General features: G+C 42.7%; 3 protein-coding genes across 4 annotated transcripts in view; all 3 read right to left on the reverse strand.

Moving 5' to 3' along the window:
- The window catches only part of RBM38 (RNA binding motif protein 38), a 15451-nt gene extending 5032 nt beyond the window's left edge, over positions 1–10419 (reverse strand). Inside the window, exons 1-4 of one of the 2 annotated variants that reach the window (XM_063425649.1) lie at positions 10225–10419; positions 7570–7693; positions 6474–6528; positions 6097–6161 (exon numbers count right to left, since the gene is read on the reverse strand). In XM_063425649.1, coding sequence (XP_063281719.1) covers positions 6128–6161; positions 6474–6528; positions 7570–7693; positions 10225–10392 — 381 coding nt within the window. In that variant the 5' untranslated portion in view covers positions 10393–10419 and the 3' untranslated portion in view covers positions 6097–6127. Of the gene's footprint in view, positions 1–6096; positions 6162–6473; positions 6529–7569; positions 7694–10224 lie in introns of those variants that run through there. The other variant, XM_063425648.1, reaches the window with a different exon arrangement.
- Positions 10420–35946: 25527 nt separating this feature from the next.
- RAE1 (ribonucleic acid export 1) lies at positions 35947–70777 on the reverse strand. The gene is made up of 13 exons (XM_063459546.1): positions 70672–70777; positions 50566–50662; positions 50375–50479; positions 48092–48184; positions 46871–46957; positions 44338–44424; positions 41438–41509; positions 40970–41077; positions 39398–39504; positions 39245–39320; positions 37068–37262; positions 36886–36975; positions 35947–36317 (listed from the first exon to the last, which is right to left on the reverse strand). The coding sequence occupies exons 2-12, from the start codon at positions 50653–50655 to the stop codon at positions 36889–36891; spliced, it is 1107 nt and encodes a 368-aa protein (XP_063315616.1). The 5' UTR covers positions 50656–50662; positions 70672–70777; the 3' UTR covers positions 35947–36317; positions 36886–36888.
- A 7419-nt stretch (positions 70778–78196) lies between these two features.
- SPO11 (SPO11 initiator of meiotic double strand breaks) lies at positions 78197–118230 on the reverse strand. The gene is made up of 15 exons (XM_063425920.1): positions 117991–118230; positions 116698–116851; positions 116241–116373; positions 114544–114657; positions 114022–114110; positions 111072–111138; positions 110332–110440; positions 106092–106178; positions 104032–104068; positions 82227–82336; positions 81375–81474; positions 79852–79889; positions 79595–79671; positions 78933–79044; positions 78197–78452 (listed from the first exon to the last, which is right to left on the reverse strand). The coding sequence occupies exons 1-15, from the start codon at positions 118228–118230 to the stop codon at positions 78333–78335; spliced, it is 1587 nt and encodes a 528-aa protein (XP_063281990.1). The 3' UTR covers positions 78197–78332.
- Positions 118231–144179: the final 25949 nt, after the last annotated feature.

Raw genomic sequence — 144179 nt, forward strand, 5'->3', positions numbered from 1 at the left:
AATTCTCTCAGAAATTAAGAGTGCTACACCCGTTAACACAACAACAATTCAAAAAAAGGAATAGCATTGTTGCAGACATGGAGAGACTCTTAATACTTTGGATAGAAAATCAGACTACACGCCATGTTCCTGTCAACCAGGCAATTATACACAGTAAAGCCTTAAGCCTATTCAATGACTTGAAGGCTAAGAAAGGTGAGGCAGCAAAGGATGCGATTTTCTGCAAGCCGTAGATGGTGTGATAGGTTCAAGAAGAGGTCTACCCTACATAATATTAAAGTACAAGGTGAGGAAGCTATCCAAGCAATCTTGCCAAAAAATTTCAAGTTAGAGGCTACTCCATGGATCAGATTTTTTATGTGAATGAGACTTTGCTATTCTGGAAGAAGGTGCCTGCAAGAACCTTCATCGCAAGACAGGGAAATTCAATGCCAGGCTACAAGCCAGCTAAAGATAGAATAAAACTTTGGTTAGGTGGCAATGCGTCTGGTACCTTAAAGCCTTTGCTAATTTACCGATGGGAAAATCCGAGAGCTTTGAAAAACTACGATAAAACTAGACTTCCAGTGCATTGGAGAGCTAACAGAAAAGCATGGGTAACTGCAGCTCTTTTTGAAGACTGGTTTGATGCCTGCTTTGTTCCAGAGGTGAAAGCCTATTGCAAGGACAACAATATCCCTTTCCACATTTTGCTGTGTGTCGATAATGCCCCTGGACACCCTCGAACGCTAGATGAGCTGAACCCCAACATTCAAGGGCAATTCCTACCACCAAATACCACCTCACTACTGCAGCCCATGGATCAATGTGTCATAACCGCCTTCAAGTTGGTCTTCTTAAAAAGAACATTCAGTAAGTGTATTGCAGCAATAGACAAAGAAGAAGGAGCAGGTAAAGAAGTCCTATCCAAAAGAGATGCTTGGAATGACATAAAGGAAACCACAATGAAAAGGGCCTGGACAAAAATGATGCCCAGAGTTAGTTGGTGATTCCAAAGGCTTTGAAGATCATGTAGCTAATGCTACTGAAAAGATTGTAGAGATGGCAAGGTAGTAAGAGATGGAAGTTGAGCCAGAAGATGTTTCTGAACTGCTTGCATCCCACAGTGAGCCCCTCAGCAATGAAGATCTTCTAGAAATTGAAGAGGGGAGAGAAGACATGCAGGATGGGGTTGAGATCATTGAACAGCCTGAAGGCTTAACTACAGAATTTATCTTTGAAGCTTTCCGTCATCTTGATAGCGCCATGGCTCTTTTTGAAAAGCATTAAAAGCGATTTTGAATGAAGTTCCAAAGTCAATGCTAACATTTCCGGGGCTTATGCCTGTTACAAAGAAATCTACAGGGAAAAGAAGAGAGCTATACTTCAAACCTCCATAGACACTTACTCTTCTAAAAGTCCATCAACACACAGATCATCAACATTGACTGACAGTCATTTTGATCCCAGATCATCATCAACTGATAGTCCATTTCCAGCTCTGACATCACCACCACCTCCTGCGTCTACTCTGATTGCTACTTGTAGTACACCCGATTCGCCAGCAAGAAAGCGTCTCGTCTTTGAAGACTTGACTTGTGAAACAGAAGACACCTGTACGTCTTCATCCTTCCTACAATAAATTCTCTCAGCTGCCCTGTCCTTGCATCAAAAACTTTTCTCTGAAAAGTCAGTGTTTACATTGAAAAGCCTGCAAGGACAGGCTATAGACACCAGAACCACTATATTAAGCTGTGTGTGTGTCTGTTAGTGAGTGAGCTTGTGTGTGTACGTGTGTCATTGATTATAGCTCTACAAATCGGTGCATACCGCTCATGAATTCAGTCAGATTATTTTGGAACAGTTTAATAAAGCCTGAGGTTCTCCACTGCATATATAACCAGATCTCTCTTGTTCGCAGGAAAAAGGGTGGCCACAGAATATCTAGACCATGTTTATTACAAACTTTTCTGTAGGGAGCATGTGTGTGTCAGTGAGCTTTTCTGTATGGAGCATTTGTGTGACAGTGAGCTTGTCTGTAGTGATCGTGTGTGTCAGTGAGCTTGTCTGTAGGAAGCATGTGTGTATCAGTGAGCGTGTGTGACAGTGAGCTTGTCTGTAGAAAGCTTGTGCATGTCAGAGTTTGTCTGTACTACATTTGTGTGTGTACCAATAAGCTTGTCTGTGTGTGTCAATGAGATTGTCTGTCAGTGAGCCTGTGTGTGCATCTTTGAACTTGTGTTTTTTATGTCAATGAGCATATATATATATATATCAGTGAGATTGTCTGTCTATGAGGCTGTGTTTCAATGAGCTTGTGTGTGTCAGCGAGATTGTCTGTGTCTGCATGTGAGTATGCTTACTGTATAATTAAACATTTTACTCTGAAAAGGACCAATATTTTATATTAGAAAAAAAAAATATATATATATATATATATATATATATATATAAATAACTCAATCAACTGGGGTTGCAAGACATAGCCTTACATATTACATGTGACAATACATGGCGCAATGACTTATGGGGCTGGCATAGATTTTTTCCAGGGCTGCTTTGTATCCCCAGTCCGGCCCTGGTTATGACTAATTCCTCAGCAATGATTTATATCAGTTATGTCTGTAAATGACTATTGCAATACAGTCCATGCAATGGGAAGTGAATTATATTTTTGTTTTACATACCGTACATGCTCTGGTCCTATTGTGTACTTCAAAGTGGGGTATGCCTGTATTTAGATCAAGCAGTTCGATATTAATTTGAGGCTAGGCTGTATAATCACTACACTGAGTTCTAGAGGTTAATAATCTTATAGTGGCCTTTAATCAAAGTAGTTGATCGATTTCTTCACGTATTTCACTTGCAAGATATGAATTGTGCTTTTTTGCAGGATCCCTTTCATTTCAATACCCAACTGAATATCAAATTGCTCCATGTCCAGGGACAGACAGACAGACAGACAGACACACACACACACACACAGAGAGGAGATGTGGCCTCACTAAAAACCAACAGGAAATTTGATAAGTCGGTAGGTGTAAAATATCACCTATCAGTGTGATATCCCTGGCCCACACAGGGGTGATAGATTATAGGGCTTGTGAAATGCAATTTGTCACTTGTAGTTGAGGAAAGGGTGGCCTGGTAGATTGGGGACAGCTGACATACACACATGAGAGACAGCTGGAGATGAACTCTCATTTACACATCACAGGCCACAGAGCAATGACCGGAGATCCCCAGCAATTTGTTGATCGGCATCATATGCTACCCCCCTCTTCCCTTCACCCCCCAGCTGGGTGTGGATACATCTGTATGATAATCAGTACAGTCCTGGCAAACAATTGGCTGAGAGATAACAGTCTCAGCTCTGCAGAGTTTAGGAGAGTCTATTAGAAAAGGCTTAATGACTGGGGGGGGGGGGGGGGGGAGATTCAGGGAGAATAAGTGACTTATTTAAAAATAATCTGACATTTATTTACCAACACACAAAGGAACAAAAGCCTTCACTGCAAGGGGAGAAGGGTGTATTTAGCAAGCCTGTGTTTAGCTGTAAAGTCAGAATTTACATTAAATATTCGGCACCAGGAAAGGAGGGAATAGGGGGAGGAGGGAATTGGGGGAGGAGGGCAGGGGTGGGGTGGATTTAAAACAAAAGTCACATCTGCATTTTGAATCTAACTCAATGTGGAGACTTGAAGGACAAGCACTCCAAAGAAACGCTTAACAAAAATGTATATATTCTTATTGTTCCCATCAAAACATCTTCTATAAAAAAAAATACAAATTAAATGATTTTTTTTTTTTAATAGATATATATATTAATAAATGTAAAAACCCTTTCTGACCACATCGGTGCAGAATAAAAACTCTAAAAATGTGCTATTATACCATGCGTGTTTTTTGTGTGTTTTTTTTTTTTTTAGATTTCATGTAAATACATTTTTTTACAAAATTCATTAATAAAAATTAAGGCCCAACATGTATTCATATGGGGGGCTATAACCGCAACATTTTAACGGCTATAAATATTTGCAGACATAAATCTGTTTTACTAGTACAAAGGTTTGGGGTGCAGAACTGTACCCCCATATTATAATAAACAAAGGAGGAACTAGGCAGCCAGCTGAGGGCCCACTTCATCCTACAGCATCAAATTGGTTAATTCTTCTTTTGCCTGACCCCTTGACATAAAGGGGTTAAAGTACTTAAGGGGTTAACGATTTCCATTACAAAAAGCATAATATTTCCCGGTCTCAAAAGAGGAGTATTTGGATCCAAGAACAGATTAGATGGTACAGTAGCAATACGCTCGATGGTAAAGGGTTGTTTAAATCTCCAGGATTCTGGGCGAGTGACTGTATAAATCCTATTAAATCAGCTCTTCCCTTGACCTGGGGTCAGACATTTGCAGTCATTAAAAACACAAAACACACTCACCTCTCCAAAGGAGCACAGTATACACAGTGCTTATCTGATCTATGCTGTTATGGTAACAAGACAAGTGTTTGATATTAAAACAAAATGTGGTATAGGGACACTCAAGAGAGAGAATAGTGTACAGATCATATTCGAGACTTGCCGGAAAACCAAAATAAATAAAGGTTCATTTTGCAGACTACTTCCCTGTCTGACATATTTGAGGTCTTCTACAGCCTTTGGATTATTCAATAAAATGGCAATTGTGGTGAATTAATAAATGGAATTGCCAAAATTGAGAAAATGCAGGGTGGGGAGGGGGAGGAGGGGGAGAATCCATTCAGCTATATTTCCCGAATAATGGAATTTTGTTTTAAATATCACAATCCCGTTTTTTAAATCTCAAGAAATCACTTTATTTAGCTAATGAATCAATTTGGGGGGTGGACATCTAAACTACAGAAAATTAGGAGGTTTTATAAAGGCAAAAGGAATGAATTTAAGATTCACAGAAAATAGGGGTTATGGAGTAAAATTTACAATACCTTTGTTTACTAATTTCTTTTAGTACGTGATGTATTGAGGTTAAATGTTTAAATCACAAGTGGCTCTAGTAAGCTGAGCCTGTATTACAGATTGCAAGCTCCTAAGCCCAGATACTGCCTACCATTGTCATTTACTGCATAAATGAAGTTTTGCTTTATACCGTCTCAATCCCCTGAATGTTTCTTTTGTAAAAAGATCAGCTCACCGGGTGCTTCATAAATAAAGTTATAAACACAGTAACAGCTGGCTCTGTCCTTGGTTTGTCTGACAGCACCTTTAACCGTGTAGCTGCCGGAGAGGCCGGCGAGCCATTAGATGGCTTGCAAGGTTATGTGCAAAGTAAGCCGTGCCCTGGGGAGTTAAACGTAGGCATTGTTTTGGCAGCTATTGTGATTCGGACTCGCCCGTGCTTTCTAGAACAGCTGCTAGGTCCAATTAGAGCCCTTTATTTTTGTAGTGTGGTAGAGAGACAGGGATAAAAGGAGGGGGGATAAGCCATTGAAAAGGGCCAGACAATAGCCTACTATAGCAGGCAGCGAGAGGCCTCGCAGAACATCTGTCTAGTCTGTTTCAACGGCTCCTAACAAGCTAGTAATCGCAAGATCCGAAGTACCAGCCTCCACAACAGGTTCAGGCTAACACGCGCCATATTCAGCTGGGATGAGAGCGGAAAGAATCCTAAAGGTTAGCGGCTTCTCCAGACATCAGACTCAAGGCACTGGAAGGCTAACCAGCATCGAGGAGCAACACGGATACAAGAATGTAGATACAAAATAACTAAATAAAACATATGCACACAAAGCCGCAGACATCAAAACATCATGAGAAATATAATTTTGTATATGATGATATAAAAAAAAATAAAAAATAAAAACACAAAACACACAAAGACACCAACAAGAAGGATTTTATCGGCCCAATTACTTTGTGAATTAATCAAATAATAATCATTTTAGACCAATATAGTGAGAAAACCTTATAGCCATCTATAAGATTATACGATTATATAGAAGCAGGGTTATTTACAAAAACTGTAATTGCAATTTCTATAGCCGGCGAGATGGCTTAGTGGATAGGTTTCCAAATCAGGAAAAAATTAACAACTGTTTGATTGACAGCCTTGTATCCTTCCAAGGTCAATACAAGAGGATCATTAAGTTGGGTAATAACAAAGGACAATCTAAATGCAGAAACTTTCAGGGTTATTCAATAAGCTGTGAATTCAAAGAAAATAAAAAAAATAAGAAATCAACTCTAAATTATCCAGAATTAAATCATAGACTGAGAATATTTCTCATCCAGCCATTTTAGCTTTAAATTTAAATTCACATTTTCTCGAAAAAATAAAATAAAAAAAAGTTTGATTGTATTATTAAATAGAGGAATTGGAAAGACAGCAAAGCTGGAGAATTTTTCAGTTCCTTTTGTTCATTCTTCTATTCTGGCCTAAGAGCTTGCAATTCCCTGGTCAGTGCTAGTGTAGTGACTAACCCAGATAGACCTTCATAGCAATGTTTGAAACTTACCCATATGGTCTCTGAATGAAGGCTGGATGCAACTGTTGAACACCAATGGTAAAACCTGCAGAAAAAACCATGGACAGAGGGAATGCATTTAATGATTGTGTGTAAGATAAGACTTCAGTTAGTCTAGGGACGGTAATGGGTATGAGCAGCGTCTCGAAAGGGCAGAAAATACAAGGAAAACGCATCACTTAAAAAGAAACTTTTACCAAGAACACAGTTAAAATTCCACTGTAGCGATCTGCTACGTTATGTAAGTGTAATTTCTGCCCCTCGATTTTCTGTAATCTATCCCAGAATGCTTTGTTTATGGGTCAGCTCCGATGCTGAGTGGTGGACAAGCAATGCCATCTGCTAACCCGTTACCCCAGGACTTGGCATGACAAAGCCCCTTCAGATGTCTGGGTCTGTCTGTTCTGCTATGTTGATTTTTAGTTTTGTGAGAAATACAGCAAAAAGATACATTTACCATCACGCACAAAATATCTTAGAGCAGGTCAGCAGACCTATTTTACAGATGACCTCATAACGCAGATTATAGATAAGGATATGCAAAGTAAGCATTGGTTACCTGTTCTCAATATACATTGTGTACCTGTAGTGTGAGCCATTTAGCATAGTCATACCCAATAGGATTACACCATCTGACACATGATGGTTGTAATTAATACAAACTTTCCATTAACAAGTGGCCTTTGGTTAAATAAATTTTTAAAAAATGGAAAGGTGTCAACCCATGTGTTAGATGAGCAAAAAAATTAAAATATTAAAAAAATTATAATGAAGCCACACTTTAAGCGGTTTATAGATAGCATTAATGAAAGACAAACAAGGTCAAAATGTTGACAGGTCCCCATCTATGGTGACTGAATAAGGCATGAGGCTTGTACAGAGTCTGTGAATCATTTGATTTACCGTACATATCAGAAGCCAGAGGCCGATGTTGTAACTCTCTGGTTTGAGACTCTTTGTATACTGATATTAAACAGAGAGCCACATCTAGACAGATTCAGGTCTCCACTCTGTATGTACTTAGGAACTAAAACCACCTGCATGGTGGAAGAATGTTGATGGTGGCGAAGAAGAAATGGCCTCTTACCACTTTGGAGATTTCTTGGCTTGGCTCCCAGGTAAGCAAGGTTGACATTTGCTTTGCGACCATCGATGATGGGGTTTGGGTCTTTGCAGGCTCGGTCAGCTGCTGCTCTGTCGGACATGGTCACCTGCGACAGAAAAGAATAAGAGTTCAATGAGTGTCTACAGTTAGCGCATCCAATACGTGGTGGACATTCAATGTCCGGCCGCTAGACGACCAGAAGCTAGGGAATCTGTTCCGTACAAATGGAGAGGCATGGACTTTTGTGGTGTGAAATAATTCCCTGGATAAAACACAGCTACGAGGATTGCCTACCTTACAAATTGGACGTTGTTTTTGCGCCACAATACAGAAATAACCCATGATGATAACTTTTGCTAGTTAGTGGAAAACGATAGCAAACATTGTATGCTGCACTCCATGGGAGTATGGACTTTTCCAAAGCAGTTTATAATCAGACTTCTATCACCAAACATTAAACAAAATAACAACACAATAAGGTTGCCAAGGAGCAAAAAATACATAATCAAGCATTTGTCACTTTTGAAGCTAGTACGTAGGAATGCCCAAAAAGAAGACGCTAATAAGAGGGGGGGGGGGGGGGGGGGAGTGATTTATTACTATAATTATTATTATTATTATTGAGAAGTAGCTGTACTGCAGAGTCACTACGATTTTAGATCATCATAATTTAAGATATATTTTATATCCCTCCTTAATATATTATCCCTCCTTAATATGGAGATTCTAGAATTCTAGAAGCAGATCTTTCTAGAAAGAAAAGCAATTCTATACAGACTATAAATCCATACGGGATGTTTACAAATAGCATCTATGCATTTATTGGCAAACTTTAACCAGGGCTATATGAAGTAAAAGGAGCTCCCTGCCAAGGTGGGCACGGGGAATAAATTGGCACAAAATATCACCGGATGCATTACAATCTATTTTTAATCCGAACCACTTGGCTTTAATTCTCTATACTGTGAGATGTTGCCGAAATATTATCACTGTACCAAACATCAAACAGCTACATTTATTTTTTTGTGTGAGTGAATTCTCGCAGTTCGTTGTTGTTTAATGAAGATCACCTACTTCTTTAAAGAGACAGTAATGGACAGACGAGATTATAAATTAAAGGAACGTCCACCCACTCAGAGCAGAACATACATAAAGCGATCCAAACTCTGCCATTCTCAAGATATAAAGCCTTGTAATTCATCTTTATACGAGCCTCAGTTTCCATGACACTGGACAGTAAACTTCCTGGATATTCAACCAATCACCCAACAGGAAACACATTAAATCCTTACAATTAGCTATTCACTTTATTACGGAACATTTCAACACTGCATTGCTCAAAACACTTAAAGAAAAAAGAGAGTGGGGGGGAGCGTGGGGGGAACCAAACCCTCCCCCCGTTCCCCCCTCACACACGAATTACATTTCAGGGAACTTATAGATTGATACTGTGTTGCCAGACTGGGTTTCAGGGGTCCCTGAAATTTAAACAAAAACAAAACAAACAAACAAAAAACACACACACACACACACACTCTCTCTCTGAAAACCCTTTGATACCCTTTAAATTCGATTACTTCCTATAAAATGTCTGAACGCCACTACATTTATGTGCTCAATAGATTTCAAGACCCCAGACTTAGATAACAGTCTAGTCAAACATATATTTTGGAATAAGTGGGGGAGGGGGTCACAAGGGAGAAAACTGAGGCGACTGAAGTCTGACAGTATCCCCGTCTTGTTCCTTGGCAGTATACGAACATACGTTTGAAGCACATCGGGATTTGTTAGCAATTTGTGGTTAATACTATGGTTAGGGATAAAAGGGTTACAATTCGTCATTAATTCAACTTTTCTTTCTGATTTCGGAGGATAAACAAGAGGAATAAAACACAGCGAGGGGTTCTCCACCTGTTCCTCTAAGTCTAAACCACATCTGAACATTTTATAATTCTGAGAGAGAGACACACACACACACACACACACACACACAGGAACCTGCAGTGCTGCCAATGATATGATCAACCAAAAACCATGTTTATTTTTCAAACAAACGTTTGTATGCACTCACAACACAGGCTCTCCAATAAGCCAACTGCCAAACTGCTGGGGAAGGCTTCTAGTACAATCCCTTAGGGGGAGATTTGGACTTTAAACTTTGGGAATGTCCAAAAAAAAATCAGAACTTTAAAAATAGCAATGATCTAATGCTTGTTTAGCCAGAGGGGCCTGCTCAGCAAATATCTGTGCAATACTTGAGCTTTTTAAATAACCAACATACACAATGTTTCTGCAAACATAAACATTGACACAATGGACTATGCATCCAAACACAATTGATTAAACAAATAAACGATTATCTGCCACAATGAGTTCAGAACTTTCTCAGCCTTTGCTCTTATATAGTAAAAGTGGGTTTGTTGTAAAATTCTTGTACAGATATTTGTACGCTCAACATGTACGGTTATAGCTGTAGGATTGCAACTCCCGTAACTGCGAGAAAATTAAAAACTGAGGACAAGTCAACAAAGTGAGGAATTATTATTATTATTATTATTTATAAAGCACCAACAAGGTCCGCAGCGCTGTACAATAGGTTTTTCAATCCATTTTTTTTTCTTGTTTTCGGATACTTACAAATCCATAGCCCCTAGACTTGCCAGTCTGTCTGTCCGTAATGACCACCGCTTCGTCGATGTCCCCAAATACCTCGAAATATTTCCTAAGGGATGAGTCCGTAGTGTGATAAGGTAGACCACCCACGAAGATTTTAGTTAAGGTCGTGTCTTTTTGCACTGTGTGCATTATTGCAGCCAGTCAAAAAAAAAAAAAAAAAAAAATGTCAAACAGACACAGGTTTTAATAAAACATTCAAATTCTTCCAAAGACGGCGATCCTTGGTCGGTAAAATGCCAATATATATATAAATATATATATATATATACAAACAATATAAAATAGTCCCAATTTAAATAATTAAAAAAAATACTAAAGTCTCCAGGATTGATAGCAGCAATGGCTAAAGAGGTAGTGGTTGATGTGCTGTGCGTCTCAGCGGGTTGGAGGGGTCAGGAGTTTGGAAGAATGATGTGCCCCTTACACAAGCCGTAACATTAAGCTCCTCTCAAGAGCTGATTTTGCTGTGCTGTATGTACTTGGCAAGGCTTTGTACTCAGACCTAGTCCTGCCCCTACAGGCAAAGCTACACCCCTCCGCCCTCCCATCTAATAAGGAGGGGGGCTGGAGCTGTGTCATTGTATCATGGGACTTGTAGTTTATTTTAGTGTTAAGAGGGAGAATTTGCTAGCAGGTGGGAGGTTTAGAATTAGGAAAACACAAAGTAGCATTGTGACTGCATAGTTTGGATATATGACTGCATAGTTAGTTACTATGTAAGCGTGGCAGCAACATATGTTGTAGCGTTGTACAAAAATAACCTCAAACAGTAGGCTATATTGAAGCTTTTTTCATAGATTTATATATAAATATTGCAGCATTGCTTGAGACCTGAGGAAGAGAGGTAAACTCTCGAAAGCTTGTCTTTTAAGTATTGTGTTAGTACAATAAAATAAATATCTTGCATTCTGCAATATTCTGGTATGTTGGCATTATATATATTAACTGTTCTAGATTGTCAGCTTGTTTGAGCAAGGTTCTCATCAACCTATTGTTCCTGTAACATTTTCTAATTGTCTCATTTACTGTTAAATTTCCCCCCTTTAGGATATTGTAATGCGCTACAGAATAAGTTGGTGCTATATATAACTGGTAATAATAATTATAAATCCACACCAGGTAAGATAGATATGTAGATCAATTAGTACAATACTACAAGTTTAAACACACACATACATAATGAAACCACTTATAATACCTGCTCAAGGATAACAGCCTCCTATCTAAAACTATACTTACCAACAAGCACGGATTTATGGGACTCAGTCCCACTATACACATACACCCTGTAATTACCAGCTGGTCTTGCCTGGTTTCTAATAATATTTTTCTTGTATCCCTCCTATGGCAGTGTAAAATATAATCGTGGCTTGAGGATTATTTTTTTAACAATAGTTGGTAGATTACTAGCTTCAGCTATTGATAGATTCTAACTCCCAGTAGCTAGCAAACATAATTTAGATGATCTTAAAATACTGTAACAAAGCCATCGCTTTGCTGGTGATAATGCACATTCTACACTTTGTGCACTTAAACGTGAATATTAACCCTGGAAATCTAAATCGCATCGATTCGGTTTCTGCTCAAATATTTCCTTGAAGGATCAACCAACTCCGAAGGGACCCCAAATGTGCACCCGCTAATATTTTTGATGGCCTGATTTTATTTTAGGTGAAGTTACAGAACAATGCACAATTCAGGACAGGAGTGAACATTGATAAATAAATAGAGGTTTTATCATGTCAATTAAGGGTTCCTCAGACCCCCTACTAACTGCATTGATGTAACTAGGAGCGACAGTGTACGGGGTAAATACATTGTTGTCTCCCCACATCCCCCTTGGCTAAGTATTTTTATTAACTCTCACACTGCAGTTCTTTATTTAATTTTTTTAAATTAATATTTTATACAATTATTTTACTTTTTCTGGGACATTTCTCAAAGGATTTAAGGCTTAAAACAATTTATTTTATATGACCAGGAATGCGTATTCTAACTGTAGGCAAACTATGTTCAGCAGTTCTCTGGCTTTCAAAGAGTTAACTAAAAACTAAAAAAGGGGGTCTTCTCGTTCTTACTTGTGCTTAAAAGGTAACACAAACAAGAAGAGAAAATATCTGCAAGTCACTTGTTGACAATCATGTCAGTACTACAACTCCCAGACTCCTTTGCGCTTTGCCAAATGCCCTTTAGAAGCCATGTGGGCTGAGCTGCTGTTATGAAGGCGTGAGTTGTTTTAATCTTCTCCAGGAGACTTGGGCGTGTTAAAATTTGACTAAGAAATATAATTTTTGCAAAGCAAATAACGCAGGCGTTTCCCCGCCACAAAAAGCCGCTGAAAAAAACCCACTTTGTTCTCTGAAAATGAAAAGGAGGAAAAAAAAATGCCCATTGCAAACAAGAGCGATGTTATATCGGTGAGAACAGTTTCCTAGCAAACGCATTATGTGGATAAGAACAGGTCTGAAACGGCAGGAGTTTTCGTACCGATCAATTCATTTCTTTTCACGTTACCGTAACAGCGCGACAACTGTTATTACAATACTTCTTTAACCCCTTAAGGACCAAACTTCTGGAATAAAAGGGAATCATGACATGTCACACATGTCATGCGTCCTTAAGGGGTTAATAAGGTTTTAGAGTAACCCTTTCGGTACGGGATCCATGTGACGCTCTTTAAATCCTTTAATGAAATATCCCAGAAAAAGTGATGTTTTAAAAGTTATCGCTGGTTCTTTTCGGATCATCTTGTGGAGTCTTCTTTTATTATTTCTTTTTTTTTTTCATGAAGCTCCAACAGGTTCTGCGGCGTAGTACAATATTGAAAAATCCTTTAGATCAGCGATAGATTTTCCTGAGAAATACGTAATAGATTCTTATTTTTCTTTCCAGTTGTGGAAATCTTCAGAAAGATATCAGATTGTGCCCAGGTTCATCTATAGCTGGCCATGAGAGTTTGTAATATTGTACTGCACCACAGAACCTGTTGGTGTATCATGAGTAAAGAATATTTAAAGGAACACTCCAGGCACCATAACCACTTTATCTCAATATGGAGCCTCTAGGTCCTGGGCACTGTCTTACATTCCTCACCCAGTTTTCTCATAACAGTTTATCCCCTTAAGGTAAGATGTCTTTCAGCGGTTTCAGGCACCATAACAACTTCATGGATATTAAGTTGTTATGGTGCCTGGAGTTTCCCTTTAAATGTGCAACATAAAAGGAGATTAATATATACTTTAATTAAGGTTTCTTTCTCCTCCTCTAATATGGCGGTCACAGTGGATGTGTCGGGATATCTTAAAGTAACAATGACACAAACTGTTGTCCTGGCGACACGCAAGCCTCAAAAGAGCCAAGTTTGGCACTGGGATGATTGACAGCGCCACTGTCAGGCCTGATCCCCAGAGTGACCTATTCCCAGAGCTCTACTGAACAGCCAGCTTAGCGCAGTGCAATCACAATTAATGACGCACTCGCGCTGTGCTTTTTTGGGGACTTGTTTTCCGGTGTTCATCTTTTGGGATGGAAGGATAGGGACTGCCCTTCAGCACCTTGGACAGTTGGGAGGAATGACATGCCCTCTAGACATTGTAGGCTGCCATGTGCATCTTTTGGTGGTGGACAATGTGCGTGCTGTTTGCACAGTGGCTATATTTTTATTTTTCTCTATAATTTTGATACCATCCACATTCCATTGTCCATAATACAAACCCTGTATTGTAACGAGACATATTGTAGCATTCTGTTTTAAAACATGTTGGTGTTAGGTCACAAAATTGTTACAATAAAACATCAGCGTTCAATTATGGATGAGGGCATTGTGATAGCAGAGATTCGACACTAACAGCATTGTTTACTAACGTCAAATTCACCGTGAATTTGAAATGTAAGGCCAGAGTAGCGGAACTGAAATCAGAGCTGATCTATAGGCATAATTCCAGTTTGATTATTTCTGCCTTAAATTTGAAATGAATACAATTCCCTACAATTCCCACTTTAGTGAATAACCCGAAGAGGTTTACTCCCACCACAGAATTATAGTAAATGAAAAACTAAATTGCAAAATTCATCCTAAATTAGCCAGACTGAGATTATAGCTGAGAAGGAGAATTGTTTTTCAAATCAACACTTTTTGCAGAAATTCTACATTTCGATTACTAGTTTGCTACAATTCTCTATTTAGTGAGTAAACGCCTGTATGATGAGCATTTAGAACCAGGTGTTAAAGAACGCCAATATCTGTTACTGTAATGGCTATGAAATAGAAAGATATCCCATGATGCTCTGCAGCACAGCTGCCGCCAAGTGTCTTGCTGATCATTGTGAGATATCAGCCAGAGGGTAGAGACTTCCTCTATTTTAATTAGATACAATACTTTATATGAGTTTGTGAACGAGGAAGTACAGGAGTCTCACAAGTGGAAGGTGTGAAGAGGAATTAAAGGGACACTACCAGATAATTGCTATAAGGCGAACGTCAGTGGCGATTCTTATCTTGAGTGGTTAAACCTTTCTTGCATGTTTTCTGTCTCGCCTGTCCTTCCTCTGGCCGCCGTCCGCCACATAAAAGTTTATGACGGCCAGTGATAGGGAGTTCAATTGACGCACAAACCTTGGAGTATACCGCAGCTGGAAGAACAGAGGCGTAGTGGTCGCTTTAGGGTTAAGTCATGCAAAAACTGGATTAACCCATGCAGGTAAAATGGCACCATACACCTGCCACCATAACTACTTTGTAGAGATAACGTTTGAAGTTGCTGTGGCGTGGGAGTGTGACTAAAATGAAAGGAATGCTCCAAGCACCATAACCACTATAGTGCGCTGCAGTGATTATGGTGCCAGAATTACCCTGGTGACCTCCCCAATGTCAATTCCCCAGGTTCTAAGATATTGAACTGTCACTGATGATGTTGCAAGATGTTTCACTTGCCCAGGTGCGACTGAGTCGGATGTGTAATATGATTTTTCACAATACCTGGGGATAGGACAGCAATTGGCTGAATTAATATCCCCCTGGATTGGATTTGGAAAACACAGGGAAGAAAAAAAGCAGGTAAATATGAAAAAAAAATCTTATTTATCTGCTTTTTCTACTTGCAGAATGCTACAATTGTCTCAAAATTCTAAAACAAAGCCATTCAATGAGACAGTTTTTTTTTTTTTTAAATGTTGCGTGTTCCTTTAAATTTGAAAATCCCTTTGAAATCCCTTTAATAAATAAACTCTTACAGTGTTTGTTTGGGGAAATGTGTGGAAACAACTTCTGTCTTGTAAAATGAATGATCTGTAAACCCTTTGACTGCCAGGCTTAGATTATTTTACGGCAGACAGAGTAGTTTAGTCTCTGTTCTATGTGACATTCTGTGCTGGGACAGCGGGGTAACAATTACCAGAGTTAAATGGTTTGTCAGCACGTTACAGGTTACATTACAGTAGATGGAGGTACAGTAAGTGCAGTAGGTATACAGTGTATGTATATTATATTTATATAGCGCTAACAGGTATACTCAGCACTTTACAGGTTACATTACAGTAGAGGGAGGTACAGTAAGTGCAGTAGGTATACAGTGTATGTATATTTTATTTATATAGCGCTAACAGGTATACTCAGCACTTTACAGGTTACATTACAGTAGAGGGAGGTACAGTAAGTGCAGTAGGTATACAGTGTATGTATATTTTATTTATATAGCGCTAACAGGTATACTCAGCACTTTACAGGTTACATTACAGTATAGGTAGGTACAGTATGTGCAGTAGGTATACAGTGTATGTATATTTTATTTATATAGCGCTAACAGGTGTACTCAGCACTTTACAGGTTACATTACAGTAGATGGAGGTACAGTAAGTGCAGTACATATACAGTGTATGTATATTTTATTTATATAGCGCTAACAGGTGTACTCAGCGCTTTACAGGTTACATTACAGTTGAGGGAGGTACAGAAAGTGCAGTAGGTACACAGTGTATGTATATTTTACTTATATAGGGCTAACAGGTGTACTCAGCACTTTACATGTTACATTACAGTAGAGGGAGGTACAGTAAGTGCAGTAGGTATACAGTGTATGTATATTTTATTTATATAGGGCTAACAGGTGTACTCAGCACTTTACAGGTTACATTACAGTAGAGGGAGGTACAGTAAGTGCAGTAGGTATACAGTGTATGTATATTTTATTTATAGAGTGCTAACAGGTGTACTCTGCACTTTACAGGTTACATTACAGTAGAGGGAGGTACAGTAAGTGCAGTACATATACAGTGTATGTATATTTTATTTATATAGTGCTAACAGGTGTACTCAGCACTTTACAGGTTACATTACAGTAGAGGGAGGTACAGTAAGTGCAGTAGGTATACAGTGTATGTATATTTTATTTATATAGGGCTAACAGGTGTACTCAGCACTTTACAGGTTACATTACAGTAGAGGGAGGTACAGTAAGTGCAGTAGGTATACAGTGTATGTATATTTTATTTATATAGGGCTAACAGGTGTACTCTGCACTTTACAGGTTACATTACAGTAGATGGAGGTACAGTAAGTGCAGTACATATACAGTGTATGTATATTTTATTTATATAGGGCTAACAGGTGTACTCAGCACTTTACAGGTTACATTACAGTAGAGGGAGGTACAGTAAGTGCAGTAGGTATACAGTGTATGTATATTTTATTTATATAGGGCTAACAGGTGTACTCAGCACTTTACAGGTTACATTACAGTAGAGGGAGGTACAGTAAGTGCAGTAGGTATACAGTGTATGTATATTTTATTTATATAGGGCTAACAGGTGTACTCAGCACTTTACAGGTTACATTACAGTAGAGGGAGGTACAGTAAGTGCAGTAGGTATACAGTGTATGTATATTATATTTATATAGTGCTAACAGGTGTACTCAGCACTTTACAGGTTACATTACAGTAGATGGAGGTACAGTAAGTGCAGTAGGTATAGAGTGTATGTATATTTTATTTATATAGGGCTAACAGGTGTACTCAGCACTTTACAGGTTACATTACAGTAGAGGGAGGTACAGTAAGTGCAGTAGGTATACAGTGTATGTATATTTTATTTATGTAGCGCTAACAGGTGTACTCATTACTTTACAGGTTACATTACAGTAGAGGGAGGTACAGTAAGTGCAGTAGGTATACAGTGTATGTATATTTTATTTATATAGGGCTAACAGGTGTACTCAGCACTTTACGGGTTACATTACAGTAGAGGGAGGTACAGTAAGTGCAGTAGGTATACAGTGTATGTATATTTTATTTATGTAGCGCTAACAGGTGTACTCATTACTTTACAGGTTACATTACAGTAGAGGGAGGTACAGTAAGTGCAGTAGGTATACAGTGTATGTATATTTTATTTATATAGGGCTAACAGGTGTACTCAGCACTTTACGGGTTACATTACAGTAGAGGGAGGTACAGTAAGTGCAGTAGGTATACAGTGTGTGTATATTTTATTTATATAGCACTAACAGGTGTACTCAGCACTATACAGGTTACATTACAGTAGAGGGAGGTACAGTAAGTGCAGTAGGTATACAGTGTGTGTATATTTTATTTATATAGGGCTAACAGGTGTTCTCAGCACTTTACAGGTTACATTACAGTAGAGGGAGGTACAGTAAGTGCAGTAGGTATACAGTGTATGTATATTTTATTTATATAGTGCTAACAGGTGTACTCTGCACTTTACAGGTTACATTACAGTAGAGGGAGGTACAGTAAGTGCAGTACATATACAGTGTATGTATATTTTATTTATATAGTGCTAACAGGTGTACTCAGCACTTTACAGGTTACATTACAGTAGAGGGAGGTACAGTAAGTGCAGTAGGTATACAGTGTATGTATATTTTATTTATATAGGGCTAACAGGTGTACTCAGCACTTTACAGGTTACATTACAGTAGAGGGAGGTACAGTAAGTGCAGTAGGTATACAGTGTATGTATATTTTATTTATATAGGGCTAACAGGTGTACTCTGCACTTTACAGGTTACATTACAGTAGATGGAGGTACAGTAAGTGCAGTACATATACAGTGTATGTATATTTTATTTATATAGGGCTAACAGGTGTACTCAGCACTTTACAGGTTACATTATAGTAGAGGGAGGTACAGTAAGTGCAGTAGGTATACAGTGTATGTATATTTTATTTATATAGGGTTAACAGGTGTACTCGGCACTTTACAGGTTACATTACAGTAGATGGAGGTACAGTAAGTGCAGTACATATACAGTGTATGTATATTTTATTTATATAGGGCTAACAGGTGTACTCAGCACTTTACAGGTTACATTATAGTAGAGGGAGGTACAGTAAGTGCAGTAGGTATACAGTGTATGTATATTTTATTTATATAGGGCTAACAGGTGTACTCAGCACTTTACAGGTTACATTACAGTAGAGGGAGGTACAGTAAGTGCAGTAGGTATACAGTGTGTGTATATTTTATTTATATAGCGCTAACAGGTGTACTCAGCACTTTACAGGTTACATTACAGTAGAGGGAGGTACAGTAAGTGCAGTAGATATACAGTGTATGTATATTTTATTTATATAGGGCTAACAGGTGTACTCAGCACTTTACAGGTTACATTACAGTAGAGGGAGGTACAGTAAGTGCAGTAGGTATACAGTGTATGTATATTTTATTTATACAGCGCTAACAGGTGTACTCAGCACTTTACAGGTTACATTACAGTAGAGGGAGGTACAGTAAGTGCAGTAGGTATACAGTGTATGTATATTATATTTATATAGCGCTAACAGGTGTACTCAGCACTTTACAGGTTACATTACAGTAGAGGGAGGTACAGTAAGCGCAGTAGGTATACAGTGTATGTATATTTTATTTATATAGTGCTAACAGGTGTACTCAGCACTTTACAGGTTACATTACAGTAGAGGGAGGTACAGTATGTGCAGTAGGTATACAGTGTATGTATATTTTATTTATGTAGCGCTAACAGGTGTACTCAGCACTTTACAGGTTACATTAGATATGTTTAGTGCCTGGTCCCCTGCACTGGTTCTCAGCCTTTTAATGTAATGGCATAAAGGCTGGAATATTCCAGGACCGGCAGCGGGCCGTCTCCTCCTGGAATGGAGCGTCTTGCTGCATGAGAATGAGGGGACCCTGCGGACAATGCGATGTTTTATTGAAATGAAAGAATGGCCAATATGTCCCCAGGCAGCAGCTGGGAGCTCTAATGCTGACGGAGCATTGACTGAAAGTTTAATAGGACGCTTCTTGTGATCACGTTCAGCCATCAATTCCTTTTTTGGTGTCTTGCTGCTATACGTGTGTAAACAATAAAAATTATAAAAGGGCTTTTCTGGCCATTCATCAAAAAGAGCTGTCAAACGGCTGTAAACCTGTGTCTATTAAGCAGAGGTACACACGGCTGACCTACGGGGGAAAAAACACAAATAAAAAACAGCTGGCTGGTGTTCTAACCCCTAAACCATTAATGGAAGGAATATTCAGATCAATCCACGCTGTGTTTATACATCTATGGGCTTTGCAGGACTGGCCTTAACCCTTCGATTGCCAGCAGGGTTTATTGTAAAGGGGGTTTCTGGGCCTGATTTAAAGCAAGTATTATTCTTCTACAGAGAACATCCCTGGCATTTATTGGCATTCACTCAGAGAATCTACCTATTCACTCAGAGAATCTACCCACTCACTTTGAGAATCTGCCAATTCACCCAGAGAAGCTACCTATTCACTCAGAGAATCTACCTATTCACTTATAGAATCTGCCCACACGCCCAGAGAATCTACCTATTCACTCAGAGAATCTGCCCATTCACCCAGAGAATCTACCCATTCACTCTGAGAATCTGCCCATTCACCCAGAGAATCTACCCATTCACTCTGAGAATTTGCCCATTCACCCAGAGAATCTACCCATTCACTGAGAATTTGCCCATTCACCCAGAGAATCTACCCATTCACTCTGAGAATTTGCCCATTCACCCAGAAAATCTGCCCATTTACTCAATGAATCTGCTGATTCCCACTTTCTGTGACTAGGTAGGTTCCCAGGCAATGAAAACCACCTTTACTTCATGTTGTGGCTAATACAGGCTGGATCTGGTCTGGTAGATAACGTGCCGGCAAGCCAGGTTTATAGCCAACTCATCCAACTCCTCCTCCCCTTCCATCTCCACTACGTTCTGAGTCACTTTTTATTAATACTCTTTTACAAGAACAGATCAGTGCTTGCTGGGGTTACTCACATTACAGATAGATAGACCAACCCGAATTACACAACGTTACCACGGCGAACGTTGTAGCAACCCAATCATTCTAATAAATGTCATAGAACAGGGCGAGTTATGCTGTATAAACATACGCACACTGTCAGCTATCCATCAGACGGCTCTAGGTAAATCCGGCCGCGTTCCTGCAAGCTCTGAAGATGAAACACATTGTGTCTCATAGTGTCACTGACTGGGAGCTATCTCACATTTAGATAAGTATACATTCAATCAGGGCTACTCACTAATGTGTGAATTCAAAGTTTAAGGCCAGAGGAACCAAACTGAATGCTTAGCTAACTTAGAGAATGTTGCCAGGTTGGTTAATTGGATCTTAAAGGAATACTTCGGGCACCATAACAACATAACTGGAATGAAGTTGTTATGGTGCCCGAAGGTCCCTGGCGTCGGCTTTCGTTTAGGGGATAAACCGTTCACCGTCAGCTGACGCTCTAAGCCAACCAGTAGCTCCCCAACGGTTTAAAGAAAATACGTACGTTTCTCAAGCCGTTTTGTGAATGAGGAGCTACAGATCGGTGGCGCGCCTGACCAATTCTGGGAAAAAAGAGAATCGTAGTAAACAGCAAACTGAATCGCAAAATCCAATAAAACCAGGCATTGACTATAACGGGGTTAGAATTATTTCCAACCATTTTGACCTACATCATAGGCGTAATTTATTTTCAAAGCACTGTTTTGCATTTAGTTGCTAATTCTTCCAAATACCGATGTGAGAAAGCCTGAACTAGATGGACGCATGTATCTTTTCAACTATGTAACCATGTTAAAAATGAGATCCCATCCTTTATCCGATCACTTACCCTCGCGCTTCATAACAAGTCAGCTTTATTTTACATTTGCTGATGCAGAAATGAGAGCTTTCAGCTCACTAGACTTGTTATCAAACAAGCAAAAAGAAAAAAAAAAAATCAATGTCTATGGGGATAATTGTCATCAGTAACCTGTGATACACTGCCAAAACAAACAGATGACATTTGGTGGAGCTGGGAACGAGTTGTCTGCTTGAGATAAGTGGCAAAGTAATTAATTCTATATTTGGTGATAGAAAAATGAAGTAAAAGGAAGGAGGAAATGGGTGTTTACCCCCCTATAGGCTGAAGAATTAACCGATTGCTTGCCAGAGGGGATAGGAAGCACACAGCTGACTTTGAGATTAGTTAGATCAACAGATGCACACGGCTCGGCTAGACGGCAGAAAACACATTCAAACAGAGAACGATTATAAGTGTACATTGGTCGTCACGCATCACGGAATAGATTCTATGCAGCAGGAAAATAGAAACGTTTAAAAAAAAGCAACTAGTAAGGGGGAATACATTAAACTGCTCAGTGGAATGGTGCAGAATTAACCAGAAAATCACACGGTTTCGGTGAAAATACTCGTGCTGAAATATCAGAGTTGGGAAAATTTTCTGATTCGAGTATGGGCCTCAATAAATAAAAGAACTGCTTCAACATCTAACAGGAGCGCAGGATTTAAAGGGGGTTTAATCACTAAAAACAATCATCGGCACCTAGGACAAATCATCAACAATAGCCAAGATGAGCCCCACATAAACGCACGATATGACTCACTGGGTACATGCACCTGCTTAACCCAAATGTGAATGATGAAAATGTCTCACTGGAACGCTATTGCCGTAATATTAATGTCCACCCCCCTCCCCTTTTTCCCTTCTGTAACCCCAGTTTCATTATCAGAATAAACAATAAATAAATTGTCAAATTGAAAAAAAAAAACAATCATCGGGAATTGAAAACCAACAAATTGCTGATTCGGAAACATTATCCAACTGATCTGTAGCTTGGCCATAACCTAAAACGATCAATTCGGTGTTAAGTGATTAAACCCCAACGAGCTTACCATTCCAGCCAGGAATGTGTTTATATTTGTTTATTGCTACTATTTTATGAGTAGTTACCTGAAACGAAGGTGCATCTCTTTTTTATGCAATGTTTTGGGGTGCCAAAGCCACCATATGTTCCTGGGAACATCCACGTGTTGATTGGCAGTACCTGTAAAGCACTGTCAGATTCATATACTGGTTAGAACAATGGTAACCGCACCGTCTTAGAACCAGAAAACCCAGGTTTAAATCCTGGTCAGGTCACCTCACCAGTAAATGTCTCTGGACCTACCATAGATGGGAAGCTTGTCTGAGCAGGGTCGTTGTCACCTCTCCGATATCCCCTTTCCATAACTAATTACATGTTGGAGTAGTGGTGCTACTGGGAACAAACAACAAATATACAAAATACATATTAAGGAACAGCACACACCAAAAAATAAATACAAATAATACAATTTAAAGTTTTGCAAGGCTACTTAAAATCACGACGACTTTGTCTTAGTATTCTCCCTACACCTGACACTTCTTGACATTGGTTAGAGCAACCACCGGTTAGTGTCCATTCCATTGCTGTCATCAGTGACGACTGCCGGAAATTGGCTTAATCTATGGATGATCTCGCAGGATCCTCCATAGATCTCAATGCAGTACGCATGCACGAGAGTTCAGCATTGATGTCAGCTCCTGTATTTGAAGAGGACCCACCAGGAGAACGTGGTGGCGCATAAAAGGGACAGGTTCAGGTAGGTAGAATTAACCTCTGCCTGTCCCTCCTCTGGCCACTGTAACCCCAACTGCGATGTCACCATCAGGGATCTATGCAAATTCTGCAAAGTCACCAGATGGTGACAATGCCTCTTTAAGTACCATGACCAATCCTGATTTAAGAGATATCTCATGAGTAAGCATGACCATAAAACAATCTCTCACACAGAGTAAGAATTCAAAGTGATTTCAAATTCAAGGCCAAAATAGCTGAACTGGAACAATTCTCTAATTCAGCAATGTTCCCAGCTTGGCTACTCTGGCCTTAAATTTGAAATTAACCCTTTATTGAATAACCCTTACACCAGCCTCTCCTTTCGGACCGTCACACTGACAGCACCGAAGTTGGTCAGACTGGCTTTGGGATTGAGCTGTGGCTGTGCCAATGGCATAATAGCAGGATTCATTATGTCAGGACAAAGGGTTTGTTGAACGACCCAGAAATTTGAAGAATTGACAGGAGGAATATGGTCGAAATTCTAGTAATTTTAGATTTGATTATTCACGATTATTTTTCTGGTATTTACAATTTTATACAGGCATGTTAATGCTAAATCCGTCCTAATAGCTCTTTTTTTCGTCAACAATTTATTTTCACCCGCACGCTGCCCTGCGCACCGCTGTAAGGTGATATTATAATTACAGAAAAAAAAAAAACATAACCTTCCTTTAAATTACAGGAGGGCTTGTAACCTGATCTGATTTCCCATGCTGGTTGGGGTGTAACCAGCCTTTACTGAAATAACAATAGACAATGTGACACGGCCACGCAGGGACAATAAAAAGACTACTGGTGGTCCCAGCTCACATCTGACCCCTGCTGGACAAAAAAGGCGTTGCCAGTCTGCTTAGGTAAATAATTAAAAGGAACACAAACATACATTCCTGACACCATAGTGCCAGGAGTTTAGGACACCGACCCAATGAGAGTATAGAGAAAAGGTGATTTTACTTAGCTCTTCTCCCTCGATGCGCAGATCTTGCTGGTGCTGGCCCTGCCTCCATGGCTGAGGTAATCAATCTTGATGATCTCAGCCAATCCAATGTTTTCCCTTGGAAAGAATTGGGAGGCTGTTGCACACGCACGGCCAAACGTTACGCTAATCAGTATCTACTCATATCTATACATTGTAGCTAGCGTTCGGTATCTCCATGCAGAGTGTGGAGACGCTGAACGTAGGAAGCACCCCTAGTAGCCATGTGAGTGACTGCCAATAGAGGTATTGCTACGCAGTAATGTAAACGCTGCATTTTCTCTGAAATTGTAGCGTTTACACTGAAAAGCCTGCAGGCACTGACACCAGGAGTACTACATTAAGCTGCAGTGGTTCTGGTAACCGTAGTGTCCCTTTAACCATTCCTGAAGCAGAAAATAAGTGAAAACCATTGAGGTATATTCGGTAAACTGAGAATCATTTAGAAGTTACAAGGTTATATATAGTTTAAATAGTTGGTGAAAGTCTTCAATTTAGCAGTTTTGGCCTTAAAATACCCAATTCTCTTGTTAGTTCTCTTCACTTCGCTCCCGGTTTAGCGAATAGAGGGCCATTGCAGTGGACACCAGAGCTGGTACAGAAAGGGGAATTATTTGCAGCTATATAGTGCCAACATACTCCATGGCGCTTCGAAACACATTTAGAACAGACTTATTCTCGGCACTGTACGCTGCCATCTACTCGTCCGTTAGGAAAATCCTTTACGCTACACTGAATTCTAACGAACGCAGGCAGGTAAGACGGTTAATGCAGACAGTGACGGCTAATGTTGTTTGATTAACCAAACTGTAAAAAAATAAAAAATAAAACTCGTTCTAAGACGCACACAATATTTTCATTTTTTTTTCCCCTTACAATTAGGCATGCATTTCGCAGTTTGGGTTTGTAAAATAGCTATATTGTGCCCCCATCTGGCTGAATGCAGTATTACAGTATTCTAATCAGGGACAGTACATTCAGCTCTTCACTAATTCCAAGTACAACCTGGGGCCGACTTGTTATTATCCAACTTGATAGTACTTATTGTATTGAAAGCGGAAAGGCTGAACTTCAAACTATGAAACAATGCTACCTACCACCTATCTACTGAGCTGTCTCTCCAACATACATAATGCAGTCTGTCGGATTGAATGACTGCAATAGACAATGTATCTATTCCGAATCTTAACTACTATGACATCCAGAACTCTTCAAACATTAGAATCTATTTTACGTGATTAGTGGGTTATAGCTAGGAGTGAAGTAAGTTGGAGATTTACTCTGATTTATACAGATCTGGAAAGAAAGGAATTAGGAGGAATGCACCACTTGTTTCCACGGTGATTGCTCCACTGCCGCAACAATAATAAAAAAAAAATTGGTCACCTTTATTAACCCATGTTCACACGCTGACCCTCCTTCCCTCTGTACACACATACACCAGCTGGTGACGCTCACATACATACACAAGAGCCTTACGCACTACTTTAACATGTGACTGGCAGATGGATAACGCACAAACCGACCCTGTAAAGAGGTATTTTGGAGAGAAAGTGTAATTTTATTAAAGACACGGAGGCTCCTATTGCATATCCCTTTGTTTACTGTCCACCAATAGCAGCAAAGAATACAAAACATAATGATAAAATAATGTATACATAACATAGGCCGCTCCCAGCCAAGTCCCAGTATAACAGCAGGCACCACCCTAATATCTTCCTCTTTCTTTGCTGCTCCACAGTCAGATAAGTGCCTAATTTTCTTTGTTCTGTGGGTTTGTCACTTTATTGTGGTTTGTTGCTATTTTACTCTTGTCCTGCATGTATTTTCAGTTATATTTTCTACGTGTTTATGTTGATCCAGTGTCCCAGACCAGCGGAAGACTTTTTTTTCCACGGTATTGTTGGGGGTCCTTTGTTGGCCCCTTTCCTGACTTTCGCTTGTCTACCCCTGAGTAAGGCTTCTGGTTGATTTCCAATCTTTTTTTCTACTTCTTATTTTCACTGTGTTCTTTTCCCCCCCTCTATTTTGGGGCTACCTGGGGTCCCGGGCCATTTTCTTGAATCCATGTGCAGCCCTGTTTGTTCAGTGTGGGGCTGGCGTTCGACAGTTTTTTCTCATACGAATGTAAGGCTCTTGTTTCGTGGCCGCGTTCGGTTTGCGAACGCTATTTCGCGTTCGAGGATTTGTAATCTAGCGTTCGACTTTTAGCCCGTTCGCAGGCTTTGCCTTACTGGACATTTCGCCCCACGAACGCACATCGTTCGGTAGTTTTTAGTCACATTCGTGAAGTTTTTTCTGCCGCCTGCGAGTCTCGCAAGTTTTGGGGACTGTGGTTTTCCTTTCAGTTCTCCACTCCTCCTTCGTTTTGCCTTGCCGGTCTCGTGCAGTTACTGCTGGCCTGGGCCCTGGTGAGATTTTCCCTATTTACCTTTCCCTGGTTTGCTTAGTTTGGGTGATTAACTTTGCAGCTATTTAAGTGCCTTTTATTATTAGATGTTTATACTTTATTGTGTGGGTCATTGAATTATGCCTAAGCCACCTACCTGTTCACCTACTCCAGGGGAGATGGATACCCCACTGCTTCCTCGGGCTTGCCACAATGAGGGAGAGCAGGTTTCAGCGCTCAGTTACGGAAGCCATTATGGCTGCCATGGGGTCCGTGTCATCAGCCCCATCTCAAACTCTCTTCCATGTCTGTCCATTGGAAGTGCGATTTACGAGCTCCACAACGTGCCACGCGCGTCCAACAATGGAGGCTTCAGGTGGGGCACCCAGGAAGGCTCTACGCAAAGCCAAGCCATACCTCCCCCTCTGCCTCCAGAACCCCTTTGACTGGCCTACCTTCGGTCGCCACAGAAAGCGTGTTTCTACCACATAAGAGAGCCTTTTTGCACCAGGAAGAATGGGCACGGCGATGGAACAGTGCGAGAGCACAAAGAGAGCAACTCCAAAATCGGGTCTAGTGAGGAGGCGGGTGAGGAGTCTGAGGACGACTCAGAGAGTTTCCGCTGATTTGGACTTTGAGGGAACATTTCAGGGCAAAAGGATATCCCAATAGATGCCTAAAACGAGCATATAAGAGAGCCCTAGATTCAGACCGTGAGAACCTGATCCGTGAGAACATACAGAAACCATCTGAGGAACCCAAGGGGACGATACGTTTGATTGCCACCTATGACGCAGGGTGGGACAACATCAAAAATTCCCTTGGTCGTTTCTGGCCGCTACTAACAAGCGATGTACACCTGCAGGAGGTACTAGCCCCGAATGTTACCATCACTGCTCGTAGAGGTAAGAACCTACGAGACCTCTTAGCCCCAAGCCATTTGAAAACTGCACCATCTCCGAGAACATGGCTCCAAACCCCCCTAGTGGGGACTTTTGGTTGCGGAAGATGCATTTCCTGTAAATATATAAAAAAAGATTCTAAGAAAGTAAAAGACAGTCCAGAAAAGGTGGAGTTTAATATAACCTCCTTCTTTAACTGTAATACAGCAGGCATCGTGTACCTCTTAACCTGTGAGTGCAATATGAAATACGTGGGCAAGACATTCCGCCCTTTTAAGAAACGGATCCAGGAGCATATCAGATCATGTAAGAACTTGACTGATACCCCCATTTCAAGACATATCCGCGAACACCACAATAGCAACCCAAAAGGGCTACGATTCTGCGGTCTAGAATTAGTCAAAAGAAACCCCAGAAGAGGAAATTATGACAAATTTCTTAGACAGAGGGAGTGTTTCTGGATCTATCAACTCAAGACTCTAAGCCCTCAAGGTTTGAATGAAGGGTTTTCCTTTTCCCCCTTCCTTTAACAATGTAAATAATACGTAGAAACTGGAAGTGGTGAATCAATTTCACCAAATATCGTTGAAAATATCTTTGGTTATGTACCTTTATCTATCTCTGTAAATATCCTAAGTTTTTGCAATAATTTGCAATAATTCCCTGTACTTTTTGGTACTGTTTTCTCATAATGGTGATCCACTTTTACCAAACATCTCTGTAAATATTTGTAAATATTGGATTAAGACGACAAACATATGTGTAAATACTCAATAAAACCTTTGTCTGATTAACAAGCACATAACCTGCTTCATAAATAGATAGTATTTTTATTATTACTATCATTTTTTACGAAATATGATTATAACTACTATGAAAACAGGAATCTATTGGACAAACTCCTTCTAATAAATTATGATTTTCTGCCATCTAATGCATAATACACTACGGTAGGTGATTACAGCTCATTGCCCATATTTGTTAATATGTACACCTTTAACCCTTTAATAAATACAGCAGTTGGCTCCCCCCCCTTTTTTCATTACAATCCAGTACAGTAATTCGTTTTCTTTTCTGTTTGGGGGCACATTAGACACCCCACTGTCCCCCTCCCCTAGACCCATTTAAGGCTAGGAGACTCTGTTCAGCGTTTCCACAAAGCACAGACTGATTCAGTCTGATACTATCTTCTCCTTTACGTTCAGAACAGCCAGGGACACCAGGGGTGAGTGTGAACAATCAGGGACACTAGGGGTTAATGCGAGTCACTGCTGGACGCAGCGATCTCGCTCGCTGTTAGATGCCCTTCCCGGACACACTATCCTATGAGACTAGACCGGACGCTAGCTCCTCCCCTCTCTGCTCCGTGGCGGCCTATGATTGGTCGCATGACGTACGAGAGGCGTGGCTAGCCCGTTTAAAGTCCGGCGAGGTCCAGGTATGCCTTTGCTTTTGATAAAGGCGCCACATAGCGCCGAAACGCGCGTTAAGCAAGGACGCCAGATTTAGGCTGCACTAATCTATGATGCCATTCTTAGGCTCTTAGTTAGCCGTTTTAAATTATTTTATTTACTTTTTCTTTTCACGTTTGGGGTTTTTCCTCTCATGGGTTTGGGGAATAAGATGGATTACCTAGTCAGTCCATATTTGGTATGATTGATACCTAGCAGATTTACCACCAGATAGGGGAGGTATGAGACAGGAGATTTAGGGATTTTCTACAAGTCTGTTCATCTAAGACGAACCTCTATAAACTCTAAGCTAACTTAATTTAATTCTCACTTTATAGCCACTTCCCACAAGGGTGGCTACCAAGGTACTACTAACTGGTTGCCCATACTAGCCACTCTGTACAAAGGTGGTCTTTAGGGTACGAGTAGCTGACTGTTATAAGCTTCGGACAGGTATAAGGAACCTGGCACTCCTTTACCAAAAGTTTAATTGAATTTAATTTAATTTAACCATCAATATGTATATATTTTTCTGATTTGGAGTTGCCTTCTTTGCCTGACCATATTATACGTTTTTTTGTCTACTAAATCTACCAGTTAGGTTGTCTACTATTGCCACTGTGGCCATATGTACATGCTTCTCAGTTGTAAGACTGTGCACTCTAGATTAAGAGCTAACTGGGTTATTAACATATTATTAATCTAGGGTTGCCTCCTCGATCTGACCCCACTGCTTGTGGGATAGCATGTTTAAGTATACAGCTTAGACTTGAGGCTCACTATAAGACGTATCTAACTTTGAGATATAAGCATTGTGTCTCATACACTATCTCAGGGTTGCCCTCACTACTGGCAGCACCTGTTTCCTTTCAGTTGCATTCTACCTATAAGTAGACATCCCGTACTGTCTCTGTCTCCACTACCTTTAGGAGCAACTTTCTACCTGATAACTGGGATTATCCCTATATTACCCGAATTATTTTTATACCAGAAAGCTGCTCTAAGCTCTCCTGCAGTTATCTGCCCAATAACATCTAGACTCTATCTACAACCTAGACCCACAGAGGGTAGCACTGTCTTTCCCAGTTTTTATTTTTATTTTTCGTCTGTTTACCTCTATGTAATGATTTATTAAAGTTTTTTTGTTTTATTCATATATACTTTTGTATATGGTCTACCATGGCAAATGAGCTATATACCATTTTGTATGGGCACACCTCTGGTTAACGTGGGTTGGAGGCTGGATTCGTCCTCCTCTCCAGCAACCTTTAACTATTGGGGATTTCTTTCTGATTTATCGCTTTGGGTTATGCCCACTTTGCTGCCCATCTAGTCCTATTTTTGTGTCTTTAGGATTGGACTTTTGTCTAACCCTTCAGCCACCTTTTCTCTACATGATTTGGACTTTGACCTCTTTTCCTCCGCTTAGGCGGAGATGTCCAGAGGCAATCTTGGTGCTGCTTCTCCCGCGAACGAGTGGGACAGCCCTCATGGATCCGTTGGGCGAGCCCTTGTTCGACCCGGATTAGCTTCACCATCTGAGGTCGGCTGAGTGGCTCCCAGCAGACCATGTGGCCCGATACCTGCCCATTCAGCAAGGCGGTCCGAAATAAACTAAGGGCAGTGTCCCAGGCCTGGAGTGTCTAACAAAGTATGTGACACCCCGGAGGTAGACCTCAAGCTGACCCAGTTCCTGACAAAATTTGGTTGGAACCCACGCAAAGGGCTATATTCGGCACTTAGATCGTGCCAAGACAAACCCCTTGATGTGTTTGGTCCCCTAGCAAAATTATTTGATTTGGCGGCTGCAGAGAACCATATGGTGGACCACTCCATGGTTGGGTCCAGAGAGCGATATGCAGCATTGGGAGTGTTAATGCCCCCCTATCCGTGGAAAGGTGTAAAGCCATCCTGTTTAAAATAGAGCCCAAATTGGCCAATCTTGCCCTCACTGAACCCGGCAAGGATGCCCAGGGCTTATTTAGCGATTCCTTTAATAAGGTTCTGGGACGCTTTGAATGGGCATTTACTGCCCTTGATAAGGCCCAACCCTTCATGTGAAGGGTGTTCCAGAGGCAGGTCTCTACTAGTGCCGGCAGATTTAGGGGCCGTCTGGCCAGCCGCAATTTTTTCCAGTCCTGTGGCTTGGGGTGAGGCTCTTTCCAACACCGCTCCAATTTCCAGGAGACGAGGACCTGGTCCCCTTTCTTCCCATCACGGGGACAGCCATGGTGGTCAAGAGGTTTCCACGGACAGACTGGCTCAAGACGCCCATACGGTGAGTTTTTCTCGTGTTTTTGTAGCGGACGGGCTCTGTCATTCTTTCCCAGTTTGATCAACAATTACCTCAGACACATGGGTACTCGATACAGTTCGGGGTTTTCATATAGAACTCATGAGCACACCTTGCGATATTCCCACTCCTCGACTGGTCTGTTACTCACTCAGAGACCGCAGGTTGATCGATGAGGAGTTGTCAGCCCTCCGCAGCAAGGAGGCAATCGACCTGGCCCCTCTGGAATCCGAAGGGGTCATATGCAATATATTGGAAAAGAAAGGCCGACAGATGCGCCCAGTCATCAATTTACGCCCGCTCAACACTTTAGTCCGCAACCGCCATTTCATGATGGAAGGCATCCTTCTTCTGAGGGACCTACTCCTACATGGAGATTGGTTGGCAAAACTAGACCTGAAGGACGCGTATCTGACAGTTCCAGTAGTCGAAACTTCTCGTGATCGGCTTCACTTCCGTTGGGAGGACAGGATTTGGCGCTTCACATGCCTTCCTTTTGGTCTCTCCTCGGCACTGTGGTGCTTCATAAAGCTGTTGTGCCCAGTTATGGCCTGGCTACGCAGTCAGGGTGTTCACCTGATCGTCTACTTGGACGACATCCTAATCATGGCTCAAGAACTCTCTTTCCTCATGCAACATCTGCGATGGACCGTAAACCTGCTCACCCGGCTGGGGTTCATCATCAACTGGGAGAAATCCTGCCTGAACCCATCCAGGCGCATGGAATTACTAGGTTTCCTCATGGATTTGAAGTAGGAATCTTTGAGCCTTTCGGCAGCCAAGATTCGGACAATATGCAAAGAACTTCGCAGGGCGCTCCTCTGTCCACAGATCACCCTGTGTTGTTTGGCATGACTTATCGGACTGCTGGCCTTGTCTATCCAGGCGGTGTTCCCAGAATGTTTCAATATCATTGCGCACACCATAAGGAGTTTGATAACAGTTAAGTGTAATCTCTCTCCTTCTGCGGCCGGTCCTGCTGGCTCAAACATTTGAGAAAGCCCCAAGAGGCGGGGCGAAACAAGTCACGTGACATGGTGATCAGGATACAAGGAAGTGAACTGAATACACACACCAGCCAGCAGGACCGGCCCCAGAAGGAGCGCGATTACACTGAACGGTTATCAAACTCCCCATGGTGTGCGCAATGATATTGAAACATTCTGTAAACATTTAAGAGCAAATGCACAAATCGATGCTTTGGAGCAAGGTTTATCTTTTATCCTGGTTGAACCTTTGAAACAATCAAATGTTGAACTTGGAGAAGTTCTTAATGCCATTAATGGTGTTTTGGAAAAAAAACGATCCAGGAAATATGTTAACTCCAAAAGGCATATGCTACTATGCATACATTAATTTTTTCATTATGTTTTGTATCCTTTGCTGCTATTGGTGGACAGTATAGAAAGGGATTTGCAATACTCACCTCCGTGTCTTTTATAAAATCATGACTTTGTGTCATGTTATTGCAAAATCATGTAATTATCCATCAATCACATGGAGGTATTAATGTCAGAAAAACAATTTGACATGGGTCATCAAAATTTCACTTCTTGTTTCTAAAAGTTTATAATTTAATGAAACAATGATTTTATTTTTATAATGATGTATATGGATTATTTGTCAGCAAGTATCAACCTAACCTACCTGTTGCTGCAATTTCACATAGAGCAATCACAGCAGCAAGTTAGGTCGGGCAGCAGTTGGACAGATAACAGTAGAGCCGAACAGTAAAAAACTGAAAGAAAAAAAAAAAAAACACCTTTACAGAGGAGGTGTGCTACTTCAAAAAGTGCTTTAAGTGCAAAATAATTCAATAGCAGCTCTACACTCGTGTGGGATATTCTCTTCCCCACACACAATAAACACAATTATTCAATGGAACAAGATACACATATACCTGAAGTGGAGGGCTAAGCTCAGGAAGGAGTGGAACGCGTTTTAGCTGCTACAGGACCGCTTTTATACATTTGTGGACAGTATTTATTTATTTTTACGGTTTTAATCAATTTTCTGTTAATAAATATACTAGTGTTTTTAAGACTTGTTTTGAAGATTCATGAATCTTCATTGGGGAAGTGCCATCCCTTCCGTAGTGGCACCATACCTGTATACCTCAGAGCCGGGATTTTAAAGCTCTTTAAAAGGTCAGCTCAATACATTATTAATACTTTTATTGATTCCACATTGAATGCCATTTGTTCTTTTATTTCTACTGGAGGGAACATCCCTATGAAGGAGTGGTGTGATGCATAACAGCCTTATATACGGAGCCAATATACCTAGGCTCCATTACATGTGAGTGACCCAATCTAAAGGAATAAATACATCAGTTATGTTAATTTGTGCTGGACATAATCTTCTGTACATACTCATATATACACGTGGTAAGTTACCTCTTTTATTTATTCACTTTAGCACTCCACCGCAGGTGTAAGTGAATCTTGTACCATTAAAAAAAACAAAAAACATTTTTTATATATATATATATATATATATATACACACACATACATATACATACACACACACACACACACACACACACACACCATTAAAAAAATAATCAAGTATAATTGAATTAAATAAACCTTTAACCCCTTAAGGACCAAACTTCTGGAATAAAAGGGAATCATGACATGTCACACATGTCATGTGTCCTTAAGGGGTTAAACAATGAAAAGTGAAAATTAGGTAACAGTTGTCCTTTAAGATTATCCAGAAAAAACAAAGAAAAGGGAATAAAGTCAATCTATAAAGGTAGATCCAACCATGTTTACATCTCTATTTCCCTTCACCATAAAATGGCAAGTATTTGGGCGAATTACATAGTCAATGCTTGGAACTACATTATTCACTTACATAAAGTGCATGTTTATAGAATAATGCATTTTGGTTCATTGTTTTGTGAGATTTTAGTTTTTTTCTATATTCTCTGCATGAACTCACAGTAGCTGATAGGAGTGAGCAAATAAATCTTATAAATAATCAGCTTTTAAATAAAATGGCTAAAGAGCTTGATTTTAACAGTTAGCAGTTTATTAAACAGAAACACAGTTCAAAACCCCCAAAACAATATATAAATATACACATGGCCAAATGTACCTTTTTAACAGTACACACATCTCTGCTGCTGTACAAATTAAATTAGCTTGTATTTATCAAAGGGCATTGCTGAAAACAGATCACAAAACCTTTCAATCCATTTATTTATTTATGTTTGTCAACTCCAATTCAATTGCATGTGTAAATCCACCTTGTCTAGCAGCTTAATGCTCCTCAATCAGATTTGTTGTTTGGTAAATATCAGACTAGACAGTGTCCAATATGAGGGTTGATGTCACAGCCTCTAGACGCAGGCTTCCCTAAACTCCAGATGTTGCTGAACTACAACTCCCATGATTCTATGAATGAAATAGATAGGCTGGGAATCATGGGAGTTGTAGTCCAGCAACATCTGGAGGGCCGGAAAGCCTGCTCTAGAGACTTGATTGGTTCTCCAAGTTCGCATTGGAGCGAGAGCTTGCCTTCAGTTTTATTAGCACTATTTGGGGATTTGAAGAGATTCAGAATTGTATTTTCTTAAAATAGAGCATTTCTGGTGCAGCAAGAAAAACGGTAAATATAAAACTAGTCTGTTCAGCGAATAAACCGTCATTGTCTGTTCTCTTATCCCCTTGGGCCACATGAAAGGCATTGGGTGATACGAAGGGATTTATTAATATTCACAGTCCGGTAGACTTTGGACAATTATCTGCCAAAATACTTAGAATTAAGAATGAAAGTTACAGGTTTGTTTTTTCTTCTTTAATTTTAATATCTCTCTCTTTTTTTTTTTTTTTTCAATTGTGGAATTGTAGGAAAATAAATACTCTGCAATATCCCAAGTTTTAAAGATGACGCTCCCCCCTGTGACAGGTGAGCTAGAATGAAAATCTGATGGATAATGAACAATGCATTTATCAAGGCAGCAACATTTACATATCAGCCAGAGAGCGTGGAGCTAACGCGGACACTGCATTATATTTACAATATTCACCATTGACTTAAAACAGTGGTTCTTAACCCGAGTTGGGCTATCATGTTGCCTAAGTAGTTGGAAGAGATATCATAATGACTGGCCTCCAGGCAAAAACCCACAATAAAATCATTACAGCAGAACCTTCTCCAGGGCAACACAAGCCTCCGATACAGGAAATATTTCATATATTTTACAATGAAAGAGTGGATCACTAAGCTAATTCTAACAGTACAGTGAATAAGGAGGTCCAGTACTAAGCTTCATCCGTCCACTTATCCAGGAAGGGACTTCAAGGAAAAAGCATGAATGAAGAAAGCCACTTGATACTTCTTCTGCTGTGATGGTTATCTTCATTTATGTACAAAGCCAATTTTAAAATCGAAGAATAGTTTGCCAAGATTATATGTACTGAATTTGTGTTTCAGTCACTAAAAGAAAGGAAAATTAGATCTATTTGTGTAAAAGTTAAGAACCATAATGTGGTCTCTTTTTGTGAGAAGAATCTCCGGCAGTAAACTCAGAATATTTAAAACTGAAATCAACAGGATTTAGTAAAATATAAATACCAGAGAATTACTGCTATCATTGCTTTTGCAAAAACAATATTTCATCGTTTACAACGGACATTTTTGCTTTCTTCAAGCGAACTCAGTATTTAGTAAATAAACCATTAGTGCTCATTTATGATGGAAACCCATCATTTGAAAAAAACTGCACTGCTTAATAAAAAGAAAAATTTATTCAAATATAAAATAAAACCCATCGGAAAGCCTGTTCGTTTTACAGCATGTACGTGTTAAGGCAGGATTCTGTATCAGCATGCAGGACCATCTCACTCTGGTAAAAGGATCCGTCGGCACGGAAGTGTCTGCGGCTGCAAAGCAAGCCATTTATCTTCTGCTCTTGCCTACAGGCACCGTTTGTAGTCTGTACACGGGTAAAACATATACGTGAGGTCCCCAGGAACACATCCAGAAAATAAAACGCAGTTTTTACAACAGTGGATTTAATATTATAGTGTCCAAATGCAAATCCTGTGCTGGTCAGATCAGATGCCAATATTCTTCCCACTGTGTCCCGTGTAGTCTGTGCTGTTAGAAAAGACAATACGGAGGTCAGAACTGCTGTTCAGACAAATTACGATTTGGTACAACTTCATATGAAAATACCTTAAAAAATAGTAGAACTGAAATCATTTACAACTTTTTCCAAATACGCAAATCTTGGCCTAAAGTTCTAAATTCACTTTGATCTTCTGATAAGTCACAATTTAATGGATAACCCTGTGCAAGGACCATGAAGTATGATAATGAGAATAGAATGCCTGTGTACACTTTTTAAATATGCAAATTCAAAGTTCCTCGACTCGCTCTCTGCGAGACACACTGACAATGACAGGGACCGGATAAGCCAACAGTGAGCCGTGCATAAGGATCTCACAGCAAATCCCCTTAGGAGACTAACATTCTCTGTAGGGAGAGAAAGGACAAATCACTACAAAGTAAGAGGGAGACAATGACCCGGTTCGTGACTTGTTTAAACTGTAAAATGACTGGGTGGACGGTAGAAAATGGGATCTAGAACAGGTCACTAAATTTAATCTACAGAAAGAAAGATAAAAAAAAATTAAACAAAACAAAATTAGGTAAACAAAGGTACCTATTACTTCTTGTTTCTCGGTTTTAGCTCTTCTGCCGCGTTGCGCAGAAATATGTAATTCTTCTTTTGTGGGTTGTAGAACTCATGTCCCTGCAAAGAGAAAGGAAGATCTGTTATTTCAACAGCCTGTTGGATTTAATGGTGGTATGACAGCAGTAACAGTAACCAGTAGATGCACACACCTTTGACCAGTCGTAGCTTGAAGAATAAGCGAAAATGTTCCCGTTGTGATTGAAGCAGCAAGCAGAGATTGGCTGGTCTAGCTGCTCAGAGGTTTTCAGTTTGGTTCTCGCGTCTTTGTCCCAGAAGCTGAATCGGCCATCGGAACCCACTGTGGCCAGAGTGCCATGCACAGGATGGAAGGCAATTCCGTTCACCTGAAACACCCGAAAACAGGATGCAGAGGCCATTTACGAACACTAAAACATATTTAGCGAAGAACGTTTAAAGGATAATTGCCACCAAAAAATAACTTTACAGAAAATGAATCCTTGTCCTGTGTTTTGAAACTCAGGACAAGGATTAATTGTGTGTCAAGTTATTTACCTTAAATCAAATTAGATAATGTTTATTACTTGTTCTCATAGCTTCCAGTGCTAATTATACATATGGTCCTAAATATTTATGTTTTACAGAACATTTGGGATTGAACACATTTAAAAAATAAAGGCATCCAGCCCCTGGCCTTCAATAATAAAGTACTTTGAAGCGTTAAGTGTTCGCACTAGATGCAAGTCTTATCACTCATGGATTAGTCCAGGATTTAAATACCTTTTACTCAATTTGTGCATAGAAAGCATCACCCATGGGATTTATGGGAAGTTGAAGTAAAAAAAGTCTATAACTCGTAAAAACGTGCTTTATAAATGTACAGTATCGTATGATTTATATGCCTTATACAATACTGCATTGATTGTAATAAAGGATGGACCTCCCCCTTCCTTCTTCCAAGTTCTCCCCTCCCCCCTTCTTTTTTTATTACAATGTTTTTAGAATTTGTTGTAAAATTTGCAAAAAACTTTCAACAAAAAATATTTGAAAAGAAAGCATCACCCAGTAACAAACTAAAATTGGGTCACACTTAATACCTTAAACATGCCACTGTAATACCCATCCTGAAAAAAAACAAAAAACGAAAAAACATCTCTACCCATCCTCCCCCTCTAACTATTGTCCCATATCTCTGCCTCCCTTTTTCCTCAAAGCTTCTGGAAAGACACATCCAGCATTTTACCAAGTCCTGCAGATTCCATATTAAAAACATCGCCCGCATCCGTCCCTTTCTTAAGCAAGATGCTACCAAGGATCTAGGATCTGTGTTCTAGTAATTTCTCACATGTATTATTGTAACTCTCTCCTAATAGGTCTTCCCATAAGTCGTACTGCCCCGCTACAGTCTGTAATGAATGCTGCTGCTAGACTGATTTTCCTCTCTAGTCGCTCTCAAATCTCACCCGTCAGTCCTTACATTGGCTTTCTGTATCCTATAGGAGTCAATTCAAAGTGCTAACCCATACATATAAAGCAATGACCAATTCTAGCCCCTCATATCTCTTCCCTTATCCATAGGTATGCCCCTTCTCAGTCTCTCCACTCTGCGACCTTCTCCTGACCGCTGCTTGCACGTGTACGGCCAACTCAGACTTGCAGGACTTCCCGCGGGCAGCTCCCTTCCTATACAATAGCCTGCCTACCCCCATCAGACTCTCCCCTAGTCTTCAATCGTTTAAGAAGTGCCTTAAAACCCATCTATTTAGGAAAGCATATGGCATCCCAGAGTAACCTCTACCTCACATACCTGTCTCTTGCTCTCTCCTAAAGGGCAGCACTCTACTCTCTCCTCCAGCTCTGCTTCACTCCCACCTCATTTGATTGCTATTTCCCATCCTATTGTGTTTTATACCCCACCTCCGATAGACTGTAGGCTTGTTTGAGCAGGGCTCTCTTCAACCTCTAATTCCTGTAAGTTTATGTGTAATTGTCCTATTTATAGTTAAATCCTCCCTCTCATAATATTGTAAAGCGCTACGGAATCTGTTGGCGCTATATAAATGGCAATAATAATGATACCATATTTAATTTCATTTTTTGAAACTGATGCAACAGGCAGACTGTTCTTGGGTTAGTATAGAAACATAATTGGGTTGAATGGGGAATTGAACATTTAATTGCAAGCCTTAGGTGAGAATAGCCAAACTGGAAGAATAGCTCCAACTTAGCTAAATTTCAATTGGTCTAAAATGTAATGTTATCTTTTCAGTCTTCTCAATAATAGCCCCCATGAAGAGCAGGTTTAACAAAGGCCAAGTATGAAGTGAAGAGTAATTAAACACTGATTGATGATCGGAGGGAGACTTACAGCATATATGTCCTGTGGTGCAGTTGTGTTTGTCCCGTTGGAGCGATGGCATTTAAATGTGAAGTTGTCTTTGGCTCTGGAATAAATAGATATTTGTTACAAATGCATAGTTTAGCCTGGTTTTTCAGACTGAGCTAAATGTCTGATACTTACGGGTTTGGGGGATTGATGTAATGAATAGCAACTCGTCCTTCGATACTCCCCAAAGCAAAGCCAGTAGGCTTGTTCTGTTTGTCTTTAAATATGGCGACACATCGGTGCTGGAAAAACAAACACACAAGCTGGAATTCCTTTTCACCCGGGTGTCACCCACTTGGGCACTGCATGCGAACATAGGCTAAACTTGCTGAACGTCATCAAAAATGCACTTGACAAATAAGTGTCCAAGTTAGTCATCCCTGATCTATAGCAGTTCGTCAGATTTATCTGGAGGTCGAGGAATCAACATCCATATCTACGTAAGAGAAGCACTCTCAGTTCTCAGGGATTCTGGTTTGTCTAGAGCTGAACAATGAGCTCATCATGTAAATCGGTATCTGTCAGGATATTACTAATTTCCCCCTAGTTACAATTTATTATGCATTTGCATATCATCATGTAAATATCCCAGGAGAAACAGAGTGAGTTTATTTACTTTACGTCTAAAAATATATTTTATTGCAAATGGTAATTTCTGGCAAAATCAATGTACATTTCCAACTAAACCCCTAAAACCTGCAGAACTGGCGTCTGAAGCCAATTAATATCCGCATTTCGCCTCGCACTTTATTTATACTTGCTGGGCTGAATCTAATCTAGTGTTTTTCACAGAGTCGCATGGAGATATAATTGGTGAGTATGGTTATCTGCGTGATTAATCCAGCCCATTCCTTTAGTCACAATGTGCAATTATTCTCCGCATCACATAACACAGAGGGGTTCCTCTAGCGTTATTTGCAGACAGATGCTCCCCAGCATAGTGCCTGTAAGTAGTATAGGTTATGGGAAGGTTTGAATTATTCACTAATACCACTGCTAGTAAGTGTAAATGTAGTCCTGGAGAGTAGAATTTCCCCTCTGCTGAGTGTGCCATAGACTCTCCCAGCTTGCAGCGGCAAATAACGGTTAAGGCTTGGCGAGTAGCACAGGACTTGGAATCTTAAGCCCTGTTATGGTTATTATGTTGGTGCACGCCAACATGATAATTGCAGGCTTCTGACTCACAGCCCTAAGGAAAGGCCCTACACACATGGTGTAAAAGGTGGTTATCTTGGGAATTAGATAGTTTTCTGAAAAAGAAAAGACTGCAGGGTCGGGAATCTGGCACTATAACCACTTTAGTAAGCTGAAGTGGCTTTGGTGCCTGGAGTGACACTTTAAATGTTCTTCTATTAAGTCATTGCTTTCAGCCAATACACGGAAATTATAATTGAGAGCTAGGTTACAAGTGCTGTACTATGGGAGTAAACCAGACTTACTACACAAACTGTAAGCTCTTTGTTGTGGTTTTATATGTTTCTCTGGGTTACGAGCAAAAGGTGATAATGGATTAGAAGATTTCCTAACATGAATAAAGTGTACAAAAGTTTATTAAATCCGCTCAACGTCTGCAAATATCTGTCTTTTTTGGAGGAGATAAACACTAGTGTATTTGCTGCAAGGTTTTTAAAGCCAGTCTCCTATTAATTTCAGTGCATTTTCTCTGCATGTCACAGCTACAGCATACAGCAGGGGTGCATTTGTTACCTGATGTTTAAGAGGAGACTCTATCCTCCTGAATTCAGAGGGCTGGTTCTCCAGTTGATACACTATTAACCCTCTCTCTGCAGTGGCGACAACCGCCATTGGATAAACCTGCAAGAAACAGTTAAAAAGTAGATGAATAAAAAAAGAATCAGTTCCCAGGTTTCTTGACACTTCAGAAACAAACAAGTTCACTTGTGATAAAAACTCCGCTCCAATTATTTAACAGAGATCGGTGACTGAATGTCAGACACTCTGGTGGAGATCTATCTTGGCATCATGACTTTGAAAATGGAGCAAAGTTGCATATTGGAATAATCCTCAAGATAATATAGAACTCTGGTTTCCATGGCAATTACCTGACTTTTCTCGTCACAAGACACGGTCACACATGCCTCCCTCACTGTGTCACTGTGCGCTAGGATTGTGACACATTCCTAGAACATTCACAGACAGCTACTGTTCACTTACCACATCAGCGCAGTAACATCTCTCAGGAAGCTGCAGTGTCATCAGTGGATTTGGCGAGCGAGTATCCCAAAACTGCACAGAAACAAACAAAAGTCGGATGTTATACAGGCGTACACACATTAAATACCATGTCATTGACTATTCCCCCGCAATATTTTTGATAACTAGTGAAAGATAAATTATTTATCACTCAATGGTACTTATTTGCTCTTCATTCACTGGCTGGGAGCATCAGCTGACACTCTGAGCTTGGTCCTAACGACAGGTTTTAAGAACACTGTTCTATCTATGCTAGTGTCTGACAATAGTTGAAACCAGACTGTTTACCACCACTTACTGTTTACACATGGAAAACCCATTACATTTCAAGGGCATTGCAAAGTAATCGAGCTTTGTCAGCGTTCTCTGATGAGGTCACTCAGGTTTGCAGATTCAAAGTTTACATGTTTTTGCTGTGGTCATGTTAAATACAAAGCAAAATAAGAACTGTGCGAGTTTGGAGATATATTTCATAAAAAATAAACATAAATATGTGAAATAGCCATGGCAGTGTAATGTTTATGGCTAAAATCATTATTGATGATGGTGTTTTTGCATAAAGAACCTGCACTGGATTGAAATTAATGGAAGATAATAACATTGTTTATGATCTCGGTGTGCTTATTATCAATAAAATTTAACCAAAGACATGCAAAGTGTAGAAATAAGCGGCACTCCAGTCTATAACTATGGAACAGCTCCACCTACTGTTGAATGTGGCTAATGCACTAATTAAAAAAGAAAGCTGATGTTGCTTTTTTAACAACCAACACAATAATAAAAGACATTAGAGGAGTAATTTGATGATAGATCATGTATACAGCCATTACTAGAAAGGAAACAGAGTATTGCAGGACCAATTCTCCTGGTAATATAAATACAAAACGTTTCTTAAGCTAATCTTAGGTGTAATACAAAATGTATGGATGTCAGTTCTGTAAGTGCAAACAAGTCAAAACCTTTTCATGGGTTCACTTCTTTTAAAAGTTTCAGGTAATATTTAATATATCCATATAGTAAGCACTAGGACTCGGGCATTCATTATCATCAGAATTTTAGCTATTCGGCCAAAAGACGAATGAACGAATACAAATTACAACAAAGGAAACCAAGCGTGAATGGCTTTGTTGCAAGAAACATCGTCCTGCAATTCGGTCATTTTATACTACAAGGAGCGAACTACCAGCTCCCTTCTGCTTCTTCTAATATTTCAAAATAGAACCGGTGGGGAACTGTGCTCTTCACCACTTCCTAAGTCAGCCCATGCACTCCCTCACCCTTGGCCTATGGGGGTCAATATGAACCCCATGTTAGTATAAGGGAGGTTAAATCCTCCTCCCTGCCCTTACCCACCGTGCCATGAGGGGCATGTCTACGAAACAGCGAGCAGACTATGGGTAGGGGTACCTGGCACAGGTCCCAAAAAAGGGGGGATCCTAATAAAATAAAGGGGCACTATAGTCACCAGAACAACTACAGCTTAATGTATTTGCTCTGGTGAGTATAATAGCTCCCTTCAGGCATTTTCATGCCTTTCTAGAAAAAAAAAAAAAACAGTGTTTACATTGCCCCTAGGGACACCTCCAAGTGGCCACTCCTCTGATGGCCACTAGAGGGGCTTCCTGGCTCAGGGCGGCACAGTAGGCAGCCCTGCAGTTCAGCGTCTCCACGCTCTGCATGGGGATGCTGAATTTTCCTCATAGAGATTCACTGATTCAATGCATCTCTATGAGGAGGTGCTGATTGGCCAAAACGGTGTTTGGTCCAGCCCCTTGCCAATTTTAGCCAATCCAATGCTTTCCCCATTTGATGATGTCACCAAGGGGGCGTGGTCAGCACCGGTGGAACCGTGGAGAGCTGAAAATAAGGTGAGTTTTAACCCATTCTGAGGGGGCTAAGGGGGAGGACAAGCCACCTAAATGGTGGGTTTTCCCTATAGGGTCAGGAATACATGTTTATGTTCCTGACCCTATAGTGATCCTTTAACTTCCAAGTGGGGGGATATAAGTAAATTATATAATGTTCCCACTGCCTCCACCCATTGGCAGCAAGTAAGAGTCCTAAATAATACAGTAGGTTGCATTGTCCCCTAGCCCTCACCCGTTGGCGGCAGGTGGTGTCCTAAATAGTAATGGAGGGTAGACCTAGTCCTCTTCAACACCCACCAATTGGCGGTGGGTTAAGACCATAAATAAAAAAAACATGAACAATTACTTTGGCCAGGGTTTGCGACTAGATGGCTACAAAAAAAAAAAAGACTGGACATACCCCATTTTAAATACTCTGGGTGGTCTACTTTTGCAAATGGTATGCCATGATGGGGTACATTTTCATTCCGGGGCTGCTATACGGTCTCAAAGGCAACATAGGCCCAGCAAACCAATCTGGTAAATTTCAATGTGTAAAAACCGAAAAGGGGGAAAGACATGTATTTTACCCATAAACTTTTAAAAACATTATGAAACCTGTACATGGGGAGGGCATAGTTGTACCTGTGGGACATTACAGCACACAATTATGCATATTTGATTGCAGTAAAAGCTAGTAGTATTATGACATTCACAGTTAGAATGCCATGCAGAACTTGGAAAAATAACATTTCCTAATTTATCACACTTTTAGATTTTACTCATATTAAATTGTTTCATATAATCGGTAAATTATGGTTGAAAAGAGAGTCAAATTCTAGGTTTTATTTTGGTTCAGAACTTGGGCTATTACTAATCTTGGATATTTTATTTACAATTGTACTACCACACAGATTACATGTTATTAGTGACTGGTCGGGGGCACAGGCCTCAACACATGAAAATAGCTACAAGCTCACTTCAATGCAATGGAAGATAACACATTGGATATACCTTCAGGGTCTTATCCCAGCTCCCGGTCATGATGCAGCTGTAATTAGCTGCCTTTATCCAATGGACGGTCTTTATTGGAGCATCGTGCTAATAAAACAAGAAATCAAGGCATGATTTATGTTAAAAAAAGAAAAGAAAATCTATTCATCAGAAAACAACATTAAAAAAGCAACCAAGCCTTACTTATTGTGGTAAATAGCCCCATGCAGCACATTAAAGACTACATATGGTGTGTATCATTTTTAAAGGTACATTATAGCAACTCAGACCACTTTATCGTAATGATACCCTGCTCCTGAAAACACTGCAATTCTGCAGGAATGTTTTTATTGCAGACCATGTGATTGTCGCAGCGTGGCGTTTCATAGAAACCATGCGATTGCCGCAGCGGGGGCGTTTCATAGAAACCATGCGATTGCCGCAGCGGGGGCGTTTCATAGAAACCATGCGATTGCCGCAGCGGGGGCGTTTCATAGAAACCATGCGATTGCCGCAGCGGGGGCGTTTCATAGAAACCATGCGATTGCCGCAGCGGGGGCGTTTCATAGAAACCATGCGATTGCCGCAGCGGGGGCGGTTCATAGAAACCATGCGATTGCCGCAGCGGGGGCGGTTCATAGAAACCATGCGATTGCCGCAGCGGGGCGTTTCATAGAAACCATGCGATTGCCGCAGCGGGGGCGTTTCATAGAAACCATGCGACTGCCGCAGCGGGGGCGATTCATAGAAACCATGCGATTGCCGCAGCGGGGGCGTTTCATAGAAACCATGCGATTGCCGCAGCGGGGGCGTTTCATAGAAACCATGCGTTTGCCGCAGCGGGGGCGTTTCATAGAAACCATGCGACTGCCGCAGCGGGGGCGTTTCATAGAAACCATGCGATTGCCGCAGCGGGGGCGTTTCATAGAAACCATGCGATTGCCGCAGCGGGGGCGTTTCATAGAAACCATGCGATTGCCGCAGCGGGGGCGATTCATAGAAACCATGCGATTGCCGCAGCGGGGGCGTTTCATAGAAACCATGCGATTGCCGCAGCGGGGGCGTTTCATAGAAACCATGCGATTGCCGCAGCGGGGGCCTTTCATAGAAACCATGCGATTGCCGCAGCGGGGGCGTTTCATAGAAACCATGCGATTGCCGCAGCGGGGGCGTTTCATAGAAACCATGCGATTGCCGCAGCGGGGGCGTTTCATAGAAACCATGCGATTGCCGCAGCGGGGGCGTTTCATAGAAACCATGCGATTGCCGCAGCGGGGGCGTTTCATAGAAACCATGCGATTGCCGCAGCGGGGGCGTTTCATAGAAACCATGCGATTGCCGCAGCGGGGGCGTTTCATAGAAACCATGCGATTGCCGCAGCGGGGCGTTTCATAGAAATCATACGATTGCCGCAGCGGGGGCGATTCATAGAAACCATGCGATTGCTGCAGCGGGGGCGTTTCACAGAAACCATGCGATTGCCGCAGCGGGGCGTTTCATAGAAACCATACGATTGCCGCAGCGGGGGCGTTTCATAGAAACCATGCGATTGCCGCAGCGGGGCGTTTCATAGAAACCATGCGATTGCCGCAGCGGGGCGTTTCATAGAAACCATGCGATTGCCGCAGCGGGGGCGTTTCATAGAAACCATGCGATTGCCGCAGCGGGGGCGTTTCATAGAAACCATGCGATTGCCGCAGCGGGGGCGTTTCATAGAAACCATGCGATTGCCGCAGCGGGGCGTTTCATAGAAATCATACGATTGCCGCAGCGGGGGCGATTCATAGAAACCATGCGATTGCTGCAGCGGGGGCGTTTCACAGAAACCATGCGATTGCCGCAGCGGGGCGTTTCATAGAAACCATACGATTGCCGCAGCGGGGCGTTTCATAGAAACCATGCGATTGCTGCAGTGGGGGCGATTCATAGAAACCATGCGATTGCTGCAGCGGGGCAATTCATAGAAACCATGCGATTGCTGCAGCGGGGGCGTTTCACAGAAACCATGTGATTGCTGCGTGGTGTTTTTTCCGCGTATGTTCGCTAGTCTCCCAGTGCTTTCCTGTATAAAGCATTGGATTGGCTGAGATCGTCTATTTGATCACCTGTTTTAGTTTGTTGGCTATACCACTCCAAACAAAACTGTTTGTCCAAGAAGCGTGGACGGCACCTAAACCCTAAATAACCAAGTCATCAATATGATTATGGTTCCTAAACTGCGCTTTTAAAAAGGAAGCTTACAGCAATGCAATATATAACTAACAATACATATAAGCATACTGCCATAAACATTAAAAATGTGAGTAGCAGTTTTTATTTTGAGAAAAGCAAAGTATCCTGTTGAAAACCATAAAAAAAATTCCTCAACTTAAATAAATCATTGGAATGTGCAAGTGCTTATTGAGAGCAATGCCACATAAGCCACTCTATACATTTATATTTAGTTCATGAAGAGCGTCATCAAACTACCACAGCTGTAGTACAGCACTTGGAAGTAAAGAAAACATCTCTCGTGCAGCGTCTAAGAAGTAATAATTCGTGTATATTGGCTTACCTGTGCAACCTGAATGGACTGATTGCTGTTCAAATCCCACATTTTTGCAGTTTTATCACACGATGCAGTAAACACTTTGCTCCCATCCTAAAAACAAAGAATACAGACAAAAATAAAGAACAATTCATGGATTGCTTGAAATATCCAGTAGGATTCAATTGTGATCATAACAACATTTATATTAATTTCAAAATAAAACAGATCTAATACCAGTAGGCAGAGCTGACAAGAGGATATGAACATTTCCAACTGTTTAGGCAAGGTAACTTACGACATGAGTTGACACATATTTATAAAAAAAAACAACAAAAACAAAAAAAACTTAGGAGCCATCCAGATATATTAACTAGTTACATTTGTATGAACTAGGCAAGTAGTAAAACTGACTCATTAACATTAGATAACTATAGTAATAAGATCATACAGGTTTTCTGGGTTAGTTGAGCCATATCTTACAACAGAATATCTTTCAGTACAAGAAACAACAATACGTCCTCTGTACATATTTTGTGCCTTAAAGCTCTGATTATACTAACTGAGCAGGACACTAAGATATGGGAACAGGCTTCAGACCAGACTGTACTGACAACAGAGTCTCCTTCTGGTCTCTTTAGGGACTATAACGAGCGTTTCCATTTCCCGTTAACATAAGTTTGATAACACAGAGAATGCATTAAAAATATACACACAAACCCATAAAAAAAAAAAAAAATCACCATTAAACGGGAACTCTAACCAAATAACCACTAGAATTCATGGTAGCTGTAATGTTCTCGTGCTGTTTCACGTGGTGTGGCTTTAACTTATAAATAGGATGTGTAGTAAAGTTAACAGTGACATTAATTTCATCACATAGGAAGCCTAGATCCGCTGAATGGGCAAACAGCAGGCATAGCGCGGCTCCTGTCAGTTTGCGGACAGCCTTGTTACTAGGCCATTTACAGCATTCTACCGAGCCACTTTCCATGCTACAGTGCCTGCTTGGGTTCTTAGTAGAGACAATCAGGAGGAGTGGGTGCTAATGTAAGAAATAAGCAACTATGTTCAAGCAGACAGGAAAAACTCATTGCACTATAACCTATACAAGGAGAATACTCTGTTACGTTGCTTAGAATGTCCCTTTAAAATTCAAGCTTAGAAACACGATAACCATAAGAGATCACTAGTACAGAGAGAGAGACAGACAATATTAGAACGGGCAGAATCTTTGTAAATACATACATCACTCCAGCAAACATCAAGCACTGGTCCCGTGTGCATCTGCTGGGCTTTGGGGATGGTCTGGCCGTTATCCTGAACTTCCCAACAACGAACCTATAGAATAATAAAAAAAAAAGACAAGGTAAAACATTTTACAGCCTGTAAAACTAAAGTGTGTATCTTGGTGTATTTTAGCAGCCCCGCCCCCCCCCCCCCCAATAGGGTGCAAACAACATATTTTCATCTCAGCCAATCCAAAGTTTACCCATGGGAAAGAATTACATCAAATCTGATAATCTCTGCCAAGGAGGCGGGCAGGGGGCGTATCAAACACCACACTGGCCAATCAGCATCTCCTCATAGAGATGTACCCTATTAAAGTTTCAGGAAAGTTCGGCGCCTCCATACAGAGCATGAAGATGCTGAACGTCAGTGCTGTACAACTAGTGGCAGTCTGAGGAGTGGCAACTAGAGGTGTCCCTAGGCAGTAATGCAAACACTGCTTTTTCTCTTTTCTTTGTGCAGGGAAACATTATAAATAGGATCCCTGACACCCACTGCAGCACATATGGCACATTTAAGAAGAAAATTTCACAGATGGTACTTCTTCAAAACTCATGGGATGGAAAGGAAGCAAGAGACTAGAAGATGGGTCAGGTTACTCTCTAGATCACAGAGTCTAGAGAATATTGCAGTAATTGTACAGATCGTTAATGCCAGAATAGCAAAACACAGGAATAACATAATTCCCAACAGGAGAGGTAATGCTGGAATTAGAAGGGGTTCCCCTCCTTTTTTCTGTGGCTGTTACAGGCCAGTAGACTGATAGCATTCTGGTATGAGAAGAAAATATGTGATCAAATCAAGTTAATATTTAATAAAAGAGGACTAATTCCACATGCAGGAGTTATATTGGGGCATTACAAATCCTTAGAGGACAGCTACGTAAAGTAAAAGTATGACAGTGACATTATTCAGAACTCAGCTCACATTATATAGAATTGTTGAAGTCTCTGGTGAGTTGCTGTTGAGACTCACAAACAGGAGAGTAGGCGGGCATTGCCCTTGTGTTAATTACACGTCAGGAGGGATATACAGCAAAATAAACTACTCCTACCAGATAAAATCCAGAGATTGTAAAAGGGGAGATAAAAGAAGATCACGAGAAAGCAATAATATACTATTTAAATCTGACAGTCTTTGATCTTTACATGGCGACAGTCAAACTATTGCCATTATATTTTATATTACACTATGTATAATCCTACAATGCAAAGTATTGTGAGTGTGGGGGGCGGGGCCTGGCTGACAAACTGAATGACCGCATGCCAAGTGAGCTCTGATTGAGAATCGCCGAAATTAGCCTAAAATCTGTCTTTTCAGAGCTGGAGTTAACCTACAAGCAACTCTGCTCCAGCCCGAAGCTTTACAGGTGCACGAAAAGCAGTTTGATCCTGTAGTGTCCCACCTGTTGTCAACTCTACCTTCTCTCCTGAATGCTCCCCCAGCCTTTCCACACAGAGGACTCGGCTGATCCCGGCAATAGGACATAATGTGCACCACAATTGGATTTGCAGCTGGCACCTGCCTTGTGCTTGCTAAATGGGACAGATGCTAGGATACTGGTTAAGCTTGCTATTAGTAACATTACATAGGCAGATTTATCCAGCTTTCTTTAGCACACATATACCGTGTATGCAACTTGTTTTCTAATTGTTTATTCTAGTTTATCATTGTCTATGCCAACGGTAAACCAAGAATGCCACTCTCTACCACACGGTACCTAGCCTGACCTAAGCTACATAACGGTCACATGACACAGTCTTACCTCACACATATACTATACAGCGACACACCAGCTACGTTACGCTTGTTCATAAAACATAAAAACTGTGCAATTACACATGCCACTGTTTTGCCTGTATGACTCTTTGTACGCTGTTGTTGCGTTTGCTGATGCTTTGTACCTACCTGCACAACAACAACAAAAATTATTTTTAAAAAAACAACAACAAAAATATTGTGAGTGTGCATAAACCACTAGTAAAAATAACCAAGTACAAAATGCCAGACTGCCAAGGCAGTGGCATTAAAGGGACACTATAGGCACCCAGACCACATCATCTCATTGCACTGTCCCTGTCCCCTTAACCATGAAGTTTAAACATTGCCGTTTGAGAGAAACGGAAGTCTTCACTGCAGTGCTAAGACTGCTTCTAGTGGCTCTCTACCAGACAGCCACTACTGGTGCTTCCTGCTGTTTCACAGAGTTTAACTTTACAACTGTAAAAAAACATATCTTACATCATTAGCCCAAGAGCCTGCAATTAGGAAGTTTCCAGGTAACGTTGGGGGGCTGAAAGACAAGCATCCAATGCTGTCATCAGGGGGGGAAGTCACTTCAATGTCCTGTGAACGATAAATGGATTTTATGTTAGGTACAGAGAAACATTCAGCTTTTATCTGAACAGTTATAGCAAATTAAAGTAAAATACCTTCATTGGATTGTGGTTGTCAGTCGCTGTGTTACCAAACATGCTGTTTCCTGTTGTTCCAAAACCTCCAGTTGAACCAAACATGCTCATTTTGCACCTTAAAGAATAAACAAAATAGAAAATGTGCTAATTATTGGATTTTTCATTGCAGAATACTAGCAGGAGGGCATCACACTTGCTTTTGTTTTAGGAAAGTGACCAGTGACTTGTCATCTACAAGTTGGTGAAAATCAGTCCTTTTCAAGTAAGCTATACAGCTTAAAGGAACACTGTCGTCAAATTGATCTAATATCTACCGTAAGTAAAACCTTAATGTTATAATATACCATCTCGTTTTTTTTTAAATTCACGTGTATTGAAAGTTTTGAAGAAACTCCTTGCCTACCAGTCCCACTCCCCACTTCCGAAAGCCATCTTGGTGCACCTTCAGTTGTCTTGTCAGTTATCTGACCCTGTATTTTGAAGTCTGTTTACCACTGTCCGTTGCTTTTGAAATGTGCGTGCTCTTTCTGCCGGGAGGCTATGAAAGACTAGGGACAGTTGCAAAAAAGTGACCAACTGGTCAGGTAATTCAATCAGACCAAAAGGTGCATAAAGACGGCCATTAGAAAGGGGAAGTGAGAAAAGTAGGCAAAGGATTTCTTAAATTTTTCAAATTCGCATGAATTAAAATAAAGAATGAGATGGCAGAGTTAATTTAAAGGGACACTATAGTCACCAGAACAACTTAATGTAGTTGTTCTGGTGTCTATAGCTTGTGCCACATGCATTTTCATTGCTACTGAGGGACACCTCTAGTGGCCTCTCCTCAGATAGCCACTAGAGGTGCTTCCTGGGTCTGTACTGCACAATGCGCAGCCCTGACATTCAGCGTCTCTAGGCTCTGCATGGAGATGCAAACTTCCTCCATGAACGCGGAGGAGATGCTGATTGGTCAGCAGGGTGTTTGGCTCTGCCCCCCACCTCACCTCCTTTGCCGAGATCATAAGCATTGAAGATCTCTGCCAATCCATTGCTTTGTCACACAAGTGTATGGGGTACAGCGTTTTACAGATAGCAGACATATTATGCCAGAAAACATGAACAAAATTAATAAATTTTTCATAATTATCACAAACTATTATTTCTAATATATTGCCCCACAATTATTACAATAACTGTAATGACTACACTTATGAATGCATTTTCATTTTAGCTGTAGTGACTTCTTTAACTATGCATTTCATAGGTACTTGTATAACACTTTGGCTACCTTATAAAAAATTAACTGGTTTATATTTTAATTGGACAATGTAGCTGCCTCATCTCACTGAAATGGTTAGTGTGAAGTCACCTGGCAGTATCGTTGTTATGTTTTAACCCCCTTAACCCCTTAAGGACCAAACTTCTGGAATAAAAGGGAATCATGACATGTCACACACGTCATGTGTCCTTAAGGGGTTAAGGACACATGACATGTGTGACATGCCATGATTCCCTTTAATTCCAGAAGTTTGGTCCTTACAGGGTTAAACAATGTTTAATGTTATATGAGAGTCCCCAGCAACCTATCCCCTTTGTGCTGCTGAGCAGCAATGGGCGGCAGTGATTGGCTGAGTGTCAGCTAATCACTCTGTGCCCATCACAGCTGCCCATTGCTGGTATGAATTGGTATGGCTATGGAATCTCTGCTTTAGCTGCACCTTCAGTGGGCCTGGGCTGTAGATGACCAGGGACCATCAATTCAGTGTTAAACTGCTCAAAACTACTGATTTAACAGTGTATGAAGGGACAGCGTCGGGGGCTCCAGGCACTATGAAATGGTTATAGTGCCTACAGTGTCTCAGGAACTCTGACTTGTTTGACATGGAGTACCAGGGGACTCCAGGTAATACAAACAATTCAATGAGATGTGGTTATAGTACCTGCAGTGTCTCTTTAACAATGAATGGAGGGACAGTGACAGGGACTCCGGGTACTATACAATCAGTGAGAAGGGGTTATAGTACCTGCAGGGTCTCTGTAACAAGGAATGGAGGGACAGTGACAGGGACTCCGGGTACTATACAATCAGTGAAAAGGGGTTATAGTACCTGCAGGGTCTCTGTAACAAGGAATGGAGGGACAGTGACAGGGACTCCGGGTACTATACAATCAGTGAAAAGGGGTTATAGTACCTGCAGGGTCTCTGTAACACTGAATGGAGAGACAGTGACAGGGACTCCAGGTACTATACAATCAGTGAGAAGGGGTTATAGTACCTGCAGGATCTCTGTAACAATGAATGGAGGGACAGTGACAGGGACTCCAGGTACTATACAATCAGTGAGAAGGGGTTATAGTACCTGCAGGGTCTCTGTAACAATGAATGGAGGGACAGTGACAGTGACTCCAGGTACTATACAATCAGTGAGAATGGGTTATAGTACCTGCAGGGTCTATGTAACAATGAATGGAGGGACAGTGACAGGGACTCCAGGTACTATACAATCAGTGAGAAGGGGTTATAGTACCTGCAGGGTCTCTGTAACAATGAATGGAGGGACAGAGACAGGGACTCCAGGTACTATACAATCAGTGAGAAGGGGTTATAGTACCTGCAGGGTCTCTGTAACAATGAATGGAGGGACAGCGACAGGGACTCCAGGTACTATACAATCAGTGAGAAGGGGTTATAGTGCCTGCAGGCTCTCTGTAACAATGAATGGAGAGACAGTGACAGTGACTCCAGGTACTATACAATCAGTGAGAAGGGGTTATATGACCTGCAGGGTCTCTGTAACAATGAATGGAGGGACAGTGACAGGGACTCCAGGTACTATACAATCAGTGAGAAGGGGTTATAGTACCTGCAGGGTCTCTGTAACAATGAATGGAGGGACAGTGACAGGGACTCTGGGTACTATACAATCACTGAGAAGGGGTTATAGTACCTGCAGGGTCTCTGTAACAATGAATGGAGGGACAGTGACAGGGACTCCAGGTACTATACAATCAGTGAGAAGGGGTTATAGTGCCTGCAGGGTCTCTGTAACAATGAATGGAGGGACAGTGACAGGGACTCCGGGTACTATACAATCAGTGAGAAGGGGTTATAGTACCTGCAGGGTCTCTGTAACAATGAATGGAGGGACAGTGACAGGGACTCCGGGCACTATACAATCAGTGAGAAGGGGTTATAGTACCCGCAGGGTCTCTGTAACAATGAATGGAGAGACAGTGGCAGGGGACTCCAGGTACTATACAATCAGTGAGAAGGGGTTATAGTACCTGCTGGGTCTCTGTAACAATGAATGGAGGGACAGTGACAGGGACTCCAGGTACTATACAATCAGTGAGAAGGGGTTATAGTACCTGCAGGGTCTCTGTAACAATGAATGGAGGGACAGTGACAGGGACTCCGGGTACTATACAATCAGTGAGAAGGGGTTATAGTACCTGCAGGGTCTCTGTAACAATGAATGGAGGGACAGTGACAGGGACTCCAGGTACTATACAATCAGTGAGAAGGGGTTATAGTACCTGCAGGATCTCTGTAACAATGAATGGAGGGACAGTGACAGGGACTCCGGGTACTATACAATCAGTGAGAAGGGGTTATAGTACCTGCTGGGTCTCTGTAACAATGAATGGAGGGACAGTGACAGGGACTCCAGGTACTATACAATCAGTGAGAAGGGGTTATAGTACCTGCAGGGTCTCTGTAACAATGAATGGAGGGACAGTGACAGGGACTCCAGGTACTATACAATCAGTGAGAAGGGGTCATAGTACCTGCTGGGTCTCTGTAACAATGAATGGAGGGACAGTGACATGGGACTCCAGGTACTATACAATCAGTGAGCAGGGGTTATAGTACCTGCAGGGTCTGTGTAACAATGAATGGAGGGACAGTGACAGGGACTCCAGGTACTATACAATCAGTGAGAAGGGGTTATAGTACCTGCAGGGTCTCTGTAACAATGAATGGAGGGACAGTGACAGGGACTCCAGGTACTATACAATCAGTGAGAAGGGGTTATAGTACCTGCAGGGTCTCTGTAACAATGAATGGAGGGACAGTGACAGGGACTCCAGGTACTATACAATCAGTGAGAAGGGGTTATAGTACCTGCAGGGTCTCTGTAACAATGAATGGAGGGATAGTGACAGGGACTCCAGGTACTATACAATCAGTGAGAAGGGGTTATAGTACCTGCAAGGTCTCTGTAACAATGAATAGAGGGACAGTGACAGGGACTCCAGGTACTATACAATCAGTGAGAAGGGGTTATAGTACCTGCAGGGTCTCTGTAATAATGAATGGAGGGACAGTGACAGGGACTCCAGGTACTATACAATCAGTGAGAAGGGGTTATAGTACCTGCAGGGTCTCTGTAACAATGAATGGAGGGACAGTGACATGGGACTCCAGGTACTATACAATCAGTGAGAAGGGGTTATAGTACCTGCAGGGTCTCTGTAACAATGAATGGAGGGACAGTGACAGGGACTCCGGGTACTATACAATCAGTGAGATGGGGTTATAGTACCTGCAGGGTCTCTGTAACAATGAATGGAGGGACAGTGACAGGGACTCCAGGTACTATACAATCAGTGAGATGGGGTTATAGTACCTGCAGGGTCTCTGTAACAATGAATGGAGGGACAGTGACAGGGACTCCAGGTACTATACAATCAGTGATAAGGGGTTATAGTACCTGCAGGGTCTCTGTAACAATGAATGGAGGGACAGTGACAGGGACTCCAGGTACTATACAATCAGTGAGAAGGGGTTATAGTACCTGCAGGGTCTCTGTAACAATGAATGGAGGGACAGTGACAGGGACTCCGGGCACTATACAATCAGTGAGAAGGGGTTATAGTACCCGCAGGGTCTCTGTAACAATGAATGGAGAGACAGTGGCAGGGGACTCCAGGTACTATACAATCAGTGAGAAGGGGTTATAGTACCTGCTGGGTCTCTGTAACAATGAATGGAGGGACAGTGACAGGGACTCCAGGTACTATACAATCAGTGAGAAGGGGTTATAGTACCTGCAGGGTCTCTGTAACAATGAATGGAGGGACAGTGACAGGGACTCCGGGTACTATACAATCAGTGAGAAGGGGTTATAGTACCTGCAGGGTCTCTGTAACAATGAATGGAGGGACAGTGACAGGGACTCCGGGTACTATACAATCAGTGAGAAGGGGTTATAGTACCTGCAGGGTCTCTGTAACAATGAATGGAGGGACAGTGACAGGGACTCCAGGTACTATACAATCAGTGAGAAGGGGTTATAGTACCTGCAGGGTCTCTGTAACAATGAATGGAGGGACAGTGACAGGGACTCCAGGTACTATACAATCAGTGAGAAGGGGTTATAGTACCTGCAGGATCTCTGTAACAATGAATGGAGGGACAGTGACAGGGACTCCGGGTACTATACAATCAGTGAGAAGGGGTTATAGTACCTGCTGGGTCTCTGTAACAATGAATGGAGGGACAGTGACAGGGACTCCAGGTACTATACAATCAGTGAGAAGGGGTTATAGTACCTGCAGGGTCTCTGTAACAATGAATGGAGGGACAGTGACAGGGACTCCAGGTACTATACAATCAGTGAGAAGGGGTCATAGTACCTGCTGGGTCTCTGTAACAATGAATGGAGGGACAGTGACATGGGACTCCAGGTACTATACAATCAGTGAGCAGGGGTTATAGTACCTGCAGGGTCTGTGTAACAATGAATGGAGGGACAGTGACAGGGACTCCAGGTACTATACAATCAGTGAGAAGGGGTTATAGTACCTGCAGGGTCTCTGTAACAATGAATGGAGGGACAGTGACAGGGACTCCAGGTACTATACAATCAGTGAGAAGGGGTTATAGTACCTGCAGGGTCTCTGTAACAATGAATGGAGGGACAGTGACAGGGACTCCAGGTACTATACAATCAGTGAGAAGGGGTTATAGTACCTGCAGGGTCTCTGTAACAATGAATGGAGGGATAGTGACAGGGACTCCAGGTACTATACAATCAGTGAGAAGGGGTTATAGTACCTGCAAGGTCTCTGTAACAATGAATAGAGGGACAGTGACAGGGACTCCAGGTACTATACAATCAGTGAGAAGGGGTTATAGTACCTGCAGGGTCTCTGTAATAATGAATGGAGGGACAGTGACAGGGACTCCAGGTACTATACAATCAGTGAGAAGGGGTTATAGTACCTGCAGGGTCTCTGTAACAATGAATGGAGGGACAGTGACATGGGACTCCAGGTACTATACAATCAGTGAGAAGGGGTTATAGTACCTGCAGGGTCTCTGTAACAATGAATGGAGAGACAGTGACAGGGACTCCAGGTACTATACAATCAGTGAGAAGGGGTTATAGTACCTGCAGGGTCTCTGTAACAATGAATGGAGGGATAGTGACAGGGACTCCAGGTACTATACAATCAGTGAGAAAGGGTTATAGTACCTGCAAGGTCTCTGTAACAATGAATAGAGGGACAGTGACAGGGACTCCAGGTACTATACAATCAGTGAGAAGGGGTTATAGAACCTGCAGAGTCTCTGTAACAATGAATGGAGGGACAGTGACAGGGACTCCAGGTACTATACAATCAGTGAGAAGGGGTTATAGTACCTGCAGGGTCTCTGTAACAATGAATGGAGGGACAGTGACAGGGACTCCAGGTACTATACAATCAGTGAGAAGGGGTTATAGTACCTGCAGGGTCTCTGTAACAATGAATGGAGGGACAGTGACAGGGACTCCAGGTACTATACAATCAGTGAGAAGGGGTTATAGTACCTGCAGGATCTCTGTAACAATGAATGGAGGGACAGTGACAGGGACTCCAGGTACTATACAATCAGTGAGAAGGGGTTATAGTACCTTCAGGATCTCTGTAACAATGAATAGAGGGACAGTGACAGGGACTCCAGGTACTATACAATCAGTGAGATGGGGTTATAGTACCTGCAGGGTCTCTGTAACAATGAATGGAGGGACAGTGACAGGGACTCCAGGTACTATACAATCAGTGAGATTGGGTTATAGTACCTGCAGGGTCTCTGTAACAATGAATGGAGGGACAGTGACAGGGACTCCAGGTACTATACAATCAGTGAGAAGGGGTTATAGTACCTGCAGGGTCTCTGTAACAATGAATGGAGGGACAGTGACAGGGACTCCAGGTACTATACAATCAGTGAGAAGGGGTTATAGTACCTGCAGGGTCTCTGTAACAATGAATGGAGGGACAGCGACAGGGACTCCAGGCACTATACAATCAGTGAGAAGGGGTTATAGTACCTACAGGGTTTCTGTAACAATGAATGGAGGGACAGTGACAGGGACTCCAGGTACTATACAATCAGTGAGAAGGGGTTATAGTACCTGCAGGGTCTCTGTAACAATGAATGGAGGGACAGTGACAGGGACTCCAGGTACTATACAATCAGTGAGAAGGGGTTATAGTACCTGCAGGGTCTCTGTAACAATGAATGGAGGGACAGTGACAGGGACTCCAGGTACTATACAATCAGTGAGAAGGGGTTATAGTACCTGCAGGGTCTTTGTAACAATGAATGGAGGGACAGTGACAGGGACTCCAGGTACTATACAATCAGTGAGAAGGGGTTATAGTACCTGCAGGGTCTCTGTAACAATGAATGGAGGGACAGTGACAGGGACTCCAGGTACTATACAATCAGTGAGAAGGGGTTATAGTACCTGCTGGGTCTCTGTAACAATGAATGGAGGGACAGTGACAGGGAGTCCGGGTACTATACAATCAGTGAGAAGGGGTTATAGTACCTGCAGGGTCTCTGTAACAATGAATGGAGGGACAGTGACAGGGACTCCAGGTACTATACAATCAGTGAGAAGGGGTTATAGTACCTGCAGGGTCTCTGTAACAATGAATGGAGGGACAGTGACAGGAACTCCAGGTACTATACAATCAGTGAGATGGGGTTATAGTACCTGCAGGGTCTCTGTAACAATGAATGGAGGGACAGTGACAGGGACTCCGGGTACTATACAATCAGTGAGAAGGGGTTATAGTACCTGCAGGGTCTCTGTAACAATGAATGGAGGGACAGTGACAGGGACAGGGACTCCAGGTACTATACAATCAGTGAGAAGGGGTTATAGTACCTGCAGGGTCTCTGTAACAATGAATGGAGGGACAGTGACAGGGACTCCGGGTACTATACAATCAGTGAGAAGGGGTTATAGTACCTGCAGGGTCTCTGTAACAATGAATGGAGGGACAGTGACAGGGACTCCAGGTACTATACAATCAGTGAGAAGGGGTTATAGTACCTGCAGGGTCTCTGTAACAATGAATGGAGAGACAGTGACAGGGACTCCAGGTACTATACAATCAGTGAGAAGGGGTTATAGTACCTGCAGGGTCTCTGTAACAATGAATGGAGGGATAGTGACAGGGACTCCAGGTACTATACAATCAGTGAGAAGGGGTTATAGTACCTGCAGGGTCTCTGTAACAATGAATGGAGGGACAGTGACAGGGACTCCAGGTACTATACAATCAGTGAGAAGGGGTTATAGTACCTGCAGGGTCTCTGTAACAATGAATGGAGGGACAGTGACAGGGACTCCAGGTACTATACAATCAGTGAGAAGGGGTTATAGTACCTGCAGGATCTCTGTAACAATGAATGGAGGGACAGTGACAGGGACTCCAGGTACTATACAATCAGTGAGATGGGGTTATAGTACCTGCAGGGTCTCTGTAACAATGAATGGAGGGACAGTGACAGGGACTCCAGGTACTATACAATCAGTGAGATGGGGTTATAGTACCTGCAGGGTCTCTGTAACAATGAATGGAGGGACAGTGACAGGGACTCCAGGTACTATACAATCAGTGAGAAGGGGTTATAGTACCTGCAGGATCTCTGTAACAATGAATGGAGGGACAGTGACAGGGACTCCAGGTACTATACAATCAGTGAGATGGGGTTATAGTACCTGCAGGGTCTCTGTAACAATGAATGGAGGGACAGTGACAGGGACTCCAGGTACTATACAATCAGTGAGATTGGGTTATAGTACCTGCAGGGTCTCTGTAACAATGAATGGAGGGACAGTGACAGGGACTCCAGGTACTATACAATCAGTGAGAAGGGGTTATAGTACCTGCAGGGTCTCTGTAACAATGAATGAAGGGACAGTGACAGGGACTCCAGGTACTATACAATCAGAGAAGGGGTTATAGTACCTGCAGGGTCTCTGTAACAATGAATGGAGGGACAGTGACAGGGACTCCAGGTACTATACAATCAGTGAGAAGGGGTTATAGTACCTGCAGGGTCTCTGTAACAATGAATGGAGGGACAGCGACAGGGACTCCAGGCACTATACAATCAGTGAGAAGGGGTTATAGTACCTACAGGGTTTCTGTAACAATGAATGGAGGGACAGTGACAGGGACTCCAGGTACTATACAATCAGTGAGAAGGGGTTATAGTACCCGCAGGGTCTCTGTAACAATGAATGGAGGGACAGTGACAGGGACTCCAGGTACTATACAATCAGTGAGAAGGGGTTATAGTACCTGCAGGGTCTCTGTAACAATGAATGGAGGGACAGTGACAGGGACTCCAGGTACTATACAATCAGTGAGAAGGGGTTATAGTACCTGCAGGGTCTCTGTAACAATGAATGGAGGGACAGTGACAGGGACTCCAGGTACTATACAATCAGTGAGAAGGGGTTATAGTACCTGCAGGGTCTCTGTAACAATGAATGGAGGGACAGTGACAGGGACTCCAGGTACTATACAATCAGTGAGAAGGGGTTATAGTACCTGCAGGGTCTCTGTAACAATGAATGGAGGGACAGTGACAGGGACTCCAGGTACTATACAATCAGTGAGAAGGGGTTATAGTACCTGCTGGGTCTCTGTAACAATGAATGGAGGGACAGTGACAGGGAGTCCGGGTACAATACAATCAGTGAGAAGGGGTTATAGTACCTGCAGGGTCTCTGTAACAATGAATGGAGGGACAGTGACAGGGACTCCAGGTACTATACAATCAGTGAGAAGGGGTTATAGTACCTGCTGGGTCTCTGTAACAATGAATGGAGGGACAGTGACAGGGACTCCAGGTACTATACAATCAGTGAGAAGGGGTTATAGAACCTGCAGGGTCTCTGTAACAATGAATGGAGGGACAGTGACAGGGACTCCAGGTACTATACAATCAGTGAGAAGGGGTTATAGTACCTGCAGGGTCTCTGTAACAATGAATGGAGGGACAGTGACAGGGACTCCAGGTACTATACAATCAGTGAGAAGGGGTTATAGTACCTGCAGGGTCTCTGTAACAATGAATGGAGGGACAGTGACAGGGACTCCAGGTACTATACAATCAGTGAGAAGGGGTTATAGTACCTGCTGGGTCTCTGTAACAATGAATGGAGGGACAGTGACAGGGAGTCCGGGTACTATACAATCAGTGAGAAGGGGTTATAGTACCTGCAGGGTCTCTGTAACAATGAATGGAGGGACAGTGACAGGGACTCCAGGTACTATACAATCAGTGAGAAGGGGTTATAGTACCTGCAGGGTCTCTGTAACAATGAATGGAGGGACAGTGACAGGAACTCCAGGTACTATACAATCAGTGAGATGGGGTTATAGTACCTGCAGGGTCTCTGTAACAATGAATGGAGGGACAGTGACAGGGACTCCAGGTACTATACAATCAGTGAGAAGGGGTTATAGTACCTGCAGGGTCTCTGTAACAATGAATGGAGGGACAGTGACAGGGACAGGGACTCCAGGTACTATACAATCAGTGAGAAGGGGTTATAGTACCTGCAGGGTCTCTGTAACAATGAATGGAGGGACAGTGACAGGGACTCCGGGTACTATACAATCAGTGAGAAGGGGTTATAGTACCTGCAGGGTCTCTGTAACAATGAATGGAGGGACAGTGACAGGGACTCCAGGTACTATACAATCAGTGAGAAGGGGTTATAGTACCTGCAGGGTCTCTGTAACAATGAATGGAGAGACAGTGACAGGGACTCCAGGTACTATACAATCAGTGAGAAGGGGTTATAGTACCTGCAGGGTCTCTGTAACAATGAATGGAGGGATAGTGACAGGGACTCCAGGTACTATACAATCAGTGAGAAGGGGTTATAGTACCTGCAGGGTCTCTGTAACAATGAATGGAGGGACAGTGACAGGGACTCCAGGTACTATACAATCAGTGAGATGGGGTTATAGTACCTGCAGGGTCTCTGTAACAATGAATGGAGGGACAGTGACAGGGACTCCAGGTACTATACAATCAGTGAGAAGGGGTTATAGTACCTGCAGGATCTCTGTAACAATGAATGGAGGGACAGTGACAGGGACTCCAGGTACTATACAATCAGTGAGATGGGGTTATAGTACCTGCAGGGTCTCTGTAACAATGAATGGAGGGACAGTGACAGGGACTCCAGGTACTATACAATCAGTGAGATTGGGTTATAGTACCTGCAGGGTCTCTGTAACAATGAATGGAGGGACAGTGACAGGGACTCCAGGTACTATACAATCAGTGAGAAGGGGTTATAGTACCTGCAGGGTCTCTGTAACAATGAATGAAGGGACAGTGACAGGGACTCCAGGTACTATACAATCAGAGAAGGGGTTATAGTACCTGCAGGGTCTCTGTAACAATGAATGGAGGGACAGTGACAGGGACTCCAGGTACTATACAATCAGTGAGAAGGGGTTATAGTACCTGCAGGGTCTCTGTAACAATGAATGGAGGGACAGCGACAGGGACTCCAGGCACTATACAATCAGTGAGAAGGGGTTATAGTACCTACAGGGTTTCTGTAACAATGAATGGAGGGACAGTGACAGGGACTCCAGGTACTATACAATCAGTGAGAAGGGGTTATAGTACCCGCAGGGTCTCTGTAACAATGAATGGAGGGACAGTGACAGGGACTCCAGGTACTATACAATCAGTGAGAAGGGGTTATAGTACCTGCAGGGTCTCTGTAACAATGAATGGAGGGACAGTGACAGGGACTCCAGGTACTATACAATCAGTGAGAAGGGGTTATAGTACCTGCAGGGTCTCTGTAACAATGAATGGAGGGACAGTGACAGGGACTCCAGGTACTATACAATCAGTGAGAAGGGGTTATAGTACCTGCAGGGTCTCTGTAACAATGAATGGAGGGACAGTGACAGGGACTCCAGGTACTATACAATCAGTGAGAAGGGGTTATAGTACCTGCTGGGTCTCTGTAACAATGAATGGAGGGACAGTGACAGGGAGTCCGGGTACAATACAATCAGTGAGAAGGGGTTATAGTACCTGCAGGGTCTCTGTAACAATGAATGGAGGGACAGTGACAGGGACTCCAGGTACTATACAATCAGTGAGAAGGGGTTATAGTACCTGCTGGGTCTCTGTAACAATGAATGGAGGGACAGTGACAGGGACTCCAGGTACTATACAATCAGTGAGAAGGGGTTATAGAACCTGCAGGGTCTCTGTAACAATGAATGGAGGGACAGTGACAGGGACTCCAGGTACTATACAATCAGTGAGAAGGGGTTATAGTACCTGCAGGGTCTCTGTAACAATGAATGGAGGGACAGTGACAGGGACTCCAGGTACTATACAATCAGTGAGAAGGGGTTATAGAACCTGCAGGGTCTCTGTAACAATGAATGGAGGGACAGTGACAGGGACTCCAGGTACTATACAATCAGTGAGAAGGGGTTATAGTACCTGCAGGGTCTCTGTAACAATGAATGGAGGGACAGTGACAGGGACTCCAGCTACTATACAATCAGTGAGAAGGGGTAATAGCACCTGCAGGGTCTCTGTAACAATGAATGGAGGGACAGTGACAGGGACTCCAGGTACTATACAATCAGTGAGAAGGGGTTATAGTGCCTGCAGGGTCTCTGTAACAATGAATGGAGGGACAGTGACAGGGACTCCAGGTACTATACAATCAGTGAGAAGGGGTTATAGTACCTGCAGGGTCTCTGTAACAATGAATGGAGGGACAGTGACAGGGACTCCAGGTACTATACAATCAGTGAGAAGGGGTTATAGTACCTGCAGGGTCTCTGTAACAATGAATGGAGGGACAGTGACAGGGACTCCAGGTACTATACAATCAGTGAGAAGGGGTTATAGTACCTGCAGGGTCTCTGTAACAATGAATGGAGGGACAGTGACAGGGACTCCAGGTACTATACAATCAGTGAGAAGGGGTTATAGTACCTGCAGGGTCTCTGTAACAATGAATGGAGGGACAGTGACAGGGACTCCAGGTACTATACAATCAGTGAGAAGGGGTTATAGTACCTGCAGGGTCTCTGTAACAATGAATGGAGGGACAGTGACAGGGACTCCAGGTACTATACAATCAGTGAGAAGGGGTTATAGTACCTGCAGGGTCTCTGTAACAATGAATGGAGGGACAGTGACAGGGACTCCAGGTACTATACAATCAGTGAGAAGGGGTTATAGTACCTGCAGGGTCTCTGTAACAATGAATGGAGGGACAGTGACAGGGACTCCAGCTACTATACAATCAGTGAGAAGGGGTTATAGTACCTGCAGGGTTTCTGTAACAATGAATGGAGGGACAGTGACAGGGACTGCATGTACTATACAATCAGTGAGAAGGGGTTATAGTACCTGCAGGGTCTCTGTAACAATGAATGGAGGGACAGTGACAGGGACTCCAGGTACTATACAATCAGTGAGAAGGGGTTATAGTGCCTGCAGGGTCTCTGTAACAATGAATGGAGGGACAGTGACAGGGACTCCAGGTACTATACAATCAGTGAGAAGGGGTTATAGTACCTGCAGGGTCTCTGTAACAATGAATGGAGGGACAGTGACAGGGACTCCAGGTACTATACAATCAGTGAGAAGGGGTTATAGTACCTGCAGGGTCTCTGTAACAATGAATGGAGGGACAGTGACAGGGACTCCAGGTACTATACAATCAGTGAGAAGGGGTTATAGTAACTGCAGGGTCTCTGTAACAATGAATGGAGGGACAGTGACAGTGACTCCAGGTACTATACAATCAGTGAGAAGGGGTTATAGTACCTGCTGGGTCTCTGTAACAATGAATGGAGGGACAGTGACAGGAACTCCAGGTACTATACAATCAGTGAGAAGGGGTTATAGTACCTGCAGGGTCTCTGTAACAATGAATGGAGGGACAGTGACAGGGACTCCAGGTACTATACAATCAGTGAGAAGGGGTTATAGTACCTGCAGGGTCTCTGTAACAATGAATGGAGAGACAGTGACAGGGACTCCAGGTACTATACAATCAGTGAGAAGGGGTTATAGTACCTGCAGGGTCTCTGTAACAATGAATGGAGGGATAGTGACAGGGACTCCAGGTACTATACAATCAGTGAGAAGGGGTTATAGTACCTGCAGGGTCTCTGTAACAATGAATGGAGGGACAGTGACAGGGACTCCAGGTACTATACAATCAGTGAGAAGGGGTTATAGAACCTGCAGGGTCTCTGTAACAATGAATGGAGGGACAGTGACAGGGACTCCAGGTACTATACAATCAGTGAGAAGGGGTTATAGTACCTGCAGGGTCTCTGTAACAATGAATGGAGGGACAGTGACAGGGACTCCAGGTACTATACAATCAGTGAGAAGGGGTTATAGTACCTGCAGGGTCTCTGTAACAATGAATGGAGGGACAGTGACAGGGACTCCAGGTACTATACAATCAGTGAGAAGGGGTTATAGTACCTGCAGGGTCTCTGTAACAATGAATGGAGGGACAGTGACAGGGACTCCGGGTACTATACAATCAGTGAGAAGGGGTTATAGTACCTGCAGGGTCTCTGTAACAATGAATGGAGGGACAGTGACAGGGACTCCAGGTACTATACAATCAGTGAGAAGGGGTTATAGTACCTGCAGGGTCTCTGTAACAATGAATGGAGGGACAGTGACAGGGACTCCATGTACTATACAATCAGTGAGAAGGGGTTATAGTACCTGCAGGGTCTCTGTAACAATGAATGGAGGGACAGTGACAGGGACTCCAGGTACTATACAATCAGTGAGAAGGGGTTATAGTGCCTGCAGGGTCTCTGTAACAATGAATGGAGGGACAGTGACAGGGACTCCAGGTACTATACAATCAGTGAGAAGGGGTTATAGTACCTGCAGGGTCTCTGTAACAATGAATGGAGGGACAGTGACAGGGACTCCAGGTACTATACAATCAGTGAGAAGGGGTTATAGTACCTGCAGGGTCTCTGTAACAATGAATGGAGGGACAGTGACAGGGACTCCAGGTACTATACAATCAGTGAGAAGGGGTTATAGTACCTGCAGGGTCTCTGTAACAATGAATGGAGGGACAGTGACAGGGACTCCAGGTACTATACAATCAGTGAGAAGGGGTTATAGTACCTGCAGGGTCTCTGTAACAATGAATGGAGGGACAGTGACAGGGACTCCAGGTACTATACAATCAGTGAGAAGGGGTTATAGTACCTGCAGGGTCTCTGTAACAATGAATGGAGGGACAGTGACAGGGACTCCAGGTACTATACAATCAGTGAGAAGGGGTTATAGTACCTGCAGGGTCTCTGTAACAATGAATGGAGGGACAGTGACAGGGACTCCAGGTACTATACAATCAGTGAGAAGGGGTTATAGTACCTGCAGGGTCTCTGTAACAATGAATGGAGGGACAGTGACAGGGACTCCAGGTACTATACAATCAGTGAGAAGGGGTTATAGTACCTGCAGGGTCTCTGTAACAATGAATGGAGGGACAGTGACAGGGACTCCAGGTACTATACAATCAGTGAGAAGGGGTTATAGTACCTGCAGGGTCTCTGTAACAATGAATGGAGGGACAGTGACAGGGACTCCAGGTACTATACAATCAGTGAGAAGGGATTATAGTACCTGCAGGGTTTCTTTAACAATGAATGGAGGGACAGTGACAGGGACTCCAGGTACTATACAATCAGTGAGAAGGGGTTATAGTACCTGCAGGGTCTCTGTAACAATGAATGGAGGGACAGTGACAGGGACTCCAGGTACTATACAATCAGTGAGAAGGGGTTATAGTACCTGCAGGGTTTCTTTAACAATGAATGGAGGGACAGTGACAGGGACTCCAGGTACTATACAATCAGTGAGAAGGGGTTATAGTACCTGCAGGGTCTCTGTAACAATGAATGGAGGGACAGTGACAGGGACTCCAGGTACTATACAATCAGTGAGAAGCGGTTATAGTGCCTGCAGGGTCTCTGTAACAATGAATGGAGGGACAGTGACAGGGACTCCAGGTACTATACAATCAGTGAGAAGGGGTTATAGTACCTGCAGGGTCTCTGTAACAATGAATGGAGGGACAGTGACAGGGACTCCAGGTACTATACAATCAGTGAGAAGGGGTTATAGTACCTGCAGGGTCTCTGTAACAATGAATGGAGGGACAGTGACAGGGACTCCAGGTACTATACAATCAGTGAGAAGGGGTTATAGTACCTGCAGGGTCTCTGTAACAATGAATGGAGGGACAGTGACAGGGACTCCAGGTACTATACAATCAGTGAGAAGGGGTTATAGTACCTGCAGGGTCTCTGTAACAATGAATGGAGGGACAGTGACAGGGACTCCAGGTACTATACAATCAGTGAGAAGGGGTTATAGTACCTGCAGGGTCTCTGTAACAATGAATGGAGGGACAGTGACAGGGACTCCAGGTACTATATAATCAGTGAGAAGGGGTTATAGTACCTGCAGGGTCTCTGTAACAATGAATGGAGGGACAGTGACAGGGACTCCAGGTACTATACAATCAGTGAGAAGGGGTTATAGTACCTGCAGGGTCTCTGTAACAATGAATGGAGGGACAGTGACAGGGACTCCAGGTACTATACAATCAGTGAGAAGGGGTTATAGTACCTGCAGGGTCTCTGTAACAATGAATGGAGGGACAGTGACAGGGACTCCAGGTACTATACAATCAGTGAGAAGGGATTATAGTACCTGCAGGGTTTCTTTAACAATGAATGGAGGGACAGTGACAGGGACTCCAGGTACTATACAATCAGTGAGAAGGGGTTATAGTACCTGCAGGGTCTCTGTAACAATGAATGGAGGGACAGTGACAGGGACTCCAGGTACTATACAATCAGTGAGAAGGGGTTATAGCACCTGCTGGGTCTCTGTAACAATGAATGGAGGGACAGTGACAGGGACTCCAGGTACTATACAATCAGTGAGAAGGGGTTATAGTACCTGCAGGGTTTCTTTAACAATGAATGGAGGGACAGTGACAGGGACTCCAGGTACTATACAATCAGTGAGAAGGGGTTATAGTACCTGCAGGGTCTCTGTAACAATGAATGGAGGGACAGTGACAGGGACTCCAAGTACTATACAATCAGTGAGAAGGGGTTATAGTACCTGCAGGGTCTCTGTAACAATGAATGGAGGGACAGTGACAGGGACTCCAGGTACTATACAATCAGTGAGAAGGGGTTATAGTACCTGCAGGGTCTCTGTAACAATGAATGGAGGGACAGTGACAGGGACTCCAGGTACTATACAATCAGTGAGAAGGGGTTATAGTACCTGCAGGGTCTCTGTAACAATGAATGGAGGGACAGTGACAGGGACTCCAGGTACTATACAATCAGTGAGAAGGGGTTATAGTACCTGCAGGGTCTCTGTAACAATGAATGGAGGGACAGTGACAGGGACTCCAGGTACTATACAATCAGTGAGAAGGGGTTATAGTACCTGCAGGGTCTCTGTAACAATGAATGGAGGGACAGTGACAGGGACTCCAGGTACTATACAATCAGTGAGAAGGGGTTATAGTACCTGCAGGGTCTCTGTAACAATGAATGGAGGGACAGTGACAGGGACTCCAGGTACTATACAATCAGTGAGAAGGGGTTATAGTACCTGCAGGGTCTCTGTAACAATGAATGGAGGGACAGTGACATGGGACTCCAGGTACTATACAATCAATGAGAAGGGGTTATAGTACCTGCAGGGTCTCTGTAACAATGAATGGAGGGACAGTGACAGGGACTCCAGGTACTATACAATCAGTGAGAAGGGGTTATAGTACCTGCAGGGTCTCTGTAACAATGAATGGAGGGACAGTGACAGGGACTCCAGGTACTATACAATCAGTGAGAAGGGGTTATAGTACCTGCAGGGTCTCTGTAACAATGAATGGAGGGACAGTGACAGGGACTCCAGGTACTATACAATCAGTGAGAAGGGGTTATAGTACCTGCAGGGTCTCTGTAACAATGAATGGAGGGACAGTGACAGGGATTCCAGGTACTATACAATCAGTGAGAAGGGGTTATAGTACCTGCTGGGTCTCTGTAACAATGAATGGAGGGACAGTGACAGGGACTATACAATCAGTGAGAAGGGGTTATAGTACCTGCTGGGTCTCTGTAACAATGAATGGAGGGACAGTGACAGGGACTCCAGGTACTATACAATCAGTGAGAAGGGGTTATAGTACCTGCAGGGTCTCTGTAACAATGAATGGAGGGACAGTGACAGGGACTCCAAGTACTATACAATCAGTGAGAAGGGGTTATAGTACCTGCAGGGTCTCTGTAACAATGAATGGAGGGACAGTGACAGGGACTCCAGGTACTATACAATCAGTGAGAAGGGGTTATAGTACCTGCAGGGTCTCTGTAACAATGAATGGAGGGACAGTGACAGGGACTCCAGGTACTATACAATCAGTGAGAAGGGGTTATAGTACCTGCAGGGTCTCTGTAACAATGAATGGAGGGACAGTGACAGGGACTCCAGGTACTATACAATCAGTGAGAAGGGGTTATAGTACCTGCAGGGTCTCTGTAACAATGAATGGAGGGACAGTGACAGGGACTCCAGGTACTATACAATCAGTGAGAAGGGGTTATAGTACCTGCAGGGTCTCTGTAACAATGAATGGAGGGACAGTGACAGGGACTCCAGGTACTATACAATCAGTGAGAAGGGGTTATAGTACCTGCAGGGTCTCTGTAACAATGAATGGAGGGACAGTGACATGGGACTCCAGGTACTATACAATCAATGAGAAGGGGTTATAGTACCTGCAGGGTCTCTGTAACAATGAATGGAGGGACAGTGACAGGGACTCCAGGTACTATACAATCAGTGAGAAGGGGTTATAGTACCTGCAGGGTCTCTGTAACAATGAATGGAGGGACAGTGACAGGGACTCCAGGTACTATACAATCAGTGAGAAGGGGTTATAGTACCTGCAGGGTCTCTGTAACAATGAATGGAGGGACAGTGACAGGGACTCCAGGTACTATACAATCAGTGAGAAGGGGTTATAGTACCTGCAGGGTCTCTGTAACAATGAATGGAGGGACAGTGACAGGGACTCCAGGTACTATACAATCAGTGAGAAGGGGTTATAGTACCTGCTGGGTCTCTGTAACAATGAATGGAGGGACAGTGACAGGGACTCCAGGTACTATACAATCAGTGAGAAGGGGTTATAGTACCTGCAGGGTCTCTGTAACAATGAATGGAGGGACAGTGACAGGGACTCCAGGTACTATACAATCAGTGAGAAGGGGTTATAGTACCTGCAGGGTCTCTGTAACAATGAATGGAGGGACAGTGACAGGGACTCCAGGTACTATACAATCAGTGAGAAGGGGTTATAGTACCTGCAGGGTCTCTGTAACAATGAATGGAGGGACAGTGACAGGGAGTCCAGGTACTATACAATCAGTGAGAAGGGGTTATAGTACCTGCAGGGTCTCTGTAACAATGAATGGAGGGACAGTGACAGGGACTCCAGGTACTATACAATCAGTGAGAAGGGGTTATAGTACCTGCAGGGTCTCTGTAACAATGAATGGAGGGACAGTGACAGGGACTCCAGGTACTATACAATCAGTGAGAAGGGGTTATAGTACCTGCAGGGTCTCTGTGATGTTATTATGGGATGGTAACACACGGTGCTGGGTAGCTCGGTATAATATTATTATTATTATTATTATTAATAAGGCCTGGGTCTCCCCATGTCTCCCCCCGGTGTGCTGGTTCCTTACCCCCGCCGCCCGCGCTGTCTCCGGGGAGAACAAGCTGTGAATCCCCCGCTATGGCGCGCTTCCACACGTCCAGTCTAGGAGGGGCCGCTCTGTCCGCTGCGCTCTATGGTACGAGAGGACAAGGAGCTGTAACACAGCGCCACCGTGCGGCACCAGCCTGCATTAACACAGCGCCACCGTGCGGCACCAGCCTGCATTAACACAGCGCCACCGTGCGGCACCAGCCTGCATTAACACAGCGCCACCGTGCGGCCCCAGCCTGCATTAACACAGCGCCTTCGTGCGGCACCAGCCTGCATTAACACAGCGCCACCGTGCGGCACCAGCCTGTATTAACACAGCGCCACCGTGCGGCACCAGCCTGCATTAACACAGCGCCACCGTGCGGCACCAGCCTGCATTAACACAGCGCCACCGTGCGGCACCAGCCTATATTAGCACAGCGCCACCGTGCGGCACCAGCCTGCATTAACACAGCGCCACCGTGCGGCACCAGCCTGCATTGACTCCGTACTGGATGAAGACAGCAATGGCTTGTCAACTGCTTGAACCCAGCCCTGAGTCATGGAAGTCACTAATGAATACTAGCTCTGGATAGGATGTAGATTGCAGGCGCTGAGAGTCATAGGAGTTATACTCAATATTTCTAGATAGGAATTAGATTACAGACTTTGGGAGTCATGGGAGTTATTCTGAATACTAGATAACAGGTGCTGAGAGTCATGGGAGTTATTCTGAATACTAGATAACAGGTGCTGAGAGTCATGGGAGTTATTCTGAATACTAGATAACAGGTGCTGAGAGTCATGGGAGTTATTCTGAATACTAGATAACAGGTGCTGAGACTCATGGGAGTTATCCTGAATACTAGATAACAGGTGCTGAGAGTCGTGGGAGTTATTCTGAATACTAGATAACAGGTACTGAGAGTCATGGGAGTTATTCTGAATACTAGATTACAGGTGCTGAGAGTCATGGGAGTTATTCTGAATACTAGATTACAGGTGCTGAGAGTCATGGGAGTTATTCTGAATACTAGTTAACAGGTGCTGAGAGTCGTGGGAGTTATTCTGAATACTAGATTACAGGTGCTGAGAGTCATGGGAGTTATTCTGAATACTAGATAACAGGTGCTGAGAGTCGTGGGAGTTATTCTGAATACTAGATTACAGGTGCTGAGAGTCATGGGAGTTATTATGAATACTAGATTACAGGTGCTGAGAGTCATGGGAGTTATTCTGAATACTAGATAACAGGTGCTGAGAGTCATGGGAGTTATTCTGAATACTAGATTACAGGTGCTGAGACTCATGGGAGTTATTCTGAATACTAGATAACAGGTGCTGAGAGTGATGGGAGTTATTATGAATACTAGATTACAGGTGCTGAGAATCATGGGAGTTATTATGAATACTGGATTACAGGTGCTGAGAGTCATGGGAGTTATTCTGAATACTAGATTACAGGTGCTGAGAGTGATGGGAGTTATTATGAATACTAGATAACAGGTGCTGAGAATCATGGGAGTTATTATGAATACTGGATTACAGGTGCTGAGAGTCATGGGAGTTATTCTGAATACTAGATTACAGGTGCTGAGAGTGATGGGAGTTATTCTGAATACTAGATAACAGGTGCTGAGAGTCGTGGGAGTTATTCTGAATACTAGATTACAGGTGCTGAGAGTCATGGGAGTTATTCTGAATACTAGATAACAGGTGCTGAGAGTCGTGGGAGTTATTCTGAATACTAGATTACAGGTGCTGAGAGTCATGGGAGTTATTCTGAATACTAGATAACAGGTGCTGAGAGTCATGGGAGTTATTCTGAATACTAGATTACAGGTGCTGAGACTCATGGGAGTTATTCTGAATACTAGATAACAGGTGCTGAGAGTCATGGGAGTTATTATGAATACTAGATTGCAGGTACTGAGAGTGATGGAAGTTATTATGAATACTAGACAACAGGTGCTGAGAGTCATGGGAGTTATTCTGAATACTAGATTGCAGGTACTGAGAGTGATGGAAGTTATTATGAATATTAGATAACAGGTGCTGAGAGTCATGGGAGTTATTCTGAATACTAGATAACAGGTGCTGAGAGTCATAGGAGTTATTCTGAATACTAGATTGCAGGTGCTGAGAGTGATGGGAGTTATTATGAATACTAGATAACAGGTGCTGAGAGTCATGTGAGTTATGAATACTAGATTGCAGGTGCTGAGTCTCATTGGAGTTACGAATACTAGATTGCAGGTGCTGAGAGTCATGGGAGTTATGAATACTAGATAACGTGCTGAGAGTCATGGGAGTTATTATGAATAATGGATTGCAAGTGCTGAGAGTCATGGGAGTTATTCTGAATACTAGATAACAGGTGCTGAGAATCATGGGAGTTATGAATACTAGATAACGTGCTGAGAGTCATGGGAGTTATGAATAATAGATTGCAGGTGCTGAGAGTCGTGGGAGTTATTATGAATACTAGATTGCAGGTGCTGAGAGTGATGGAAGTTATTATGAATACTAGATTGCAGGTGCTGAGAGTCATTGGAGTTACGAATACTAGATCGCAGGTGCTGAGAGTCATGGGAGTTATGAATACTAGATAACGTGCTGAGAGTCATGGGAGTTATTATGAATAATAGATTGCAGGTGCTGAGAGTCATGGGAGTTATTCTGAATACTAGATAACAGGTGCTGAGAGTCATGGGAGTTATTATGAATAATGGATTGCAAGTGCTGAGAGTCATGGGAGTTATTCTGAATACTAGATAACAGGTGCTGAGAATCATGGGAGTTATGAATACTAGTCAACGTGCTGAGAGTCATGGGAGTTATGAATAATAGATTGCAGGTGCTGAGAGTCGTGGGAGTTATTATGAATACTAGATTGCAGGTGCTGAGAGTGATGGAAGTTATTATGAATACTAGATTGCAGGTGCTGAGAGTCATTGGAGTTACGAATACTAGATCGCAGGTGCTGAGAGTCATGGGAGTTATGAATACTAGATAACGTGCTGAGAGTCATGGGAGTTATTATGAATAATAGATTGCAGGTGCTGAGAGTCATGGGAGTTATTCTGAATACTAGATAACAGGTGCTGAGAGTCATGGGAGTTATTCTAAATACTAGATAAAGTGCTGAGAGTCATGGGAGTTATTATGAATACTAGATTGCAGGGGCTGAGAGTCCTGGGAGTTATTATGAATACTAGATTACAGGTGCTGAGAATGATGGGAGTTATTATGAATACTAGAATACAGGTGCTGAGAGTCATGGGAGTTATTATGAATACTAGATAACAGGTGCTGAGAGACCTGGGAGTTATTATGAATACTAGATAACAGGTGCTGAGAGTGATGGGAGTTATTATGAATACTAGATAACAGGTGCTGAGAGTGATGGGAGTTATTATGAATACTAGATTGCAGGTGCTGAGAGTCATGGGAGTTATTATGAATACTAGATAACAGGTGCTGAGAGACCTGGGAGTTATTATGAATACTAGATTAAAGGTGCTGAGAGTGATGGGAGTTATTATGAATACTAGATTGCAGGTGCTGAGTCATTGGAATTACGAATACTAGATTGCAGGTGCTGAGAGTCATGGGAGTTATATGAATACTAGATTACAGGTGCAGAGAGTCATGGGAGTTATGAATTCTAGATAACGTGCTGAGAGTCATGGGAGTTATGAATACTAGATTGCAGGTGCTGAGAGTCATGGGAGTTATTTTTCTCTGCGCAAACAATCTTTGTTTATGTTCTGTTTGAGAAGTCTTAACACAGTTCCATGTTTTGCTTACGCCAGTTACTGAATCATAATATACACACCTCCTATTCTGCCCTTTTAACAAAATGACCTGCTATATTTATATATATATATATATAGACTAATTTGGCACTGCTTGCTATTAAATCTCCATAAAGTCCTATTAGAAGAAACACGCTAACGTGGTAGACGCTTATATTACGTGTCTCACGTTTGGCTCTGATGCTAAGGGCCACCCGCACTCATGGACCACGGTGCTGTGCATCTACATACTGAATCTCGTTTTATATTGTCTGTTGCAATTAGTACCCCACTCGATATGGACTTACAGCGTCAGAGGTATTAAATACCTAGTATCGGTGTCAAATAGGACTTTTTGTTACTCTAAATATCACAGAAGTTAGTGGGTTCCTCAACAGGAGCTGACACAGCAATTGATCAGTCTGATACATTTGTTTACTACATAGCTTTTTGTGCTCGATCAATATTAACCCCTTCAGGACGGAGTCAATAGTGCACGTTCTGATCAAAACAAAACGTAAACAAAAACTGGAATTTGCGCTATATGTCTGTTCACCCGTAGTTCCCCTCTTTCAAATTATATGCACCCACACTTATTATATATCATTTTGTTCAGGAGAAACAGGGCTTTAATCTATCATTAACTATTCATATATGGAACATCATTTATTATGAATAAAAGTAAAAAAAATGTGAGAAAATAAGATTTTTTTTTAAATTTGCATTTCCGTCTGACATTTTAACTGTGAATGTCATAATACTGTTAGGTTTTACTGCAAAAAAAATGCACATATTTGTAATCAGCGATGTCTCACGAGTACAACAGTACCCCCCATTAACAGGTTTTATGTTGTTTTGGAAAGTTACAGGGTCAAATATAGAACATTACATTTTCAAATTGAAATTTGCCAGATTGGTAATGTTACCTTTGAGACGGTGTGGTAGCCCAGGAATGAGAATTACCCCCATAATGGCATACCATTTGAAAAAGTAGACAAGCCAAGGTATTGAAAGTGGGGTATGTTTAGTCTTTTTTAGTAGCCACTTAGTCACAAACACTGGCCAAAGTTAGCGTTCATATTTGTTTTTGTGTGAAAAAAGCAAAAAACGAATATTTGGCCAGTGTTTGTGACTAAGTGGCTACTAAGAAAGACTGGACATACCCCACTTGCAATACCTCGGGTTGTCTACTTTTGCAAATGGTATGCCATCATGGAGGTAATTCTCATTCCTGGGCTACCATACGCTCTCAAAGGCAACATAACCAATCTGGCAAATTTCAATGTGAAAAAAATGAAATGCAAGCCTTATATGTGACTCTCTAACGTTCCAAAACACCATAAAACCTGTACATGGGGGGTACTGTTATTCTCGGGAGACTTCACTAAACACAAATATTAGTGTTTTAAAACAGTAAAACATATTACAACAATAATATAGACCATAAAAGAGCAGTTCGCTTGTAAAAAATGCAAAAAACGTCACTTTTACTTAAAATATCATCGTTGTAATACAATTTACCAGTTTGAAACACGAATATTTGAGTTCAGCGAAGTCTCCCGGGTAAAACAGTACCCCCTATGTACAGGTTTTATGGTGTCTTGGAGAGTTACAGGGTCAAATATAGTGCTTGCAAATTAAATTCTCTGCACTTTCTCCCTGTGTTGTCATGCATGTCAATCAAATTTTAATTAATCAAATCACATAATTACGTTAAAAGATTATTTAAATATACATGTAGAATTTTAATATATATGCATTTATAGGTATTTAAATTCTACGTGAATACTGATGTAATCTTTTATGTAATTATATGTATTTATCTATATATATATATATTTGCGGTTATTTGCATTTTATATATAGATAGATATATATAGAATGTCATTCTAAGTGTATTTTGTTACCGATATATATATATTAATAACAAAATACAGTTAGAATGAAATTACATATGCATATATAATTTATATTAAATTTTGTTTCAATATTTTATTTATTTATTTTATTATTTAATTTATTTATTATTTTAATTATACGTATTTATATATAATATATATATGTACATCTATTATATATATAATATATATACATATTATATATATGTAATGTCATTCTAAGTGTATTTTAATATTAATATATATACTTAAATTAATATTAAAATACACTTTGTATGACGTTACATATATATAATATGTATATATATTATATATATAATATATATACATATTATATATATATAAAAATGCATTTATTTTATTTTTACACATGTCTAATTATTTTTTTTAATTCTTCCCACCAGCAGGGGGACTGTCTGATATTTCAAACAGTCCCCCTGCTGGCATATCCACAGCCAGTTATAGGGGGCCATGTGATCGCTCTTTGAGAGCGATCACATGGCCCCCGGGGGCCTCATTTGCCGTGGGAGGGCTGCCTGGGCTGTGAGGCAGTCCTCCCGAAGCGGATCGCGGCGGAGGTAAGTATAACTTACCTCCTGGGGCTGCAAGCCGTTACGGCGTGCTATGCCGTCATAACGGCGTTAAAGCCCACTTAACCCGTGACGGCATAGCACGCCGTAACGGCGTTAAGGGGTTAAATACATTATTATATGAACACACTGATACTTTTTTTGTTTTTAAATTAGATTTTTTGCTTATTGTGTGATATTGCCACTATTTTATTAAATAGAAAGCATCCGATAATTTCAGGTTTATATGTTTGCCGACTCCTTTAACCCCTTAAGGACCAAACTTCTGGAATAAAAGGGAATCATGACATGTCACACATGTCATGTGTCCTTAAGGGGTTAAAGACACAAATGTGAGGGGTGTATTTCAGAGCTCCATATCAATAAAGTAATGGACATTGTGTATGAATGTATCGCAGAGCTCCCCTGCAATAAAACTCACATTAATAAGCAATGTGTATCGCTTTATCACAGAGCTTACATAGTTAGAGAGGTGTCCATGAAGTTTAGCCTTTCTCAAGACTGTTTTTGCTGTTGATCCAAAGTAAGGCAAAAAATCCAGTTTGAAGCACTTTCCAAATATGCATCAAACTAGGAAAAAAATTCCTTCTTGACACCAGAATGTGATTTAGATCTCTTCGTGGAGCAAGCATCTGTTACCCCACATTAAAAATGATATCCCTAAATATTGTTTTTGCATGTATTCATTCGGTTGCTGTTTAAACATCTGTAATGACTCTGATAAAACTACTTCTTTAGGTAGAGAATTCCACATCCTTATTGTTGTAACTGTAAAAAAAAAACAAAAAACATTTATTTTGCCTTAGCCTAAATCTCCTTTCTTCCAGTCTAAATGCATGACTTTGAGTCCTTTTAATGGTTTGTACTAGCCTTGAATATATTTGTATAATGCTATCATATCCTCCCTGAGGCTTCACAGCAATAAAACTCGCAGTAATGTGCATCACTACAACAATAAAATACAGAGTAATGCAAAGATTGTATGAATGTATCATATATTTAACATCAATAACACTCAAAGTAACATGTGGTGTGTATGACTATCACAGAGCATGGTGGCAATTAAAGGCACATTGATGTATTTTACAAGTTCTACCAAAACAATCACTAGGATTTACACCAAAATGTATTTCTACATATCCAACCATCAAATCCATTAATGCATCAAACGTTATCGCTATAACTTTTTTCAAATTATTAACATTCACAATTCGAACATATTTGTAGAGTTGAAAAAAAACAACATTGAAATTAGGTGTGAAACTGAAGCTTCAGAGAATAAAGCAAAAAAATGCCACAATTGCAGTTCCGATACATAAAACACAAAAGTTGTCAGTTGTTCCTTTCTAAATAACAACTTCTGCAGCCATGTTATCAGATCCAGCCTCCGTATTGCAATTTATTGGGTAGGTACACTCTGGAAAGGTAGGTGGGTGAAAGGCAGCTCAGTGCTTGGATTTCTGCCTTCATTTTACATGCTGCCATTATTTCCAACTGCAAAAAAATATGAAGTAGCATTAGCCATGATTAAATTTACACTTTTTTTTTTTTTAGATAAAAATGCTAAGTGTAGTCTGTGTTTTATGGTACATTAAACACATCTCAAAAAGGCCAGGTCCTCGTTGAATTAGCTTTAAACTGTGCAAGCTCAAATCAATGTATAGACAAAATAAGATTCTCTTTCATTCAAAACATGGGTTGCCAGATATTTTAGAAGTACAGCATCTAGGATACTTTGTGCCATTCTCAAAGATGGAACATGAAGAATTAAGCTTCCCAGCTCAATCTTTTGCAATTTGTTTTAGTAAACATTTATACGATATTTTGGGTGGGAAAGAATCTTTAGTAAACATGATCATGTATTTTTATTGTCCGGTATTGTTTATGATAGGGATGTTGACTGTTAACTGTTGCAAACATGGTCCAGCTGTTGGAATACATTTTAAATCATCAGTATTAAACACAGACACAAACCTCTCTCTTCCACAGCGGTTGGGAGGTTATATAAGGTCTCCTCAGAAGACTGGATAATTTTCTTTGGTCAAAAGCAGTTAATGGAATCAGAGCAGTAGAGGGAATGTTTAACCTATAATAATGTTATATAAAGCGATAATTAACACATTTTATGCATTAAAGGACACCCAAGGCACTTAACGTGCAATAATGTATTGTAATATCCCTGTATGGGGCCAAAACTGTGCAATATCTATAACATTTACTTGCATCACGCCGCCAGCCTATTAATTCCAGCTTCTAAAAATAACTGGTGCGAAAAATACATCCATATAGGGGAATGAGGTTTAAGGGGAATGAGATTTAAGGGAAATTTATATTTTCCATAGGTTTAAATAAAAACCTATGGAATGGGAAAATGGGCTTCCATGCACTTTGTATGAGGGCTTCTCATTCGTTTTTTGTAAAGCAAGTGCATCTATTTCTGTATCTTATGTATGAGTTTCTGTACATATAACATGATCTGGTGTAGCAGAGACCCTGACACCCTTGCACAATCAGCTGGTCCTGAAGATTTATAAATAACAATCAGCATGTGCAGGATTAAAACTCCAAAAGTTACTGCACCAGAGACATGATCTATTTGTTATGTAACTCGGTTTTCCCATGAAGTTGGTGCTCACCTCTCTATGTCAGATGGAAGCACGCCAAGCCACGAGATAGAAGGCACAGTCAGGTGATGGGCCTCAAATGACATGGACTAGAAGGAAAAGAGTAGGACATAATGGATGAAAATCACGGGGTTTAAGGAGGACCAAGATGGGGGAGTCAAACAGTGACATAATTCACAGATTATTGGGGTAGTTAAATGATTATTGGGGTAGTTTCAAAAATGCAAAAAACAAAACCATTGTAAGTTTGATAGAGCACACTTACTCACCAGAGATCCGTACTTGCAGATACACATTATTTCGATGCCTAGAAAACGAGATTTTATAGCTTCGATTAGAACACTCGGTATCTGCATGCCATTGCACTGAACTGGCACATGCTCTCTCCCCTAGTCTGAATGTACAGTCTGAAGAAAATGACTCATACAGAAGTGTATCATTTGTAAACTTCACAATAACCACTAGAGATCTGTTTCTCATTTAGGTGATTACCCAGTGAATCAAGGTCATAAATGCTATAAACCGAAGCCTGTTTAACCCGTTTAGCAAAGACCGTCAAGCAGTGTTATACTCCTCCAGGCATCCAAGGAGTTCATTATTTTTATTCGTCCTATAAGGCAGGACAGTGTTTATATACATTCGTGACCTATTAAATGATTACATATCTCCTTTCAAGCCCAATAAAAGTGTCCATACCACTTTCAATATACTGGACGTCCAATACCGGGCCCCATGAGCTGGTTGTTTCAGTACAATGCTGGCTGCCCATGCTCTATGTTTGACATTCGCAGTGCTGTGGTAAGCTGACACTATTTCTATGTCATGGCTGAGCGTGCTATGACTGTTAATATAGTTTTATACCATGTCATCATTCTGCATTATTATGTTAATTATCTATGGTGCCAACACTTTTCCTTTGATGGCATTTACAGACAGCAAAACTCTTCAGAAAATGTTACGCTGCACTTTTGAATACGCTGCTCAGGATTTGGAATGTTAATCCATGAAGTGTTGTATTTTTGATAGTTTCTGAGCTACGTGGATTGGATCTATTGAAGGGAAACTCCAGTGCCAGGAAAACAATCCGCTTTCCTGGCACTGCAGGTTCCCTCTCCCTCCCTCCAATCCCCGGTTGCTGAACGGGTGAAAACCCCTTCAGTCACTTACCTGAGGCAGCGACGATGTCCCTCGTCGCTGCTTCCTCCTCCGCTCCTCCACTGCATTGCGTCGGCCAGTGGGCGAGACTGATCCCGCCCACCGGCCGGGGAGACCTAATGCGCATGCATGGCAATGCCGCGCATGCGCATTAGCGCTCCCCATAGGAAAGCATTGAAAAAGCATTTCAATGCTTTCCTATGGGGAAATGAGCGACGCTGGAGGTCCTCACACGGCGTGAGGACGTCCAGCGACGCTCAAGCACAGGTTTCCTGTGCTAGAAACCAGGAAGTGACCTCTAGTGGCTGTTTATAAAAAACTGCAATAATTACACTTGCAGGGTAGTGGGAGTTGGCACCCAGACCACTCCAATGGGCAGAAGTGGTCTGGGTGCCTGGAGTGTCCCTTTAACTAATTCTATCAGTCCTGGGAAGCTCTGACTCCTATCAGCAGTGATCATGTAACAGTGACTGCCAGTGCCAATAAGGTGCTTGATTACCTGTCTGGAAAACCATCTAGACTGAGAAAAAAAATGTTTTTCCCTCAAAGTAAAAGGAAAACAAACACTAAAATATGATTTTACTTTATATGTTTATATTGCTTCAACTTCCATTCTTGTGACAGGATACATTATTACCGTGTGGGTCTGCATCAACGAGAGTGAAAATAGGAATATGAAAATGATCCCACAGCTTCCGTGTTAAACGCCTGGTGTTCACATCTGGAAATCCCTTTCCCTGCATAAAGATACAAAACATAGGCTTTCATGCACTTGTGGCCCATATAGGAAACATGTTCATGTTACTTTGTATAAACATAGTATTTGGTTTACGGTAAGTATCTCTGCATGCGAATACTACATTCCTTATGCCACCTCCTTCAAAGTTAATATTAAAAATACTGCTGGGGGGACGCAGATGGGATTAGATGGAAACGCATTTGAACTGGGTGGGGTTAACATCTGGCAATTCCTACTTGTATTCACTTAACCCCTTGAAGGAACAATCAAGCACCACAACCACTACAGCTCACTATAGTGGTTATTGTGTTAGGAGTTCCTTGTGCTCTCCTAGGTTGCATAGTCAAACTGTTTGCTAGCAGTTTGACAGCTTACCTGGGTTCCACTGATGCTGTTGGATGCTGCTGCACTAACCTAAGCCTGGCTGTACAGGTGCTCTCAGACAGTGAACCAATCATGGCCGGCAGGGCTTAGCTCAGTGGAGCTAACAGAATCTCCTAGCAGGAGCTTCCAACTCCAGAAGAGGCTGTGACTGGTGGAGGACCCCAAGGTTAGTTGCCAACACGTTCATAACCAGTTTGACTACTTACCCTGAGAGGGTGCCAAAGCACATTGACACCATAACTACTACACTACAGACTGTTGTGCTTATGGTGCTTGGAATGTGCCTTTAAACATTCAAAAGATACATAACTGACAAATATACCCGAGATAAATTTGGGCCTATTAGAGCAAACAATTTAATCTTACCGTGATGAGAATGCATGGTCCAAACCTGGTACAGAATTTGTCATCGAGAAGCCTCTGAAACGTTGCATCCTTTTCGATAATCAGGACAAATTTTGCTTGTGAGCGCATGTCTCTTTGCATTAAGAATCAAACCTTTGATCTCTGGTGACTTACAATTATTAACTTATCATGCCAGAATCACATTTAAAAGAAACTGTCACATTTATTTTAATTCTTCCCAACCCAGCCCTCAATATACACAACCAATCCATACTCTAGGCATTTCTCGATTCTGTTCCAAAGCAAACACGGACAAAATCTAGTCTGTTGGTGTGTCTTGAGAAATGAGCTGTAAATCGCTGGTCGTTAGGATGTCTTCCATGATAAATAATTTCCTTTAGCAATATGTAAATTTGACATGCTTACTGATGTTTAAGCTCATAGGTCAAACACTTTTTGAAAGGTGAAGCAACAGTGGAAAATGTGTAAAGTCATTTAAATTTAATTATAACAACATCAAAGTGTTTGATGTAGTTGTTCTGGTGCCTATAGCCAGTCCCTGCAGCCTTTTCAATGTAAATGCTGCCATTTTATAGAGAAAGGGCAGTGTTTACATTGCTGCCTAGTAGCACCTCTAGTGACAGTCACTCAGAAGGCCACTAGAGTCCTGTGTCAGTGCTGCAGAGTGCACAGTGTGCAGCACCTTTGTTCAGCATCTCCACACTCTGCACGGAGGTGCTGAATGTTACCCATAGAGAACATGCACGATATCTTCCCAATGCTTTCCTACGGGAAAGCACTGATTTAGCTGAGATCTTAAAGAATGATTTTCTCAGCTATGGAGGCAGGACAAGCCGCTGAAAACTGTCACGGCGTGGGAAAGATCTCATGATCGTAGGGGTGCAGGTACCTAAACTCACACACACACTGACAGAGAGAGACACACACACACAAACTGACACACACCGACAGAGAGATACACACACACAAATTTCAATTTTCCATTTTAATCCACCCATCCTCCCTACCTGGGAGAGCTGAGTGGACTTTTCCTGGGGTTCAGTGGACTTTCTCGCTCATCCTGCGTGTGAGGTAGCAGTGATCTTAAAGCGGCTCTTCTCTGCTCCCTGTAGTGATGCCAGGGCCGGAATGACGTCATATTCTGGCTCCCGGTATCACTATACAGCACGAGGGAGCAGACAGGAGCTACAGGAAGATTACTACTCCCTCCCGCGCTGCCCCAGCCTGCTGCCTGCACCACCCCCGAGGACGGCCTCCTGCACAATCCCCAGGATGGCCGCCTCCATGCCGCCCAGTGCGGCCGCCTCCACGCTCCTCAGGGCGGCCGCCTCCACGCTCCTCAGGGCGGCCGCCTCCACGCTCCTCAGGGCGGCCGCCTCCACGCTCCTCAGGGCGGCCGCCTCCACGCTCCTCAGGGCGGCCGCCTGCACACTCACTGAGCCGACCGGCCGGCCCCATTGTTCCCCCATCCTGCCTTTAGCTAAAGGGCTGCAAATCCCAGACGCCAGGGCACAATCTAAAGTCGCCTTGGTGACCTGGGATTTGTCGAACCCTGATCTAGAATGCCCTATGCATGCCTTTTCAGAAGAATTGTGATGTCAGAACGCTGTGTTGGTAAATTAAATAATATATATATAGAAGATGTGGTGTTATAGCTATACAGGATATACAGTAAATAACAATAGTGCAACACTTTTATAACGTTTCTCAACCCCTTAAGGACTTAAAAGGGAATCATGACATGATAGGGAATAAAAGGGAATCATGACATGTCACACATGTCATGTGTCCTTAAGGGGTTAAACAGCACAATTAAAGAACTCTTTAGCATGTATTAGCCTAAATACACCTCAACTACTCTTTCATCTAAGCACAGTTTGCCCAAATAAAATAAATAAAAATCACTGTTAGTAGATATACTCCCAATGAAAACATCCATGCATGTAATTCTACCATTTGAATTGGGAGTATGTGTAAAAACAGCTTGCAAAAGCTTTTAATCTTTGCAAGCCCTTCTCTACTAACCCCGCCCAGACTTTCTGCAGCTGTCCAATCACAGACTTCCCAATGCAGCTCAATGAGAAGGCTCTGCAAGTGAGGTGCTCTGGGCAATTGCTGACTCTTCAGTTTAGCTCCACTAAACTAACCAACCAGGAAATAACAGAATCTGTTACTGTAACAAGATTAATTTATAAAAGTGGCAAATTCTTATGAAATTAGCACTTTTGAGGGGCGTGGCTAACGCAAAGCAAGATGGATGCCTAAATCTTAGCTCCGGCATTTGGGCTCCTAAAATTATAAAGAGAACGGAGAGAAAATCCTCCAAAACCCTCCGACTCACCTATTTAGTGATGGTGACGCGGAGCAAGCACAAGCAGGCAGCCACGAAAGAGGATAAACTAAAATTTTTCAGCCATAAGGCAACCGCGCCAACGCAGGCCTCGATGCTTGATGGAGAGAGATCCTCCGAGGAAAGCAGCACAACCTCGACTCCAGAAGACAGAGGCTCCGAAGGAAACCTAACAAAACTGCATCTACAAGACGCTTTGGATGCCCTGTTGGCTAAGCTGATTAACTCCTGGCAATCAAGCGTGGAAGCCCTACGGAAAGATATCCATCAGTTGCCAATACAACAGCGCACACAGAATCCAACATGGCGGAGTTTGCAACTGCACATAATCTGGAAGAACATGTGCAAACTCTAAAACAGCAGATAGCCACCCTAGAAAATAAAATGATGGATTCCGAGAACAGAGCGAGGCAGAACAATTTAAGACTGCAGGGAGTCCCTGAAACTAGAAGACCTGCAAGTTTACGTCCGCGTCCTCATGAACACGCTAATGCCCGAAATCCCAGCTGATATGCTTCTGCTAGACAGTGTTCACGGAGTCCCACGGCCCGAAACATATCCTTGAGTCAATGCCCAGAAACGTGCTCTTAAGAGCACATTATTACAACATTAAGATACTGGTGTTGAAAAGTAGCTGCACAAAGCCACTCATGTGAGAATATGTAGGAGTGAAAATATTTGCAGATCTTTCTGCCGCCACGTTACGAAAGAGCATTACTCCGGTCACCTCTTTTGAAGATGGCTTATCCACGCTCCGTTCCTGGGGTATCCAGTCCAAGCCTCCACATCAACCGTCCGCTACGGAAGAATGTACCCCAATTCAGAAGTTGATCCAGCGGGACAGATGTCCTTACACAAACCTCACAGTTCGTTGAACTTGCAAGTATTTCTTACACTTCAAAGTATTACTGTTGATACATAAGTTTATAGACTATATACTTAGGGCGCACTGCATACCTAGAATGTGTGTACATATTGGGTATCCCAAATCCTACCACGCTAAACCGAGAGTGCTTACAGATACCACACCTGTACCATAACAGGTAGCACAAGATCTCACGCACGGGGTTTACCAGTAAGTGAGCTCGGTTAGATACATTGAGCTAACATAATAGCTACTGCCATGTTTATACAAAATAAAAAGTTATCCACAAAAACATTAAAAAAAGCAAAAAAATAATTATCAATTTTATTTTACCTAGCCCAGTCCATACGACTAGTGACACCATTAAGGTTGTAAGGCCTAACGCTCATATTGAAAGCTGGTTAGAACTCTCCTACTCAATGTTAAAGATTTCCAACAGAGCCCAGGAAGCCACAACTTTGGAAGAATAATTCTTCTGCCCCCCACGGTGCAACAATCCAGCACCTTTTCCCTACTTCGGGGAATACTGTACATAATTTTGTTTGAATTGTTGTCTTATGTTTTTATCTCCTTACCCCCCACCCTGAACACCCCTATCACCCCTGGGAAGGACTCTTCAACCCAGCCCAGAAGTCATCTGGATACTAACAATGGACCACACAACATGACACCCAATACTAACCAGTGCCGGATACTCACACACATCTGTAGAAAGACAATCCCCACTATACAACACAAACCACTTTTCATTGAGCTATACCTACCACAATTAGAGCATGAAAATATATTCGCATAATACTAGAGGGTTGAAGACCCAACATAAACGCTGCATTCTGCCAGGAGATGTCAAAGCAGCACAAGCAGATATCTTGTGTCTACAAGAAACCCATTTTGTTAAATTAAGGGTACCATCCTTTGGCACCAAAGATAACCCAATCCAATATCATGCAACCCATTCATCCAAAGCTAGAGGATTGTCTATCCTCATACATAAATCACTTACATTTGAATTACTTAAACTAATAACTGACCACCAGGGAAGGTTCCTGATTATACCGTGTATGATAAATTACATAATGCATACAATTGTCAATGTATATAGCCCAAATGACCACCAACTGAATTTTTTTCACAAAGTGTTAACTAAACTCGAACCTATCAGAACAAACTTCACAATCATCTGTGGTGATCTAAACCACGTCCTAGACCATACTGTCTACAGTATCTCCACTAGCACCACGCTATAAAGCTCTCAAATCTCAATGCAAATCTTTCACAAAGATGTTACAAGACTTTGGGTACTATGAAACATGGGGAGTAACACACCCTTCAGACAGGGCCGGATTAACATAGGGGCTGATGGAGCTGCAGCTCCAGGCCCAGGCCCAGGCCCAAGCCCATGGAATAGGCCCCTTTAAAAAAAAAAAAAAAGAAAAAAAGAAAGTTTTTCTTAATTTTTATTTTTACACACTACACTTAGGGTTGCCACCTAACCGGTATTTATTTGAGGCTGCCTGGTCGTGCTGATTTTGCAGTAATACCGGCAATACAAATGCAGATATTTTTCTCAGTATAAACGGAGATTACTCTGCAAGACCAGCACCAGCCAGTAGGGGGGGAGAGAGGCAGGGATAGGAAGTTACAGCTCTCTACTCAATGATCTGCGGGGGAACAGCTACACAGCACAGAGAGTTCAGACAGTAGCTCCCAGCCTGTAGAGACAGCCTTCAGCTCAGGGAGACCTGGGGACACTGAAACACTAGGGGACACAGACAAATTGGAACGCTGTGAGACATAGGGAGACACATTGGGACATGGAGAAAATAGGGACACAGTGTCTCCATGTATCCCCATATATCCCAGCCAGTGTCCCTAGTGTCTCGGTGTCCCCATGGCTCCCAGTGTCCCCTAGTCTCCCAGTGTCTGTGTCTCCATGTCTCCCAGTGTCCCCATGTCTATGTCCACAAGTGCCCCCATGTCTCCCAGTGTCTGTGTCTCCATGCCTCCCATCCAGTGTCCCTAGTGTCTCAGTGTCCCCATGGCTCCCAGTGTTCCATAGTCTCCCAGTGTCTGTGTTTCCCTGTCTCTCAGTGTCCCTAGTGTCTTAGTGTCCCCAAATGTCTCAGTGTCCCCATGTATCACAGTGTCTGTGTCCCCATTTCTCCCAGTGTCCCCAAACGGGATTGTCCCCATGTCTCCCAATGTCTCCATGTGTTTCCATGTCTGTATCCACAAGTGCCCCTATGTCTCCCAGTGTCTCCAAGTGTCTCAGTGCCCCCATGTCTCCCAGTGCCCTCAAGTGTCTCAGTGTTCCTGGGTCTCTCAGTGTCCCCATGTCTCTCAGGGTCCCCTAGTATCCTAGTGACACGGGACACACTGAGACATGGGGACATTGGGAGAAATAAGGACACTGAGATACTGGGAGACTAGGGGACTGGGCGACATGGGGACACTGACATACCTAGGGACACTGATGCCAGGCTGGCCTTCCAATTCTTTGGACAGACATGCCTCCTTGTTTGGGCATGTTTGCCCCTTTTCGCAGTTCTGGTCATGTGATTCGCGTCAGTGGCCCACCACCCCGCCCATTGACTTCCTGCTTCACTGAGCACTGTTGTTAGGGGGTATGGATTTACTTGAAAGATGAAAGCATGCATTAGAGAGAGATTAGCATAGAGTATGTGTTTTCTTATAGCTGCATCCTTTGAGTTTCCCTCCAACACCATCTCCATCAGATACATGACGCTTGGGAGGTATAACTGTTTTATTGTTTTTGGTCGATAAAGTTCTGTAATTAGGCCCCATCATAATTGTCAGCACCAGGCCCACTGGGCTCTTAATCTGGCCCTGCCTTCAGAGCGTGCCTATTCACACTACTCTCCAATATATAAAACATACTCCAGAATAGACACGTACTAGCTCCCAGAGCCACCCTAACCTTAATACACAGAACACTATCAAGGATATAGTTTGGTCAGACCATGCTCCAAATATAATAACAATCTCAGAACAATTTACAACCAGGGGACACGCGCCATGGTGCCTTGGTGAATCACTGTTACAGTATGACGGCTTTCGGGAAAAGATTGATGAAGACACAACCCCTATTGCTTAGTGGCAAGCTCACAAAGCCGTGATGCGAGGACTCTTTTTGAGCCGTACATCCTTTCTCAAAAAATATCCCAAGCCAAATATACACAATTACAACAATTACAACGTGACTTGAGAGCTGCCACGGTCAAGCATTATATACGGCCCAAAGACACTTTACGAGTTACTATTGATAGCATATGCAAACAACTAAATGACATATCCATGAAGAAAACTGCACACCTATTACAACAGCTGAAAACGAGACACTACACCCAAAACAATAAGTCAGGCAAATTGTTAGAAAGTGCAACTGCGGCAAAAAAGGTCACACTCTGAAATCCCATACATACTCACAGCAACAGGGGAAAAACTCTACATCCCCAAGACATTATTAGCAACCTATCAACCAACTATACAAACCTTTACAACCCCCAAACAGATACGTCGCTACACCAACCAACAGGACTCAAGAAAGATGGCTGTCTGGGGTCTCTTTGCCTCCCTTTTCCCAAGAACACAAGACCAAACTGCAAACCCTGCTAACAGAAACAGAAATCATGAATGTTATACGCGAACTACCACAGGGAAAATCCCAGGCCCAGACAGTTTCTCGAACCAATACTATAAAATGTTCGGGACCACCCTCTCCCCACATTTGCTAGCAACATTTCAACATATGATCTCTATGACAAATGCCCATCTGACATGCTAACTGCTCACATCACGACTCTTCCTAAACCGTGGAAAACACCAGACAGAGGACAGAATTTCCGTCCTCTATAAATATTAAATACCGATATTAAGATTTTCGCAAAAATATTTGCGAACAAACTGGCCTCAATACTCCCCACAATTATTAATGATGATCAAGTGGGCTTCATATGAGGGAGACAGAGGGGTGATGGAACCAGAAAGGTACTGAACCTGCTTCATACGCTGCATGGAGGGGGAGACAGTGTATTCCTCCACAAATAATCATGGCGGTGGTCGGTACCTTATACAGTAACCCAGTAGCAAAGGTGGTCAACAGCGGATTTACCTCCGAGCTATTCCCGATCTCAAATGGATCCAGACAGGGGTGCCCCCTATTACCCCTGCTGTACATGCTGGCCCTAGAGCCCCTTACCTCTACTATTCTGGAGAGCTCGGACGTACAAAGTATAAAATTGCATGATCAGGAATACAAACTCACACTTTTTGCGGATGATGTCCTCCTCACTATGACGAAACCACACATCTCACTACCGGCATTCACCACACTGCTACGCCACTACAGCCGATGCTCATGTTACAAATTGAATGTACACAAAACACAGGCCATGGGGATCAGTATCCCAAAGGAGACAATACGGGAATTAAAAAATAACACCCCTTTGGTTGGAGAACAGATAATCTAACCTTCTTAGGTATTACATTTACACAGCACACACACAACACCTATATAAATAATCTAAAACTGCAAGCACACATCAAAGACAAAGAGATCATGGCAGGGGAAATTCCTCTCCTGTTTGGGACGCATCGCTGCGATCAAAATGGTTATTATTCCCAAAATTGCAGTATGTTTACCGAACGCTACCAATTGCCATCCCAGCCTCCTACCTCAAGGATACCCAAAAAATTATAAACAACTTCATACGGGCAAACAAAATCCCACGAATAGCTGCACATACACTCAATAACAAATTCACCCACTCAAGACTGAACCTCCCCAATATAAAATTTTACCGCCAAGCGACAATTATTAGCTCCATAGTGCCGGCACAAACACAACACCACCCGCCACAATGGGTACGCATGGAACACGTAGCTTCGCAGGGGCATACCATCTGGACATTACTATAGTTACCAAAACACCTCAGACCAAAAAAAGTTCCAATGCTACCTACAACTGCCTCGACCATCAATATATGGGACACTTGTAGACATAAACATAGCACTCAGGGCCCATACGCGCTAGCCATGCCAATCTCGGCACTGAGATCTACCATCTCAGGCTTCAACCATAAAATATGGGATAGGCACCATATCAGGTTTCTGTCTCAACTGTTCCAAAGTAATACTCTTATTGATTTTCGCACCTTACAAGACAAGTATAATCTCCCATCGATAGCACATTTCTCGTATAGGCAAATACAATCGTGTGTTATGGTACTTTTTGCAGTAAACCAAAATGTTTAAATGTCTATCTGTTCCTGTCCAAATCAATAAAATAAATTGCGTATATACGCTGAAGTAATTAAGTCTGACACACAAGGTTCAGGTTAAAATAACTTCGAGAAAATTTATTGGCAAGTGATTAAAAAGCGGACACGCAGGTCCTTTTAAGAGACATTTTACGTCATCATTGCTGATTAGAATATCAGTAAATAAACATCATTAATTGGATTAATTGTCAAGTGTCGGGATTAGTGTCCACCTATCAATATTATTAATTGGCTCAAAAGACTAAGTGGTTAATCCCGTGTCCACCCACCAAGAGGTGGGATTGTTCTGGACACGGGTGGGGGACAAGGGGTCTTGAGCGTCATTTTACACGGTCGGTGATCTCAGGCCTCGTGGCCAGGTGCAAGGTCTCTTATGAATAGAACATTTCATTACTACTGTGTTCGCATGGCCTTCAAATTATACTTTGTTGCAAATCTAAGGAAAAGTCAGCAATTCCTGTGTTAATCATATCTTTATAGAAAATACAGTCTTTGTTCTATTGTATTAGATGTGCTGGGAAATTCTGTCATGTAAGGTGATTTTAAAATAAACAAGTTAGGTTATGAGGACAAAATAGAGGATTGAAGAAGTCAGGTTAGGGGGACAAAATGGAGGATTGTCACAGTATAAGGTTAAAATGGAGTTAGTGCAATAATTGAATACAAATACAATAAGGTTTTTTAAATAATCCCACATCAGTCCCCCCTATGAAATGTTAGATTCTAAGAGATAAAACTTTATTAAGTTAGTACCAGGAAGACGTGTTAACCCAAAGGCACAGAAACCCCGTGGCCGCTAGCTAGGTGTTAATGCAAAGTGCAAGGCTGTCCCTAGATCTGACCCTAATAGGCTAACTCATCCGTCAGTATGGCTCTCGAACACTTCACACCCAAGGGTATCCCATGGCAGCTAACCCACCACTTCTCCACATGGGGCCTTTACCATTCACTGACAGATGCTGTCCCTGAGCTAGTCCCTTCCTAGAATTCCTGCACTTTATCAACAAAAGGGATTGTTTGCAGCGGCAGACAGGGTGAGTTGATGTCTTGGAAATCTTGGTCATCAACTTCAAGATGGGCGAAAGTGGGTGCCGCTTGGTCAACAGTCTTCAGGAGGGATTTTCTCAGACATGGGAGAATACAACAAAAGAGAAGAGCAAAGAGAAAAAGAAAAATTAGTATAGCCATACCAATATGCATTAAAGCCTTTTGCCATCCCGTCATCCAGCCAAACCATCTTTCCCAGGGATCTTGTATCCCAGAATTCCTTTTCAACTCTATAGACAGGTCATTTAATTTCTCTATGGCTAATGTAACTTTACCATTAGGGCCTGTGTTTTCTGGGATATAGGTACAACATGTCAAGGTGTCGGGCAAAATTTTACAAACTCCTCCTTTTTCGGCTAAGATCATATCTAGGGCCATTCTATTCTGGAAAGCCATTTGGGATGTGGCCTGCAATTGTTCGGCCAATCCCTGGAGGGCGTCTCTGGTATAATTAACAAAACGCTGTTGATTATAATAAATGTAATTTATCCAATTTAAATTCTTGTTTGTGGTAACTATGGCAAAAAGTGATTCAAATCCTGCAGCAACTTCATCTCTTGCTTTAAATTCATTGGGCACCCCCCTAGGCACCCCAATGGCATCAATATAGACATGAGGATCAAAACTTCCTTTTACTGGGGCGTCACGCTTAACCTTAGTGTGTCTGGACTCATGGGTGTTGAGGTGTGTGTCAGAGATGATATGTATAGGCATAATAGCTTTAGCCAAAGTACACTCCCCCCACCACTCCTTGTCCATTCTGGATCTTAACTGTAAATCCCCACACAACCAGTAGATATCCCCTAATGACCTGGTGTGAAACTGCAACAAGTCCATAGAGACACTCCTGTAGGTAGCACAATATCCCTTAGAGAAGTTACCCAAGAATCTACCAATTCCATCATAATTAGCATAACAAGTGTAACTACCTTTATACACGGTAATACCGTCTGGGGGTTTGACATCCTTGGTTAGGAGAGGATACTCCTTTGTCCATGCAATACATATGGACCTGTTAAAATCATAGTGATAGGCAAAAAGGCTTAAAACACATTCCTCTATATCTACTGGCAGGATTAGAGGTACAGTGCCCAGGTGAGGCCGGGCACCACCACACACATAGCATGCAGTCTTATTATGCTTATTGGCATTATATTTCATCCATTCTAACCATAAATTTACATCATTAAAACCTGTTTCAGCGGCCATGGTATCTTCAAAGGTGGGGTTAGCAATGGCCATCATGTCTTGAAAGGTCTGGATATGAGGTTTTAATGGGTTAGGGACCATATGGGTGGCCCCTTGCCACTCGGAAGAGTTGCACATATCTTTTAGGAAGAAATGCCCTAATTTACGGTAGGAACCCTTTTTCCAATACATTCCCATCACATACTGGTCTGCATCCGTTGGGCTTGGATGCTCAATGTTAAGGATTAATTTCATTGGTGTACCCCCCCCAGGCTTTCTTAAAGTCATTCTCTGGAGAAGGGATCTACCTTGATCATCTACTTTAGATAAGGCACTTTTTGGCTTGTAACCCCAGGCAGGCCCGGCATTCCATCCCGCCGCCCCCCAATGATTACAATTGTGCCCCCATTGCTTGTCAACTACACAAACATATGGATCTTTTGAATGAGGGATATCTCTGTAAATACTCTGGATTTGTGATGTGGGGAACGGGCATTCTACAATATCACAATAGTCAAAGGTGTAAGTAGCCACATGGGTGCATGATGAATTGTACCAGAAGGTATACCCACTAATATCTTTGGTGATGGCTACTTGTTGGGCCTTTATGAGGCTGATTAAGGAGAAGATGTGCCAGAGGTACATGCTTGTGCGGTATCTGCTTCCTCTGGGGCAGGAGATTTCTTGCAGTGGGAAGCGTGGATCCAATTTGGCCTACCGGCCAGTTTGACGGAAGTTGCGGTAATCAGGAGAACTTGGAATGGACCGTCAAATCTTGGTTCCAGGGTATTTTTCCGCACAAACTTCTTGACCAGAACCCAATCTCCGGGGAGCAGGTTATGGGCACCTGTATCCAATTCGGGATCTGGAATTGAAGAGAAAACTTGGGCATGTATTTTGTTTAAGGCACTTGCAAGTTCAGTTACATAATCTACTAAAACATCTGATTGGAGCTGTAACTGCTGCGGATAATAACAACCTAGTCTGGGTGCTGTCCCAAATAGAATCTCATATGGGGACAGTGAATGCTTCCCTCTAGGTGTGTGCCTAACACTGAATAAAGCTATTGACAGGCTTTCTGGCCAGGGCATCTTTGTTTCTTGTGACATTTTTAACATTCTGGCTTTTAGAGTGCCATTCATGCGCTCTACTTTACCACTACTTTGTGGGTGGTAAGGGGTGTGGAAGGCTAGGGTCACCCCTAGAGCAGTCCAAATTTCTTTAGTCACTGTTGCTGTAAAGGCGGGGCCTTGATCACTTTCAATGACTTCTGGGAGTCCAAACCTACATACTATTTCTGTAAGTAGGCGTCTTGCGGTTGTTTTTGCAGTGATATTGGCCACTGGGTAGGCCTCTGGCCATCCTGAGAACATGTCCACTATGACTAGTGCATATTCATGGGGCCCACTCTTGGGCATTTGGATGTGGTCAATTTGGATTCGCTGGAAGGGGTACATGGGCTTTGCCAGGTGTTTTGCAGGCACCTTGATTGGTCTTCCTGGATTGCATTTTGCACAAATAACACAGGCCTTACAGAAGCTGTTGATCAATGTTGTGATTCCGGGTGCTTCATAATACTTCTGTATGAGGGCGGCCATCAATTCTTTTGACAGGTGTGCAGGCCCATGTGCCCATTGGACAACTGCTGGATATAAATTTTTTGGAAGGCAAAATTTGAAGTTGTTGTAATATACTCCGTCCTTTTGGACAGCTCCTTTATTTTTCCATTTTTTGGTTTCTTCAGGAGTGACTGCAGCTTGCTGTTCTCGCAAAATTCGCAAATCAGTAGGAAGAGTTTGCAGAGCAAAAATAGGGACTTCTTCTTCTTGTTCTTCTTGTCCGGACACTTCTTCATCCACTTCCTGCAGATCCCTGGCTGCTAGCTTAGCAGCCTGATCAGCCAAATGGTTGCCCTTTGCTTCATCTGTATCCAATTTCCCATGGGCCTTTACCTTCAAAACGGCCACTTCTTCAGGGAGTAGGAGGGCATCCATTAGCTCCTTAATTGCAGTACTATGTTTGACTGGTGTACCGGCGGTGGTAAGAAATCCTCTTGTCTTCCAAATTAGGCCGAAGTCATGTGCCACACCCAGAGCATATCTTGAATCTGTATAGATGTTGGCACGTTTTCCTTCGGAAATTTTGCATGCTGAAGTCAGAGCCTGTAATTCGGCTTCTTGCGCAGACATTGCTGGCGGTAAAGATGATGATTTGATAACTTCGTCTGTTGTGGTTACGGCATATCCTGTATGATATCTTCCTTCTTCATCAGCATATCTTGAGCCGTCCACAAACAGGGTAAAATCTGGATTTTGTAATGGATTCTCATGCACAGTTGGTAGGTGCACTGTCTCCATTTTCATCTGTTCAAAACAGTCATGAGGTGTTTCGGGGTCATAATCATTCACTATGACCAGATCTTGAAATTCCTTTTCTAGGAAGTGGCGTGGCCATGCTTCCAGAAGGTCAGTTGTTGGGTATTTGACAATACCATTTTCCTGTAGCTGTTCTTCATCCATGGTGGCCCATAGCTTTGCCATGGGCCCAAGGTCATTCCATGACCTTGTCTTCAATTTGGTAACAGGAATATGTGGGATAGCAGTATCCCAATGGCGGTAGAGGTAGATAAGTTGTTGAGGTAGTTGGACCAAGACCATGCTATTGCCTTCAGAGTCACAATAGAAATCTTGAGCAGTGAGCTTCACATCAGTCCAGTGGTAAAGCTCATCTTCATAGCAAGGTTCGGGAGTAATGTTTGGTTTGTACCACATGGTACAGAAGGCGTAATCTGGGCCTTCACAGAGAGGCTTCTCATCTTCATAAAATGTCAAATGTGGATGCATGACTTTCTTGATACATCCACAAAGCAGGTAAATGTAGGTTTCATCTGTGACAAATCCATAATAGATACCCCCCTCAGGGAGTGGAAGAAGAGTGGATGGGTTAAGAACTTGACATCTTTGGATGGAAATGTTGTCAGGTAGAAGAAGATGACACTGTAGGCGTAGGTGTCTGGCAGGAGACACGTGCTTGAGCTGGACTTGGTTGATGATGGCAGAGATGTCATGAGGGGCCAAAACAACCAGAGGGTGGCCAAGGACCAGGTCTGAGGTTCTTTCTATGAGCTCTCTTGCAGCAAAAACAGCCCTGAGACAGGAAGGGGTCCCTCTGGCCACAATGTCCAGTTGACATGAGAAATATCCAATAGGCCTTTGGCGGCCTCTTAAGTCATTAGTTTGGGTGAGAACTCCTGTTGCATGGCCTTGTCTTTCAGAGACAAATAATTTGAAAGGTTTGGAGTAATCAGGCAGGCCCAAGGCAGGAGCAGAAGCAATGGCACGTTTTAGAGCATTGAAATTGTCTATTGCTTCATTAGTTAAACAGAAAGGGTCAGACTTAAGTGCGTCATAGAGAGGTTGCATGAGCAGGGAGGCCTCTGGGATCCATGCTCTGCAGTAGGAAATAAGGCCTAGGAAGGCATGGAGAGATTTTGAAGTTCTTGGAGTTGGAATATCCAGTACGGCTCTTACCCGGTCCCGGGTAAGATGTCTGGTACCTTGAGATAGGCAATGTCCAAGGAAAATTACTGAGGGTTGGCAGAACTGTAGCTTGATGAGTGAAGCTTTGCATCCTTGTTCTGCCAAATAACAAAGCAGGCTAATTGAGCACTTTTCAGTAGTGGGTATATCATCTCCACAGAGCAGCAAATCATCCACATACTGAAGCAGAACAACTTCTGGGTGCTCGGCTTGCCATGGGTCAAGGATGGTGGCCATGGCCTTTGCAAATTGACTTGGTGAATTTTGTGCCCCTTGGGGCATGACAGTCCAGGTATACTGTTGCATCTCATGGGTGAAAGCAAACAGGTATTGGCAGGATGGGTCCAGTGGAACACTGAAAAAGGCATTTGCTAGGTCAATGACTGTGAAAAATTTTGCAGATGGTGGGACTCCAGAGAGCAGAGTATGGGGATTTGGTACAAGAGGGGTGTCCAGGATGGTAGCTTCATTAACAGCACGGAGATCCTGAACCATCCTGTACTTCTCTGGCTCACCTTTTGGAGTTTTCTTTTTCACAGGGAATAATGGGGTGTTACATTCAGATTTACATTTCACTAGAGCACCCTTCTCCAAGAGTGCCTTGATGTGGGTAGAAATGGCAGCAGCCTGTGCTGGTTTTAATGGATATTGTGGTTTTCTTGGTAATTTAGCCCCTGGAATAAGCTTTACCACCACAGGGGGAACATTTAGGTGACCTATGTCCTCTGGGCCTGAGGACCATAACTTGGCGGGCACCTGTGTTTTTAATGCCTCTGGGAAATTGGACCTTAATTCTGCTGCTTTCTCACGGGGCTTTTCTAAATGCAGCATTAGAGGCAAGGAGCACAAGGCTGAGGTGTCTGATTCAGATAGAGGTGAGGACATTTCTACCTGCCCATCCGGGGTGAAGGTAATGGATGCTTGCAGGCGTGAGAGAACATCAGCACCTAACAGGTTAATTGGGCATGTGGAGGATACCACAAAGCGAGCTAGCAGGCTGGAGCCAACTCGGAGTGGAGTTGTTAAAGGGCTATGTCTTGGCTGGCCATCCACTCCGACACAAGAGACATCAATATTTGACAGAAAGGATGGATCTGGCAGGTCTTGTTCACGGAGAACACTACGGGCTGCACCTGTGTCAACTAGGAAGGTGGTAGGGTGGCCTTCAATGGGCAAAGTCACTGTGGCAAGTGGCCCCCCTTTATCCCCTGTAGACACTGCCATTACAGGGGTTGCAGACACAGGCTTGCCAATTTCCTAATCATCTGGTTCCTCAATTATCGGAACCTGTTTGGTGGCTTTGGGAGCTGGGGCAGGTTTGGAGGGCTTTCTGGGCTCCCTTGGCTCCTTTTTAGGTTCTGGGCAGTCACTTCTAAAGTGCCCCTTGGCTCCACAATTAAAACAATGTCCCCCCTCCTCCGGTCTAGTACCTTTTGGGACTGGGGTGGAGCGGGATACCATGAGAGGCGCTGAAGTGGATCTTCTTGGGGTCTGAGCGGATTCCAAACCTCTAGCAACTAAAAGTAGGGTGTCCAGGGGAACAACCTTATATTCAGGGCGTGCAGCAATGATTCCCTTGCGTATAGAGTCCTTAACACCTTGGACAAACGCACCTGACAGCATTTGTGAATGAATTTTGTCAGTAAGATCAAACCCCAAATCTGTAAACATTTGATACAGTCTTGCATGAAACCTTTCCACTGATTCTCCTTTATCTTGAATAACATCAGTAAGGCCAGCAGCCTGATCTGCAAGTTTGTCCTTAGCCCATTCTTTTAATTGGGTGCAAAAAGTTACTCCAGAGGGGTAATCAACATCACTGTTGAGCTGATCTGTACTGAGGTGTCGGGCCATACTTGGCCAATATGCATCCCCTGCTTTAATAGCACAAATGCTCAATAGATCACGCCATGCGGCTGAATAAGTCTTTTGAATTTGAACTATCCCTCGGTAGAAGGGCATAGGCTGCTTTTCTGGGTCCGGGAGTGATTTCATCAGAGCACTAGCTTGAGTGGGGTTAAAAGCTACATATTTAGGAGGGGCCTGTTCTCCCCGACCCTTGTGGCCGAAGGGATCATCGATAGAACGATGAGATGGGGCTCCCGCAGCAAGTTCCGATGAGACATGGGACACCCTGTCCATCTCGTCATCATCGAATTCTATGATATTGACTCTTCTACGCGGTGCAGGTCCCGCGTGAGGTGAAAGGACCGGTGGTTGGGAATGAGCCCCAGATGCAGGGGTGGCTAGCGAGTCGTAACCTGGAGACAGGTAGTCGCCGGGAATTACTGGCATCAGGGCTGAACTGGGAGCCGCCATATTGGAGGTGGGGAAAGGAGTTGCTTCAGGATTAAGGGAAGAAGCGGCGGCCATATTTGATATGGGCACTTCCGGGGCAGATTGGGCCGGACTGGGCATGACCGGAACCTGGGGAGTGGCTTGGGGAAAGGGAGGGTAACCGGGGTAGGGCAGGGCCATGGGATATGGGAAGGGGTAGGGCCAGGCAGGGGAGGGCAAAAGAGTAGGGTGGGCAGGCACGGTTAAGGAGGTAGGATATTGGACTGGGGCGGAGCTGATTATCGGAGGAGACAGGACAGGATTAGTGGGGATGGATGCAGAAAGAGGAGTTGTAGCATGGGAGGGAGGGGTAGTTAGCTGGACGGGTGCTGATGGAAGGGGATTAACCATAGAGAGGGATTGCAGGGAGGAGGCGGCAGATGAGATGTTAGGATTAGGCATGGAAGGGAGCGTGGGGATGGCTGAGGATGATGGGACCGTTAGAGAAAGGGAAGGGGTAAAGAAAGATCCATCAGAATTCAGGACCGGGCAGACAGGGGAGGTGGTGAGATGGGGTTCGGGAGGATCGGGAGTGGGGAACATAGTCAGCTGGCTATCACCTATGGCTGACTGAACCTTGGGGATAGACATCCCCTGGGCGCCATTTTGGGGCGCTGGCTGAGGATAAACCCCAGCAACACAATTCTTATGATACACAAACAATTTCACACCTTTGTGATTTATTTCTTCCTCAACCCAACCTTCTGACTGAATAGCCTTCGCTACTCTGTACCATGCTTCAGCAGTCTTTAATAAACCATTATCTGTAAGCTTGCCTTTCATTTCTGCTAGTAACTTGCGCCAACTTTCTGGTTGCAATCTCCCACATGTCGGTACAGCAATTTTACATACTTTTGCAATCTTTTCAACACCTTTAACCATCTCTTCACCCTCTCTGTTCTCTACTAAATCACATGCTAACCAGCCCTTGCTGGGCTTATCTAAATCCTGTCCCATAGTCCCTCTACCCCTATACCAGCGTCCTAGATATAGAGAGAGAGAAGGAAAATTGAACAGAACGTCTACAATGCTCGACTGCCACCCGAGAATCGTGGATCTTTCTCAGGTGCGTCTTCCCAAAACGTAGACTAGTCACTGAATCCGCCTACCCGGGGTGGTAGACACGGATTGGAGCGAGGTGAGAAGTGTGTGACCAATCACTTCTCTTTTAAGAGGAATGGGAGTGGATAGTATAATAATATAGAAAGTGTAGAAAAGATGAAAGGCAAGGAAAAAAAAAAAAATCCTTAGAGACAGACACAGGAGTACATGAGACTCCTCATTAAACAAACAAGACAACAATACAGTTGAAATACAGTGTATGCATCACAGTTCAAATGAAATCAACAGTAATTCCTTTCCTTTACTCATGTGCTTACTCCAAAGTCACCTCCCTCAACCCCGTAGTGCCCCTATAAAACCCACTTATAAGTCTCACTACCACAAATAAACAGAAAAACTGGAATTCCACCAGCCCCCAGCGCTCAGGGCGGCGGTTACCAAGAGAAAACTGGAATCCCCCCAGCCGAAGCTGAGGTTTACCAAAACTGGAATCCCCCCAGCCGAAGCTGAGGTTTACCAAAACTGGAATCCCCCCAGCCTCAGTACCCGGGACAGTGGTTACCAAACTTGGAATTCCACTAGCCCCAGTACTCGAAACTGTGGGTTACCACGTGCACAATGAGGCTAGCTAAGCTCTCAGAGTGTCACGAGAAGGATCACAGGAAATTATGAGTCTACACAAAATCCACAGTTCCAACAATCCCCTTTTTCCTTACAGCCACAGCCACGAGGCTCCTAAAAGAGGTAAACAGGCAAAGAAGACCCCCAGGAACGCATCCACAGGTCAACCCCCCTTTTTCCCTACAACCACGGCACCGTGGTTCCTAAAAGGAGTAAAACAGGCAACAGAAGACCCAGGCAAATCCCCTCGGGTCCACCCCCCTTTATCCCAAAAGGGGCAAAATACAAACAGATAAACAGACAAAACAGAAGACCCAGGCAAATCCCCTCAGGTCCACCCCCCTTTATCCCAAAAAGGGGAAAACAAGCAAGACAGAACCCCAGGCAAATCCCCTGCAGGTCCACCCCCCCTTTATCTCAAAATGGGGAAACAGGCAAACAATTCAAACACAATTCAAACATACCCAGGCAACAGATAGACTAAAATGCAGGTAAACAAATGAGTAACGAGACACCGGGCAAGATATTACCTGTCTTTGATGTCCTCCCGGGAAGCAGTCACAGACACGTGGACGGGTCAATCAAAGGGGCCGGAACATACCGGAGGCTCTGCAGAAGTCTCTACCGTGTATTTGGAGGTGATCAATCTCCCTTCCTTCCCCCTGGATTCCTCCGTCCAACAGCGTCTTCCTTAGGACGGCTCACCGGCCAGACATAGCCCGGTGCCCCACGTTGGGCAGCCAAGTTGTTATGGTACTTTTTGCAGTAAACCAAAATGTTTAAATGTCTATCTGTTCCTGTCCAAATCAATAAAATAAATTGCGTATATACGCTGAAGTAATTAAGTCTGACACACAAGGTTCAGGTTAAAATAACTTCGAGAAAATTTATTGGCAAGTGATTAAAAAGCGGACACGCAGGTCCTTTTAAGAGACATTTTACGTCATCATTGCTGATTAGAATATCAGTAAATAAACATCATTAATTGGATTAATTGTCAAGTGTCGGGATTAGTGTCCACCTATCAATATTATTAATTGGCTCAAAAGACTAAGTGGTTAATCCCGTGTCCACCCACCAAGAGGTGGGATTGTTCTGGACACGGGTGGGGGACAAGGGGTCTTGAGCGTCATTTTACACGGTCGGTGATCTCAGGCCTCGTGGCCAGGTGCAAGGTCTCTTATGAATAGAACATTTCATTACTACTGTGTTCGCATGGCCTTCAAATTATACTTTGTTGCAAATCTAAGGAAAAGTCAGCAATTCCTGTGTTAATCATATCTTTATAGAAAATACAGTCTTTGTTCTATTGTATTAGATGTGCTGGGAAATTCTGTCATGTAAGGTGATTTTAAAATAAACAAGTTAGGTTATGAGGACAAAATAGAGGATTGAAGAAGTCAGGTTAGGGGGACAAAATGGAGGATTGTCACAGTATAAGGTTAAAATGGAGTTAGTGCAATAATTGAATACAAATACAATAAGGTTTTTTAAATAATCCCACATCACGTGGATTCAGGGACAACATAAACACAGAAAGGAAATTGTACATGAGCAGCAGCTAACGAGCTTCGAAAAAAATCTTGGTAAATCAAAAACCGGCAATTAAACTGATTTCTCTACTTTATTCGATAGATTCCAATTGTACCGAAAAACACAAATTTTCCCTAGCAAAGGAAAAATACCCAAACCACTCGCTTCCAGACACCACTTGGAAACAAATATTTACAGCACACAAACGGTTAACACTATGCACCAACCACATTGAGCTCTCCAGGAAAATACTCTACATATGGTACCTGGTACCGGCCCGTCTTAAGTATATTTAGCCAGATGCGTCCGGTACTTGCTGGAGATGTGGAACAGAGCAAGGCACAATGCTCCACATTTGGTGGCACTGTACAAAACTACAGCAGTTTTGGGTAGAAGTAGCACAACTTATAAACACAAGCCTCAGAATTACTATTCCACACACACTGGAATGTCTGCTGTTACAAAACTACCCACGGAAGCTTTCCTTTACAACCAGGTACTTAACATACCACATTAATATAGTTGCACTCACAATACTTAACAGACACTGTCGTAACGAAAAAGTGCCCGACATATCACGATGTATACACCTTGTTAACACGAATAAAATATATGAAAGCTTTCTTAGAGCAAACACTAGGAAAAAACAAACATAGATATAAACAAGCATGGGAAACATGGGACGAAGCACACAATACTTCAAACACTGGTCATACTCCAGGAATGCAACTCATCACTGACAACTGATGGTTCTCCTTTTTCCTTTTTTTTTTACCCCCCATTTGTTCCTTTTTTTAAATAAATAAAAAAAATAATCAATGTAAAAAAAGTTGAGAAGACTCGCCAGCTGTACTCATACAGGGATATTAATGTACGATTACGAAGGATGTTGTGAAGCCTGAATACCATGTCAATAACATATCAATAACATGTCAATAACGTGTCTATATTCGCAATCATGGTACTGAACATGTATAGCTCATAAGGTAACATACATATGTTGTACAATATAGAAGTTATTACACACGAAGGAATGTTAACTGTGAATGTCATGACGATCAATTACACCACCTCTATAGATGGGTTTGACTTATGATGCAAACTTGGATCGGTACTCATTAACCGACAAAGCTACAACCCACAAGAATCCTTCCCAGAACAAAACCCCCTTAAACCTCTCGCTGTTAATGTTATAGGTTATATTCGATTTCACAATGCTCTGTTTCAATGCAAGTGAACCAGCGACTCACGCACGAACTTAAAATGCCCACAGACATGTCTGTTCAATCATGATATCACTGTAATCATTGTGGAATTTCTTTATAAAATGCATAATTAAAAAAATTTAAAAAAAGAAGAAATTAGCACTTTTGGTAAAATAAAAAAGAAGGACGTACTCTCCACACAAAGTTCTTCAGTTTTAGGGGTCTGGAATGTCCCTTTAAGGTTGGCCGAGGCTCATGAGGAAAAAGATTTGCAAACACCTGGGATGCTGCTATGGATAGCCTTGAACAGACAACGTGTTGTTATTTATTTCTTTACAGTTTGTTAGGATAAATAGCAGATTTCACCCTTCCTGGCTTGAAATCCATAGTATGTGTGATGTCTATCTAAGTCAGATTTCTGTCTCATAATTTTTTCAAACAAGAAAATTAGAGACCCTTTGACGGCCAGTATTAGGCTAAACATTTTTTATTTTGACAGTTCTTAATCCTGAATGGGTTAAAACGACAGACAATGCGCAGACTGGCAGACAGATATTTGGAGCTTGCTGGGAAGTATTGTGTTCACAAATCATCACATCTTATGACACATGTCATTACATCTGTCTATCAGCCCTCTGCCCAGGCTGAATTCTACGCTTGTATTTTCCATTGTTTGTGTTTGGCGCTAAAGAATAATAAAATACAGCAATATCAGTACAGCTGATCAATCATTTCCAGTTTAATCACTTTAAGGATACTTGTGATTCCTTCAATGTTAGATGGTACCAGCACTCCCTGAAACAAAAAATACAAATAATGCATCATGTGTGGATTCCAGGGATCTCTCTGTGACTGTCCTAGCATATATGTCATTGTCCTCATTTTACCACATGGCAGAAGGCAAATATATTGCATTCTTTTCCACCTCAAATAGCAGAAAACAAGAATAGAAGAAATATCAACCAATTATAATTTAGGAAAAATATATAATAGGAGAAGCACATGGAATCACTTTCCCTTTCTATGCTGGTGCCTCCAACATATCAGAGCATGCTCTCCCTTTAGGGTTAAATGTGATACTCTAGGTTTTATTATATCAAGTGCCAAGTTATATACTGATTTATCTCTACCCTTTTACTGTTTTCTGTCCCTTTACACCTTTTGTTTTCCCCTCTTTCTGTCCCCCCACCCCCTGGTCATTAGATTGGGGCCCTTTTTGGTTACCAAAGGGTTTCTTCTGACACAGATTTTCTTTTCCCCATTTATAGTCCCTGCCTACCATGGACTGGGACGATTTCAGCAAGCACATGGTTCTGTGGCTTACTTCGCTTCTCTTGGTCCATTCTCAGTTGGCGTCGGTCGTGCTATAGGTGCTGGTCCGGTGGTCATCTTATTGCTCACGTCTCCTGACTATCTTGGTGCTCATGTGTGGTTAGAGCAATGGTTTTCAAACCAGTCCTCAAGGCTCCCCTACCAGTCCAGGATTTAGGGATTACCCGGTTGTGTCAAGGTGATTTTTTTTTTCCTTTCTAAAAACACCTTATACACAACCAGTTAATCCCTGAAACCTGGCCTAGTAGGTGTGCCTTGAGGGCTGGTTTGAAAACCTCTGGGTTAGAGGCAGCCATTGTATTTCGTCAGGAAGCACGAGGGGGTGTTACTGTCTGGATTTCAGCTCTGCTAAACATTGAGTGGATTCTCTCATTGGGTCAGCCCCCACTAAAGTGCATACTGGAGTAAGTTCAGTGAGTGAGCCTACACACTAACAAAAGTACTGTAAGCATTTTGAGGGTGAGCCCACATTTTGCCCATTCAATCATTGAACTCTTTAAGAGGTTTTACCTGACTGATCATTTGTGCCAATTTCATATTCAGGATTATGGAGGAATCTCTAACACACTCTGGGGATGTGCAAGCACTGATCACTGCAGCAGTGGAAAGGCCCTAGCCAAGGTGTTCCTCTAAATGCCCACCGAACCAGTGGCACCTCCTCCCACTCCTGAATTCCACTCTGCCGGTCCAGGATTTAGTACTGTTGCTTTTTCGGATGAACTGGCTCCAGTGATCGCTAAAAGACAAGGAAGGCCTCTCTTTGATCCGCAAAGGTGCAATCCAACAAGCTCAAAACTCGGGTGGATTTTTCAGCACCAGACTGGAGATTTTCGACCGGTAATTGACTAGCAGGCGCCTAATGTGTTCGTGAATTAACACCATTTCAAGATGGAAGGGATCCATCTATTAAAGGTTCTATTACCAGAGGGAGACTGGTTCACTCGGTTAGATCTCAAAGATGCTTACCTATCTGTTCCCATTCATCCAGTAAGTCTCATATTTATCTGATTCTGGTGGAAGGATGCCACCTGGCAGTTCACATGCCTCCTCTCCAGGCTGACTTCTGCCCCATGGTGCTTCACCAAGCTCTATGAACCGGTAATGGAACATTTACAATACCTGGGCATAAGATGTATAGTCTATCTGGATGACATCCTACTCTTTAGAAAATATCCTCAACTTCTTCAGGATCAAACCAGTTACACCACAAACTCTTTATAGGGGTTGGGGTTCGTGGCCAACACGGACAAGTCTGCCCTGTCTCTGATACAGTCAATACAATTTCTAAGATTCAAAATAGACTGTTTCCTGTGTACTGAAATTGCCTCACAAAAATATAGTCAAAATACGTCAAGAAATACGATTGGTGTTAGTAGGTTGCAGCAATGTAATGTTGTAAAACGTCCCATTGCTGCTTTGACATGTGACCATGTTTACGGGTGTAAATGCAGTCACCTATATTTTTAGCGATCCACCAGTTACTCACTGTTGAACTCCCACTGCAGTTCACTCTTGTTCCGTCTTCCTCCATAAACCACAAATCTCCACTAAGACATCCCTTAGACGTAGTAAGCTGGCAAAAGACAATGTCAGATAGCTAAACAATCTGGCTACAAGGTGATCAGGTTTATTCAATAAATTGTGTTTAATATTTAGCAAAGAATTCCTGAACTAGGAAAGTTGGAGACTTTATCCTTCCAGGTTATTTTGGCCTGATTTCTTTTTAATTTGCCCTTTAACTCACTGTTTAGTGATAAAACATTTTTGTATATTTTAATTGTTTGTGCTCCTACTCTCCCATAATCAGCAGCGTCTATGTTAGGAAATCTCAGATACACTTAAAATGTGTTGTAAAATGTAAAGAACAAAATTATCTGTTACAATAGGTACGTTAGTCCAATGACAAAGATGCAAACTAACAACAATATTGCACCTACCTTTATTATACTGGACCTACAGAGTTTCGAATCAAATAAGTATTTAGACTCAAAGGGACATGCCACATAAATGTTAGAAAGCAATTTAGGTAATATACCCTCAAAGAAAACATTCATGTATTTTTTTCAGCAAATCTTATTTTGGGGGTATATGAAAAAAAAGCAATTTGCAAAAGTCTGCAGCCTTCATAAGCCCTCCACCTCTTTTCCTGACAAACGTTCAGTCTGTGCCAGAGAATTTAAGAATCAGAGCCTTCTCATTGCATACCATCACAGCTATCCTATGCTTCTCAATACGCTGTAGTAAAGCTCATTGAGAAGCAGGGTAGCACAGTGCACCTTCTGCTAGCTTTCTAATGATATCCCCCCTTTATAAATATTCACTAATATAGCAGCCTCCAGCAAGTTCTTTATAGTTGGATAAAAACAAGGGGGTAGGTGCAGCGCTTCAGTAATCCTTGACAACGTATATGTGAAGAGAACCAGAGAAGAAATAATAGTGTAGTATTTAAAACTGTAGTGGTGATAGATAAAATAAAAGATGTGCACTCACACTTTCCTGGAGCTTCAATACAGCTCCAGTGTATGCGCCTGGGCGGAATAATCCCCGCCTATGGATCAAGTGCAGAGGCAATTCTTCAAGTTGTAGATGTGGTAGGGGGTATCCTCATAAAAAACAAACAAATAAAAATCGTATATGGTGAAGTATGTAGAGCTATGAAGCAAGGGTATGGTCCAATTAAAAAAGTACTTTAATTTAAAAAAATATATAATAAAAGAAATACAATATATAGTAAAATAGTGATAAAAAAGTTATAAACAATACACTTAACGCGTTTCTCCTTGGATAGGCTTTATCAAAAGTGTAAAATGTAAAAAAAAAGGTAAAACACTTTTGATAAAGCCTATCCAAGGAGAAACGCGTTAAGTGTATTGTTTATAACTTTTTTATCACTATTTTACTATATATTGTATTTCTTTTATTATATATTTTTTAAAATTAAAGTACTTTTTTAATTGGACCATACTTTGCTGCTGTTGGATTGTTTGGAGCTATATCCCTGGTGGGGATCATACCACCCAAGCGCTTTGGATTGAGCAAACCAGAACTTGCTCATTAGCATGTGAGTAGGCTTAAACTATTTATTTATTTCTGCTTACACTCCTTTTTTACGGTGTACACTATTGTGGTTCTGTTTGTTTATCTCCACATATATACGGAGGGAAGAACTTGGTTTTACACCTGTATCCTTGAGTGGGGATCATACCACTTCAAGCGCTATCAGAGGAGCCAGGTTTTACGGCTCCATTACACGTGAGTGCACATTTTATAGTTTTTACCTACCCTTGCTTCATAGCTCTACATACTTCACCATATACGATTTTTATTTGTTTGTTTTTTATGAGGATACCCCCTACCACATCTACAACTTGAAGAATTGCCTCTGCACTTGATCCATAGGCGGGGATTATTCCGCCCAGGTGCATACACTGGAGCTGTATTGAAGCTCCAGGAAAGTGTGAGTGCACATCTTTTATTTTATCTATCACCACTACAGTTTTAAATACTACACGATTATTTCTTCTCTGGTTCTCTTCACATATACGTTGTCAAGGATTACTGAAGCGCTGCACCTACCCCCTTGTTTTTATCCAATTTTCTGATCGGAAAAGAGAGACTCCGTATTGGTGTTCCAGCTGCTTTTGGACTATTATCACTTTGCTTCCGCGCTGAATTTATTTTTGTGTGATTGAAGTTCTTTACAGGGAGTGCAGAATTATTAGGCAAGTTGTATTTTTGAGGATTAATTTTATTATTGAACAACAACCATGTTCTCAATGAGCCCAAAAAACTCATTAATATCAAAGCTGAATATTTTTGGAAGTAGTTTTTAGTTTGTTTTTAGTTATAGCTATTTTAGGGGGATATCTGTGTGTGCAGGTGACTATTACTGTGCATAATTATTAGGCAACTTAACAAAAAACAAATATATACCAATTTCAATGATTTATTTTTACCAGTGAAACCAATATAACATCTCAACATTCACAAATATACATTTCTGACATTCAAAAACATAACGAAAACAAATCAGTGACCAATATAGCCACCTTTCTTTGCAAGGACACTCAAAAGCCTGCCATCCATGGATTCTGTCAGTGTTTTGATCTGTTCACCATCAACATTGCGTGCAGCAGCAACCACAGCCTCCCAGACACTGTTCAGAGAGGTGTACTGTTTTTCCTCCTTGTAAATATCACATTTGATGATGGACCACAGGTTCTCAATGGGGTTCAGATCAGGTGAACAAGGAGGCCATGTCATTAGATTTTCTTATTTTATACCCTTTCTTGCCAGCCACGCTGTGGAGTACTTGGACGCGTGTGATGGAGCTTGTCCTGCATGAAAATCATGTTTTTCTTGAAGGATGCAGAACTCTTCCTGTACCACTGCTTGAAGAAGGTGTCTTCCAGAAACTGGGAGTTGAGCTTGACTCCATCCTCAACCCGAAAAGGCCCCACAAGCTCATCTTTGATGATACCAGCCCAAACCAGTACTCCACCTCCACCTTGCTGGCGTCTGAGTCGGACTGGAGCTCTCTGCCCTTTACCAATCCATCCATCTGGCCCATCAAGACTCACTCTCATTTCATCAGTCCATAAAACCTTAGAAAAATCAGTCTTGAGATATTTCTTGGCCCAGTCTTGACGTTTCAGCTTGTGTGTCTTGTTCAGTGGTGGTCGTCTTTCAGCCTTTCTTACCTTGGCCATGTCTCTGAGTATTGCACACCTTGTGCTTTCGGGCACTCCAGTGATGTTGCAGCTCTGAAATATGGCCAAACTGGTGGCAAGTGGCATCTTGGCAGCTGCACGCTTGACTTTTCTCAGTTCGTGGGCAGTTATTTTGCGCCTTGGTTTCTCCACACGCTTCTTGCGACCCTGTTGACTATTTTGAATGAAACGCTTGATTGTTCGATGATCACGCTTCAGAAGCTTTGCAATTTTAAGAGTGCTGCATCCCTCTGCAAGATATCTCACTATTTTTAACTTTTCTGAGCCTGTCAAGTCCTTCTTTTGACCCATTTTGCCAAAGGAAAGGAGGTTGCCTAATAATTATGCACACCTGATATAGGGTGTTGATGTCATTAGACCACACCCCTTCTCATTACAGAGATGCACATCACCTAATATGCTTAATTGGTAGTAGGCTTTCGAGCCTATACAGCTTGGAGTAAGACAACATGCATAAAGAGGATGATGTGGTCAAAATACTCATTTGCCTAATAATTCTGCACGCAGTGTATAGTGTCTGGAGTGTTCCTTTCAGAATACCCCAAGAATCATTACCACTTCATCCCACTGAATTCTACTGGACACCCATGCCACTTCCCTTCCCCTTGAGTAGGAGAAGCCGAATGCCGATATAAGCATTCATTCTGTGGCTGATGGGTGTTCTCACCCACTGAAAAAAAGACTAGTCTATCAAGTACAAAAATATCTATAAAATTATTGAGTAACTGTATTGAACACAGTTGACATCCGGCTTTTACAGCTCAGAGAAAAGTAGGCTCCCAGAACGCCCAGCCAAATGTCAAACTGTGCTAAAATGGTTTGATAGATTATGATAGAATAGTGCCAGGGCACAGAAAGCTGTAATGGTCATTGTACTTTTAAAGTTTCCTTTCAAAAATAAATCTTCTGAAAACATGTTTCAAAACTCTACTAATCCTATAAGATTAGATCACAAGATACTGCAATTTAAATAGTTTTCTTGTTACCAAAACCTACAACATGTAAGCTTATTCTTGGGATCTTCAGCATACAGGAAACATCATTAATTATGTTGTCCACCACGATCTGGCTGCCGTAAAGCTGCACATCGTTGTAATATATATCCCTGAGGAGAAGATAATAATTTGTTACTGTGCTCAGACAACATCAGGAAATCCTTATTCCATGGTCATGCTACCTGTAGCCATTTAGAAATTCAAATCCCACAATTCCCTGCAAGCCATACTTATGGTATTTAAAGAAAAGAAGGGACTGCTGGGAACTGTTCGAGTCACATGATTAAGAAACACTTCATGCTTAACGGTTCAGGATTGTAATGGTTAAAATCATTAGTCAAAATAGCCATGAAAGTTGTGTATTTTTATTACAATGGTACAGGACCCTGCTTGAACAAGCTTACAATCTAGAGGAGAAAATGATATAATATAGGGTTTCTGCCGACATTAAGGTATATAGTATAGCTTCAGGATGTAATTTCGAATGGCGTCTCTTAATAAAGTGACAACTTTCATTTCACTCCAGATGTTTCTGAACTACATTCCCATAATACTCCATCTTAGCTGCCCTTGGTGAAACAACGTCAGCAGGAGTCATGTCTTCAATGTCTAATGCTTTCATATATATTTCTGCACAGTTCTACAAACTTCTGTATAATTACAATTATTCTGTTGATTTTGGGGAAACAAAATGAAACCATATACAAACAGTGATATTTATTTAAAATGAATGACATTTACCTCTTGGTGGCGTATGTGTTACTTTGCACCAGTTTGTGGATGACTGAGAGGATCTTTATTATCAGGGCTGTACAAATAAAAAAAGAAAAAAATATAATGATTTATGGCAAGTCTCAGAAACCTATGGTATATTTCACAGAGGTACCGACATATTTAAGGCTGGGCCTGTAGTTGTGGGAGGGGCTTGGGTCCCCTTCATAGGGGCATCCAATCCTCTCACATTTTACCGTGGCTGGCCGTGCGAGCTGCACTTACCTGTGTTTCCTGTGCCGCTGCTTTGCGGAGGTCCTGCTGCTGCTGCTGCTGGGCGCCTGCCTGTTTCGTGGGGTCAGTTTGCCGGACAGTAAATAGGCCTAACAGGTGCCTCTCTGCACGCAATTGGGTCCTGTGGCTCGGGTCCCTTCCATCTCGCTGGGTTCCCCGTTCGTCTCTGCCCCCCCTCCCTCCACTCTGCTCTGCGTTGCCGGCGGTGCCCGGGCTCTTGGTGGGGTGGCCTGTCCACGCTCCGGTGCCTGCCTGTGTGGGGTGTGAGGGGGGGGGGATCCCGCCTGGCAGTTCACCACGCTGTTGGCGTGTTTCTGAGCTGTCGGGTGGGTCTGTTTTTTAAAATTATTTTTGGCCCGCGGGTGGGGGTGGGGTTTGGGCATGTGTTGCGGGCTGTTCAGTTGTTTTCCCAGCCCTCCCCAGGCGTGCGGGCTGTACTGCTCACGTGTCTTGCTGTTCGTGCCGTGTTCGGCCTTCTTGTTGCGGCTCTTTCCGGTCGAGCAGGATTGGGCTGTAGTTTGTCTCCGTTTTTGCATTGCTGGTTGCTGCGGTTTTGTTGTGTCTGGGCATGCTTTGTGTGAGTGTTTGGCTGTGGTGTTTCTGCTTTGTGTTTTGCTGTGGTGTTCGGCTCTTAACGCTCGTCTGGTTTTCCCTATGTCCTGTTCACATTTCGCGCATTTTGGGTCGCTCAGTTGCACCTTTGCGATGGTCGCTGGCGTGTTCCGTGCTCTGGTTGCCGGGTCTCTGTTCCTTCTCCGGCATCGCCTGTTGGTTCTTGTCTGTTGGTCGTTTCCGGGTTGGTCGCTATTTTGTGGTTTTCTGGGGAATTTTTGGGGCCATAATCCTATGTCCTCCTTAGCTTTCCTTTTCTATGGTTCAGGCTCGGGTCGCTTCTCAAGGTGGCATGCTTTGTCCAACCGTGGTCCTGCCGGGAAGCTCATCCTTCCTAGCAGCGTTTGCTTTTCCTGGCTCGTGTCTACCAGGGGGGTAGGTCATTTTCACTTATTCTGGTCCACGCTGTAGCATACGTTCTCAGTCATCTTTCTACATGGGTCCACGATCGGGCCCTCGCAGAGGCATATGTGTTCAGTCACTATTTTTAAATGGATCCACAAAATGGCGGGGTCCTTGACCTGGCCCATGTCGAGGTCCCCTATTATTATTATTGCCATTTATATAGCACCAACAGATTCCGTAGCGCTTTACAATATTATGAGAGGGGGGAATTTAACTATAAATAGGACAATTACAAAAAACTTACAGGAATGATAGGTTGGAGAGGACCCTGCTCAAACGAGCTTACATTCTATAGGAGGTGGGGTGTAAAACACAATAGGACAGGAATTTGCAATCAAATAAGGTGGGCTGCCTTTTAGGAGAGAGCAAAAGACAGGTATGTGAGGTAGAGGTTAGTCTGGGAGGCCATAAGCTTTCCTAAAGAGATGGGTTTTAAGGCACTTCTTAAAAAAGGCAAGACTAGGGGAGAATCTGATGGCGGTTGGCAGGCTATTCCATAGGAAGGGAGCCACCCGCAAGAAGTCCTGCAAGCGTGAGTTGGCCGAACGGATAGTACTGGTTGTTAGGGATCTAGGTGCCCACTATAGGTTTCTGGCCTCTATGCCATAGCCTAGAGATCCTGAGAGGCCAGCACCCATCCTCTTGCTTGGAGGACGACACCATCGGCCCACCGCATAGTTATTTTCCTTGCATTGTCACTGTCACTTCCATTCTATCTTATGCTTTAGCAGTCACCGAGAGGCCATCACCCTGCCACCGGTGGCCTCTACCTCCCCTCGGGCCATGCCGCTTGGCAACTAGCAGGGCCTCACCTGTCACCCTCATTAGTTAAATTCTTCGCCACTTGGCATTACCTAGCCTAGCACGATATAAGGATCAAACTAATGATGGCTTTGTATAAACTGTATGCCTCGAGTTCCCAAGTCACTGGGGGACTGTCTCTACCCAACACCTCTGCTAGGTCTGGTGCTCCACCTCGCAGAGTATACACAGTTAGTCTGGCATCCCTTAGAGCCGGGACTACTCCACGAACGAATCACGGACAGACTCGGCAACCGCGGGCATGGGAAGCTGGCAATCATCCTCTAATACATTATCTATACTGGAACCGGTTAGGGATTTGTCAGGCATATCGTGATTTCTCCAAGTAATTTTGAGGTATTGTAGAACAAATATATATTTGTATGGTACACTTTTTTTTGCCCTCTTTATTACAGGCCTACTGCATCGTCGGTTGCGGCACACCACAACTGACCGGTGCTATTGACTAAGATGTTGATTGCTAATTATGTGTTATCTAACCATTACGGCAAAATTGCCCACGACCACAAATAATATATTCCATTTAGATCCTGAGCAGATGGCATTTAGGATTGACTTGTAAAAATTAAACTGGTCCAGTTTTTGAAGTTGCCAAGAACAGAGGCAAACCTAAAGAAAAAGGCTGAGTCCATTATACTCCGTCACCCACCAGTCCATTAACATTCAATTTTGGTGATTTACACAAACATATTAAAACAACATCGGCTGAATTTAACAATCCCTGCCCCATCATGTAGTCTAGTCTGTAATAAATTAGTTTGTATATATATATTTCCATTTTGATCCATAGGATACAGTAAATCATTAGCAGATGAAACACAAAAATAAATGAAATATGTGTCCTCACCAAACCTTTGTGCAGACCTTGGACTGTCACTTTTCACCTTTAAGGTGGTGCAACGTTTCACCATCTGTAATCCGACTGCATCATTAAACCTGTTAGTAAAGAGTTATTTTACTGCCATTTGAAGAGCAGCCATCCCCACCTAGTTAACCTAAAGGCCAGAACAGACCTGCCTCTTTGGCTACATTTTCTCAGAAGCTGAGGAGTTCCACGTGATATGTAGCAGTAAGTAGAATTCACATGTTGTCAGAGGAATTCTATTGATCATAAGTATCCCATAGGAACTAACAGGGTTAATGAACTGATTTCCTCAGGTACTCTGTGAATTTTACTCACTGATGGGGATAGCTATTCATGTAGTTCCCCAACAACAACTCATGGATTGCAGCTATTGTCTAGAACCAAACAACGTAAAGAACAAGTGGCTAACGGGTTATACTTTGATTGCCAGGTAAATGACTAATGGTTCTGCTACCTGGTGTTTACAAACATTACTAATCCGACCTTTATTAATGTCATACTTACTCCACATTACCCCAGCTTGATCTGTTGTCCAGTGTGAGTACTGGGGCTTGGTTTTTGGAAAGGCTCTCCAACACACCCTGGATAATTTTCTCGATTGCTGCGAGTACCTGAGGGCTGACATAATTCAATGTGTATAACAGCAGCAGTCTGACAGTGTACATCAGCTGCTATTAGTTTATATAAAGTCTGCTGCACAGCTTTGTGAACTAGACTGCTTACATTGCCGTGACCCCGCTTGCTCTGTGAAGCGATACAGACAATTCGACCTCTGGTCGCCAGTCTTCTAGCTGCAGCTATTTTACAAATCACCGCAGTTACAAGCCATTAAAGTGCCGAGAGTGGGTGCATATCCCTGCATAGGTCAGTTTGCTCACCGATCCTGTGATGCTTGAGGATGTAGTGCGTTGGGGAGATTTATCATTTCTAGGACTTTTTACTGACACTAATAATAAATTCTGCCAGTATTTTCCACCATTCCATTATTTTTTAAAGTTTGTTGCTTTACTTTTTGTGTAGTGAATTCCATAAAAGCATTCTGTTTTCTAGCGCTTGCTTATATTATTTTTTATCTTGGCACAGAAATTGAAGCAGAATACACACAAAATAGTCATACCGTATTCTTTATGTTATTGGTACATAATGGCTGAAGCGTTAAAAAACTCATAATATACAAAAAAAAAATGGCAAAACTGCTCAGACTCCTTTTTAAGATTGCTTAATCATGCACAAATACCTTTTAGCAGGTATGAAAGGATACAATTCATTTAATTTGTGCCCAAACAAACTCCTCAATCCTGGATTTACCTGGAGTCTTATTCAAAGAGTGCAGATTAAAGAGTTGTGATTCATTCATACCAGCTGTAAAGCACGCCTTTTGTGGTAGTCTATTTTTCAAACATACTTTTGGGATTCCATATTCCAGGGTCATTGTATCGGCCTACACTTCCAGAGAATTAATAAACAGCCAGTAAATTAAAGGAACACTATAGTCACCTAAATTACTTTAGCTAAATAAAGCAGTTTTAGTGTATAGATCATTCCCCTGCAATTTCACTGCTCAATTCACTGCCATTTAGGAGTTAAATCACTTTGTTTCTGTTTATGCAGCCCTAGCCACATCTCCCCTGGCTATGATTGACAGAGCCTGCATGAAAAAAAACTGGTTTCACTTTCAATCAGATGTAATTTACCTTAAATAATTGTATCTCAATCTCTAAATTGAACTTTAATCACATACAGGAGGCTCTTGCAGGGTCTAGCAAGCTATTAACATAGCAGGGGATAAGAAAATCTTAATTAAACAGAACTTGCAATAAAGAAAGCCTAAATAGCGCTCTCTTTACAGGAAGTGTTTGTGGAAGGCTGTGCAAGTCACATACAGGGAGGTGTGACTAGGGTTCGTAAACAAAGGGATTTAACTCCTAAATGGCAGAGGATTGAGCAGTGAGGCTGCAGGGGCATGTTCTATACACCAAAACTGCTTCATTAAGCTAAAGTTGTTCAAGTGACTATAGTGTCCCATTAAGGCTCTGTTTATACCAGGGCTGGCCTAAAGGTAAATCCGCCCCAGGTTTTGCAGTACTACACATGGTGGTAAATGTAAATGTACAGCAGACAGAATTCTTGCCCAGGTAAAAAAAAAAAAAGTACAAAAATGAAACCGAGACGGGAATGATGTGCTAATATGTGTATCTTGCCTGGTGATTGATTCCTGGTGAGCAGAGGATGATTTGGAAAGTTGCTCTTCATTGATCTCCACATTCTGCAACAAGGATGTCCTGTGCTGCTCCATGCAACGATAAAAGTCAGGAGAGTGCGGATAGGCCATGTCTGGACAAGACAAAAAACAATGCAGAGTAACAATGTAACTGGAACAGATTGATAGGTGTCAGAACATAAGGGACTGCACAAGGACATAAAGATACAACTGTCTGCTAAGGTAATTATAGGATCTAAGCCATTATGGGCATATGTGAAAAAGATGTTGTTTTTATAATAAATCCTTCATTGAATATTCTAAATGTCTGCATAGAGTAGATGGAGACATTAAGCAGTAGGACGACATTCCTTCTACACATAGTTTTAATTCCTGAGAAATTTAGGAACAGTTTGGGTGCACGTTTGCCAAACTCTGCACCCAGAAAGTACACTTACTTGCCAGGAACTCAGCAGCAAAATCTGTGACTTTGTACTGTACCCTGCAGCTCTCCAGAGACTCAGGAAACCCAAAGATCTCTATAGATGTTGAACCCTGCAGCTCTCTATATTTCATAGGGAATTCTGTACTGTTCTGTCTGGTCTTAATATCCTATATGACAGTGTGCATCCAGGGATGAGCAGCAGAGGGCACCCTGGGCATCCATTCTAGAGTGAGGTTAGTAATGTGAATCCTGCTAAACGACAGACTATGTGGGCTTTGCGTATGAACTGAGCCAAGTTCCCTTATGTTTGAAAGCATACACCATGTAAAAAACTGTTCCTCCACTTTTATGCGTTAGCACCTTTAATGCCCGCCTTTGCCTAGTGTGCCAAAAAAAGCCAACTTTTTATTCTTCTTTTGGAATTTATTTTTTGCTCATTTATTTCCTGATGATTTTACAATTAATTTACATTCATAAAAATGAGAAATATTACTAAAACAAAAGGCGCATTTGGAATTTGAAGGCTTTTTAAAAATACATTAAGAAACCATGACAGTCTGCAGCGGTTCGCTGAATGAAAATGTGCACTTTTGTCTTTTCATACACTGAAAGTGATACGTTTATGAGACACTAAATAAAAACCCAAAAAGGAATAATTTGAAGCATTGTAGGGTACAAAGAGGTGCAATTACAAAAAAGCACCATAAAACTTGCGCAAAACACTTTGAAACAGAAGTGGCCAACAGGTAGCCCCTTCAGCTGATGCTAGCATCATGGGAGTTGTAGTCCTACAACTTATGTTGAGTACTGATCAGATCTCCATTACTGGATCTGGAGCTGCCACCCAGACATAGTCCACAGGGTGGATATAAAGCAAGAGTATATGAAATATGTGTATATAAACAGAAACATGGTTTTAAATGTGTACATTACCAGCAAGATGCGCCCAATAATTTGTATTCACTAACATGGAAATTGTCCATAATTCAAAGTGAATTTGACACTTTAGACCAAAATAGACAAACTGAAAACAAAGCTCATTTGAATAATTTTTCCAATTCAGCTACTTTGGCCTAAAATTGTATATTCACTTTGAATTGCCAACAATTCTATCTTTAGTGCACTGGTGCTTAAATCCTTGGTCGGGACTCTGTGATGTGAGAATATATATGAAGCCACGTATGTAAAAGTACATTCTTAGTACCATAACCACTACATAGCACTAGAGTAGTTATGGTGCCAGCAGTGTCCTGGCGCTCTTCTAAAGAAAGTATTCAAACAGTTTGAGAATGGTTTAATAACTTACCTGGGGTCTGTTGGGAGTCTCTTTTGGAGCCTTGAACCACCTGCCACGCAGGGCCAGCTCAGTGGTTGAGAGCATCAACCGAGCACTCTCAGCCAGTAAGCTTAGTCCTGCACTGCTGGCAAACTCAGTGTAGGGAACTTCCAGAGGAGGTGGTGGTGGGCCAGATATGTTTGTTGCAGAGGAGGTGGTGGTGGGTAAGATAAGTTTGTTGCAGAGGAGGTGGTGATGTGCCAGATACATTTGTTACAGAGGAGGTGGTGGGTGGTCAGATAAGTTTGTTGCAGAGGAGGTGGTGGTGGGTCAGATAAGTTTGTTGCAGAGGAGGTGGTGATGTGCCAGATACATTTGTTGCAGAGGAGGTGGTGGTGGGTCAGATAAGTTTGTTACAGAGGAGGTGGTGGTGGGTCAGATAAGTTTGTTACAGAGGTGGTGAGGTGCCAGATACGTTTGTTGCAGAGGAGGTGGTTGCGGGCCAGATACGTTTGTTGCAGAGGAGGTGGTGGTGGGTCAGATAAGTTTGTTACAGAGGAGGAGGTGGTGGGTCAGATAAGTTTGTTACAGAGGAGGAGGTGGTGGGTCAGATAAGTTTGTTACAGAGGAGGTGGTGGTGGGTCAGATAAGTTTGTTGCAGAGGAGGTGGTGGTGGGTCAGATAAGTTTGTTGCAGAGGAGGTGGTGGTGGGTCAGATAAGTTTGTTGCAGAGGGGGTGGTGGTGGGTCAGATCAGTTTGTTGCAGAGGAGGTGGTGGTGGGTCAGATCAGTTTGTTGCAGAGGAGGTGGTGGTGGGTCAGATAAGTTTGTTGCAGAGGAGGTGGTGGTGGTGGGTCAGATACGTTTGTTGCAGAGGAGGTGGTGGTGGGTCAGATAAGTTTGTTGCAGAGGAGGTGGTGGTGGGTCAGATCAGTTTGTTGCAGAGGAGGTGGTGGTGGGTCAGATCAGTTTGTTGCAGAGGAGGTGGTGGTGGGTCAGATAAGTTTGTTGCAGAGGAGGTGGTGATGTGCCAGATACATTTGTTGCAGAGGAGGTGGTGGTGGGTCAGATAAGTTTGTTACAGAGGAGGTGGTGGTGGGTCAGATAAGTTTGTTACAGAGGAGGAGGTGGTGGGTCAGATAAGTTTGTTACAGAGGAGGTGGTGGTGGGTCAGATAAGTTTGTTACAGAGGAGGTGGTGGTGGGTCAGATAAGTTTGCTACAGAGGTGGTGAGGTGCCAGATACATTTGTTGCAGAGTAGGTGGTGGGTCAGATAAGTTTGTTACAGAGGAGGTGGTAGTGGGTCAGATAAGTTTGTTGCAGAGGAGGTGGTGATGTGCCAGATACATTTGTTGCAGAGGAGGTGGTGGGTCAGATAAGTTTGTTGCAGAGGAGGTGGTGGAGGGTCAGATACGTTTGTTGCAGAGGAGGTGGTGTGTCAGATAATTTTGTTGCAGAGGAGGTGGTGGAGGGTCAGATAAGTTTGTTGCAGAGGAGGTGGTGGTGGGTCAGATCAGTTTGTTGCAGAGGAGGTGGTGGTGGGTCAGATCAGTTTGTTGCAGAGGAGGTGGTGAGGTGCCAGATACATTTGTTGCAGAGTAGGTGGTGGGTCAGATAAGTTTGTTACAGAGGAGGTGGTAGTGGGTCAGATAAGTTTGTTACAGAAGAGGTGGTGAGGTGCCAGATACATTTGTTGCAGAGGAGGTGGTGGGTCAGATAAGTTTGTTGCAGAGGAGGTGGTGGAGGGTCAGATACGTTTGTTGCAGAGGAGGTGGTGTGTCAGATAATTTTGTTGCAGAGGAGGTGGTGGAGGGTCAGATAAGTTTGTTGCAGAGGAGGTGGTGGTGGGTCAGATCAGTTTGTTGCAGAGGAGGTGGTGGTGGGTCAGATCAGTTTGTTGCAGAGGAGGTGGTGGTGGGTCAGATAAGTTTGTTGCAGAGGAGGTGGTGGTGGGTCAGATAAGTTTGTTGCAGAGGAGGTGGTGGTGGGTCAGATCAGTTTGTTGCAGAGGAGGTGGTGGTGGGTCAGATCAGTTTGTTGCAGAGGAGGTGGTGGTGGGTCAGATCAGTTTGTTACAGAGGTGGTGGTGGTGGGTCAGATAAGTTTGTTACAGAGGTGGTGAGGTGCCAGATACGTTTGTTGCAGAGGAGGTGGTTGCGGGCCAGATACGTTTGTTGCAGAGGAGGTGGTGTGTCAGATAATTTTGTTGCAGAGGAGGTGGTGGAGGGTCAGATAAGTTTGTTGCAGAGGAGGTGGTGGTGGGTCAGATCAGTTTGTTGCAGAGGAGGTGGTGGTGGGTCAGATCAGTTTGTTGCAGAGGAGGTGGTGAGGTGCCAGATACATTTGTTGCAGAGTAGGTGGTGGGTCAGATAAGTTTGTTACAGAGGAGGTGGTAGTGGGTCAGATAAGTTTGTTACAGAAGAGGTGGTGAGGTGCCAGATACATTTGTTGCAGAGGAGGTGGTGGGTCAGATAAGTTTGTTGCAGAGGAGGTGGTGGAGGGTCAGATACGTTTGTTGCAGAGGAGGTGGTGTGTCAGATAATTTTGTTGCAGAGGAGGTGGTGGAGGGTCAGATAAGTTTGTTGCAGAGGAGGTGGTGGTGGGTCAGATCAGTTTGTTGCAGAGGAGGTGGTGGTGGGTCAGATCAGTTTGTTGCAGAGGAGGTGGTGGTGGGTCAGATAAGTTTGTTGCAGAGGAGGTGGTGGTGGGTCAGATAAGTTTGTTGCAGAGGAGGTGGTGGTGGGTCAGATCAGTTTGTTGCAGAGGAGGTGGTGGTGGGTCAGATCAGTTTGTTGCAGAGGAGGTGGTGGTGGGTCAGATCAGTTTGTTACAGAGGTGGTGGTGGTGGGTCAGATAAGTTTGTTACAGAGGTGGTGAGGTGCCAGATACGTTTGTTGCAGAGGAGGTGGTTGCGGGCCAGATACGTTTGTTGCAGAGGAGGTGGTGGTGGGTCAGATAAGTTTGTTGCAGAGGAGGTGGTGGTGGGTCAGATAAGTTTGTTACAGAGGAGGAGGTGGTGGGTCAGATAAGTTTGTTACAGAGGAGGAGGTGGTGGGTCAGATAAGTTTGTTACAGAGGAGGTGGTGGTGGGTCAGATAAGTTTGTTACAGAGGAGGAGGTGGTGGGTCAGATAAGTTTGTTACAGAGGAGGTGGTGGTGGGTCAGATAAGTTTGTTACAGAGGAGGTGGTGGTGGGTCAGATAAGTTTGCTACAGAGGTGGTGAGGTGCCAGATACATTTGTTGCAGAGTAGGTGGTGGGTCAGATAAGTTTGTTACAGAGGAGGTGGTAGTGGGTCAGATAAGTTTGTTGCAGAGGAGGTGGTGATGTGCCAGATACATTTGTTACAGAGGAGGTGGTGGTGAGTCAGATAAGTTTGTTACAGAAGAGGTGGTGAGGTGCCAGATACATTTGTTGCAGAGGAGGTGGTGGAGGGTCAGATACGTTTGTTGCAGAGGAGGTGGTGTGTCAGATAATTTTGTTGCAGAGGAGGTGGTGGAGGGTCAGATACGTTTGTTGCAGAGGAGGTGGTGGGTCAGATAAGTTTGTTGCAGAGGAGGTGGTGGGGGGTCAGATACGTTTGTTGCAGAGGAGGTGGTGGGTCAGATAAGTTTGTTGCAGAGGAGGTGGTGGGGGGTCAGATACGTTTGTTGCAGAGGAGGTGTGTCAGGGTCTTACCTGAGGTGGGAGTCCGGTAGGCAGAGATTTGTGCTCACCCTTGCAGAAAAACACAATCCAAGGTGATAAGGTTAGAAACCACCAGGACTGTGAATCTGTGCACAGGGGCTGTGCATGAAAGGTGCTCCAATTCACAGTACAGACAAGGACACAAGCAGAAGGATTGTTGAGGATAAGCCAAAGTCAGAGGTCAGGATAAACAAGGAGGAAGGTCAAGGGTCAGGAGCCAAGGTCAGGAGCCGGGGTCAATCTGGAGAACAAGTATCAGGAGACAAAACAGGAACAACTCACGATCACCAGAATTCAAGAACTGAACCAGTTCCGAGGGCAAGGCAGTGTTTAAATACCCGGTTGATTAGCGATCTGCCTCAGTTGAAGTACAGGTAGGTGGTGGTGGTGGGCCAGAAAAGTTTGTTGTAGAGAAGATGGTGACGGGCCCGATAAGTTGTCAAACCTGTTTGACTACTTACACTGGGGTGGCACCAAGGCAATTCTGGCACCTTAACAACAAAAGAGGGCTTTAGTGGTTACGGTGTTTGGAGTATTCCTTTAAAGCCCTTTGTTCGCTTTATAAAACATATTTTCTTGAAATTACATGAGTTCAAGAGGAGATTTTTTTTTTATGATGTATATTTATACTGTAAACACATTTTTGAGGACACTGAGTCTGCTTAAGATCAAAGTAATTCAAAGTAATACAGATCTCACTCATTTGTAAAAAATTTCAGTCAGTGTTTAATGCTAGATTTGTATATTCTTCTATGGTCTTTAGATGCCTTGATTCTGTCAGCAGATAAAAGCCAAATGGCCCACCTACTCTGTCCACCTCCTATACAGCACAATAGGCTTTATTCTTAGTCTTGTTTCCTGATCCCGTCAGCAATGTGTCTCCATCTAAAACCTAATTGAAGTCTTCTACTTTATTAGTCTCGTTTGCTAAGAGGCTCTGCCACGTATCTCCAACTCTTTCTGGAACATCATACATTTTGGTGATAGTCCTAGACATCCCTTCATGGGTTGCATTCTCTTGCTGTAGCTATCGTATATGCTCGAGTATAAGTCGAGTTTGTCAGCACATTTACATTTCCATAATGCAGACCAGGACCGCAGGGCTCCTATAGACTGTAAGCTCATTTGAGCAGGGTTCTCTTCAACCTATTGTTCCTGTAAGTTTTCTTGTAATTGTCTTATTTATTGTTACATCCCCCCTCTCAAAATATTGTAAAGCGCTACGGAATCTGTTGGCGCTATATAAATGGCAATAATAATAATAATAATAATGGTCCTGTTGGGGGCTAGCAGAGAGCGGTAACTTACCTTTCCTGCAGCTCCCTTGTCTCTCCTCCGGTCCGGTCAGGTCTCTTTTCCTCCGAGAGCCGCGGGGTCAGAGCATTGCCACGGGTTGCCCACCCCCACCAAGGTTACAAGCATCACATACACACACACACACTGCATTCATACACACACACACACACACACACTGCATTCATACACACACACACTGCATTCATTATATTATATTCATTGTGTAGTGCAGGGGAAGGCAACCTTTTAGCAGCACTGTGCCGATATAGGATTGTGATGTCCCGTAGCATGCGGATCCTATTTTTTAAAATTGAGGTGTGTATGCTGCCGTATTCTGCGTGTTATTGTTACTGTAATTGCTTTGTATCGTTGTAGTTGTGCGTATATGAGCTATTATATTGTATATGTTCATTAGTAGTTTATGGTATCGTGTATGATACATACGAATGTGGGCTGTGTATGAGGGCTGCTTGTGGAATCGTGTGTGGATGGATATGTCACATTATGTGTTTGGTAGTGTGTGGGGGCTGTTTGGGGTATTGCATGTGAGAGGCTGCATGTGGGGTTGTGTGCATGTATGTGGATTGTTAGTGGTGTTGCGTTTGTGGGGATTGTGTGTTGTGTGTGTGTGTGTGTGTGGGCTGTTCATATTATTTGTATGAGGGGAGGGTTATTCTGCATTTCTGTGTATATCTAGCAGTGTGGGTGGGTTCCCTTGGTTCCAGTGGGGACCAGGCTGGCCAGATACAGGTCAAGGACAGGAGCTGCGATAGCTGTCGAGGGCTGCTCTACTATAGTGTGGATTCCCATTCACAAGTGCTAGGAGGAAGTGATCTGAGATCACTTCCTCTATGTGCTGCAATGCATTAATTGAGGATTGTCCTTCACCACCTTTTCGTATTAGCAGATATCTGAAGTTTTACTGGGACTCCTGATAGGCCAGAGTGCGTTTGGCTCTAGCAGCCTTGAGTGCCGTGCAAAGACACCTCGAGTGCCGTAGGTTGCCTACCCCTGGTGTAGTGTATACACACACATTACACACACACTCTGCATTCATTATATACACAAACACTCTGCATTCATTATATACACACACACACACTGTGAATAAATATTCAATTAATATAATTTTATTTAGAAATTTACCAGTAGCTGCTGCATTTCCCACCCTAGTCTTATACTCGAGTCAATACGTTTTCCCAGCTTTTTGGGGTAATATTAGGGGCCACGACTTATATTCGGGTCGACTTATACTCTAGTATATGCGGTACTCTCTTTCTGCTGAAAACATCACGTCGTTTTTTAAATCCCTTGAGATATACCTAACAGGCACAGATCTAGTGGGGGCGGGGCAACAGTGCAACTCTCCACTCCTTTAGTATCATTTTACAGGTACACGCATTGGCTACCAGAATTTTATTTTCTTCTTCGATCAAGAGCACCAGAAGACAAACACTGTAAGAGGTGGTTTAAGGGCATTTTTCTAGCTATTGTTAGAGTATCCACACTTGTAAAGCAGTGTAGCAGAACCACTGTGTCACACCCACCTGGAGAGTCGTGGAGCGGATGGAACCCAATTTGCAGCGGAACAGCACTCCCTTACTATCACGACCCTTAGCAGGAACCGTGAACAGAAGCTGGAGATTAGGACAAAAGAAAGGAAAAAAGCAAACTAACCAAGTACTGACTGGAAGGTGTGCTGGGTTTAAATAGGTAGTTGGGATCACATGACCGGCCACCTCCCACCAGTAGGTGGGGCACACAGATGTTAAATAAAGAGATCAGGGACTCGGCGCCTTCTTGTTTTATTCCCTGGTCCCTAACCTGTTCCTCCCCAGTGGATCTCTCAGGAGCAGTGAGAACTGCGATTCCGTCGCGAGGGCGGCGTGGGTGCCCAGGGGCAGGTGAGTACTTAGCTGTGCCATGACACACTGCTTATTCGTATGCTTCCTCTTGTATTGTGTGTTTTCCCCTGTATTTTGTGTGTTGTGCCTTGTTCTCCCATTCGAGAGCGCCCATACGAACAGAACTCACTCATCTCCCAAATGAGGATCATCCTGGGTGGCTGCCATTTCATGTAGACCAACGACAACCAGGGGGAGCATTCGTATCCCGAAAGGAGACGCTTCCCTTGCCTGGGGTTCGCACAAGAGCCGCGCGAACGGAGACCAGTCAGGGAAATGTACGTTGTGGGGGTTCATAAGGTTGGTGGGGACACTTTTGGGGCACTGACTAGTTTGGCGGGCATTCTGTGCCTGGGAGACAAGGCTGCGATCATTGTCGCCCTCATGGAGAGTAATTGCTTACTATGAAGAGAGCCCCTCGCAAGAGATCCTGGCCAGGACCATCTCCGAGGTCCAGGCATATATTTTGGCACAGCAAGGTCGGGCAGCGGAGGTGCTCCCAGCTAGTCCGGCAACTATCGACCCAAAGCCCAAACTGCCCTACAATGCTTTCAAGACTTTAGCAGAATCTGAGGAGGGCATTGAGGACTTTTTACAAGACTTTGAAGGCCTCTGCCTACTGTATAGCGTTGCCTCATCGGATTGGGTCCCCCTTGTGGCGGGACTGCCACTATTCATGGGTTTTGCCCTTCTTTAGTATGTGTGTTACCTTTATATTCATGTGATGTGCCTGCTCCCTGTTCGGAAGTGCTTTTACAAAGGGAACGCATAGGGACCCCCTCAATGAACCACTTAGAACGTCGATTAGAACGTTCACACTTCGCAACATGGTGTCAAACCACAAACCGTCAGAGAAGCCATCGGCGCATGCCGCACCTGGTGGCTGCCATTTCATGTAGACGGACGCCAACCAGGGGGAGCATTCGCGCATGGTGACTCACCTCGTTCGACTCTCGAACGAGGACCTCCCTGGTACCCATTGGAATGTTTACGACCAATCAATTAGAACCTTAACAACTCGCAACATAAGTGTGAAACCGCAAAGGAAGTAAAATTAGTGCTTCCCTGGTTGGCCACTGTTCGTATAAGCAAACGCCACCCAGGGGGAGCATTCGTAGTCCAAAAAGGAGAAGCTTCCCTTGCCTGGTTTCACACAAGGACCCCGCAAATGGAGGCGGTACGAGGCAGGTACCGTTATGGGGGTCCCTGGGATAGTGGCAGGTTTAGGCATGCATTCTGTAACTGGGAGTCAAGGTGCAAAAGCTCATGGGATAAGGACAGGAACAGGGGACAAAGGGGCTCCTGGGAATTAGTTTATCCGGACGGGTTTTCCCGGGGAGACCGTCTCGGATCAGGTTGCCCAGTTTACTGCTGAGGTGACTCACCAACTGTGGAAGTCATGCAGCATTAAACCGATCCTGAGCCCCCCATACCACCCCCAGGCTAATGGCCTGTGCAAGCACTTCAATGGCACATTGAAGCAGATGCTCCGTACCTTTGCATCTCCTGTTCGTATATCAGGAGGTGCCACAGGAGTCCACAGGATTCTATCGATTCAAATTGTTATTCGGGCGGAGAGTTACAGAGCCCCTAGACCTTGTCCGAGAGCACTGGCAGGGAAATGGGGATCAGGAGGGGACCCCCATCGTCTCATATGTGCTGGAGTTCCGGGACCAACTGGAGGAATTCCCACCCCTGCTGCATGGGAACCTCCAGGTGGCACAGGAGCGCCAGCGCACTTGGTATGACCAGGGAGCCAGAAGCTGTAGCTTTCAAGTCGGTCAAAAGGTGCTGGTTTTGAAACCAATCTGGCATGACAGGCAGCAGGCTGCTTGGCAGGGCCCATACCGGGTGGTGGAACGGAAATGTGACACCACCTACATTATCGGTCCTTGCTCAGGTACAGGAGTTAGACGCATGAGGATGGGGTGCAGGCAGGGTCCATAGAGGAGGTCCGCTTATGGGACTGGCTGATCAAGAAAGAAAGAAAGACAATCGCAGCGGATGCTGTCTGCAAAGCGAGAGACGCTCTCCAACCTGCCAGGATTTACCCCACTAGCCACCCACAAAGTAGAGACCCCCGACCAACAACCTCTGCGGCAAACCCCAAACAGAATACCAGACTCGGTCCGGGAGAATATGAGGAAGGAGATCCAGGAGGTGCTCCAAATAGGGGTAATCGGACCGTTCAAGAGTCCCTGGGCCTCCCCAGTAGTACTGGTGTCGAAACGACATGGAGCCAGCTGGTTCTGTGTAGACTACAGGAGGCTCAATGTCAAGACGGTCTTGGATGCTTAGCCCATGCCCCGGAATGACAAGCTATTAGACCGCATGGCTCGGGGCCAGTACCTCACCACTTTAGATTTGTATACGGGTTACTGGCAGATCCCCCCAGCGGCAGATGCTATTCTCAAGTTGGTATTTGTCACTCCATTTGGCCTATACCAATTTAAGGTAATGCCATTTGGAATGAAGAATGTCCGGCCACTTTCCAAAGGATGGTGGATCGGCTGTTGGATGGCCTCTGGGATTATGTGTGCGCATACCTGGACGACACTTGGGAGGAGCACCTGATACACGTGGGATCGGTACTAGACAGAATCAGGGAGGCAGGGTTGACGTTGAAACCCAGTAAGTGCCAAGGGATGGCAGAAGTACAGTACCTAGGACACCGGGTAGGGTGTGGGAAGCAGAAGCCCGATCCAGCCAAGGTTGAGGCAGTTGCTCACTGGCCCCATGCCCGCCCTAAGTGATGGCTTTCCTAGGGACTGTTGGCTACTATCGGAAGTTTGTCCCCAACTACAGTGCTCTGGTTAAACCGACCTGACCAAAAAGGCAGGTACAATGGGGCCAGGAGTGTGAGCAGGCGTTCCAAGCCCTCAAGCATGCACTGATAAATGCCCCTGTCCTGGCTGCCCCTAATCCAAATAAACGCTTTCTCATCCACACAGGTGCTTCTATATTTGGATTAGGAGCGGTGTTGAGTCAGGTTGGGGATGATGGCGGAGCACATCTCGTAGCTTACCTCAGAATCAAACTACTACCCCGGGAGGTGAGTTACGCCGAATCGAGAAGGGATGTCTGGCTATGGTGTGAAGAGACTAGGTCCCTTTTCCCGTGCCCCCAGGTACAGAGGATAATGGGATAGAAACCCCTCTGTGTCTGTGTGGAAGACCCCTTGCAAGGGGTTATGCATAAAAGCCGTGTGTGGCATAATAAAATCATGTTGTATTTCCAGAGCTGTGTCTCGTCCAGTTAATGGGGGGAATGGGTGACTGTAAGTGGTTCCAGGGTGGCTGAGGGAAGGAATTAGCGGAGGTAACTGGTCGGATTACCCGGGATCCGCTACAAGCGGTCTTGCATGAGAGGCAGAATACATACTCATCTCCTTCTTGTGTAGCTGTCCACAGGCTCCCACGGGAACAGAGGGGGCATCCTGGGCACGATGAGTGAGACGAATAGCCAGCAGAGAAGGATCTGTGGCTGGCTCTGACATTCTAGCTCTGATCTCTGTATAGCTAAGGTGGCAATGGCAATTGTAATGTCCTTGTGGGGAGTAAGATGGACAGTGGATGGAATGGATTGGCATTATGGGGAATAAGATAAGGTGTGGTGCAGAGTACTTTGAAAATGATGGGGGTGGCATGGATGGCACTGTGATGAATAGGATGATAGGGAGTATATTGGATGGATTGGCCGTGGGGAATAATGTGGGGTAAGTAGGATAGTTACTGTGATGCGGTAGGTGGGATGGATGGCACTGTAATTAATATGATGGAGGTAGATGGGATGGATTGTCCCTGTGAGGAATAAGGTGGATGGTTTGGCAATGTGAAGGTACAACTGAGAGTGGATGGGGGAGGGTGGGTACCATAGAGTTGTAAAGTGCTATGTTGCAGAGAGACCAGCTTTTCATTGCAGATACCTCGCTGATCACAGACGCAACAGTGTGCAGGAGTAGATAACAACACACTGGACCTGGGCCATCCTACAAAAGGGAAACAGTACAATACAAAATGACAGAGGTATACGGGATAAGTATAGGGACTTCCCCTCCTAAATAAGAACACTTTGCAGGTATGGTTAAAATGCAAATCAGAAAACCATTAACATTTTTCAAGTCATCTGGTGTTAAAGATTGGTATTTCTTCTAGAAAGTGGTTTTATGTTAATTAACCTCTTGCCATTCAAAAATCTTGGCATAGTACTTGGCAGTTGGCAGAAGGTTCATTTGCACAAAGAAAGTATCTCTATGATCTCTTGTTACAGAAAAATATTTCTCGTGGAACATAAATTTTTTTTTTTTTAAATACAATTAAAAAGGGTCTGCTTTGGGCTGTCCATGCTATAAATCCTAGCATATCCGCTTAAAATAGTATTCAGGTTATTCTGCCAAAAAAGATTTTACCACCAGGAGCTAGTCACTGAAGAGATGGTTTGGCAACAAGATTTGCAGAGTATCTGTTCTGAATTCACCTCCCTGTGCAGGATGGTAATACAGCTTCGGAACATCAATGTGGAGAGGAGAGAAGCACATGTAACTATTATTGATAAATGTTCCACTAATCTTTTAGACAGACGCGGTTGAATTCCATAAGTATTACGGATCTCACTGGATTTTAGGCATGTAAAGGTTTTAATGTATATGCAGCAGAGAGTAATTTTTTAATCAGTGTGAAATCTTTCCTTAAATCCCTCTAAATGGAAAGAAGAAGGGGATTAGAAGATTGGGTCTGTGTCTGAAGGTAGGAGTGTAGGTACATTTTGCATTAGGAATGTTTGTCATATCTCCCATGATAAAGAGGCATGGGAGTGTAATGGGAGAGGGACAGGGCCAGAGAAGTGACACTGTAACAAGGGTATGTGTGACATGCTAATTAGCTCTCTCACATGCGCAAAGATGTCTAATCTTGACATTAGCATTTTATATCACATTTACTCTGTGCTTTCGGGGGATTTAAAACAGGAATGAAACTCCAGAATCAAATCCTGAAACTGGTCTCAAATCGGGATTGTCATGCTGGATTTGGGACTGTTGGGAGCTATGGTTTGTGAGCTACATCTGAACCGATGTGCGCAAGCTCTGTCTGATAAGCTGTTCTTACTGGCTACCACTAGCTTTCTGTGTTTCGTTAAATGGATAGAAATCGGGGAGCGGGGCCGGACCGCCGAGCTGGATGGTCGCAGACACGAGCTGCTCCTGCAAAAAACAACAATTACGCTGAAAAGTATGACTTACTACCTTCCAACCGACCACCAGCGACAGTGCCCAGAGCACAGGGACTGCTGGACCCCAGTTGAGGCTGGCTCAGCGAGCTACAGTCCCCGGGAAGAGATATTCTTGATGCCACGAGCAAGGCCTTCACTGGCGGTGAGAGGGGCAGACGGCCGCTGCCCCACTATCCTGCACCACAGCACCCAGCTTGGGGCACGCACCCTGGTGGATCCGGACCCGTTCCCCCCCCCCCCCCCCCCATGGACCGGTGGGGGTGATCCCGGTCCTCACCCTGTGGTCCTCCCCAAGACATCACAAATGGAGCCGGGGGACCCGAGAGCAGCTTCCAAGATGGAGGACGCCATGTGCGCGGGAGGTAGGAAGAAAACCTGCACCATCTCCGTGCTCACGGCAGACAACGGGTCTCCGTCACCCCGATCTTGCACCAAGGAGGGGCGGATAACCCCCCACCTACCCCCGCAGCCACATATGCCGAAGTCAAGCGGCACCAGAGACCCCAAAGAGCGGAACATAGCGAAAGCACAAGGGGGACGAAACATCGCACCACGATCACTCCCGCTGAGGATACCAGGGCCTGCTGTCAAGCGAGCTACCCTCGCACAGGGACCCACCTTGCACTCACCTGCCACCCAGCTTGTACCACCACGTCCCAACCGACAGCATAATCAAGCTACGGACGCCGAGCTCCCAGCAGGGTCTGACACCAACCCCCGGGTGATCGATAGTGGTAGGCTGCCCAACGAGGGGCTGATTCCTAAGAACGCTCGCTCCCCACCACAAAGAACTAGCAGAGCAGGTATCGGTTAGGTATGGGACTCCCCCTGTCTATGTGGGCTCGGGACAACCCTAAAGCCATCCCTTTCCCATGGAGAAAGACCGGGAAACCCCCTCGATACACCAGGGTGAAAGAACTACCACAGCGACATAATTAGACATCACTTAAGATTTGTATTGCATGTTGTGTAGAATAGCAACCCTATGTACACGTAACTTAAATGGCACTCATAAGCAGACACTCACATAGGTAATGCTGCCACACTAGCAAGGCACAAACCAACACATGGCAACCACAATGCAGCATATCCTACGAAATCATATGTAATAACCCAAGCGAGAACATGCATATCTGTAAACACCTCAATGTAACATTAAGCGAGAACAATCTTGACATGTACACATTAAACCATGAATGTCTTATAGCTTGTTATCTTCATGAAAAAAAAAGAAAAAAAGTGCGCTGTTTAACTTGTCACAATATGTAATGCTATGAAAATGCTCGCAGCGGCTGTTGTGGCTCTGCGCGCTTGCTGTAATTTCATGCGCAAATAAAATAAAGAATTAAAAATGGATAGAAATCTTCAGAGTTGCAGTTACTGTGTACTCTATAATATATATTTTGCCAATGCTAGAAAACATACAAGAGTAATTTATTATTAAATGGATTTTCTGGATCATGCAGTCTTTTTCATTGTTCCCATCATTCACTGAAATTGTGTTTTCAAAATAAAAGTAAACTTTGCGATCTATAAGTGTAACTTACAAACTTGAGCGTTACATAAAAATCACACACGTCCACACAGGGTTTATTCACTGAACTATGACCCGCCTATAAGAGCTTTTTAAATTTGACATAAAGGCAAGTTAGATCTTCTTTTAGTTTGACAATTTTGGCCAAAGAGAGTCAATTTGTCACAATTTAAATTCCCAGTTTAGCGAATAAATCCCACACATCCCTGTGTGTGCTAGACTGGCCCCTGTGACATAAAGCAGTATAACACAAGGACAGGTCTGCTGCTGACTTATCAGAGCCATTTCCCTCACACCAGGCCCTCAGATAAACCAGGCACTTCGGGAATGTCTCGGCAGTTTACAGAGCTACTGCTCATCCTGTTACAATGAATCACCATTGCGTTCTTAGATTTCATAAACCGTTCCCGGCTTCCGACCTCTGTAATTGCTAATTGGTCTTTTGGTTTTTCTGTAGACAAAAAGCATCATTCTCCCGCTCTCAAGATTCCTGGTAATTTTTTCCTCATCACAAACGCAGCAATGACGAATATATAGTTAGACTTCCTTTAATATTGCATAATTTTTATGTTTTTTTCTTAGAGACAACTTAAAAGAAATGTATTCTCTGTATAATTTACTGTGCACAAATCTACTCCTTTTCCCCCTCCAAGCTGACATGTTAAAATACCAAGTAACTTCTGTATACAGCTTTTAGCAGGGATTTTAAAGCTGTATTTGCATTCCGGGTTTCCAATATTTACAGCAATTCACGTTTATATCCCTCGTTTTGCCTTAAATGTTGGCAAGCTCTTTTTCCTAGGTTACTATATGAGATTTGACTTCTCTTTGGTGTCATCCATGGCAGATTGACAATATTACCCAACATTAGTCTACCCTGAACACAACAATGTGCAATGTCAATCAGCAGTGGCCAAGGCCAGTAGGGTATTGTCATGCATGAAAAAGGGCATTCATTCTCGGGACGAGAATATCATTTTGCCTCTTTATAAATCACTGGTAAGACCACACATTGAATATGCTGTGCAATATTGGGCACCTGTTCTAAAGAAGGATATTATGGCACTAGAAATAGTGCAGATGCGGGCTACAAAATTAATAAAAGGAATGGGATATATCATCTATGAAGAAAGGTTAACAAATTTAAACCTCTTTAGCTTAGAAAAACATTGCCTGAGAGGGAATATGATAACATTATACAAATATATTTGGGGCCAATACAAACCATTGTGTGGAAATCTATTCACAAACCAGACTTTACATAGGACACGAGGCCATGCGTTTAGACTGGAAGAAAGAAGATTTCGACTAAGGCAAAGGAAAGGTTGTTTTACTGTAAGAACAATAAGGATGTGGAATTCTCTGCCTGAAGAAGTGGTTTCATCAGAGTCCATACAGATGTTCAAACCGCAACTAGATGCATACTTGAAAAAACAGAATATACATTTTCAATGTAGGGTAATAATTGATTGATCCAAGGATAAATCTGGCTGCCATTCTGAGGTCAAGAATGATTTTTTTTTCCTAGCTTGTTGCAAAATTGGACGTGCTTCAAACTGGGGAATTTTTTGCCTTCTTTTGGATCAACAGCAAAAACAAATGTGAGGAAGGCTGAACTTGATGGACGCAAGTCTCTTTTAAGCTATGTAACTATGAACATTCGAAGACTTACGCAAAGGCTGCAAAATTTAGGCTGGAGTATCTAAGTGGTCAAATGCTCATATTAGAGAATTATTCCAATGCGGCTATTTTATTCTAACTTTGGTAACTAGGCTGTCAAATAAGAATAACCCACTACAATTCACTGTTTAGTAAAATAACAAATTGGCCTTTTGGTGCAATAAAAAGGGATATCATGTTTTTGTTTTAACAAAGTTCTTACCAATTCCTTAACCCTTTAACCCCTTAAGGACAGACCCAAATGTACACGGTTTGATCAAAATAAAACAAACAAAACTTGGAATTTGACTATATGTCTGTTCAACCGTAATTCACCTCTTTCATATTAAGTGTATCCACACTTATTATATATAATTTTATTCAGGAGAAATAGGGCTTTCATTTAACATCAAATATTTAGTTATGAAACATAATTTAACATGAATAAAATATAAAGAGATGTGAGAAATTAAGAAATGTTGTTATTTTTTAGTTCTGCATGACGTTTTAACTGTGAATGTCATAATACTGTTTGCTTTTACTGCAATAAAATACACATATTTGTATTCAGCGATGTCTCATGTGTAAAACAGTACCCCCTATGTACAGGTTTTCTGGTGTTTTGGAAAGTTACAGGGTCAAATGTAGCATGTTACATTTTTCAGTTTTTTCACATTGAAATTCACCAGATTGGTTATGTTGCCTTTGAGACCGTACAGTAGCCCAGGAATGAGAATTACCCCCCATGATGGTATACCATTTGCAATAGTGGACAACCCAAGGTATTGCAAATGTGGTATGTCCAATCTTTTTTAGTCTCAAAGGCAATGTAACCAATCTGTCAAATTTCAATGTGAAAAAACTGAAACACAAGCTTTATATTTGACTCTCTAACTTTTGAAAACACCATAAGACATGTACATGAGGGGTACTGTTATACTCAGGAGACTTCGCTGAACACAAATATAAGTGTCTCAAAACCGTAAAACGTATCACAAGAATATAGTCAGTGTAAGTGCCGTTTGTGTGTAAAAAAAAAATCACTTTCATTGATGATATCGTTGTAATACATTTTACTGTTTTGAAACACTAATATTTGTGTTCAGCAAAGTCTCCCAAGAAAAACAGTACCTGTGGCAAACCTAGCCACTTTAGGTTGTACTGCTTTGATTCTGTTAAATTATGTATTCGTGTAAATCTGTAATATTCATACGGTAATTTCACGAACAGTGACTTTACACACTGTTTGTGAAACGAATAAAGTACCGAATGGGAGCCCACACACAGGGGGGTTGTGTGGCTCCCATTAACCGATTGCAACATTGTAGCAATCGGCGGATAATTGATTTCCCGGGAGGCCGTCGTTTGGCTACCAACCACGAGGCAGCGGCCATCTTGGATTTCCCTTTTGCCCAGCGGTGTTTGGTCTTTGAGTGCCTGGAACTAAAATTGGCTACTCAACGGCGCGAACACCACTGGACTTCCAGGCCGTCGGGATAGCCGGTCTTTCGGTATTTTGTTCTCAATAATGTATTCTGTATTTTTAAGACGAATGTATATTAAAGTATGTTTCGTGCGGAGTTCGGTTATTTATGCTGGGATCTGAGCGGTACTTTCACAAAGGGTGCGCTCAGACCCCAGCTATCTACCGAACAGTCATTCGGTATAATCACACAAATAATGTTGAAGTTATGTATTTTTGTGTAAAAAGCTGGTACTGCTGTACGGAAGGATAATCCACTTAACAGGATATTCTAGTGGGAGTATCCCTCTCGTACAGCAGTGCATGGTGGGAGAAATGTCCTGTATATTCAGTTCCCCATGTAGTCCTCTACTGTATAACCCCTGTAAAGTGATTAAGGAAACCCCTTGCATGGGGAACCACATAAATACTGGAGCTTGTGAATTAAATCATGAGTTGACTCCCAGAACTGTGTTTCGTCCGGTTACTGGGGGATTTGGGATATTGCCTTCATTTTCAGCGCTTCACTTGGATTACTTTCTGTACCAGCGGAGATATTGGGATTTAATATTGCAGCTCCGCTACAGTACCCTCCCTATGTATAGGTTTTATGGTGTCTTGGAAAGTTACAGGGTTAAATATAGTGCTAGCAAATTAAATTCTCTGGACTTTCTGCCTGGGGTATCAGGCAGGTCCTGCAAATTGTAATTAATAAAATGCCTTATTATGTAAAAATATTACATAAAAAAAAATATATATATATAATTTTTTTTAATTATTTTTATTTAGGTATATTTACACACATTTATGTATAAATATATATTATTTCGTTCTAAGTGTATTTTGGATCAATATATATCAAAATTACATATATATTTTTGAATTATTAATTTGTTTATTCATTTTTAACTTTTTTATATAATTATTTATTTGATATTATATATAATTATATATTTAATTAATATCATTCTACGTGTATTTTGATATTACTATATATATATATATATATATATATATTAATATTAAAATAAACTTAGACAGCGTATGTGTATGTATGTGTAAGTGTATGTATGTGTGTGTATATATATATATATATATATATATATATATATATATATATATATATATATATATATATATATATATATAAAGAGATAAACTTGGCACTCACCCTTTTCAAAAAAAATCTCACCAATATTCTTGCCTGGGTGCAAACCTCAGCGTAGGTATGAATATTCCAATGTTGTAATAAGGTGCACTCAAAGAGTTACCGACTTGTATTCGTGACACCAGTGACCTACTGAACAGGTTGGAAGGGATCTCGTTGGATGAACAAGACAACATAATACTGGCCACATTAGATGTACAAAGTTTGTACACTATTATACCCCATGGGGGGGTATAAAAGCCCTCAGAGAAATACTCGAAACATCAGAAAAATATCATGGACCGCCAATAGAGTACCTCTTAGAATTCTTAAGTATTGCACTCACTTGCAATTATTTTAAGTTCGAAGATTTATTTTACTTACAATTGGCTGGAACTGCAATGGGGGCGGCTATGGCACCTTCCTATGCCAACGCCTATATGTCCCAATTCTAACATCAACATATTTTGCATCAATCATCGGACAAAATTATAGCCTATTATCGTTTTGTCGACGATGTACTCATGATATGGAAGGGCTCGTCTAAAGAATTGGAAGACATGGTAGCCAATATCAACCAATTAACATCACCAGTTAAGTTCACATTGACATACAGTGATGAAGCAATCCCTTTCCTCGATGTAACTATATATAAAGATGGGAATAAACTTGGGTTACACTTCATCGCAAGAAAACCGATAGAAACACACTACTCTTCAATACCAGTTATCATCCACAGCATTTTAAAGACTCCCTACCCATATCTCAATATATGCGTGTCCTTAGATATAATAGTGACGCAAAGAATCGAGAGAAACAATTGAACGATATGACCTACAGATTTCAAGAAAGAGGCTACAAGCCAAAAGCACTTGAGAAAGCCAAAATTCGGGCATTTGAAAAATGGACACAGGAGACAAATGAAACACAAGTGGAAGCAATTATGGATACACCCAAAATGTATTTACCACTTACCTACCATACAGGATCTACACAAATCCGACAATCCATAGTAAGGCATTGGGACATACTGGATTCGGACAAACAACTACCCACTATATTCAACAAGAAACCTACCATCAGTTACAAAAGAAATAAAAATTTACGAGACATCCTAATTCGGAATGATCCTATACAAAGCTATAGGAAAAACGCCATATATAAGAAACCGGGTTGCTACAGATGTAGTGGTTGCGTCACGTGTAGCCACATGAACTCTGGAAACTCCTTCGCCCACCCTCATAGTGGGAAAAGAATCAAAATCTCACACTATATCACGTGCACTACAGATCACGTCATCTACCTAATAACCTGCCCATGTGGATTATCCTACGTAGGGAAAACAGACCTTACCCTACGAGACCGTATACGAGGCCATAGATCTGGCATCATGACAGCCTTCAGGGATCAAAAGACGGACAAACCGGTAGCAAAACATTATCTTGAAGCATCACATAGACTTCCCACACTCAGATTCATGGCCATAGATCATGTCCCGCCCTTACCTCGTGGGGGGGACAGATCTAAAATACTGCTTCAAAGGGAAGCATATTGGATTTTCACTCTGGACACAGTCACACCTCGAGGCTTGAACGAATATAACACATATTCTATGTTTCTGTGAATTATAAGCAAAGACCTTTGGTATTCTATTGTAGTCCAGCCTTGAGGCACCATTTGTTACCAGAAAATCCGCCACCTGTTGGTTTATGTTTGAGAATACCCTTTTAATATAGATGTTTGTGGCATGTTCACTCCAGTAATAATTTTTTACAGCATCGCAACTATAGCGATTTGCTTGATTATTATGTGAAATGAAGCATTATGATGTATATATCTATCAGATTACAAGCACAAGGACGTAGTGGGCTTAATACCCAAGTCCCTAGTACTATAATTTATTAACTGAGTTAATAATTGACTCGTTACTTTAAGCAACAAAATTATGTAACGAGAGAGGCTCTTATCAGATGTATTATAGAATTGAGTATGGCTTAATTGTGTTTATGCTCATACATTCAGCAGGCACATAATGGAATTGAATTATGGCTTTATAATGGTTATCATTATGTATTCTGCAGTACGACATGTTGTCATTCATTTTGTAAAGTCGTATGGGTAATATCATATGGTTTAATTATTTACTATCTGTGAAAATATGTATATTAAGTTGGTATTATATATTGGCATGGAATATATGCTCCAGTTATGTACTAGTATTCAATATATGGTTAGAAAGTTGCATTATATATACACATAGCAACACATAGCATAAGAATAGGTACTATAGTATTCTTAGAGTTAGATTTAGTATGACTGTCTGAGGAGAACACGGTAGGACGTTTTATTATTTAATTTTTTCAGTTTAGAATGTTTTCACTAGCACTTTCACTTTAACAAGTTTTCACGGGTGATGTCACCAGGTCCAGTTTTTATAGTCCTCTTTCTCCTCTCCGACAGTCTAGAATACGATTTTTCGTAATCCTCCATGGGGTAACAGGGATTGATTTTGCCAATTACTATTGGCGCTTATCACCCAGTCACTGGGCACTTAGGATCACTTCGGAGCCCCCCTAGAGCTACTAGCAGCTTGCGGAATACACATTCCATCGGAGGCTATGTTTTGTTTTAGATTTGTTGCTTGGCAACGACGCACGCACACACGTCATCACGCGTAGTCACGTGGTTACACTGAATCACTTCCGGGTTTCGGATTTTCGAGCGGCAGCTTTTTTTCACACACCGTTTAGGTAAGTGACTATTAGCAGTTACCTATATATATGTATTGTTGTACACTGTAAGATTGATCTTGAAAAAGACCCTATAGGGGTCGAAACGTCGATTTACGATATTTTCTTCACATGTAATTCACTTCTTAGAATAAAAGTAAGTTATTGAAAAAGTCCTGTGAGTGCACCTTATTACAACATTGGAATATATATATATATACACTTCGATCATATATACAATATATGATCTAAGTATATATTATTTTATTTTACACTGTGTTTGAACTTTATTTAACTTTATTACAGGCAGCAGGGGGACTACCTGTCATTCCATGCACTCCCCCTGCTGGCACTGCTTCCGTCCATGTGATCGTGAGGTCCTCGCAAGGCATGCCAGGTAAGTCCCCCCCATCACGATCACCGGCAAGCAGGTAAGTCCTCTGGACAGCGTGGACGTGCTATGCCACCCGCCGGCGTTTAGAGCCGGGTCCCCAAGGACGTCATAAGGGGTTAAGGATCAATGATAGAATTAACTAAACATGGTTGTCTTTCCCTGAAGGACAAAATAAACACAGTAATTCACGTGCTCTCAACTCTTTAAAAGGGCATTTAAATCCCACAATGGTACAACCTGGGTGAGACAGGTAAATCAATAGATACCAGGGCTCCCCTCTGTCAGTTATGGCCATATTTAGTGGTCCAAAACTGACTGATGAGCTGTATGCAGCGCTCAAACTTAGCCCTGCGTTAAAGAACCACTATAGTGCCAGGAAAACATACTCGTTTTCCTGGCACTATAGTGCCCTGAGGGTGCCCCCACCCTCAGGGCCCCCCTCCCGCCTAGGCTCCAGCGCCGGGCTCCCTCAGCGCTGGGCTCTCCTCCTCCTTCAGTCGTCATCGGCTGAATGCGCGGCAAAAGCCGCACGCGCATTCAGCCAGTCTCCTAAGAAAGCATGCTCAATGCTTTCCTATGGACGGCAGCGTCTTCTCACTGTGAAAATCACAATGAGAAGTGCGGAAGCGCCTCTAGCGGCTGTCAATGAGACAGCCACTAGAGGCTGGATTAACCCATTTGTAAACATAGCAGTTTCTCTGAAACTGCTATGTTTACAGCAGAAAGGGTTAATCCTAGAGGGGTATGGCACCCAGACCACTTGATTGAGCTGAAGTGGTCTGGGTGCCTATAGCGGTCCTTTAAAGGTACCTTATAGTCACCACAACAACTACAACTTATTGTAGTTGTTCTGGTGAGTATAATCATTGCTTTCAGGCATTTTCATGCAAACACTGCCTTTTCAGAGAAAAGGGCAGTTTTGACATTGCCCCTAGGGACACCTCCAAGTGACCACTCCTCAGATGGCCACTGGAGATGCTTCCGAGGGCAGTGCTGCACAGTAGGCAGCACTGCCGTTCAGCGTTTCCACACTCTGCATGGGATAGCTGAATTTTCCTCATAGAGATGCATTGATTAAATGCATCTCTAATAAGAAGTGCTGATTGGCCAAAATGGCATTTGGCTCCGCCCTGATCCTGCCTCCTTGACGATTTTAGCCAATCCAATGCTTTCCCTATGGGAAAGTATTGGATTGGCTAGAAATCAGCAATTCTGATTATGTCATCAAGGAGGCGGATTGGGGGTAGGTCCAGCACCGGCAAACCCATGTGGCGCTGGAAATAAGGTGAGTTTTAATTATCTTTAAGGGGGCAAAGGGGGAGGGCAGGCCACCTAAATGGTGGGTTAAACACTATAGGGTCAGGAATACATGTTTGTGTTCCTGACCCTATAGTGTTCCTTTAAGTTCTTTAAATTAATTTAAATCACCATGTCAGAGTGATTCTGGGCTTGCAAGTTGTGTGTGGGAGACTCCCAGGGTGCTGTGCTTTGCCAGTTTCCCAGAACTGATCACAGTATAATGGCACTGCTAATTTCTGTTTGACAGGGATCTCCCTGTCATGCCAAAACAGCCACAAGATGGCAGTCACAGTCCACTCTCTAGTGTTTTGGCTTAGAATTCCCTTTGCTAAATCAATATTGATATTAGCAAAGATAAACTCTTGGTATTAGGATTATGTTAAGGATTAGGTTTAAAGTTTGATTTAGGATTAGGACCAGCAAGATAAACACTGATAAAAAAACAAAAAAAACCAGCAAGGTAATTCCTCTGCTGACATCAGCAGAGGGAATTATTTTAACACTATTACTAGGGTAAGGCTTAAGATTTGGATTGTGATTAGTGTTAGATATATGATTAGGGTTTGGGTTAAAGGGACACTCCAGGCACCCATACCACTTCTGCCCATTGGAGTGGTCTGGGTGCCAACTCCTACTACCCTTAACCCTGCAGGTGTAATTATTGCAGTTTTTCAATGCTTTCCTATGGGGAACTCTAATGCGCATTAGGTCTCCCCGGCCGGTGGGCGAGATCAGTCTCACCCACCGGCCGACGCAATCACAGGGAGGAGCGTCGCGGAGGAAGAAGCAGCGATGTGGGACATCGTCGCTGCCTCTGGTAAGTGACTGAAGGAGTTTTCACCCTTTCAGCAACCGGGGATTGGGGGGTTGGGAGGGAGAGGGGACCTGCAGTGCCAGGAAAACTGATTGTTTTCCTGGCACTGGAGTTTCCCTTTAAGGTGAGGCTTAGGATTTGATTGGTAAACTAGCTGTACAAGAAAGCTCAAAATATGCAATAGGACACACCCTGTGGTGTCTACTTTCACAAATGGCATGCATGTATAGGGTAATTTGAACCGCCAGACTGCTACAATGCCCCAAAATGAGACATATGCTCATCAAATCCATATATCAAAATTCTAACTGTAAAACATGAACAATCCAGGTATGTAATATAGCACTGTAACTTCACAAGATGGTATCAAACGCATACATTGAGGGTATAATGTTATTCTAAGGAATTAGCTGAGCACGATTTGGGGGGTTTGATCATTGTAGCACATATCAGATCTGCAAAATGACCAGCAAAAATGACCAGAGTTAAACTGCGTGAAAATCCAGGAAGTGCCTCTGGTAGCTGCCTGTAAATTACCAGACATTGTCTTAACTTTGTAATGTAAACAGGGGCACCCAGACCACTTCAATGGGCTGAAGTGATATGGGTGGTCTCAAAGACTGCCACTAAAGGTGGATTTAACCCTGCAATGTAAATATTGCAGTTTCTAAAAAAAAACTGCAATGTTTTTCATTTCAGGTTTAAAACTAAAGGACCAATGCTTCATTGAGATGAAGTGGTCTGGTTGATAATAGTAGGGTTGGAAAAGTATATGTACTCTCAGCCCTATCACAAAAAGCTGTCTATGCAGAGAGTAGAAGTCCATGCAAATTTTTGCATTTTTTTTTTTCTGAAATGAGCTGGGGGGAAAAAAAACTTAATTTAAAATAATGAAATTATCATTTAAGTATATTTGATAGACAAACAAGGGTTTTATTCCTCAAACAGGGATTTCTGGAGAATTAGCAAGGGAATTGCAAACCTTAGTCCAAAACAGACAAGCTGCAAAGATCATTGAGTAGCAGAATGATTCCAGTGGAGATATTTCAAGTTAAAATTTGCAATTCTCTTGTCACTTTTGAACAGTTCCTGGTTTAGTGAATAAGCCACCTAAGGAGTTGTAAGAGCGCGTCTTTAGCCTCATGGGAAGTGTAAGCCTGCTGAAGATGTTGTGCTGTTCATTGGCAGCAGCTCTGGTGGTATTATCTGTGATTTCGAGTGAGATTTGGGTGCAAGAGAGGAGGACACAGCTGGTTTGTGTTTGAGATTCGATGTACATGTAATAAAGAACGTAAAATGAGTTGAAAATAAATGCTGTCATCTGTTGTGCTTTTTTTTTTTTTTTTTTACTGAAAAGTCAAGTGTTTGGCTGCCTTACAACAATGATCAAAAGCCTGCTCTTGCCTAACCAAAAATGACTTAAATTAACGTTTTCTCCAAATTACTGGAAATTCTCATACCAGTCCTCAAGGAACCCCTTACAGACCACAGAGTTAGAAAATCCTCGGCAGGATGAGATTTTCCACTGAGCCGAGTTAGCATTTGCTAGCGTCAAAATGTGCGCAGACTCAATGCTGCATTGCTGAAACATTTTTCAATTTAATCATTGTAGTTTTCTAACTTTGACACAGTGCAAGGCATTGCATGTCCATTATATCATGCAATGCTCTTATTTTTGTGTAACATTAGTTTTACTGGAACACGGCACTTGCATACGATATATATACGATGTGATATATATATATATATATGTATATATTCTGTTGAACAAATTTCTAATACATGAATAGATAAGATTTCAAACTACAACTTTTTTTCCTTTCATTTATATCCGTATAATGTTATTACAATGTCATATTCTCAAGTGAATATTGTTGGGAATTCAATTTGAAGGGCAAAGTAGCAAGACTCGCTCCACCCTTGAGAAGAGACAAGAGGCTTGGCAATTAAAGGGACACTATAGTGCCCCTATTGCACTTACTGCTGCAATGTAAAACATTGCAGTTTTAGAGTGACTTCAGAGGAGGCAGAGCCGCGACCCATGGCCAAAGGACATCGGCGCTGGGATCAGGTAAGTAAATAAAGTTTTTTTTAACCCTTTATTCACTGGGGAAGAGGGGGTTGCAGAGAGCTATATTGCCAGGAATACAGCTTTGCATTCCTGGTACTATAGTATCCCTTTAACTGTAAACTCCCAAAGACCCCCTAACAGTTTCAAGAGGGCATGTACTGACTAAATTGTAAGATGTAGAAAATATTTTAAAAATCTCACACGTGTGCAATAAATCCTACTCCTTTAGCAGTGATGCCATCTTCAAACAGGAAGTCATTAAACCATTTCAGCCAATCCTGCTTCTCCCTTATGTTTCTACTGTAGAGTTCTATGCTTATTGTGGATTTATGGGAAATGGAAACATTGGGTTCACTTACTTATATACATTTTTTTTCTGGTCTAATTGGGTATTTTGGTTACTTTGTTGATAAACAAGTACGGTAGTATCAAGTACTTGTGGTATTTCGTTATAAAAGGCTGAAACATACCTTCAGTAATTGACCTAGTTAAGCCCTATCTGCAAGTGCATGGGGAGCATGGCTGTGATTTGACAATATGCTAACTGCTTCAGGCAATCTGCCTCGCGGGAAGGCTCTAAAAGTGTTTTTGAAACAGAACATTACTCCATTAAGTTCAGCAGTCGGCCAGACCCACAGGTTTACTTTAAAGAGATAAGAGGTAAAATAGATTCCGGGACTATGGTTAAGTACTATCCTGCCCCAGATGATGGCTGTCACAGATCAGAATACCTAGGCGGAATCAGTAGAGAACAAAGTGGCAGCAATTAGTGATGATTGCTCCTGTTCTACTCTCACCCCCCCCCCCCCCCCCCCAAAAAAAAAAATGATGTATATATATATATATATATATATATTTTTATTTTTTTTTTTATTTTTTTTTATTCATGTGAAACTGATGGCTGATATTAGTCATCAGTATAATAAACAATCATTAAATCAGCTTTAAAGAAACACATATAAAAATGCAGAGAGAGAGAGAGAGATGTTTGAGAT

The sequence above is a fragment of the Pelobates fuscus genome, chromosome 6 (genome assembly GCF_036172605.1).
Source record: "Pelobates fuscus isolate aPelFus1 chromosome 6, aPelFus1.pri, whole genome shotgun sequence".
NCBI lineage: Eukaryota > Metazoa > Chordata > Amphibia > Anura > Pelobatidae > Pelobates > Pelobates fuscus.

Excerpts from the sequence above, each read along its gene's own strand:
- RAE1 (XM_063459546.1), bottom strand. The coding sequence starts at position 50,655 with ATGAGCATGTTTGGTTCAACTGGAGGTTTTGGAACAACAGGAAACAGC. Across the intron at positions 48,185-50,374 it reads CAGGCTCTTGGGCTAATGAT|GTTCGTTGTTGGGAAGTTCA; the intron begins GTAAGATATGTT and ends ATTATTCTATAG. Across the intron at positions 41,510-44,337 it reads GCTGGGATAAGACCCTGAAG|TTTTGGGATACTCGCTCGCC; the intron begins GTATATCCAATG and ends GTTTCTGTGCAG.
- SPO11 (XM_063425920.1), bottom strand. The coding sequence starts at position 118,230 with ATGTATCTGGCACATCACCACCTCCTCTGCAACAAACTTATCTTACCC. Across the intron at positions 110,441-111,071 it reads AACACATACGCCACCAAGAG|GGATATATATTACAACGATG; the intron begins GTAAATGTCATT and ends TCTTCTCCTCAG. Across the intron at positions 106,179-110,331 it reads CAAGAATAAGCTTACATGTT|CTTACTACGTCTAAGGGATG; the intron begins GTAGGTTTTGGT and ends GTCTTTTGCCAG.